The sequence below is a fragment of the Rana temporaria genome, chromosome 5, assembly GCF_905171775.1.
Source record: "Rana temporaria chromosome 5, aRanTem1.1, whole genome shotgun sequence".
Taxonomy (NCBI): domain Eukaryota; kingdom Metazoa; phylum Chordata; class Amphibia; order Anura; family Ranidae; genus Rana; species Rana temporaria.
This window is the reverse complement of record NC_053493.1, coordinates 355,720,660-355,864,838: the sequence shown is the minus strand read 5'-3', so window position 1 is coordinate 355,864,838 and position 144,179 is coordinate 355,720,660. Positions and strand designations below refer to the sequence as shown.

The 144,179-nt window shown below is 44.2% G+C and overlaps 1 protein-coding gene across 1 annotated transcript; it reads right to left on the bottom strand.

The window, feature by feature from the left end:
* Positions 1-48,897: 48,897 nt before the first annotated feature.
* On the bottom strand, positions 48,898-142,746 carry SLC26A7 (solute carrier family 26 member 7). The gene is made up of 18 exons (XM_040354619.1): positions 142,382-142,746; positions 136,442-136,552; positions 132,552-132,721; positions 118,332-118,496; positions 110,528-110,680; positions 109,511-109,593; positions 107,549-107,696; positions 107,052-107,165; positions 104,029-104,106; positions 102,656-102,751; positions 100,050-100,156; positions 91,074-91,140; positions 75,909-76,022; positions 71,547-71,595; positions 67,131-67,225; positions 58,842-58,896; positions 58,671-58,765; positions 48,898-49,761 (listed from the first exon to the last, which is right to left on the bottom strand). Exons 1-18 carry the CDS (start codon positions 142,569-142,571, stop codon positions 49,717-49,719), a joined length of 1,935 nt encoding a protein of 644 aa, XP_040210553.1. The 5' UTR covers positions 142,572-142,746; the 3' UTR covers positions 48,898-49,716.
* Between the last annotated feature and the right edge of the window lie 1,433 nt (positions 142,747-144,179).

The following is a 144,179-nucleotide window of genomic DNA, read 5'->3' as shown; positions in this document are numbered from 1 at the left end:
ATCGTGGATCGCCGTAAAAGCTCATTTGCATACCCGACGCTGGAAAACGACACGAACTCCACCCAGCGGCGGCCGAAGTATTGCAGCCTAAGATCCGAAGGAGTACGAAGCCGTAAGCCTGTCGGATCTTAGCCAAAAGCCGTCGTATCTTGTTTGTGAATCACAAATTAAGATACGACGCGGCAAATTTGAAAATACGCCGGAGTATCAGTAGATACTCCGGCGTATCTCGTCTGTGAATCTGGCCCTATGAGCTTTGTCTTGATTAACCACTTACAGACTGGAAGATTTTCCTGCTTAATGACCAGGCAATTTTTTTGTGATACGGCACTGCGTCGCTTTAACTGGCAATTGCGCGGTCGAGCGATGCTGTACCCAAACAAAATTGACGTCCTTTTTTACCACAAAATTTCTTTTGGCGGTATTTGATCACCTCTGTGGTTTTTATTTATTTTTTTAACAAAAAAAGAGCGAAAATTGTGAAAAAAAAAACTGTATGGCCCAGATTCACAGAGAGCAAGGCGCACATTACGCCGCCGTAGAGCACACACCGTAAGCCACGCCAACATAGCGCGGCGAGGCAAGCATTACATTCAGCAAGCCATTGCTCCCAACGCTGCGCCAGAGTGGCGTAGGTTTCGAAGGCGCACACTGGCATAGGTGGAAGTGGGCGTGACCCCATGCAAATGATGGGCCGAGCGCCAGACAGGTACGTATCACGAACTGCGCATGCGCCGTGACGTGGACGCATACACAGCACCCCCCTGCGCCTGCTCACAACCACGCCGGCACAACTGCCTAAGCTATATGCTTAGGCAGTTGTGAACATAACGTACGCCCAGCCAGACACACGTATGCTGTGAACATAACGTACGCCCAGCCAGACACACGTATGCTGTGAACATAACGTACGCCCAGCCAGACACACGTACAACTCACAATACGTTGGCTTGTGTTCCCTGGTGCAGACCTGTGCATGTCTGTTGCTGGGTTGCACCTCATTTATGGGGAATAACTTTACGCCGGACGTACAACTTACGCGCATCTCGCGTAGCATGCGCCGGGCACACGCACGTTCGTGAATCGGCGTATTTCCCTCATTTGCATGTTTGAATGGCTAATCAATGGGAGCGGCCCCATGTGTCCAGCCCATATGTGCGCCCACCCTACGCCGGCGTGTGCAAGCTACGTCGGCAGGGTGTAGCCTGTTTTTTTGGCGCATGTTGGTTCGTGGGTCTGCCGCACACATACATCGGCGTAAGGTGTGATACGTCTGCGTAAGTGCTTTGTGAATCTGGGCCTATGTATTTTACTTTTTGCTATAATAAATATCCCCAAATAAAAACAAAAACAAATTTCTTCATCAGTTTTGGCCAATGTATATTCTTGAGGTGGTTAATGTGTGATTCCACGCAATGGGTTAAAGAAACAAAGAATTTTTGCCCCTACAGATACAACCACCTAGGTGGAGTACAGATAATTAGTTAGGAGAGATGTAGGTGTGGTGCTGTTCATATAAAATCTAAAAAATGGCAGTGTGATTAAAAAATATATATACTAGAATACTGTATGAGGATTGAGGTGATCTAAAGTGACAAATGCTGGCAATAGACATCATAAATAAAAAAAATATGCAAAGGTGTGATATATTGTTTTTCTTACATTTTTTAGATGAAACCTTTAGACAAGACCAATAAGGTAATAAGTGCTTCAGGTACATGTGTGTTGCACCCCCTGCTGTATGTACCGCTGAAAGTCAACTTTAACTGCTTACGCAGATTTACGTCAACAGAATGGCACAGACAGGCAAATGGGCGTACAGGTACATCCCCTTTAATTTGCCGCTCCGTGACCGTGCACGCCTGGACCACCGGTGTCCCATGATCGTATCACGGAGCTGAAGAACGGTGAGATGTCAGTGTAAACACAACATCTCCCTGTTCTTCCTAGTGACATGTCACTGATCGAATGCTCCCTCTCATCAGGAGCAGCGATCAGTGACGTGTCACTCGTAGCCACATCCCCCTAACAGTTAAAATCACTCCCTAGAACACACTTAACCCCTTCAGCGCCCCCTTCACTGTCAGCGTCATTTTTACAGTAATAATCAGTGCATTTTTATAGCACTGATCGCTGTAAAAATGACAATGGTCCCAAAATGGTGTAAAAAGTGTTCCGATGTGTCGGCCATAATGTCGCAGCCATGATAAAAATCGCTGACCGCCGTCATTACTAGTAAAAAAAAGAAAATATTAATAAAAATGCTATAAAACTATCCCCTATTTTGTAGACGCTATAACTTTTGCGCAAACCAATCAATAAACACGTATTGCAATTTTTTACCAAAAATATGTAGAAGAATACATATCGGTCTAAACTGAGGAAAAAAATATTTTTACATTTTTTTGGGGATATGTATTATAGCAAAAGTAAAACATATTGCTTTTTTCAAAATTGTCGCTCTGTTTTTGTTTATAGCGAAAAAAATAAAAACCACAGAGGTGATCAAATACCACCAAAATAAAGCTCTATTTGTGGGGGGGGGGAAAAGGAGGTCAATTTTGTTTGGGAGCCACATCGCACGACCGCGCAATTGTCAGTTAAAGCGACGCAGTGACGAAAAAGTGGCCTGGTCTTTGGCCAGCCAAATGGTCTGGGGCTTAAGGGACTAAAGTGATAAGTGCTTCAGGTGTGTGTTATACACCCCCTGCATTAAATATATGACACTTAAATAACAGTAAAAATAGTACAGTTCATGTAGATAATTGCAGTCTTTCACAACATGTGTATATAAAAATATATACAAAAGAAGATTCTTTGTGGAAAAAAAACATTACGTTCCAAAGAATAAACAAAGTGACTGGTGCTCTTCAAAAAAGGTGACTTTTCATGTGATCTTGCTTTTAGTGATGCTGGTGCCCTTTGTAGTGTCCCTATTGGAAATGCACTCACCGGATTCCCTTACCCCACACAGGGGTATTGCGCGATCACAGTATATGCCACTGTGCAGCACTCTATAGATCCTTGGTGTGTTTATTTCCAATTCCTCCGGTTTTCTCTAACAGGTAAAAAGCAGGCAGACTCCGGATTGACCCAGAAATATTCTGGGATTAGAAGAAATGACTGTAGAAAAAAAAAACCTCCCTGGCTCAGTCCCCGGCCCTTGAACCGGACAGACAGCCTCTATGTTACGCTCCGCGCACCTTGCGATCTCTCTGTATAGACAGGGCATATATTCTTCTACATATTTTTGGTAATGAAAATCGCAATAAGCGTATATATTGATTGGTTTGTGTAAAAGTTATAGCATCTACAAACTTTGGGAAAGATTTTTTGTCATTTTTATTATTATTTTTTATTTTTACTAGTAATGGCGGTGATCTGCGATTTTTATCGGGACTGCGAAATTACAGTGGACAAATCGGACACTTGACAAATATTTGGGACCATTGACATTTATACAGTGATCAGTGCTATAAAAATGCACTGATTATTGTGTAAATGTCACTGGCGGGGAAGGGGTTAACACTAGGGGGCGATAAAGGGGTTAAATGTGTTCTCTCAGTGTGTGTTCTGACTGTAGGGGGAAGGAACTGACTAGAGGAGGAGAGAGATCGTTGTTCCTAGCTAGTAGGAACACACGATCTGTCTCTCCTTACCTCAGAACAGGGATTTGTGTGTTTACACACACACGTCCCTGTTCTGACTCTCGTGCCCGTGATCAAGTGTGGCTGTCATCACGACTGCCGGCCATGCGCATCGGTTCCCCCTGCAGTGCAGCGGGTGCGTGTGTGCCTCCTATCCCTGCTTAAAGAGCCGACGTATAGCTACAACGGCTCGCAGGAACATGCCGACCTGCCGCAGTACAATGGCGGTGGCTGGTCATGAATCGGTTAAAGTTATCCTCTAAAGCAATGACTGCCAAACTGCAGCCCACGGACTGGATGTGGCCCTTTGTTTGTTTTTATCCGGTCATTGTTACCGATACAAGTTACTATGCCTTCCACTGATACCAACGATGAGGCACCATGCTTTTCACTGACACCAACAGTGGGGCATAATACCTCTCACTGATACCAATGAAGGGGCACTATTCTTCCCACCGATACCAATGAAGGGGCACTATTCCCCCACTGATATCAATGAAGGGCACTATTTCCCCCACTGATATCAATGAAGGGGCATTATTCTTCTCACTAATACCAATGAAGGGGCACTATTCTCCCACTGATATCAATGAAGGTCACTATTTCCCCCACTGATATCAATGAAGGGGCACTATTCTTCCCACTGATGCCAATGATGGGGCACTATTTCTTCCACTGATACTAACAATGGTGTACTAGCTCTTCCACTGACACCAACAATAGACGCTATTCCTCCCACCAATACCAGCAATACTAATGATGGGCCACGATTCCTCCTGCTGACCACGGGTGCTATGTAATTTTGTTTACTCCCAATGACCACCAAGCAGTGGCGTATCTAGGGTATGGCAGCCATGGCAAGTGCCATGGGTGCGATGGTGGATGGCTGCAGCAAAAAGCCACCCCCCTGCATGAAAAAACCCACACCCGTCCTCCCACGGTCTCCCGCACTAATGTACCCTGCTGAAACGCAACGCCGGCACAGCAATTAGTAATATTTCTCCTTCTGCCTGGAGCGGGGAGTGACAGGTGCACCCAAGACGGCCGATGACTGGCCAGACCGGATCCACATAGGGTAGTGGCTGCGTTTGATGGGCACAGTGGCTTAAATGTATGGGTTTTTTTTTCAGATTGTTTGTGCCCCCCAAAAAATTTCAGTACCAGCCGCCAGTGGTCCCCAGCTCATGTGGCACGACGTGTGAAAATCAATGTTTCCCTACGAGAGCCGTCTTAACTGGTCCGACACATGGCCGTCCGACTTTGAAAATGCTCCCTGTACTACTTTGGTCCGACTTTGATCCTACTTCAGCCCATTGAATATCATTGAAGTCGGATCAAAGTAGGAGCCTTGTCCTTACCATCCGACTTTTGACATCCGACATGTGATTACAGCAGCAGTAAAAGGAATTTATCTCACTCTGGGACTGTTTTGATTGGTCAAAGAACAAGTCAGACTATCACAAAGTCGGATCAAAGTAGTATCCTGTTCATAAACGTCAGGTGGATGTAGGACCGATGTCACAGAGCAAAGTAGGATGAAAGTCGTATGACTGTCGCGTAGTATAGTGTGAACCCAGCCTCAGGAAGGATATTTATACCTCTTATACTACACACCTGGGAAGGGTAGAGGCTGACTTCCCCTCTGATTTCATTAAAGTATATCTAAACTCCAAAACAAAAATGTAACATATAGTTCTGAGACATTGTAGATGCATTAGTTCCTTTTTTAGGCTAATTACATGTTCCATAAGCAGAGAATAATACATTGCTAGAAATAAGTGCAGTAAAAGTGATAAGGTGTCTGTAAAGCTGGCCAGATCACTTTTACTGCAACGGTTGTCTCCAGCTGATAAAAATGATACTAAGTTCAAAGCTGAAGCTGAAGCCATGAGCTTCTCCTGAGCACTTGAAATCCAGGCTGTTTATAAATGGTCTATGGACGGCAAGTGGTTATAGGTGACATTTTATTTTTAGGGGCAAAGCCAGGGCTCAAGTCCTGCGGGAACGCGTGGGAACGGAGTCCCTGCACTTTTTTCACAGCAGGAATGCAGTTCCCTTTGCAGGACTAGAGCAGCCGAGAGCAGCCGAGCCGCCCGAGCCAATCCTTCACTAAGCGGCGATGCCCAGCTCTAGTCACTGTCAGGAGCAGGCGAACCTTACTAATCCTAAGTTCTTTCTAAATCCCGCGATAACTCGCGGCAGACCTCCGAAATGTCTCCTGGGAACAATGACAAAAGCTCCCAGGAGACATTGCGGCATCGAGGAAGTGACGGAATACCCAAACACTACCCGATTAATCCATATACAGGAAGCGGCCAGTAACATGAAGGATTACTAAGGTACAGTGGATCGGGGGAAAAAAACATGCGGATTAGTAATTATGCATATGAGCGTGTCATTTTTTTTTTTTGGTGGGGGAGTGGATCTTGGGTGGGAGTTCCCACACTTTTTTCCCCAGGACTTGACCCCTGGGCAAAGCTCCACCTTTGCTTCACTTGTCTCTGTTCCAGTGTTACTAAATCCAGGACCCTGCTTTCACTATATCTGTTCTCCCACAGTACACAGAATGTGGAAATGCAATTATTTTAGTAAATATAAACTGCTAATTACTTGTTCTCATAAGCAGTTAAAGCAGTGTTTTGAACTTCTAACAGTTTCTAGTAGAGCACTGGTTAAAGCTTGTGGGAGGAGTTTTTTATTTATTGGGGCTGCAGGACCCCTGACCCTCTGTCTGGACAGTGTTGATTGGCCCTGTGCTGATCACATGCACTCTCCCAAGAAAAAAAGAAAACTCTCTAGCAATACACACAAAACTGAGCAGGTGCACAGTCCTCCTACGGCTCTGTTCTATCAGGAGATGGATTGGGGCCTGTGGAAAAAGGGGAGGGTCTGAAAAGACAGGATCAAACAGCCTTTTTACACAATGCAAAGTTTTAACCCCTTAGGTTCCACAGTGAGCATAACATGCACGCTTTATAGCATACACAGACTGATTTTACTGCTGTGGGTTTAGAAACACTTTAATCAACCCCAAACAAAAACGGTAATATACTGTATACACAAAAATATTAATGTTTCTTTTTTATGAAATTGAACTAGTCAAATCAGATGCAACAGCTTCAGATGATCATATTTATATATGATACAACCAACCAAATTATGTTTGCTAATAAATTATTATTATTATTATTTAATACAATAATACTTCAAACACATCAACATAAAAAAGGGAGGGGGCGTTGAACATGCAGCCCCCTCCCCTGAACTATAAAAGGCCACATGCTCTCAACATGGGTAGAATACCATATTAGGGGGCTCTCCTTGAAAAGCACCTTGTCTGGGACATGGGCCTCTTCTCTACACCCTTGGCCAGGTGGATGTGGAGGTCTTCGGTGCCCCAGATATTTGGCCTCCATAAGTGAATGAGTAAGAGGCAAACGCCTGGTTATTTATTGACAAAAAGGCAGTAAATAAATACACTGCAATGGAAATAAAATGTATTGTCAGAGTATTCTAGGTGGCATAATTGAACAAATATGGCTATATTTGGTCAATTTGACCATATTTGGTCAGTGACATCATCCAGGATCCCCTGTAGTTTGTTTACATTTAGCTGCCAGGCTGAGAAATGCTATTTGCAGTTAGAGTGCTAGGGGCATGGTTTGTTTTGGCTGAGCGGTGGCGTTGTCTGTCATCATTAACATGAATCCATCATCCTTCTTTTGGTCAGGAATGCTGGAAAATTTGATTGACAATAAATTTACACCATGAGATGGGCCTTTTTTTTTTTAACTAAAGGGCTTGGTCAAATGTGTGATGTGTTTATTTCCTACTTTGTTTTTTGTTGGGAATGAGTAACCAGGGGCACTATGTACCCCTCTTTATTTCTTTTCCTGACAGACTGTGAGCTTACATAAGGGTCTGATATGGATTTTTAGGGAGAACCAAAAAATATTTTTTATTTGGTTTTCTCTTCTTCTTTTTTTCTGGAGTACCCCATAGCAATCCATACAAGACCCTCATCTAAGATAAGTGTCCCAACTGCTGTATTTACAAACAAAATGAAGCTGGCTGGGAAATGTTATTTAGCTGTAAATGGTATTTTTTTTTTCATGTCACTTTTCCTTCGGTACATACTTCTGTAGGTGCCGACTAGGTTATTTAAAAGAAATGCATTTTTTATATTTAATATCATTTTTAGCCTTATTAAAAGAGGCGCTCCTGGTTAAACAGTGTTCATAAATGTTTGTTTTTCAATTAGTACATGTCCCCCTGGCACAGCCCAGCTCCCCATATTTGACATTTATGTCAGCCTAGAAGATGAAAAGAAAAGTATTTGTGGATTTTTTTACTGTGTTTGACAAACGTGCCAAATAAGGTAATTTGGAACAATGTAGCGCTAATATCTGTGTAAAGATATAGAAAGAACCCACATCTAAAGATAACAAACCAAATCTACATATATTAATACATGACTAAATCTTAAAGTGTCACCAGGTGACCTTACTAAACATATTAGTGTGCCAACATATAGTAAAGGCTTACAAAATAATAACAATGAATTGAGAAAGTGCATAAAGTGACTGGAATCCAAACGAATGGAAATAAGGGTAACTTCACCACAGGAAAGTGCATGAAGTGACTAGAGTCCAAAAAAATGTGGATAAAGATGGCTTCACCATAAGGAGATCGTGAAGATGGAACAACAACTTGACAGAAGTGCCACCACCAATGGTAGAAAAGGGGGCTTACCAAACATAAATGACTAGGGAAGGTATATACCGCCCAAGTCACCAAAGGCTTGTATCGATCACCCTGATCTAAACAGCTGGTCCTGGATCCAAACGGCTCATCGACTTGATGATCCCAAATCACAGTGTTAATGACAACTTCATAGAGGCTCGGTTAGCACATGCCATGCAAGAAATATTGAAAAGAACTCACGTAGCGTGATATCGTATGAACAGTGGGCCAGATCCACAGCCAGCCGCCGTAACTTAAATATTGTCATTTAAGTTACACTGCCACAAAATTTCTACCTAAGTGCCCGATCCACAAAGCACTTACCTAGAAATTTTCGGCTGTGTAACTTAAATCCGGCCGGCACAAGGCGTTCCCAATTCAAATGGGGCGAGTCCCATTTAAATTAGGCGCGCTCCCGCGCCGGACGTACTGCGCATGCTCGTGACGTCATTTTCCCAACGGGCATAGCGCGAAATTACGTTACGCCGTGTTTTGTGAATCGCGCCGGGTAAAAAAAGTTGCATCAGGAAAAAAAAAAGATACAGCGGAAAAAAAAAAAAAAAAATAAAAAAAATCAGCGTCGCTGCAAAGAAGGGTCTACTTTTACAAGGTGTAAACAGTTTACACTTTGTAAAAGCAGCCCTAATTTTACGATTGCAACGTAAGTATTTACGGAGATTTCACGAAGCTAAACCGCTTTGTGGATCTCCGTAAGTGCTCATTTGCATACGCGAAGCGCCATTTCGACTTGAAATGCCCCCAGCGGCGGATGCGGTACTGCATCCTAAGATCCGTCAGTGTAAGTCGCTTACACATGCCGGATCTTCTGCCTATCTATGTGAAACTGATTCTGTGGATCAGTTCCAAAGATAGAAACAGGGATACGACGGCGTATCAGTAGATACGCCGGCATATCCCCTTTGAGGATCTGGCCCAGTGTTGTTTATTAAAAGTAGGATAAAACTCACACGTTAAACGCTCATCATAGGCTTGTCAAATGTTATGGTACCAGAAGTGATGTTGTGGATGGGTCCATCCGAAGCGTTTCGACTAGAAATGTTGTCATCTGGGAAACGTGCCAAAGAATCAAATCCAAGTAGATTTGCCCATCACTATCAGCATGGACAGTACATTACTAGGGACTAGCGACATTGTCAGAGAAAAGGGAACATCAGTGCAGGCAATTAACTTTTAACATTAGTTTTCCAGCTACCCACTCAGATCTAAGGGCCTTGGTGTAAATTCTACGCCCTCCACCCCTTCCACCATTACAGCACATTTTGAAATAGCTTGTCTAGTAGTCAATAAACAGAAAAAAGTTATAGTAGCAATAATACTGACCATCACAATATTTTAAACCATGACATAATTATTATTATTCCTGCACACAATTTCTTGATAACCCTAATAAAAACATATTTAAACTGTGGAGTTTTTTTTGCAGAACTAAAGCTGTTGGGGTCAGATCCTCAAAAGGGTTACGCCGGCTTATCTACTGATACGCCGTCGTATCCCTGTTTCTATCTTTGGAACTGATCCACAGAATCAGTTTTCCATAGTTAGGCAGAAGATCCGACATGTGTAAGGGACTTACACTGCCGGATCTTAGGATGCAGTACCGCATCCGCCGCTGGGGGCATTTCTCATCGAAATGACGCTTCGCGTATGCAAATGAGCACTTACGGAGATCCACAAATCGGTTTAGCTTCGTGAAATCTCCGTAAATACTTACGTTGCAATCGTAAAATTAGGGCTGCTTTTACAAAGTGTAAACTGTTTACACCTTGTAAAAGTAGACCCTTCTTTGCAGCGACGCTGATTTTTTTTTATTTTTTTTTTCCCGCCGTATCTTTTTTTTTTCCCGACGCAACTTTTTTTACCCGGCGCGATTCACAAAACACTGTGTAACGTAATTTCGCGCTATGCCCGTCGGGAAAATGACGTCACGAGCATGCGCAGTACGTCCGGCGCGGGAGCGCGCCTAATTTAAATGGGACTCGCCCCATTTGAATTGGGAACGCCTTGGGCCGGCCGGATTTAAGTTACACAGCCGAAAATTTCTAGGTAAGTGCTTTGTGGATCGGGCACTTAGGTAGAAATTTTGCGGCAGTGTAACTTAAATGGCAATATTTAAGTTACGGCGGCTGGCTGTGGATCTGGCCCATGGTTCTTAGCTGAGGAAACACTCTGGGATTTTTACAGCCTGAAGAAGAATGTGTTATGCCTCGTACAATGGGCCGGATTCAGATACCTTAGCGTATCTGTTACGGCCGGCGTAACGTTTTTCCAATACGTTACGCCGCTGTAACTTTGGGCGCAAGTTCTGTATTCAGAAAGAACTTTCGCCCTTATTTACGGCGGCGTAACGTATGTGTTGCGGCGTAAGGCCGCGTAATTCAAATGGGGACGTTGAGGGCGTGTTTTATTTAAATTAGGCTTGACCACCGCGTATTTTACGGGTTTTTTTAACAGCACATGCGCCGTTCGTGAAAACATCCCAGTGCGCATGCTCGAAAATACGCCGCAAAACGTCATGCTTTTGACGTAAACGTAAATTACGTCCAGCCGTATTCGCGAACGACTTACGCAAACAACGTAAAAATTTCAAAACTCGGCGCGGGAACGACGGCCATACTTAACATAGGATACGCCGCACATACCCCTCATATAGCAGGGGTAACTTTACGCCGGAAAAAGCCGAACGCAAACGACATAAAAAAAAAAAAGCGCCGGGCGGTCGTTCGTTTCTGAATCGACGTAAATACTAATTTGCATATTCCTTACGTAAACAAACGGAAGCGCCACCTAGCGGCCAGCGTGAAATTGCAGCCTAAGACACTTACACCTGTCGGATCTTAGGGATATCTATGCGTAACTTGATTCTATGAATCAGGCGCATAGATATGACGGCCGGACTCAGAGATACGACGGCGTATCAGGAGATACGCCGTCGTATCTCTTTTCTGAATCCGGCCCAATCTGTTTTCCCGGCAGTCAAAAGTCGGCCGGGAAAACCGAGGGGAAAACCGAGAACCTGCTTGGTTGCTTTTCCCCGTGTACACACGGCCGGTTTTCCCGACAGGAAAACTGCCACGAGAGCTTTGGTCGGGAAAACCAGACGTTCTCATTTTTTTGCTCACAGTTTTCCTGTTCGGAAAGCAAACATGGCAGTTTTCCCTTTGCGAAAACCAATCGTGTGTACGAGGAATTAGACTCATAGGGTTAATTTCAGTGCTATGCTAGCCAGAATGACCATACAGTAAGTCCTAAGGGCAGTAAATCTACATTAAGCCTGCAAAGGGGAAATGTGACTAGTGACAACAATTTTAAAGTTTCCTCCTGTACACCTGATGTCAGCATCTCCTATTTGGAGGTGTCACAGGTGGTTCAGGGTCAGTATCAACAGCAGCCACTGCAATCACAAATAATATAGGGCCAGATTCACAAAAGAGATACGACGGCGTATCTCCTGATATGCCGTCGTATCTCTGTGATCCGCCCGTCCTAACTATGCGTCTGATTCATAGAATCAGTTACGCATAGCTAGCCCTAAAGATCCTACAGGTGTAATTGACTTACACCGTCGGATCTTAAGGATGCAATTCTATGCCGGCCGCTAGGTGGCGAGGCCATTGCGGTCGGCGTAGAATATGCAAATGACTAGTTACGGCGATCCACGAAGATCCGCGCGTTCGTCGCAATCCCGTATGTCGTCGCTAGTCGTTTTTCCCCTTCGCAAAGTTACACCTGCTTTAACCACTTCCCGACCTCCTCATGTACATTTACGTCGGCAGAATGGCACGGACAGGCACAATCACGTACCTGTACGTCCTCTGCTAGACGTGGGTGGGGGGTCCGATCGGGACCCCCCCGGTACATGCGGAGGTCGGGTCCGCTCGGGGAGCGATCCGGGACGACGGCGCGGCTATATGTTTATAGCCGCTCCGTCGCGATCGCTCCCCGGAGCTGAAGAACGGGGAGAGCCGTATGTAAACACGGCTTCCCCGTGCTTCACTGTGGCGGCGCATCAATCGGGTGATCCCCTTTATAGGGGAGACTCGATCGATGACGTCATTCCTACAGCCACACCCCCTTACACTAGTAAACACATACACAGTGATCCCTTAATGTTACAGCGCCCCCTGTGTTTAACTCCCAAACTGCAACTGTCATTTTCACAATAAACAATGCAATTTGAATGCATTTTTTGCTGTGAAAATGACAATGGTCCCAAAAATGTGTCAAAATTGTCCGAAGTGTCCGCCATAATGTCGCAGTCACGAAAAAACGATAAACGATTATTGCGATTTTTTTTACCAAAAATAGGTAGAAGAATACGTATCGGCCTAAACTGAGGAAAAAAAATTTTTTATATATGTTTTTGGGGGATATTTATTACAGCAAAAAGTAAAAAATATTGCATTTTTTTCAAAATTGTCGCTCTATTTTTGTTTATAGCGCAAAAAATAAAAACCGCAGAGGTGATCAAATACCACCAAAAGAAAGCTCTATTTGTGGGGAAAAAAAGGACGCCAATTTTGTTTGGGAGCCACGTCGCACGACCGCGCAATTGTCTGTTAAAGCGACGCAGTCCCGAACTGTAAAAACCCCTTGGGTCTTTAGCCAGCATATTGGTCTGGGGCTTAAGTGGTTAACATGGCTTATCTTTAGATCAGCGATGTTAAAGTATGGTCTGTCGTTCCCGCGTCGGATTTTGAATTTTTTTTTTTGCGTAAGACGTCCGGGAATATGAAACGCCGCAACGCACATCGCATTTAAAAAAAAACTTTGGGGCGCCGTAATTCCGCGCAATGCACGTCGGGAAATTTGAACACTGAGCATGCGCAGAACATTCGGCGCGGGAACGCGCCTAATTTAAATGGTGCCCGCCCCATTTGAATTAGGCGGGCTTGCGCCGAGCCCATTTACGTTACACCGCCGCAAGTTTACAGGTAAGAGCTTTGTGAATCAGGCACTAACGCTGTAAACCTGCGGCGGTGTAACGTAAATGGGATACGTTACGCCGCCGCGGAGTAACGTAAATCTCTGTGAATCTGGCCCATAGTACTTGTTGTTATCTTCATATTTACACAGATGTTTTAATTGCCTCAATAGCCCCTCTTATAGAGCCCATTCCTAACCCAGGCCCCATAGCAGCCAAATGAGCTGCTATGGCTATCGCTACCCCACTGGTGACTGCTGTACCACTAGTAATGCTGTTAGCTACTGATGCTTTCCCTGTGCCCAGATACATTAGTGGCAGTATAAGTGGCACTGCAAACTTACCACTACCTACTTTGAATAAGAAAACCAACAACAGTATTTTATTTATCAATATATCTTTAACCACTTCAGTCCCGGAGAATTTGGCTGCCCAATGACGGGCCTTTTTATGCGACTCGCTTTAATTGTCAGTTAAAGCGACGCAGGGTCATGCAACATGGCTCCCAAACAAAATTGACGTCCTTTTTTTTCCCACTAATAGAGCTTCTTTTGGATGGTATTTCATCACCTCTGCGTTTTTTATTTTTTGCGCTATAAACAAAAAAAGAGCGACAATTTTGAAAAAAAAACTATTTTCTACTTTTTGCTATAATAAATATCCCCAAAAAAATATATAAAAAAACAAATGTTTTCCTCAATTTAGGCCAATATGTATTCTTCTACATATTTTTGGTAAAAAAATCGCAATAAGCGTATATTGATTGGTTTTCGCAAAAGTTATAGCGTCTACAAAATAGGGGATAGTTTTATGGCATTTTTATTGTTCTTTTTTTTTTATTTGTAATGGCGGTGATCAGCGATTTTAATCGTGACTGCGACATTATGTTTACAATGGCATCCCCTCCCCGCGCGTTCTGCAGCTCTGTGACACGATCGCGGGCACCCGGCAGACACCGAGCCCACAGGACCCAAGGTCACACTCATGGAGCTCGCGGATCCTAGACCAAGCCATATCGCTTAAAAGATAAGTTCACCCTTTTTTAGGGTGAGAGATGTAACATATTCCAGAACTCCCCCTGATCCCCTCTACCTTTGACAGCAGGTGGGGGATCTTCTCTCTGCACCCACTGTCACAATTTGAAAATAGTGCAGCTGTGTGAATGGAGCAGTTTCCTGTGATATAATGCCTAGAAGTACTGTATTTGCTGGCGTATAAGACTACCTTTTACACTTAAAAAAAAATGGCCAAAAAGCAGGGGTCGTCGTATACTCCGGGTCAGCTGCTCGGATGCCTGCTGGATGTGTGGTAATACTGTATGTAGCTTTGTCTATAGTATATAGTATAGTATATACCGCTTAGCCAATCCCTGTGAGCGATGTATTCAAATGAATACAGAGCTTAGATTGGAGTAACAACCTCTGCCAATACGAGCAGGCTATATACAGTAGCCTGCTTGGATTGGCTTTGAGAGTCAGAGAGGCGTGGGCTAATGATGTTACAGCCTCTGCCAATCTAAGCAGGCTTTGTATTCATTAATAGAATACATCGCTCGACGTGATTGGCTCCAGCAAGAAGGAAGAAGAAGAATATGGCCCCAGAAGGAAGAAAACCGATTGTGTGTGGGCCCCATAGGTTATTTAAAAAAAGCCAACTAGCTTTAAATTTAAATTCACGCATGCTCCGAATCAAGTCGACGCATGCTTGGAAGCATTGAACTTCGTTTTTTTCAGCACATCGTTTTGTTCTACGTCACCGCGTTCTGACACGATCGTTTTTTTAACCGATGGTGTGTGGGCGCGACAGACCATCAGTCAGCTTCATCGGTTAACCGATGACAACGGTCCATCAGACCGCTCTCATCGGATGGACTGATCGTGTGTACGAGGCTTTCGAGCCAGATAAAGGCTAACAAAGGTCCATACAGTATCTGGGCTGCAGGTCGCAGTTTGGAGACCACTAGTTTATTATATAGCCATTTTGGATTGAAAAGGGAAGGCAAAATCCTGTTAATCCTCTATCTTTTTACCATTGTGGAGAGAGACAACAGTAAAATGTTCTGAATTTTCGGATGAAAAACTGACATAAATGTATACCTATGGGATTGCTGATGTCAGCGGATGTTCTGAATTTTCGGATGAAAAACGGACATAAATGTATACCTATGGGATTGCTGATGTCAGCGGATGTTCATCCGGTGACATCCGATCTCATCGGACTTCGCTATGCTTTGTTTCTGCAGACGGAGGAAAATCCTATTTTCCCATCCGTCTGCGGATCGGATTGGTCCATGTTCATCTGATACAGACGGTCCATGTTCATCTGATACAGACGGTCCATGTTCATCTGATCCCGCCATAGAGGAGAGCGGACATCTGATAGGGAGGTCCCTGCACAAAGTGCAGGGACCGCCCAGTGATCTGATGGCTCAGCGTAGATCAACGGAACGATCCCCGCTGAGCAAGCGGATGTATAAGGAACGGATCCTCACGGGATCTATGGGTGTGAAAGGGCCCTTACAGTGACAACTGCAAATATTTGGACTTTATATCATTTGCTGTCTTAGGCCCCGTACACACCATAGAATCCATCCGTGGATAAATCCGAGCAAATGGGTTTCAGCGGATAGATCCTATGGTGTGTACACGCCAGCGGATCTGTTTCCGCGGATATTTCTCCCCTGGGATGGATTCCAGCAGATCGAATATTCGCTGACATGCAGAAAAAATCCATCTGCTGGAGTCCATCCCAACGGATGGATCCGCTGGTCTGTATAGACTCACCGGATCCATCCGTCCGAAGGGATCCCCCGCATGCGTCGTAATGATTCGACGCATGCGTGGAATTCCTTATATGACAGCGTCGCACACGTCGCCGCGTCATAATCGCGGCGGCGACACGTCATCGCCAGAGGATTTCGGCGCGGATTTCAATGCGATGGTGTGTACACTCCATCGCATGAAAATCCGCCGAAATCCACGAGAGGATTTATCCGCGGAAACGGTCCGCTGGACCGTATTCGCGGATAAATTCTATCGTGTGTATGGGGCCTTAGTGACAAAGTTCCCAGGACTAACAATGTACCCAGCAGTTAATGTAAACTTGACAGGAGTTATAGCCCTTTCCTACTCTATAAACAAGTAAAATACAATACAATACAATTGTACTGCTGTGTAGTCTGCGGGGCTTGCTGTGTTATCTGGCAGGGGTGCTTGGATCACAAGACTGGTGGAATAAAATTACAAGTCTTTTTAAGGTTATACTTTTTACATACACATTTCAGCTGAGTATTTACCTGTTTTTCTGAAATTTTGGTTACTTTTAATTAAAAATTTAACAATTAATAAAAATAATTTATTTTCTGTATAATAAACTTATTGTATGTGAGCCAGAAAACTGATCAAAACATAGAAAACAAAGCTATATAAACCATGATATGATATCAGATTTCCGGGAATTAGCATTTGTTCTGAACACTGTCAGACAAATATGTACAATTACCGGGAGCTGTTCACTGCAGGGTAGTGCTGTATTGAAATAGGGAAGCCATGTTCTATGCTTCTATATAAAGAGATGCTGCAAGCAGGACCACTAAGACATGTCACATCACTGAGGATATTCATGCTCTCGGCAATACGGATAGGATATCCACCAGCATCATCTAGTAATGGCCCACCAGCTGCAAAGTCTGACTGCAGGGCAACCTTGTAGGATACATTTCAATGTATCTACGGCTTGATGATTAATATTTCTCTGCATTTAACTTCAAGCTTCTGTTCTATCAAGTAAAATTCCAACGTTTGGTGAAAAAAAATCTGTGCTTTACCTAGTCGAAAAAGCTTATTGAACACAAACAGCACATTTGATTTTATTCCCACTGTATTACAATTACTTCGTGTCACTCGGACAGGAAGTGAGGGGAAATCTCCCTTGTAATCTTTCTCTACGTTATCAAGCTAGCCATATACAGAGAGGGTGCAGATCACACATAGTGGCTTGGTAGTCAAAAATACTAGAAGAGCAAGTGGCAGTTACTGAATCCCCTGACGAAGTCCATGTGATGTAAAACGGAGGGCAGAGTCTGATGACCCACAAAGCAGAAGTGATGCCAAGACTGAAAGCAATTGCATTCCTGGGTGGTAGACCCTGGCCAGAGCAGCCGCAATGATCAGACAGGGATTTCTCAATTGAATACTTTTATTTGTACATTAGTTTTTATATTGATTTTTTAATACATTTCTGTATGGTTTTACACTATGTTTGCCTATCTGAGCTTTAATGGTATATCATGGAGATTTTAACGTGATAAAGACACAACACTAGCTGCCTGGAGTTTGCATGTTCTCCCTGTTCCTACGTGAATTACCTCCAGGTACTCCAGTTTCCTCCTATACTCCAAAGACATAGGGCCAGATTCAGGTACATTTACGTTGCTCCCCCGCGGCGTAACGTATCTGATTTACGTTACACCGCCGCAGGTTTACAGCGTAAGTGCCTGATTCACAAAGCTCTTACCTGTAAACTTGCGGCGGTGTAACGTAAATCTGCTTGGCGCAAGCCCGCCTAATTCAAATGGGGCGGGCACCATTTAAATTAGGTGCGTTCCCGCGCGGAACATTCTGCGCATGCTCCGTGTTAAAATTTCCCGACGTGCTTTGCGCGAAATTACGGCGCCCCAACGTTTTTTTGAACTGCGACGTGCGTTGCGGCGTTTCGTATTTCCGGACGTCTTACGCAAAAAGAAAAATTGAAATTCGACGCGGGAACGACGGCCATACTTTAACATGGCTGTTCTAAAGATAAGCCATGTTAAAGCAGGTGTAACTTTGCGACGGGAAAAACCGACTAGCGACGACGTACGAGATTGCGACGAACGCACGGAACTTCGTGGATCTCTGTAACTAGTCATTTGCATATTCTACGCCGACCGCAATGGAATCGCCACCTAGCGGCTGGCCTAGAATTGCATCCTAAGATCCGACGGTGTAAGTCAATTACAGCTGTCGGATCTTAGGGCTATCTATGCGTGACTGATTCTATGAATCAGCCGCATAGTTAGGACGGGCGGATCACAGAGATACGCAGTCGTATCAGGAGATACGCCGTCGTATCTCTTCTGTGAATCTGGCCCAGTGTAGGTTAATTGAATCCTTTCTAAAGTGGCCCTTGTATGTGTATGTCTTAATGCGATTTAGGGACCTTAGATTGTGAGCTGCTTGAGGGAAGGGACTGATGTGAATGTTCAATATACTGTATATGTAAAGCGCTGCGTAAATTGAGAGCGCTATATAAGTACCTGTACCTATAATAAATAAATGGTTTGCTTGGAGTCTGGTATAGTTTGCTTCGGTGTGAGCTCAAACAGTGCCTGAGCACCAAGTTCTCCATTGACCATTCAGCCTGGAAGCAAGGATCACTGTGGTCTGGCTGGCAAAGGTGATGATGTAATGGAGCTCGGGAAAGCTTCATTTTAAGCATAGTGTGCAGACCATCAGCATATTGGGGAGGGGGACTATCATACTTGGGCATGGTTACAATCAACCTTTCTCAGTGTCAGTATAACCTAACATACAGCTATAAAGACATGGCAGAGGTTGTAACCCGTCTCCACATGATCAAAAACCAAAAAAAGTCCATTTGGTTGTAGATGTTACTTGTTCTTACTGGAGCATATATTTATCACTGTAATGGCGCGTACACACGGTCGGAATTTCCGACAACAAATGTTCGATGTGAGCTTGTTGTTGGAAAATCGGACCGCGTGTACGCTCCATCGGACATTTGCTGTCAGGATTTCCGACAACAAATATTTGAGAGCTGGTTCTTAATTTTTCCAACAACAAAAGTTCTTGTCAGAAATTCCGACCGTGTGTACACAATTCAACGCACAAAAATTCTATGCATGCTCGGAATCAATTTGGCGCATGCTCGGAATCATTGAACTTCATTTTTCTCGGCTCGTCGTAGTGTTGTAGCGTTCTTGACGTTCGGAATTTCCGACAACATTTGTGTGACCGTGGGGTAGATTCAGGTACCTGCGCTTTATGTTACGGCGGTGCAGCGTATTGTATTTACGATACGCCGCCGTAACTTACAGGAGCAAGTGCTGTATTCACAAAGCACTTGCTCCGTAAGTCGCGGCGGCGTAGCGTAAATGGGGCCGGCGTAAGCGCGCGTAATTCAAATGTAATTCAAATGTGGAATGGGGGGCGTGTAATATGTAAATGTATGATGACCTGATGTGATTGACGTCTGTGTACATATCCGTGTAAATATCCCAGTGTGCATTGCTCCCAAGTACGGCGCAACGACGTATTGTTTTCGACGTGAACGTAAATTACATCCAGCCCTATTCGCAAACGACTTACGCAAACGACGTAAAAAATTAAAATTTCGAAGCGGGAACGACGTCCATACTTAACATTGGCTGCGCCTCCTAATAGCAGGAGCAACGTTACGCCGAAAAAGCCTTAATGCAAACGACGTAAAAAACGAACGCCGGGCGCACGTACGTTTGTGAATCGGCGTATCTAGGAAATTAGCATATTCTATGCCGACAACAATGGAAGCGCCCCTAGCGGCCAGCGTCAGAATGCACCCTAAGATACGACGGCGTAAGAGACTTATGCCAGTCGTATCTAAGGCCCCATACACACAAGAGGATTTATCCGCGGATACGGTCCAGCGGACCGTATCCGCGGATAAATCCTCTTGAGGATTTGCGCGGATTTCCATGCGATGGAGTGTACTCACCATCGAATCGAAATCCGTGCCGAAATCCTCTGGCGATGACGTGTCGCGCCGTCGCCGCGATGATGACGCGGCGACGTGCGCGACGCAGTCATATAAGGAATTCCATGCATGCGTCGAATCATTACGACGCATGCGGGGGATCCCTTCGGACGGATTGATCCGGTGAGTCTGTACAGACCAGCGGATCAATCCGTGGGATCCGATTCCAGCGGATAGATTTGTTGGCATGTCAACAAATTTTTATCTGCTGGAATTCGGAAATATCCGCGGATAAATATCCGCTGGAATGTACACACCATAGAATCTATCCGCTGAAACCGATCCGCTGAGATTTTTCAGCGGATGGATTCTATCGTGTGTACGGGGCCTTAGGCTCAAGTCGGCGTATCTAGCTTTCTGAATACAGAAAGCAGATACGCCGACGCAGATTTGAATTTACGCGGTGTATCTATGGATACGCCGGCGTAAATTCTCTGTGAATTTACCCCCGTGTGTATGCAAGACAAGTTTGAGCGAACCATCCGTCAGAAAAAAATCCACGGTTTTGATGACGGAATGTCCGATCGTGTGTACGCGGCATAAGAATGATATATAGTCTACTGTACAAAGCGCTATAGTACAATAAACACCAGTGGTGCTGCACAGAAGAAAAGTAATAATAACATCATCAGCACTAATAATACCCTTAAATCAAAGTATAATTGTATTTTTTATCTAATGATTTTGGCACATAAATAGGAAATACATTATAATGCATCACTGAACGGGCACAAGGAGGCCACAATCCACTTAACAACCAGTGAAATGAACAAGAGCTCTTGTTATATCTGTAGGTAAACAGGAAAGATTGAAGCTTAGCATGTTAATTACATTATAAAATGATGGTTGTTACAAACAATTCTCTCTAAAATAACCACATCATAGTAAAAGACGTACCTGGTGAGTGATTACCATCTGACTTAGTACAAGCATTTATTCCACGTAAGAGACCAAGTAAAATTGTTTTGTTCTATTGTACTTGCCCTACTAATTACCCAGGGGAAATTAACACATGGTAACCCAAGTCCTGCGGTGCATTTCTTTCCGAAAGATTAGAAGGTGTTTAATTCAGCTCTGTGTGTTTACATGGTGCCCCATGTTTAGCAAGCCATTGTTTATTACCATAGATAAAGAGTCTTTGTGCATTAATATAACATTTTCACATAAACACAGCTCACTAAACAAACACAACAGCAACATTGTAAGCAAGAAAATGACTTTTATGCATCAGAAGTCAAGTCAATAAATAAAACATGGGTGGATTCCATTTGTACTTGGCATTTCATCTCCCACGCAGGCTATGGCATTCACCCTCAATCTTTGCCACATATATAGGAAGACTGAACCCTCTTATAATGTTAATGGGGAGACAAAAGTATGAGGTGGCTATTTTCCTTATCCTAAGGTCTCCATAGATGGCTTGAGTTTCGAAAGATCAATAGGGCAAAATAGGTGCCATGGGTGGCCCTGCAAGCACTATCTCACAATAAATTGACTGCTCTTGGTGGAAAATTATAGGCCAAACAGTGACTGCATCTTATCAGATGCAGTCACTGTTCGGGGATTTAGACAGCTGCAGATGGAGATTTCTTTATCCATACTAGATAGGGGATTTGATTGATCAATACCTGCACGTTTATGGTGCGTTACCATGGACTTGAATGGAAAGAGTTGAGATCCTTTCCAAACTCCACATGAAGCTTCATTTTTGAAGCACAGCAAAGCAACACAGATGCTTCATGTATTGATAATGTGATAAGCATGGAGTTCTTGACCTGCTTAGCTAAGGCCCACTCACATCTTTCACCTACAGATAAGTATAGATTAAGGCTTACCTGTAGGTGCAAGAAATATCTCCTAAACCTGAACGGTTTAGGAGATATTTACAGTAATTACAGGCGCCGATGTCTACGGCGCATTCGCGCCATAGACCACGTCGCAGGCGCACTGAAAGTGCAGTTTTTCCTAATAGCATAACCAGGGTTAATGCTGTATTCCCATGCATGCTCGGGGACCTGTCGGTCCTGTGCGCATGTGCGGAAGTGACGTCATTCCCGCTATGGCCAATCACAGCGCCGGAGCGGCGATAACAGGAAGAGGATGCGAGGGGACATGGCGGCGGTGGCGGAGGGGAACGAGGAGGACTTCGGGAGACCTTATCCCACTGGGCACCAATGTATAGGATCAGTGGCGGCTGGTGCTCAAAAATTTTTGGGGGGTTGCAAACAAACTGAAAAATTTAACTGTTAGTAATGCAGGACTGTAAATAGCCATTTATCAATTGATTATATATCATTACAGCTAGATAAAACTGTGCCCATCATATGCAGCATCACTGTGCCAATCAAATGTGGCCTCACTGTGTCCATCAAATGCGACCTGTACAGTATAGAGAATGCACAGTATTTGTAGATAGAGGGGTTTATGGTATTATATACAGGAAGGAAGGTGGGTGTATACAGATATATATATATATATATATATATATATATATATATATATATATATATATATATATATATGTATATGTAGCACTACCCCTGGAGGAGCTGCTGGATTTTTGGGCGGCACATTACCCCATGGCTCCTCCGAATTCCTAGGGGTGAATGATGCGTATTGCATATAGTAGAAGTAAAGGAATGTCCACGACAGGTGCTCTTTGCTGTGCTCTTTATTACCCAGTCGGGTAAAAACAGTAAACTTAAGGTGAGGAAAGTAAAGTTAAAGAAGGGAGAATAGCTGATTCAGGCATGGTGATAGGAAACAGTCCTGCTCCCAACTTCAATGCGCCACTCCTGCCGGAGTGGGTTTAGCGTACCCAGACAGGCCCAGTCTGCACTGCCACTGACAGATGGAGTGGAGAGAGAAGCGGCCAAGCAGAGAAGTGTGTGCGGACCAGAGGAGGGGCGGCTGTCAGTGAATGATACCAGGCCAGCTGCTGAGCTGTGTCTGAGGCCCGTGGCACACCTCCACTTCTGCATAGCTTATCGCTAGTCCGGTCTGGCCAAGAATAAGACAAGCTTGCTCTTCTTTCATTGATTCCCCCACAGGACTCCACACAGTGAGTGGTGGGAAACTAAAAGTGACGCTGCGGTCTTGCGACCGGGCAATGACAAACAAGCACGGGAGGAATCATTGTAGAGTGGGAGTGGTCATGGGCACATCGCTTGCGCCCACGAACACTCTCTAAAGACAGCCCAATGTAGCTTCTCAGCCGCAATCAGGTGATTGCAGCATGTCAAGCTCCTCATAGGCAGCTGTGTGTCTGGTGCTGAAACACATTTAAAGAACTACTTTTTTTTTTTAATTACTAGCTTTGGGGGGGCGGCGCCCCTGCGCCCTTTGACGGTCTGCCACTCTAGGATCACTACAGCAACTACCAATATAAGAAGGCACTTTTCTACCGACAACCTATATGTAATGGGCACTACAATTTTCACTGATGATGTTTCTTTTCAAGCCACTATTATTATTTGTTCCATTTTATAATTGTTACTAAAACATCAGATAGAGCAGGGGAGTATTAAAAAAAACAGCTTTGAATGAAATACTGTATGCTAGATACACTACATTCTTTATTCTGTTATGTATTATTATATTTAAAACTTACTGATCATGCAAATGTGCCATAAGCTAAAGATGTAATAATTTAGAAGGGAATCCCTGAGACATGAAAATTATTTCAAGGGTTCCTCAGTGTTAAAAAGGTTGAGCAAAGCTGGAATAGAGGATGTTCTGTAGCACAAGATCAGTTTCAGGATTGTTGAAAGTACCTTTGGTAACCTTTAGGAGCCATTTGAAGCCCATTGCACACTTTTTTGAATTTATTATTTTTTATACACGATACCTGGAAACCAACGGAGGTTGGTGGCCTAGGCATAGACACTTTTTTTGGCACATCTATTACCAGTATAAGGGTAACCTCAATACACCATACCTTTATTCTAGTGTGTTATTACTATAGGGAGTCCACCCTTCATTGTATTTAGCCCTATAAGGCCCCGTACACACGACCGAACATGTCCGCTGAAACTGGTCCGACGGACCAGTTTCAGCAGACATGTTCGGTCGTGTGTACGGCCGACCGGACAATTGTCTGGCGGATCGGACAGTTTCCAGCGGACAAATGTTTCTTAGCATGCTAAGAAACATGTCCGCTGGAAGCCTGTCCGTCGGACATGTTCGGTCGTCTGTACCGACTCACTGGACATGTCCGATCGGCCAAAAGCCCTCGCATGCGTCGAAGTGATTCAACGCATGCGTGGAAGCATTGACCATCCAGTGCTGCGCACGTTGCCGTCTCATCGTCGCGGCGACAGCGTGGCCACGTCACCGCGTATCGTGTCCGCGCGGATTTCTGTCTGATGGTGTGTACAACCATCAGACATAAATCCGGCAGCGGACATGTCCGCTGAAAACGGTCCGGCGGACCGTTTTCAGCGGACAGATCCGCTGGTGTGTACGAGGCCTCACAGGTTACCCGACACAGATACACTTGTTTCTGGGAACCCACATTCATCTCATTCGGCCCCCTGACCGTCACAGCTGCGCCACCTACCCTTTTCTTGCTCTCATTGCACACTAAAACCCACCATAATGTCTATCCAATGTTGGGTAAACGAAGACTAATAATTACCGTATTTATCGCGGTATAACGCGCTCCCGCGTATACCGCGCACCCCTAAAGTTGCCCGAATCCTGTGGAAAAAAAGTTTTTTTTGTACTTACAGTTTTGGTGTCTTGCGCGGCGTCCATCGGCGGCCTCGTCGGGTCCGGCGTCCGTCTGCGGCTTCGGGTGTCCTCTTCGTCGGGTCCGGCGTCCTTCTGCGGCTTCGGGTGTCCTCTTCGTCGGGTCCGGGGTCCGTCTGCGGCTTCGGGTGTCCTCTTCGTCGGGTCCAGCTTCCTTCTGCGGCGTCCTCGCGTCCTCCCCGCTCGTTTCCCGCGCCGAGTTTGAATACTGCGCCAACATATACAGAGCGCAGTACACTCGTGTATTGTCGGGCAGGCTCGGCAACTCTCGCGCTGACGTCCTGTACGTCCAGGACGTGAGCGCGGAAGGAGCCGAGACTGGCCGACTATACCCGAGTGTACTGCGCTCAGTATATGACGGCGCAGTATTCAAACTCGGCGCGGGAAAGCGGGTATCGGCGTATACCGCGCACCCACGATTTTGCCCTGATTTTCAGGGCAAAAAAGTGCGCGGTATACGCCGATAAATACGGTATATTCCAAAACCTGAACTATGACCACATCCTGTGACAGCAAATGTCCCTCAAATTCTTTCACAAATAGATGATTCATCATGGCTATGAGTCTATGCTGCCAGCCTAAATGGCATCGCTGGGAATAAGTGCAAGTTTGAAGTGGGCCTATTTACAAACGGTCTGAAATATTAATAGTAGATAATAACGCCAATGTTTTATATATTGAATAATTCACATAGCAGCAGTAAACAGGAGCAACAAAGGTGAGAAAAGACTTCTAATTATAGTCAAAGACTTGGGTCTCCCGGTGGCATTTAACATGTGCAGCCTAAGAGATTTACGGGAGAGTTTGGGCCTCGGCAAGGCTGTTTCAGAGCTTGTATGGCCTAGGGAAAAAACAGCTGTTTGAAGACTGGCAAAAACAACTACTGTACTCTCCGTCAAAGCTTTGTATACGTGTGCTAGATTTAATAGAACAGATGTTGTGTCTTAAAGCTCCACAGCGCCCAAAGACTTTGCCTGGTGTCAGCTTTTCACTAAGCAAGGTTTTTTTTTTTTTCATATAATGAATTCAGTCATTAATAAAAGCAATTAAACCAAACGGTTTCACAGTGACTTTACGAAGCAGTCATCCTGTTCTGTTAATGTTGATTTGCAGAAAGCTTTTTTTCTGTCTTTTTACAAAGCTAATAATTTTCTTTTGAAAATTGTAGAATAAAACAGCTCAGCATGCAGGACCGGGTTCCGTCTTCTTTTCAGATGCACCGTTTTAATCGGCGTACTGCTTCAAGTCTATGTCTCTTCGCAGATGGTAGATATTTGCGAGATGGGGTACGGGAGGATTTTTACATGTTGTAATTAATAATTATGCTAGGAGAAACATTAAAGTGAAAGGTTCTGTGGAGACATCTGGATATAGATTGTGGAGTAAAACAAAAGAACTAACAAAACGGGATGGAGATAATGTCAGTATCAACAGTTATTAGGTTTTATGAGTATAATATACAGGTTATACAAATTTATGGAAAATATATATCACAATTTTTTAAATAAAATTGATGTGAGGTCTTCTTTTAAGTGGTCCCCTCTCTTACTAAAATACGGCATAAACAAAAAAAAAAAGTCTTGGGAGGGGTATCGTCCAGCACTGAGACTTGTAGTTCCGGCTGTAGTACACTGATCAATGTGGGTCACCAGTTCATAAAAATAAAGTATTGCTTTGTTTTCAGTAAATGCAAGGAATTCTTCATTTGGATAAGGGGAGATTTTGACATTCATCCGCACCTACACCAATCAATAAATGCAAGGGTTTTTCTGAATGAAGTAGGTTCCAAGTAAATTACTCACAGTGATCGGTGTTACGTGGCCAGAACTGCAGGTCACAGTGCTGGACATTCAGCATCAACAGGAGACTGCTGCCTGAGTAAAAGTAAGGTATGTTGCAAATGCTGCTGAAGCCAGTGATGGCATACACATCGTTAGGGCTACATTACTTTTTTTTTTTTTTAATGTTTACTTTATATAATCTTTATTTTTATCTTTATATTTTGCAGTAAAACATTAAAAATCACATCATTTGAGTAGAGGTAAAACAAAAACCCAGCATAACTGGGAAAACATGGGAAAGGGAATGGGGAGTGGGGGGGAACAACACATTCCATTGCAATGTCATGCCGGTGACCCCAACATGGGGCCCGCGCCTCATTATGGCTCTCAACCAAAGTGTTAGGGCATAACTCCACCCCTAGGCCAGCAGGATCCCGATAGGCATTCCCCCCCCCCAGGAGGGGGGCCACAAGACCTCCTTCATACCTCTATCTAGGGGGGGACACCTCCCGGGCTCCCGGGTTTCAAGATGAGTTCTCTACGAAGCGTAACGCCCCGAAAAAATAATAATAAACTACAAATATAATTGAAAAATTGAAACAAAACAACAGGTTGCAAAGAACTTGATGAACCATAGGATAGGTCACCAATATTGGCCATATAGACCGTGGAGGGGGAGAGACAGGCAACATTACTTTTAATGTGAATTGCCAAAAAACATTTTAACATACTTCAGAAGATACAAAAGTGTAAAACTGGCCAGCAGCAGGATAGTTAGGATAGTAGGCCCAACTAGTGTATGCCCAACCTTTATTATCCTGTATCTATGGGGATAGGAGGGTGTGGCATGGGAAAAATAAAGTGCCGTGGTGTCATGGTCAGATTTCAGGGGAAGAGTAGCTATAGCAGTAAAAAGGCTCCAACTGACTAGCAGGATAAGTACACAAGCAGGTCAACCTGGCGAATGATCCATAGCACGGGGTCTAAACACTAACTGGTATTTACCGGAGCTCCTGATGGTGGAGATGGTGGCATGAGTTCCTCAGGATTGCCCCAAAAGGAGGTAAGCAAACTGGGGCCGGTAGCTGGTGTAGCAGGTAGGAATCATGCAAAAGCGTAGTCAGTAAACAAGCTAAAGGTCAGTAAAAAGTGGTTGCAGGTCTGGATCAAGTGGAAGGATAGTTGAGGAACAAGCCAAAGATTGGAGTGGTACTGAAGATACAGGTGGCAGATATTGGCTGGAGAAGAGCACAATAATCTAGAAAACAGGAAGTGCAGAGACATGGCTTAAATCAGGAAGTTAATGGGAGGAGCAAACAAAGAGTTCACGTTTCATCAGAAAAAAGGTACAAGGCAAGATTGTCCAAGGAATCAGATGCTGAGCTGTCCAGCATCTCAGGTGACACAGCAAGAAGAGCTACAGCCAGGCACAACAGAGGTCACTGGTTCAGATCTGGACCCTGATAGGAGGTTAAGGTGCATGCTGTAATTGCACTTCCCTTGTCTATTGCTTGTTTTTTTTTTCTTGCTCCAAGAACAGATAGTCGATAACAAGTGACTGCTCTGCTTTTAGCACCTCAAGATTAAAAAAGAGGTCTATGAGCATCAAATAACGAAAACACACAACAGAAATTAAAACCTCAAAATACCATCCTTGAATCAAGTCTGCTTTTTAAAGTCTTGCAGAAAAAAAAGAAGTGTAACCCTAACATAAAGGTACAATATAAAATAAAATAAAACAATATACCCCCTCCCCTCAAATTTATGAAACCCCAAAATACCAACATCTGTAAAAAAAAAAAAAGCCAGTTTGCCCTGCATTGAAAACTGCAATAGTTTGCTTTGAATAGGACAGCAGCTAAAATAGTTTGAGTACTGGTTAAACCAAAAGCCTCTTTGTTACCTCCAAAATAAATGAAAACTTCAAATTACCACTCCCTGAAATAGTTATTTTTCCTTCAACAAACCATTTTGTTTTGTCTTGCTCTAAATGGGACAGCAGCTAAAAGTGACCAGTGACCTCAAATCAACCACACAATTAAATAAAAGAGAAAAAGCCCCCAATAATAAAAACATACATGAGTTAAGATCCTACCAACATTAGATAAAAATTATTATTATCAGTGACAGTGTCACTAGGCAGAATAGGGGAATGCCTTGTTTACAAAGGCATTCCCCTGTTCTGCCCTTGCATCGAGTTTCCGGGACCCGCGGCCACACTCGTGAGGTGCGCACGCGCCCGATGGGCGGCAGATTTAAAGGGACCTACCTGTACGCCAATCTGCCTTCCCGTGCCATGTTGTCGACGACTCGACGTACATAGTCGTGCAGTGGTCGGCAAGTGGTTAATAGCAGGTCATCTTTATCAACCCTTTCCTATGTGACACAATGGGAACAAGACCTTGGATCTGGTATTGAGGGGGAGGACTGGAGCAAAGCCTGGACATCAATTACAAAATGTTCGTTCAACACTTCCACCCTAGAGGCTGCTTATAAAGTGCTCCTGCAGTGGTACTGGGTCCTGGCTAGACTGGCCCATGCTTATCCTGGCAGCAGTAATAGATGTTTTTGGAATTGGTGGGAAGGTCCTACATATATGGTGGCCTTGCCCACGCTTGATCGGCTTCTGGTCCAGGGTCTTTGGCCTGTTGCAGACGTTATTTCATATGACAATCCGTAAGGATACCCGACTGGGTCTCTTACATTGCCCTATACCGAGCCTATTTACGCCCCAGCAGAAATTGGCCACATATCTTTTTATTTCTGCCAAGAGAGCCATTGCCCAGGCCTGGAAGACTCCGTCTGTTGATTTCCAGGGGGTGAGAACCAGAATGAAGGCTATGATGATTGATGAGCAGATGTCCAGTATACTGAAGGATTTGCATGCAACATTTTTGAAAGTCTGGAAACCGTGAATAAGTTATTCCCCTCCATCCCTGCCCCCGACTAGTTATGGTCAGCTTTAAGAAACCTTGTTTTGACAGGCCCTGAGTCCGTGGTACTCGCCCTCTTTTGGGGCTCCTCTTTTCCTCTACTTTCTCTTTGTTACTCTTTCTCTTTTTTCCCTGTTTGCTTCTTCTCTCATTGCTTTCTGACATGAAGGCTAGCAATGTAGACTGCTGTACTCTGGGGTACAGGCCTAATTTTCAACCTGGTCCTCTATGGCCCTAGTTATAGTCTATTATTTTGTTATTCATTACGTGTTCATGTGCTACTTCTTTATTTATCTGTTCAATGTCGCCCATGTGTGGGCAAACCACGGCTTGTTACAATTTTTGAAAATCCAATAAAAATATTGAAACAGAAAATATTTATCGGGCGAATCTCCATATAGATTTGCCAAACTGTTAATCTCAAGCCCACACGATTTGCAAACCAGCGGAAAACCTGAGACTCATTCTTGCATCCCACCAATGAATAGTGAGCACTTCAAAAAGAAGTGATGTAATATTTTCAACAAAATTTGGATTTCTGCAGAGGTAATGGCCTAGGGCAGCACCCAGCCATACACATATCATGTTGCTCATTTGCTCTGTACCCCTAGAACCAAACTGCTAGCAGAACATGATTAATGTTTGCCCCAAGCTTTTAGTTTTAACCTTACTTACACAGACAGGGAAAACTGTATATTTCAGTCTCTCTGTCCTCGGCCTCAATGTGTCTTTTTTGTCTATGATGTCTGATTCTTTTAGTGTGGTTTCAAGGCTAGCCTTATGGGTTGGAGGGAGGAGGCATGAAGCAGTCAGCCCAGGGGGGCTTGCATGAAGTATAAATCAGGCTCTAGCTGTAGGTGTAGGCTACCCTGAGTGTTTAAGAAGAATCCAGTATTTATCAGAAACCTCAAAAAAAAGTATAGGTTTCATGCCATGATGCTTACAGGTTGTGTTCTTGAGGTTAACCCTACACGTGATGGGCAATGTGTAAACAAAACACCATAGTGAGTTACCAACTTAAAAAGTGGAAGTAAATTCCATAGAATAAGGAATGCCAGGGGTAAGGCAGTGTTGTGGCATTGGCAACTGAGATAATCTTGCAAAACCCTTGACATACAGGTCTTTCTTGCACTGACGTTATGGTGCAGACTTTGGTCCTGAGCTGGCAGCTAACTATAATGACTAAATGACAATTAACATTAGTACAGAAAACAGACAAATTAAATCTAGAAGACAAGCGAAAGAAACTAAAAGAGAAGAGCAATTATACTGCGATCAAACACTGAAGAGCCATAAAGGACAGTGAATAACCTTTTCCCTTGGATAAGGTCCCGGTGTACTCAGCACTGTCAGCAGATTTTATTTCTGGCACCTGGTGACACTAGAGACATCCTGTAGTGTGCCACAGATGCATTCTCATTTTAGAGAAGTTTACTTTTAAATAAAATGTCCAATATGACCTTGACTTTTCAATACATTTTATACCAATAAATACCAAGTTTAAGTTTACGAAGCTGTGGCCTGCCCATGGCTGGACAGAGTTTACATCCTCTTAGAAACCTGTTTACCACCAAGAGTCCAACAACAACAACAACAACAGCGAAGGTGGACTGCCCTTTGTAACTGCAGGACCAAAGAGCACATTTACCTGGTTGAAAGGGAAGGAAGCAGATGCATGTCTCTTCTACGTGCATACAGGCTTTTTTCAAAATAGCAGAGAGCCTGTATGCTCACAGTATTCATGTTAAAGCGGAGCTCCACCCTAAAGTGGAACTCCCGCTGATTGGAACCCTCCCGCCCTCCGGTGTCACATTTGACACCTTTCAGGGGGGTGCAAATACCTGTCTAAAGACAGGTATTTGCACCCACTTCCGGCCACACAGTCTCGGGCAGACTGCGGGCATTATGTCAACTCCCGCCCCCCCTGTTGTGTTCTGGGAACACTCGGCTCCCAGTACACAGCGGGAGCCAATCGGGCAGTGAAGCCGGAGCGCTTCACTTCCTGTTTTCCTCACCGAGGATGGCGGGCAGCAGAGTGACGAGCGATCGCTCTTCCTCTGCTGCGGACGGCGCTGGACTCCAGGACAGGTAAGTGTCCTAATATTAAAAGTCAGCAGCTGCAGTATTTGTAGCTGCTGGCTTTTAATTTTTTTTTTCAGCAGAGCTCCGCTTTAAGGGGATATCAGCCCAAATGTTCGGTGTGCAGTTATGGTGTTTTCTTGGGGGGAGACAGTTAGGGGCCCTAAGGAAGGCTTGGTGGGCTGACATTCTACCCCAGGGTGATATTCTTGATGTGTAGTTAACTGTATGAACTGGCAACCATTTGTTCATATCTTAATTTATAGAGTTATTCAGCCCAATAAACTCCAAGGAGAGGGTTACCCAAAAGAACAAAGACTCCAAAAATCCTATTTACAGCAGATGGAAAAAAAGGGCCTTTAAGCCTCTTTAAGGCTCTTTGTATGCTCCAGGGTGTAAACCACTCAATTCACTGGATGACTTCCTGCCATGCTCAAGCATTTACTTTTCTCTTTGGAATACTCAACGGCAGTTCCTCCCTAGTGCTCAAATACAGAATTTAGCTTAACTCCTTCCGGGCTCCAGCTCTAGCCAGGCAGTGCAAGCTTCAAGATCTTCCCACAATATTGCCAGGGACACTCCCCATCAGAAGGCATAATAAAAACCATAACCTGAACATAGGGAAAACCTGTAGAAAGCATGTAGGCAGGTGCAACCTGGCCTACATTCAGTAGGTGGCTTCTTGTGAGATCCTGTAGGTTGCAGCTGTCTGATTGGATGCTACAACTTCTGATGACTGCCGTTGGCAAATAGGTGGGATTTTATAAGTTAGGGTGACTGCACCATTTGGGCATGCCCGGAACAAGTGGTTAGGTAAGAGACAGAGAGACAAAGACTCCGTTTGTTGGGGAGACTATTAGTGTAGGGAGTTATTTATGGTTGAGTAAGGAAAACACATGTAGGGACACCTCTTGTTTCTCTGCAGGCATCTGGGTAAGCATTTGGGGATCTCCTCAGCAGAATAGTGAACCAATGCCCTGTATCTTGGTCTACCACCACTCCAGCCGAAGCAGTCTTCTGGTAAATCAGATGAAGCTTGGAATACTGCCTTACTGCCATTTTTCTGCCATTACTGAGTGAAATACTACTGGAATACTGTGCCATTGCCAAGTAATCTGCTGCTGGAATACTGTGCCATTGCCAAGTAATCTGCTGCTGGAATACTGTGCCATTGCCAAGTAATCTGCTGCTGGAATACTGTGCCTTACTTACTAAGTGTATTATGACTGCAACACTGTGCCATGAATTACTGTTCTCTGGACACTGTATGAACACCCACAGTATAATATTTGAATACTAGTGCCTGAAACAACTAATTGCAATGACTTTTGTTAATTATATTACAATATAAAAGAAACTATACAATCTCTTGGACTTTGTGGGGTTGATTCTAAAACCGGAGCACTCAGAATCTAGTGCAGCTAGCTGTGCATGGTAGCCAATCAGCTTCTAACTTCAGCTTGTATAATTAAGCTTGGAGAATTGTGGGTATGGGATTGTATATATAAGATTGTGTAGCACCCTTTACTTTGGTAGGTGCTAGGAGTTAGGATTTTTGTAGTACAGGCAAATTAATGCAGGCCTAGCTGGAAGCTAGGCCTGTTGGTTTTGATCTGTGTGGGCTGGGAGTGGCTCAGAGTAGCAGCTGTGACTCACAGACAGCATCATTCCACTGTCACCTCCCTCTTTGTTCTTTGGGATTCTAGAAGAGGAGGGCAAGAAGGGTGGAGCTGTCTGGGGTGTCTCAGGGAGCCCTGACCAAACCCCAACTAAGATTGGCAGGGGGCAGGCATCCTTGAATTATTTAGGGTCAGCCCAGCTGGGGAGGAGTTGGGTGGAAAAACTAAGTATAGAGTACTAGGCTGTTGGGGTCTTTAAGGGAGCCCCCAGGTCTGCAGAACTCATGATAGATCGAACAGGAGACACAGGAGGAGTCAGAGAGGACAGCAGAAGCTAGTACTGCCAGGCAAGTCTTCAGGAGGGAATCATTGTATGCAGCCAGGAGAGCTGTTGAGTGACATGTGCATTTAGGAGGACTGGAGAGGCATGCCAAAAAGGACTGAGAGGAAACAGACTGCTTCAAACAGTCAAACAGTTTCACAAAAAAAAAAGATGAGAAAAGCTGCACTAAACAGTAAAAGGAGAAGTAGCACAGTGATGAATTTATCTCCCAGCTACTCTGCTTTTTCCTTCTATCAGCATGCTTCTTGTCAGCACATTAATCAATTGGCTCATTGTGCTGCTTATTCCTCTCACACCCCAGCTCTGCTGTACGGGATTGCAGGAGGCTGATACCAGGCCACATTCAGGTACTTGCACTGCTTGTAGGTAAAATACATTTAATGGCATATTAAAGCGGGGGTTCACCCTAAAAAAAAAAAAAAAATGTTGTCTACCATGCCATCCAGCATACTAGCGTGAGCTACAGTATGCCTTTATTTTTATTTTTTTTAGCTGTACTCACAGTTTAATTCCTTAGTTAAGTTTCAGACTCCCCGCGGGAGTAGGCGTTCCTATGAAGAGGGGAACATGATTGACGGCCGGCTATGGCGCGTCACGCTTTCCGAAAACAGCCGAAATAGGACTTGGCTCTTCACGGCGCCTGCGCAGTCAGCTCCTAGTCTGTGCGCAGGCGCCGTATAGCGCCGTGAAGAGCCGAGTCCTACTCCGGCTTTTTTCGGGAAGCGTGACGCGCCATAGCCGGCCGTCAATCGTGTTCCCCTCTTCATAGGAACGCCTACCCGCGGGGAGTCTGAAACGAAACTAATCGATAAAAAAATAAAAATAAAGGCATACTGTAGCTCACGCTAGTATGCTGAATGGCATGGTACAAAGTTGTATTTTAGGGTGAACCCCCGCTTTAATGATTACAGAGCTACGTTAGTTTGAGCTTTTTGTATCTTTCTAGAGTTTAGTTTTAAATAAAATGATCCTCCTAGCCTACAGGTTCCAGAGATGTAAATCTGGTCATAATCTACACAAACTAGGTACCAAATATACAATTATTTATGCATTTCTTTATAGTTTATTTAAATGAAAACATGAAGACTACAATTTAGATGAATTTTAACTATGTGTCCCCTTGAGCATGTGATATGTGTCTATGCTAACAATGTGCACACTGTTGGCAGAAATACAAATTATCCCATAAAAATGATATGAATCATAGTTAAATTCTATTATGTTTTCAATGCATATTCTAAGTCATAAAAGTATACTGTAACAAATAAAAAACATTTGGCACAAGACAGGAAAAGGAGATCATACTGCTGTGTAGACAGAAAAGGATGCTGTATTCTAGACAAAAGTACTATATCCACATACATGTCCATGAGATATAAATACGCAGGAGAAAATTGGCACACAGTATAGACAATTTTCGCCTTTTTGTGCCATAGCCTGCCAACATCTGGGGCTCACATAACTGCACAAAAAAATACTATGTCTGTCTAGTTTTTGACAAAAGGCCATCTATTAGAAGGTGATTGTACATTGTAAGTGCCATCTGACCCCCTCAGGACAGTAAACACTTTGAGTGTTTAGGCAGGTACAGTCTATTTTCAACAGCAGTGCAGAAGAAGAGGAAGTCAGGAGGAACCTTGTTTCTCTATGGTTTCCTGGGTCACTGAGGCAGTGATCCGATTGAATGCTGACAGCCCATGTGACTCTGGTGGCCATCTTGGGTCAGGCAGAGTCTACTTAAGACCCTAGCTCCTGGGGTTGGCATTCATTTAGCATATGAACAGATGGGGACAGGTCATCTCTCTGTCAGGGATAGTATTAGCAGCAGGGAAAGGGTCCAAATGAATAGGGAAAGCATAGGTATCTGCCTATTTTTTTTTTGGAAACCTCCTCACTCCGGCTTGAATTGGCCAGGTCACATTCCACCCCTCAAGACAGACACTTTCATTTCACCTGCTCTGCTACACAATGCTGTCATCCTTGAGTAAACTGTTTTACTTTGACTTCAATACAAGTTCTTTCAGTTGCATCTGGATTGAGTGTGTGTTATTGCCACTGCCAGGCCACGCTGAACCCACCCACAAGTGCACCAAAGCATTTCATAATAATGCAGAGTTGGCTCAAAGCTAAAGATTCCAAGATTGGAACTTCATTATTAGTAACGTCTAATGCAGAAAAGTCTGTCATGCTATGAGTGATCTTGGCACAGGAGAGCTGAGTATTCAATCAATGGAAGAAACACAAAGCCTGATGAAGGGACACAAATGTCCCGAACGCGCGCATCCTCCCGCGCCCGGAAGTGACGTCAGCAACACAGCACACCTGGAAACCAGCTCCCTTCTCTTTGGTTCCGAGAGCGTTTGGTCCCCGCCGACGCTGCCGCCTGTGGCAAGGAAGTTACTGCGATCCAGCGCGAGTGATGATTGCCTCTACCCGGATCCCCGCGGATGACAGCATTAACGTACCCATGCCTGACTTTACACCTGCTTTGTGAGTAGGTCTTTTATACATCTCTATATTTTTAATTAAATTACTCAACTGCTACGCTTAGAAGGCGCCGCTTTGTGTTTCTTTTGTTGTACTACAGATTGCTTCATCTGTCAGCTGGCTGCCATCAAGTGAAGTTGTACTACTACAGTGTTTATGGACAATTGATATGGACTATAGCATATCCATTTAAACGCTTATTTGAACTCTGGTCATATCACTCTTCACTTCTCCCTTCCCCCACCTTTTTCCCAGGATCTATTATTATATATAGGTATTCATTGGGAATGCGCTCAATTATTTGTTTTTTTGTATTCAATCAATGGGTTTACTTAAAACATATTTAAACCCAAAAACAAAACAAAATATAATATATTGCAGCTTACCATTTTTTTGTGTCATCAATAAAAAGGCATACATTGCCCACCAAACCTATTTATACCACTTACAAACAAATTAACTAAAACATGACCTGGTACAGAGCCTTGAGGTACAGCGCTAATGATTGGTCTCTGCGCTGAATGAACCCCATTTACAATCATACTTAGATATCTAGCCTTTAGCAAACTTTATATCCATTGAACCACCCAAGGGTTAAGTCCTAGCCTGTACCACTTTTATGAGATCATTATGTGGAACTGTATCAAATGCTTTGTCACATATTTCACATGAGCTCCAGGCAAGATCAGGCTCCACGTTCCCTAATCACATCTCAGGTGCTGGCTTGGCTCGGCTCAGCTTATATCAGCAACAGGAATGCCGCACACCAAGAAACTCGGCGTGCAGCATTCCTGTTGCTAATACAAGTGTATCAAATGATTTGCTGAAATAAAGATGGGCTATGTCTACAGCCCCACTGTAGTCGAAAAAAACAAATTCAGGTTAGTCTAACATGATCTGTCCTCAGTAAAGTCATGTGGCACTTTGGGTCCAGCAACTTGTGTGTTTTTATACAATCATTGATCCATCATTTTTAGATGCATTTCCAGTCATTTTAATACTACAGATGTTAAACTCCCTGGCCTATATCTACCCTTTTCTTTCTTACTACTCTTTTGTTTATAATTACATTAGCTGCCTGCCAGTGATGGGGAACTTCTCCCATTAGAAGAGATTGATTAAAAAGATTGGTTAATGGTCCAGCAACTATACCTCCAAGTTCTCCCAGATCTCTGGGATCAATCAATCAGGACCCAATGCTTTATTAAGGTTTGAGCAAGACAGTTCATCTGCTACCTGTGTCTCTAGAAACCTGGAAAATGAACCTTCACAACTAGAATCAATATGATCTTCCATTTTGTTAGTATTGATCTTGCCTATAAAGTCATTGGATACATAGATGTGTATGAAGTGGTTAGACAGGCAAACAGACAAAAAGATAGATAGATGGAGGGACAGATAGATAGATCATCAAAATAGGCATTTAGGTAGGCAGACATACTTAGCTGGATTCAGAAAGCACTTACGCCGACGTATCTTCTGATACGCTGCGTAAGTGCACTGATGCGCCGTCGTATCTATGCGCCTGATGCTTGAAATAAGATACGCCTGAATTTTGGCTCCATCCGACCGACGTAAGTCTCCTACGCCGTCGTATCTTGGGCGCATATTTACACTGGCCGGAAGGGGTGCTTCCATTGATTTACACGTCGAATATGTAAATGACCGAGATAGGCCGATTCACGAACATACTTTCCCCCGTCGCTGTAATCTACGCCGTTTATGTAAGGCGTACGTCCGGCGTAAAGTTATTCCACCTAAAGCAGGTGTAAGTCATGTTAAGGTATGGACCAGGGAACAGCCGTCGTATTTTACGTCGTTTACGTAAGTCGTACGTGAATGGGGCTGGGCGTAGGTTACGTTCACGTCGTAGGCATTGAGCCGTCGTATCTTAGGGAGTATATGCAACGTGATTCTGAGCATGCGCCGTTCGGTCGGCCCTTCATTTACATGGGGTCACGCTTCATTTTAATAGATCACGCCCACCTTCAACCTACATTGAATTAGGCGGGCTTACGCCGACGAATTTACGTTACGCCGGCGCAACGTACGGGGTGAGTGCTTTGTTGAATACTGTTCTTGCCTCTCTGTTTTACGTCGGCGTAGCGCATATGAGATGCGCTACGCTGGCCAAAAGATGCACCGCTCTACGTGAATCCGGCTAACTCTCAATAGGCAGAAAGACAGAGCAGGATACAAATGCATGCTCATAAACTGCTTTGCTTTTTCATAAAAGTATAATGTGATGAGTTTAATGTAGGTGTGATCATTTCGTTTCCTCCAACAAATAAACTCTAATGCACAGCCTGCCTCCAATTTTCCTAATGCACAGCACATAAGAAACATATGGCAAATATACAAAGAAACACAAATGGCTCTGAGAATAATCTGAGCAATACACCAAGCTCTGTAGTAGACTGTATCCCACAGAGGGTTGAACGGTTATTTTTTTGTTATTTATGTCTCATTTTAGATGTTTTGTTAGCACACATTTGCCATACTAGTAACCATATGGACAGGCAAACATTAACGTGGTAATTTTGTGATGATAACCAAATTATTTATCGAGCAAAGATGGGGATCTACTGAGGAAGATGGAAACAACATAAGGTGTATCCTTCTGGACAACTAATTGTAAATCTGGGCACATTTGCGCTGCCTCCCAGGAGACAGTCGTGTCAGGATATATACAAATCACAAATATTTGCCTGGGGGCATATTATGAACAAAACAAAAGAACAAGGACAAAATACACACCTAAATAGTGATGCTCCCTGGGCAATACAACACAATTAGGATCGGACTTCCTCTGCACTTTTTTCTTTAACGGTTATTTACAAGCTCTATGTTTGTAGAACGCTCTGTAATACTTTTATCTTTTGGAGCTGCAGGATTCGGAATTACAAGCATTAGCATCATGCTGAGTACAGAGAGGAGATGTAGTGAGATCCCAGAAGAATTTCATTTATACACATAATAGGTTTGCAGAGCTCATTTCATCATTACAGTTATTTATTTCCAAAATTCCAACAGACTTCTGCAGTCACTGTCATTAAATTCAAAATAATACTTTATTATTGACATTGTAGTAGAGACCAAATGTCCTTGTAGATATGACAGGATGATCGCCAGATCCAGTTGTGTTTGGCTGGATTGGGTGATGATCTTTTGTCTGTGAAATACTCGCAGATCCCTTAAAGTAGAAGTTCACCCAAAACCTAACTCTAAAGCTACTTGCAGCCACATTTTAAAACTAATTTATATAGACCTGTAAAGCAAAAATTATTATATGTGTAGCACCTCTACCTTAGGTAGATAGGTTGCTAGAGTAGTGTGTGTTTTTTCACAGCCAATGCAGGTAAATTTAGGCAGGCCTAGCTGTGAGCTAGGCCTGTTTGTTTTTGATCTGAGGACTGGGGAGTGGCTTAGTGTAGCAGTAGGTGACTGACTTCATCTCTCTAGCGCCTCTGGAAAAGAGGCAGGGCAGAGGATGTAAGTGGCATGGAGTGTATCTGGGAGCCCTAACCAATCCCCAACTAGGATTGGCAGGGGGCAGGCCTCCTATATATATTCATGGTCAGCCTGTTGTGGGAGGAGTTGTCAGGTGGAAGAAGAGTGACAGAGTGTTAGACTGTCGTGATCCTTGAGGGAAACCCCTTTATGGGGGTTGACCTCAGATCTGGAGTTCGGAGCTGGGAGGGAGCCTCTCTACATTGTCATTGAGAGGTGTCCTGAACGGGAGCAGGAGGAGGACAGTGGGGATCACTGCCGGGCAAGTCATTCAGGAGGGATCCATTCTGGGGTCAGTGAGTGAGAAGTACATGCCAGGATTGGATGTGAAGCCAGAGGGAGAGACTGTGGTGTCGTTGAAGTCAAACTGCTGCAGCCAAGAGGGTTAGCAGGATTTGCACTGAACTTTTGGGATCAGTAGTCCACCAAGTTTCAGTTAGCACAAATGTCCTTTTCCATCGCAATTTGGTTGCTACACCAAAGGGGACTGCAGGCCCCTGCCACAAATAGCTATTGTTGAATTGTTGGGACTTATTCATAGTGAGGCCTAACCATGTAGCTAACGGGGACAGGAATCTAGGATTGTAAATAGGGATGAGCCGAACACCCCCCTGTTCGGTTCGCACCAGAACTTGCGAACACACCAAACGTTCGTGTGAACTTTAGAACCCTATTAAAGTCTATGGGACCCGAACGTTTGTAATCTAAAGTGCTAATTTTAAAGGCTAATATGCAAGTTATTGTCCTAAAAAGTGTTTGGAGACCTGGGTCCTGTCCCAGGGGACATGTATCGATGCAAAAAAAAGTTTTAAAAACGGCAGTTTTTTCGGGAGCAGTGATTTTAATAATGCTAAAAGTGAAACAATAAAAGTGAAATATTCCTTTAAATTTCGTACCTAGGGGGGTGTAAAGTTAGCATGGGAAATATCGCATGTTTCCCGTATTTAGAACTGTCCCTGCACAAAGTGTCATTTCTGAAAGAAAAAAACACATTTAAAACTGGACTTGCGGCTATACTGAATTGTCGGCTTTGGCAATTCAGAGAGGATTCATTCATAAAAAATAAATAAAAAAAAAGCGTGGAGGTTCCCCCAAATTCAATTACCAGGCCCTTCAGGTCTGGTATGGATATTAAGGGGAACCCCGCCTTCAATTTAAAAAAAAAATTACGCGGGGTTCCCCCCAAATATCCATTCCAGACCCTTCAGGTCTGGTGTGGATTTTAAGGGGAACTCCACCCCAAATTAAAAAAAAATGCGTGGAGTTTCCCCAAAAATGCACACCAGACCCCTTATTCGAGCACGGGAAACAAGCGCTACTTCACTGGCATACTATACACCCCCCCAGGTACAACATTTTAATATTTCACTTTAATTGTTTTACTTTAAGCATTATTAAAATCACTGCTCCTGAAAAAACTGAAGTTTTTAAAAAATTTTTTGCATTAATACATGTCCCCTGGGGCAGGACCCGGTCCCCAAACACTTTTTAGGGCAATAACTTGCATATTAGCCTTTAAAATTAGCACTTTAGATTTCAAACGTTTGGGTCCCATAGACTTTAACAGGGTTCTAAAGTTCACACAAATTTTTGGTATGTTTGCAGGTTCTGGTGCGAACCGAATGGGGGGGGGGGGGCGGGGCGGGTGGGTTGTTCTGGTCATCCCTATAACAGAGTTAGATAGATAAGGCCGCGTACACGTGGTCGATCCAAACCGATGAGAATGGTCCGACAGGCCATTTCCATCGGTTCCCCGCTGAAGTGGCCTGACGGTCTGATGTGCGTACACATCATCATGCCAAAAAAACTATCGGGTCAGAACGCGGTGACGTAAAACAAACGACGTGCTGGAAAAAAACAAAGTTCAATGCTTCCAAGCATGCGTCGACTTGATTCTGAGCATGCGCGGGTTTTGAACCAATGCTTTTCTGTACGAACCATTGGTTTGGACCGACTGGTCAGCGGTCCATCGGTTCGATTTTAAAGCATGTTTTAAAATTTTGGACCGAAGGACAACAGACCGATGGGCTATACACATGGTCGGTTTGGACCGATGAAACTGAACTTCGGTCCATTCTCATCGGTTTGGAACGACCGTGTGTACGCGGCCTTAGTCCTAGATTGTGTGATTATATTTAGAGAGAACCTCTACTTTAAGGCATCAGTTATTAGGAAAAACAGGGATACCACTGGGGTTTGGTTTATTAACCACTTGCCGACCGCCACAACAGGTGTACGTCGGCAGAATGGCACAGAAGGCATATTGGCGTACCTGTACGTCCCTTCAAATTTGTCACCTAGCAGGCGCGCGAGTGCACGCCCGCCACGTACCTTGTGAGCGTGCTCGCATGTCCTGGGAACTTAATGTTCCCGGGCAGCCCGCGATTGCGGCCGGCAGAGGCAGAACAGGGGGATGCCTTTGTAAACAAGGCATTCCCCTATTCTGCCTAGTGACACTGTCACTGATGGCTGTTCCCCGTGATCGGGAACGGTCATCAGTGGCATGTGACGTGTAGCCACTCCACCTAACAGTAAGAATCACTCACTAGTACTGACTTAACCCCTGCAGCGCCACCTAGTGGCTAACCCCTTCACTGCCAGTGTAATTTTACAGTGAACATTGCATTTTTATAGCACTGATCGCTGTAAAAATGACAATGGTCCCAAAAATGTGTCAAAAGTGTCCGATGTGTCTGCCATAAAGTCGCAGTCACAATAAAAATCGCTGATCGCCACCATTACTAGTAAAAAAAAAAGAATATTTATAAAAATGCCATAAAACTACCCCCTATTTTGAAGATGCTATAACTTTTGCGCAAACCAATTAATAAACTCTTATTGCAATTTTCTTTTACCAAAAATGTGTAGAATACGTATTGGCCTAAACTGAGGAAAAAAAATGTTTTTATATTTATTTTTGGGGATATTTATTATTGCAAAAAAGTAAAAAATATTGAATTTTTTTCAAAATTGTCGCTCTATCTTTATTTATAGCGCAAAAAATAAAAACCGCAGAGGTGATCAAATACCACCAAAATAAATCTCTATTTGAGGGGAAAAAAGGACGTTAATTTTGTTTGAGAGCCACGTCGCACGACCGTGCAGTTGTCAGTTAAAGCGACGCAGTGCCAAATCGCAAAAAGTGGCCTGGTCTTTGACCAGCAAAATGGTCCAGGGCTGAAGCGGTTAAAGGGGTTGTAAAGGATAATTTTTTTTTTTAAATAACAAACATGTTATACTTACCTCCACTGTGCAGCTAGTTTTGCACAGAGTGGCTCCGAACCTGGTCTTCTGGGGTCCCTCGGTGGCTGTCTCGGCTCCTAGCCGCTCACTGTATCACTTGGCCCCGCCCCCGGCACGTCGCATCAATGGATGTGATTGACAGCAATCAATATATCCACTCTAGCCAATCAACAACCAGACTGAGTGGAGAGGCCAAATGTTGTTATTGAAACGGCTGGTGTCTCCCGACATTCGGCCTGTGTGTACTAGACTACAACTCTGCTCAAAATTGGTATTTTAGCTTAAAGACTCTTCTGCCCCGTACACACCATCACTTTATGTGATGAAAAAAAACGACATTTTTAAAAACGTCAATTTAAATGACCGTGTGTGGGGGAAAACGTCGTTTTATGTCTTGTGAAAAACGACAAAAAAAAATTGAAGCATGCTTCAATTTTATGTGTCGTTTTTCAAAACGTTGTTTTTTACTTCACAGAAATTGACCGTGTGTAGCAAAAAACGACATTTAAAACAACGTTTTTAAACCCGCCCAGAAGCTAGTTATGAAGCGAGCTTCAATGGAAAAGAGTGGTGAACGTAACCTCGCTTTGCTAGAACATTGTGAGAAAAACGATGGTGTGTAGGCAACTTCGTCTTTGAAAATTGAAGTTTCAAAAACGTCGTTTTTTACTTCACAGAAAATGTCGGTTTTTTTCATCACATAAAGTGATGGTGTGTATGCGGCATTCTACATCTGAATTTCTCTTCTGCATCAAATGTTGTGGACATTACAAAGCCAAATGATGGTGCAATGCTTCTCCAATGATTTTGTATGTATGTTAAATCGACTTTGGCGCTAATACAGTGATCAGTGATAATACTGATTTTCCAATAATGTGCCCTTAGCAAAGAAATCACAGAAAACTTACTTTCTTGGCATCCCATGCTGGCAATCTCTGAAGTAGCAAACAGAAACTGCTGGCTGAAGACCCTAATGGATCCGACACTTCTGTGTGTGCCAGATACCAGTGTGTAATGCCGGGTACACACGAGAGGATTTATCCGCGGAAACGGTCCTCCGGACCGTATCCGCGGATAAATCCTCTGGCGGATTTTGATCTCCTGGTTGTACTAACCAGGAGATCAAAATCCCAGCGGAATTCCGTCCGCGGTGACGTGTCGCGCCATCGCCGCGATGATGACGCGGCGACGTGCGCGACGCTGTCATATAAGGATATCCACGCATGCGTCGAATCATTACGATGCATGCGAGGGATGGGTTCGGACGGATCGATCCGGTGAGTCTGTACAGACCACCGGATCGATCCGCTGGAGCCGATTCCAGCGGATAGATTTCTTAGCATGCTAAGAAATTTTTATCCGCTGGAAATCGGTCGGCCCGAAATATATCCGCTGGATCGTACACACCAGCGGATCTATCCGCTGAAACCGATCCGCGGATCAATTTCAGCGGATCGATCCTCTCGTGTGTACGGGGCCTAAGTGGTTTAACCCATTGGTTCCTATGGGCCAGATTCACAAATGAGATACGACGGCGTTTCTCCTGACACGCCGTCGTATCTCTGTTTCTATCTATGCGACTGATTCATAGAATCAGTTACGCATAGATATCCCTAAGATCCGACAGGTGTAATAGTTTTACACTGTCGGATCTTAGGATGCAGTACCGCGGCCGCCGCTGGGGGGAGTTTGCGTCGTAAACCAGCGTCGGGTATGCAAATTAGGAGTTACGGCCGATCCACGAGGGTTTTTCGCGTTCACTACGTCGCCGCTAGTCTAGTTTCCCGTTGCAAAGTTAGTCGTTTTTTTTGGTGCCCTAACTTTAGTCAGCAAGTGTATTGCTGTCTAAAGTATGGCCGTCGTTCCCGCGTCGAAATTCAAAATTTAACGTCGTTTGCGTAAGCCGTCCGGGAATACGGAAGTACACTACGCGCGTCGCCGTTCAAAAAAATGACGTCACGGCGCGCAAAGCACGGGGGGAGTTAAGAAACGGAGCAGAAAATTTGCGGCGGTGTAACCTAAATCGGTTAAGTTACGTTGCGCCCGGGCTACGTGAATCTGGCCCTATATTTCTACTGTGCTATACTGTAATGGCGGTGATCAGCGACTTATAGTGGAGTGTAATAGGGTAGAGGGCAATCTGGCGCTAACAGACACTGGATGGGAAGGTCACTAACTGACACTGACATTGCTAGTGACACTAAGGCTGGATGTAGTTTTAGTGCTTTTTGCATTTTGCAGATTTGCACTACAATCCATTTAACATGGTTTCCTATGGAACAAGTTCTGTAGTGCAAATCTACAAAATGAAAAAAAGCACTAAACCTGCATAGGTGTGAATCCAGCCTAATACAGTGATCACTGATAATACTGGTTTCCAAAAAAATGCCCTTTGCAAAGAAATCACAGAAAATTCACTTCTTTAGCAGCCCATGCTGGCAATCTCTGCAGTAGTAAACAGAAACTGTCAGCTGAAGATCCCGATGAATCCAAGACTCTGCATGTGTGAGATGCCAGTGTGTAAGGTCCCTTTCACACTGGGGCGTTTTTCGAGCGAAGCCTCATCTGCAATCCCATTGTGCTGGTAAAGCACCGCTAAGACCCTAATGTTTTAGGGCGTTTTTGCAGTGCCTCAGTGTGAAAGGGTAAGGCGTTTTTACAGCGCTTTCAATTCATTTCAATGGAGAGGGGCGTTTTTGGAGCGTTTTTTTTCAGCACCCAAAAGCTGCTCTAAAGATGCTGCTTGCAGGACTCATTGAGATGCATGGAGAACGTTTTAATAGCGATATTTTTAACGCTAAAACGCTGTAAAAACGCTTCAGTGTGAAAGGGGTCTAAGTGGTTTGAGCCACCTATCCTATATTTATTTTGTGTGGTGTAGAGGCTGGCAGGAGGAACCACAGTGCATTGCAGGGGACCAGGAAATCAACACTCTTGAAAGTGTGGGATTCTACAGAAACTTTAGTCGATGTTTCCTCTTCACTACTGCAGAGTAGGGATGAGCCGAACACCCCCCCCGTTCGGTTCACACTAGAACCTTCGAACGAACCGACCGTTCGGGCGAACATTTAGAACCCCATTGACGTCTTTGGGACTTGAACGTTCTAATTCAAAAGTGCTAATTTTAAAGCCTAATATGCAAGTTATTGTCGTAAAACGTCTTTGAGAACCCAGGTCTTGCCCCAGGGAACATGTATCAATGGAAAAAAAGTTTTAAAAATGGTCGTTTTTTCTGGAGCAGTGATTTTAATGATGCTTAAAGTGAAAAAAAAAAATTCCTTTAAATATCGTACCTGCTGGGTGTCTATAGTATGCCTGTGAAGTGGCACGTGTTTAGAACTGTCCCTGCACAAAATGAGATTACTTTAAGAAAAAAGTCATTTAAAACTGCTTGCGGCTTTAATGTAATGTCTGGTCCCTGCAATATGGATCAAAATCATTGAGAAAAATAGCACAGACACAGACAGTACACATACCACATAGCTTTAGGTGCACACTGCAGAGAACACGGGCAGTACACACCACGTAGATTTAGGTGCACACTGCAGAGGACACAGGCAGTACACACCACGTAGCTTTAGGTGCACACTGCAGAGGACACGGGCAGTACACACCACGTAGCTTTAGGTGCACACTGCAGAGGACACGGGCAGTACACACCACGTAGCTTTAGGTGCACACTGCAGAGGACACAGGCAGTACACACCACGTAGCTTTAGGTGCACACTGCAGAGGACACGGGCAGTACACACACCACGTAGCTTTAGGTGCACACTGCAGAGGACACAGGCAGTACACACCACGTAGCTTTAGGTGCACACTGCAGAGGACACGGGCAGTACACACACCATGTAGCTTTAGGTGCACACTGCAAAGGACACAGGCAGTACACACCACGTAGCTTTAGGGGCACACTTCAGAGGACACAGGCAGTACACCACGGAAGCTAGCACAATCACCCGCCTGCCAGTAAATTAGGAAATGCAGATCTAGCTAAACTATACAGTGTATTAATATATATACAACACCTGGGATGCATATGTATCCTCTACACACTGTAACTTTAACTCTACCTACTAAAAATTACATTCTCTCTCTCTATCTTCTCTCTTTTAACCACCGCAACACACTACACAAGGCAGTGTGGGGCGTGTACTAAACCTCCTGAGCCATAATTGGCCAAAGCCACCCTGGCTTTGGCCAATTATGGCTCTCCGTTTATTGCAAGCTGTGATTGGCCAAGCATGCGGGTCATAGTGCATGCTTGACCAATCATCAGCCAGCAATGCACTGCGATGCGGCAGTGAATTATGGGCCGTGAAACGCAACTCGAATTTGGCGCGAACGGCCCAAAACATTCGTAGTTCGACGAACCATCGAACATACGATGTTCGAGTCGAACACGAGTTTGATTCGAATACGAAGCTCATCTCTACTGCAGAGATCAGCAGCATGGGCAACAGGAGAGACAAGCAGCCCTTCATTCTAAAGATTGATTTTAGCAACAGAATCACTTTAAATTATAATTAAAGGCACATTTTTTGTTTTTGCTATTTTTGATATCTCCTGTCAGTGCTTTTTTTTTTTCAATTTGTTTTTCATTGAGGAGATTTGCCTTCATGTTCTGTCTCAGCCAAAACAGAAAGAAAGTGAGGGAATCCCTGGTTCTCACCGGAACTAGCTTGGAAGATTCCCCCTCTATTTGTTTGCTGTTTTGGTGATGACTCAAAATTTGGGGTTTTATTTCACTTTTTGGGAGATAATGGTTAACAAAACAGGACAGATAGAAAGGGAATCTCCCTAATAGGGGTGCAGACAGCGAAGAAAAAACTGAAAGGTGATCTAAACCCTTTCCACTACAACCAAAACAAAAAAAGTTTTGACTTTAGCTATACTTGCTACTTTAGGCATCCCACACAAATTGTTTTTGGGAAATACAACGATTGGAAGGATAAAAAAATGAACTCACTGATGCTTACCCCTAATTGGCATTTGACTTTTTTATAACTCACAAGCTCTTAACGAATTTCAGTTCTTTAGTGAATACACAGGTGTATGAGCAGGTGTGGTAAAAAAAAAAAAGAAAAACCTCTGGGATCTTTATGAGGGACACAGCTGTGTGCTTTACAAATGTGGTTTGCACTTCATTTGGTTTTGATCCCTGAAGCAAGCAAAGCCTTGATCATTTTTAATGAACATAAAAAAAAATGTGTCAAGAGGAGGCGAAAACCTATCTGGGAGCATTTTCTACAGCTTTATACCGTGAACACACTGCAAAACACCTCAGGCTCCATATACAAGCCTCCACATTTGCACAGCCATCACAAATAATAACCATAATGTGTCCTCTGATCATTTGCTCCATCTAGTGGCCATAATATGGTATTTTCCTGTCATACTGCAATCAGGAAAATACTGCATACTGACCACTAGATGTAGCTGGCAATCAAAGGAAAAATAAATTTACACAGCAATTCTTTTATAAATAAACTCCTTAGTTTGATAGCTTAGAATTACTAATATATGGCCATCTACTTTCTGAAGAATTAAAAAAACAAATCCCATGTTGAATTTTTACTTGTATTGTTTTATTTAATACAAGTTATTTTAACACTTGAAATGTAAATTGAACCTTCAGCCCTAATATTTTCTTGTTAGGAAGAGGTTGATGATTAGAGACTCTAATGCCACGTACACACAATCGGCTTATCCAATGAAAACAGTCCGATGGACTTTTTTCCTCTGACAAACCGATCATGTGTGGGCCCCATCTGTCTTTTTTCCATCGGTGTAAAACAATAGAACATGTTTTACATTTTTTACGATGACAAAAAAAAAAATAGTAAATTCCGATTGTCTGTGTGGAACTCCATCGGAGAAAAATCCATGCATAGTCAGAATCAAGTTGACGCATGCTCGGAAGCATTGAACTTCAATTTTTTCGGCTCCTCGTTTTGGCACGGTCAGAATTTAGTCTGATAGTGTGTATGCAAGACTGATGAAAGTCAGCTTCATTGGATTTCCGACGAAAAAATCCATCGGATTTTATTCCATCAGAAATCCGATTGTGTGTACATGGCATTACAGGTTTTTATTGCTGTTTATGTTTTGAAGTTATCCATCCTCAATATTTATTATTGTGACCATTTGTACTGCAATAAAAGTGAAGTTAACTCGAAAAATTCTACAGTTTTACTCAGAACAGGAGATGGGGGGAATTCTTCCACCGGGGATACTTGTTCCAGTGAAAGGTGTAAACATGGGATTTCCCCTTATTATGGATTGGAAGATGTCCACTAATTTCCACTTTTTAAAACAGAAAGTGAAGAAAAATCTTTCCATCAAGAAAATAGGAACACAACAATAAAAGCCTGCCACAGGTTTTGATCCTTCACCACTCTATCCAAATTTAAAACAAAAAGTATTGTCTAGAGTTTAAAAAAACAAAAAAACAAAGCACTGTACAATCTGCAGAATGTGGCGATGATGAAAGGCATTGGAAGTCCATTGTGTAAGCACCAGGGGAGCACGTTTAGCTGTGCAACAGAAAAGATACCATGTACCTGTGTAGCCAAGGCTCACAAGTCTGAATAGACAGCCATAATTAAGAGTTAAGAATTTTTCTCTCTTCTGCATGACATAATTAACAGTAATATTTATGTCTGGTACATGGCAGGTTGTCTTGTAAATCATATCTAAAGAGATTTATATTCCTAGCATCAGTTTAGCCAGTAAATGATTAAATGCATCTAAATTACGTATTTCAAAGCAAAAATAGAGAAAAATAAAATAAAAAATACAAAAAAATACAAAAAAATCTTTAGTCGTACAGAGTGCCTCTTAAGGTCCTATATGACGGGTAATTCAAGTCCCTCTGAATTTGGTCCATGGTCCTGCAACAAAGGAAAACATTAAGCGCACATTTACATTTTGTGTTAAGGAAATTCATTACCATATGTTAAGACGCCCTTTATTAAGGTAGTCCATTCATTTTAACTGAACTGGCAGCACCACTTAGGCTTCATGAACACTAGACGTTACAAAAACGCCAGTAGCGTTAGCTGTAGAAAGCTGTAGCTGTAGAATGAGTTGTGCAGCGGTTTTGCAGTAGCGTTTTTCAGCGTTTTTTTAGCTGTAGTGCTTTTTTGTTTTTTCTTTTTTTCTTTAAGGCTCAAAAACGCTGATAAATGCAGAATAGCCTAGTTTTTCTGCATTTTTAAGCTTTTATCAGAGTTAGGGCTCTTTCACACGGGAGGCCGTTCAGGTCCGCCTGCCAGTTTTTTAGGCTCTCAGGGGGAGAGAGAGCCTGTCAGCTCCTGTCAGCTCCCTCGCCTCCTCTATACTTTATGCAAGCGGTGTTGGCACAGACCCAGCTATCCGTTTTGCTCCCTCCCCTGCATCCTCATTAGCAGAGGGAGAAGAGCCAATCACCATCCAGAGCTGCTGTAGATATGTGGTCCCTGACATAGATGCCTTATAGCCTTCTATGGGAACAGGACTACAAATCCCAGCATGCTTTTGGAATTAGGGAGAGAAAAGGACACCATCTTGTCTGCCTGGGAACAGACACCATGAGGCAAGGAGAAGACCAGACCCAGGGGAGAGGTATTGTGTCCCTGGTTGGCGTACCATCCTTCCAAGCATCCATGGCCAGTCAGGGACATCATGCCTGAGAGGGGATCTCAGGCGCATCTTTAGAGGCACCTGTACCGACAGCTTGAAGTGTTCCAGTTGTGAGGTAGCCAGTTGGGTTACCTGAAGAGCCTGCCTGTTCCAGGATATCTTGCTTGGCCTTGACCGCAGGATTGGTGAGCGGGCACTTGCCCATTTTCTGGAAACAAGAACACTGCATGCAGACAACGTCCACTATTTCCAGAACCTGTTTTTGCTGTGACTGACAGATGGAAACCTCAAAATCTGGCAAGAATCCAAGGATCTACCTAGCCTTGTGACAAAGGCTTGTAATGGATTCGGAAATGTTTTCTTGGTACATATTAGGCCCCCTAATTCCAATTCAGCACCATTTGAATGCCATAGTATACCCAAATATTTCTGCTGACCATGCACTTACAGTATACTCAAGTGACTAATTCCAGCATGACAACGTTCAATGTCATAAAACCTTATTATCTCAGACTGATTCCACAAACATTGACTTTTGTATACTTAACTGGATGCAAAACCCCCAAATCTGAATCCAATACAGAGCCTACATAGCAGTAGGTCAAGGGAGGTGAAAAATGAAAAGTCAGTGCTTAGCAGAAAAAGTAAAGAAAACATCAGCTAGCACTAAAAGGTCAATAAACCAAACCTTCCTAGTAAAATAGTAAAAACAGCGCTGCGCTCAAACACAACAATAAATAAAATCAACAAAAATTATGCCACAAAATATAAATAAATCAAGTGAAGAATCCAAGTGAATAAGGTGTCCTTTTATGAAGCAGTGAAATATATTCACTGCTTCGTTCTCCGGCATTCACGGAGGAGATTTTTCTCCTCTGTGTGCCAGTTTATGAAGCGGAGTAGATCGCTTCACCCTTGGAGGAATGAAGAGATCTACCAACGCTTCAAACAGTGGAGAACGGCCCCTGATACTGGAATCTCGTGAGACTTTACGAGATTACAGCACCAGAAATTCACTGAAACACCGAGATGTCACACACACACATTATATATACATGTATATACACACACACATTATATATATATATATATATATTGTAAGGGGTAAGCTCGGTAGAGGGGTGTGTGACCCCTTGGATGGGTTCACCACACACTGAATTTATACAGACAGGCAGTCGAAGACGGTTGAAAACAAAGATTTTTGGTTTATTCTTCCATCTTGCTGGAAACAAGTGCAAGCATCCAAACAGCATGCACAAAATCAAACATAAAATAATCCCTGGCCACTTGGGGCGTCTATCTTCACCACACAGGAACCTATCTATGGAGTCTGGCACAGCCTAGTGCTGGGCAGACACTGCTGGTCATACAGCAGAAAAACAATAGTCTTTTGATTTCTATCACACAGAAAAATCAATCCTCCTCACCTCCTCAGAAGACTTTCAGCTACTGCTCTCCTTCACTCAGAAAGCCTCAGGATGCAGCAAATCAGTGGTAATCTTCTGGATTACTTATAGAGGCCTTAATTGCCTCATTCTGAACAGCTGAAGTTTTCCAACGCCCTTAGACCTTTTCTGGCTACGTTTGCAGCCAACGCCTAATAACAATTGGTGTATTGTCTAAACAAGGCAGAAATGTATGTCCTGTCTGTGACAACACCCACAGATTTACCTGAATTCCTGTCAAAAACCCCCCCTCTTGTTTCAACCCTAGGGTTGGGACACAGGTTGCCAGGCAGGCATGCACTCGGGACAACCCATCTGCATTCCCCATTTTAGCACCGGGGAGATGCATTACCACAAAACTAAATTCCTGGAGGGCCAGGAACCACCTATTTATTCTCCTATTGGTCTCTTTGTTCTGTGCCATACACTTCAATGGGGCTTCAATGGGGCATGATCCGTCACCAGTTCAAACTGTCTACCCACAAGGTAGTACCGGAGAGAATCCAAACCCATTTTCACCGCCAAACATTCTTTCTCAATGGTTGCATAATTCTCCTCATGGGCCTTCAACTTTCGGCTGAGGCACATAACAGGGTGTTCCTCCCCTTTGATAATCTGGGACAGTACAGCTCCTAAGCCCACATTTGACGCATCTGTCTGAACCACAAAGTCCTGTGAAAAATCAGGCGAATTTAAAACTGGCTGACTACATAAGGCCTGTTTTAAAGCCTGAAAAGCTGTTTCTGCTTCGGGAGTCCATTTGGTCATTACAGACTCCTTCCCTTTCGTCAAATTGGTCAGGGGAGCAGCCTGTGAGGCAAAATGGGGGATAAATCGGCGATAATAGCCCGCGATCCCCAAAAATGCACAAACCTGTTTCTTGTTGGTGGGACGGGGCCAATCCTGAATAGCCTCAACTTTGTTTATTTGGGGCTTGATTAGACCTCTTCCAATGGTATACCCCAGATACTTCGCCTCTTCTAGCCCAAGGGTACATTTTTTTGGATTGGCTGTAAACCCGGCTTTCTAGATGGAATCCAACACAGCCTGAACTTTTGGCAAGTGTGATTCCCAATCCTCACTGTGGATGACAATGTCATCGAGGTATGCAGCAGCATAGGCTCGATGAGGCCGAAGGGTCTTATCCATGGTGCGTTGGAATGTGGCGGGAGCATTTTGTAACCCAAAAGGCATCCTCCGATATTGGAAAGATCCGTCTGGAGTTACAAATGCTGTTTTTTCCCTGGCCGACTCCGAGAGAGGAATTTGCAAATAACCCTTGGTCTAACGTTGTCATGTACCGGGTAGTGCCTAGGCGATCAATCAGTTCATCTATGCGGGGCATAGGATAGGTGTCAAACTTAGTGATTTGATTCAGGCGGCGAAAGTCATTACAAAACCGTCAACTTCCATCTGGTTTGGGCACTAAGACAATGGGACTGGACCAATCACTATTTGACTCTTCTATCACCCCCAGCTCAAGCATATTTTTTACTTCCTGGCGAATTGCCTCTTGCCGGGCTTCTGGAATTCTATAAGGCTTCAACTTGACCTTATCCCCTGGTGTGGTGATAATGTCATGTTCAACTCCGGAGACCCAACCTGGCAGGTCTGAAAACTTCTCCTTATTACGGTGCACAAATTCTTTAACCTCCTGTTTCTGAGTTTTGGATAGAGTCTCTGCTATCCCAACTTCAGGGACAGCCAGGTTAAATGGAGCAGAAAATCGGGTAGTCTTAGCGACCAAGGATTCTCTATCCTTCCATGGTTTCAGCAAGTTCACGTGATAGAGCTGCTCAGGTTTTCGTCTTCCCAGTTGGCTAATTTTATAATTCACCACTCCTGTTTTTTCCAACACTTCATATGGACCCTGCCATTTGGCTAGGAATTTACTTTCGACCGTGGGGACCAGCACCAACACCCTATCACCAGGTGCAAAGGAACGGACCTGGGCCCCACGATTGTAAATCCTTTGTTGAGCCAATTGGGCTTGGGCTAAATGTTCCTTCACAATCGAAATCACTTGGGCAATTCTATCTTGCATTTGGGCCACATGTTCAATCACACTTCGATGAGGGGAACTCTCACTCTCCCATGTTTCCCTGGCAATGTCCAGTAGGCCCCCCGGGGGTGCCTCCCATACAGTAGCTCAAACATAGAGAACCCTGTGGACGATTGGGGAACATCTCTTATTGCAAACATCAGATAAGAGAGCAGATAATCCCAATTCTTTCCGTCTTTAGCCACCACCTTCCTCAACATTTGTTTTAAGGTTTTATTAAACCTTTTCACTAACCCGTCTGTTTGAGGGTGATATACTGATGTACGTAATTGGGTCACTTTCAGGAGTTTACAAAGTTCTTTGGTCACCCTAGACATAAACGGGGTGCCGTGGTCAGTTAGTACTTCCTTAGCAAGACCCACACGGCTGAAAACCTGAAATAACTCTGTCAATTGTTTTAGCAGAGGTGTTTCGGAGAGGAATCGCTTCTGGGTACCGGGTGGCATAGTCCATTATTACCAAGATATGCTGGTGCCCCCTAGTGGACTTCAGTAAGGGGCCAACCAAGTCCATGGCGATCCTCTCAAAAGGGACCTCGATAATGGGCAGGGGTACCAACGGACTGCGGAAATGTGGCATGGGTGAGGTAATCTGACACACTGGACAGGAAGAGCAGTACAATTCCACTTCTTTAGTGATCCCCAGTCAATAAAACCTCTGGGTGATCCTCTTCCGGGTTTTTTCTGCTCCCAAATGTCCCCCAAGAATGTGCCCATGGGCCAGTTCCAAAACCATCTTGCGGTACGGTTTAGGCACTACCAGTTGCTCAATGGTGTCCTCTATCCTCTGTGACACTCGATATAACAGGTCCCTTTCAATAATGAAGTAAGGGAGGGTAACCCTCTCATCAGGGTTAACTAACTCCCCATCTATCTTCACTACATTCTACCGGGCTTTTAGCAATGTGGGGTCCCTTAATTTCTCAGTGACAAAATGTTCTCTGTGCACCTCGAGGTCATCGAACCCTATCGGCCGCTGTTCCTCTTTTGAGGTAGCAGGCTCCTCCCTAGGGACTGGTGTTTCCCCTGCTAATACTGAGAATGGAAACTCAGGAGAATCCTCACAGTTATAGGTTTCTGGAGTAGATGGTTCAGACTCAGAAGAACCACCTACTGGGGAATCTGGGCAGTGCCAGAGTTCCCAGAATTTTGGGAAATCCCTTCCCACAATGGCGTCATGTGGCAGTTGGGAACTAAACCCACCTGGTGACACAAGTTACCGAGGGAGGTTTCAAAGGAAACCGTAGTCACCGGATATTCTGGAGCGTCCCCATGTACACAAACTACAGCCATTTTCCTCGGATGTAAGGTTTTTCCCACCACTAGATCACTTTTCACTAAGGTGACCAGGCTACTTGAATCCAACAATACCACAACATTTTTACCATCTAAGCACATTCTATATAAAGGTTTCTCATTTCCTTTTACTGCAGTGCATGTGGTTGCAAAAAGGGACTGTCGTCTCTCTGTCAGAAAGTCACACTGCATGGGTTCATCACCCGCTGGGCAAACCGCTACTACATGTCCCTCTTCCCGGCAACGGTAACAAATCAACCTTCTGGTCCTCTCCTGTGGGATGGGTCTTCCAGGCCGCTCTCGCCAAATATTAGCAGTAGTCCCGATAATTCCTCTAGTTGCTCCTTGGTACCTCTCTCCACCCCCATCCCTTGATGCAGTCTTACCTATAGGTGGGGAAGGTCTGGTCTTGGGGTGAAAAGTCTGTGCGTCTCTGGTGGAAGAGGACAAATTCTCTGTTGTTAGGTACCTTTTGACCAGGTCTACAAGTTTGTCTGCGGTTTCCGGACCACCATGGTTCACCCATTTCTGCAGGGTGTTAGGAAGAGACCTAAGAAATTTGTCCATGACTACTCGCTCCAAAATTTTTGGTCCGGACAGAGTTTCTGGCTGCAGCCATTTCCTAGCCAAATGGATGAGGTCATGCATCTGCAACCACGGTGGCTTCCTCTGCTGATAACTCCAATTGTGGACCCGCTGAGCACGGACATCCAGGGTTACACCGAAACGTGCCAATATTTCCTCTTTTAATCGATCATAGTTTTTTGCGTCTGCAAGCTCCAAATCAAAATATGCCTTTTGGGCTTCTTCAGAAAATAGGGGGACCACTAGTCAAGCCCACTGTTCTTTAGGCTAACTCTCTATTTCTGCTGCTCTCTCAAACGTGGTCAGAAACATCTCAGGGTCCTCATCTGCAGTCATCTTTGGCAATAAGTGTCTTACCCGAAAAGTCGGTATGTTACTGGCCTGACTCCCAGCCTCGGTCTGCTGTCTCTGAAGCTGTTTCACGATGGCCTCAATTTGCTGCTGGTGTCTCTGTTCCAAGCCTGCAATGCTCTCTTGGTGAGCCTGTTGTTGAGCTGCAAGGCTCTCTTGGTGAGCCTGTTGTTGAGCTGCAATGCTCTCTTGGTGAACCTGTTGTTGAGCTGCAATGCTTTTTTGGTGAACCTGTTGTTGAGCTGCGTGAGCCTGTTGTTGAGCTGCAATGCTCTGCGGCAAACCTGCATTCATCTGCTGTTGATTTGCATTTGCTATAGCCAGCTGTTTCAGTATCTCCTCCATTTTGGGTTTACTTTAACTGCCCGCGGCACTCCACCATGTGTAAGGGGTTAGCTCGGTAGCGGGGTGTGTGACCCCTTGGATGGGTTCACCACACACTGAATTTATACAGACAGGCAGTCGAAGACGGTTGAAAACAAAGATTTTTGGTTTATTCTTCCATCTTGCTGGAAACAAGTGCAAGCATCTAAACAGCATAAACAAAATCAAACATAAAATAAACCCTGGCCACTTGGGGCGTCTACCTTCACCACACAGGAACCTATCTATGGAGTCTGGCACAGCCTAGTGCTGGGCAGACACTGCTGGTCATACAGCAGAAAAACAATAGTCTTTTGATTTTTATCACAAAATCAATCCTCCTCACCTCCTCAGAAGACTTTCAGCTACTGCTTTCCTTCACTCAGAAAGCCTCAGGATGCAGCAAATCAGTGGTAATCCTCTGGATTACTTATAGAGGCCTTAATTGCCTCATTCTGAACAGCTGAAGTTTTCCAACGCCCTTAGACCTTTTCTGGCTACATTTGCAGCAGACGCCTAATAACAATTGGTGTATTGTCTAAACAAGGCAGAAATGTATGTCCCATCTGTGATAACACCCATAGATTTACCTGACTTCCTGTCACAATATATACATGTACACATTATATTAGGGCTGTTACTGATCAAAAGTTTTGTGTTCGATTAATCTTTTTATTTTTTTTTATCGATTAATCGACTAATTTCGAGTCATCCCGTCGCATTCTCTTACGTCGTCGGCTTTTTCCGGCGTATAGTTAAAGCTGCTGTTTTGCGGCGTATAGTTAGACTTGCCGTGTTAAGTATGGCCGTCGTTCCCGCATTTATTTTGATTTTTTTTTTTTGCGCAAGTCGTCCGTGAATCGGGATGGACGTAATTCACGTCTATGTTAAAAAATATGACGTCCTTGCGACGTCATTTAGCGCAATGCACTGCGGGAAATTTAGGGACGGCGCATGCGCAGTTCATTCGGCGCTGGGACGCGCTTCATTTAAATGAAACACGCCCCCTACTCACCGATTTGAATTAGGCGCCCTTACGCCGCGAGAGATAGACTACGCCGCCGTAACTTACGGCGTGAATTCTTTGTGGATTCGAAGTTTAAACAAGTAAGTTACAGCGGCATAGCGTATCTCCCATACGCTGCGCCAGTGCAGATCTCTGTGGATCTGCCCCATCAGCTTTAAAGTGATGAAGAGAAGACTAATGACGAGGAGAAAAAAAAGGAAGAAAAAATTGCTACCTGCAAAATAGTTACACTTTTCCTAAAAAAGAAAAAAAGACCACCATACATTTAGGACACTAGCAAAAAGCTGAGACATGCTAGTTGTTGGAGGGGCTATCCTGGGTTGACCTACAATTTTTTTTTGCCCATGTGTCCAATTAATCACTTGCTGTGGGAGATTTACTAAAACTGGTGCACACAGAATCTGGTTCAGCTGTGCATAGGAACCAATCACCTCCTAACGTCAGCTTGTTCAATTAAGGTGATTGTAAAGGTAGAAAGTTTTTTATCTTAATGCATGCTATGCATTAAGATAAAAAACCTTCTGTGTGCACCAGCACCCCCTAATACTTACCTAAACCCCATCTCTATACAGTGATGTTCATGAGGGCCTCAGCAATCCTGATTGGCTGAGACAAAACAGCAGCACCACTGGCTCCCGCTGCTGTCAATCAAAGTCAGTCAGCCAATAGGGAAAGGGGGGTGGGCTGGGCCGTGGCCCCCATGTCTGAATGCACACACTGCACTGTGGCTGGGTTTGGGAGCCCCCATAGCAAGATGCTTGCTGTGGGGGCACTCAACAGGAGGGAGGGGCCAGACGTACCAAAGAGGGACCCAAGATGAGGAGGATCCTTGCTACTCTAAAAATCCACTGCACAGATTACATAAGTATAACATGTTTGTTAAAAATAACACTCACTTTAAGCTTTGACAATAAAACCCAGAAGCTGATTGGTTACTATGCACAGCTGCACCAATTTCCATGTGCATCAGTTTTAGTAACTCTCCTGCCCTGTATCCCTCAATGAATGAAAAAGAATTAATGGGGCATAAATTTCTTATATACAAACATACCTTTTTTATGACATGCAGTGCACTCTTTAGAGAGTTAAAGAAAATCTGCTCATCCGCTCCACAGTTGCAGTAATGAAGGGACTTCCTTAGAGATTCTGTAAAACAAATGCAGCTAATTTCCCATATAAAAAGAAATCATACTCTTCTATTGTATCATATATTTGTACATACCACAGCAGCCTAAGAACATCACATCTGTTCCCTGCTTTTTTAGATCTGAGCAAATCTGCAAAATATATATAAGTATTAATAAATGCTGTGAACAAGGCTGTCTGCCGAAACACGTCAGCTGTTTTTTAATCTTGACCTTTATGTCGAAAATAAAGATTTTCATGGGATTCTGGAGTTGCCGACTACATTTTTTCTTGGATATGTAGAAGCATATTTAAACAGAGTGTATGTGAGAATGAGAAACTTAGAATTGGTAATAACCAACTCCAATCTCAACTCATCTCCCTGCAGTTCTCCCCCTTATTGGGCATCATTATACCCAGAAGATTAACCACTTCGCGCCTAAGGGTATAACAAATTTAAATGCCTAAGCACAATTTTTAAACTTTGACATGTTAGTAAAACCGTACACAAAGTTGGAGGGGCTTTTAAAAGGGGAGGGGTCAAAGGAGGTGACAGCCAGCAGTAAGCAAAGGACAGAGGGTAATAGTGGAGTCTGTAGTGACAATATAGCTGTAACATCTAACCCTGGGGGTAAATGAGTGGTCAAATCAAAAACAAAACAAGAGAAAACTTAAGGAGAAATTAATATGCACTCATACAACATTGCGAGGAGTATACACAAATGCCTGGTGCCTAGCTAATAAAAAAGGAGGAACTGGGGCTGCTATTACACAAGGAGGACTTAGACTTTGTGGGAATAATAAAAACTTGGTTTGAAAACTCTCACGACTGGCTGGCAAAGGGGTATTTCTTGTATCGGAAAGACAGGGAAGGTATATGAAAAATAATGTAAGGGTGGGAGAGAGGAGTGACATTGTGACTGGAATGAAGGGAGAGATGGAATCCGTGTGGGTAGAACTCCAAAGAGAAGTAGTAAGTGGAAAATTAATATTGGGGGTATGTTACAGGCCCCCCAACCTGAAGAAAGAGGAGGAGATGGACCTCCTATCACAGTTAGAAATGGTAGTGAGGCAGGTAAATGTCATCATAATGGGGGACTTCAATTAACCCGATATCGACTGGGCAGAGGGGAAAGCTTACCCATTAAAGGCCCGTCATTTCATAAATGTCTTACAGGACAACTTCAGGTCTCAATTGGTGAATTCTCAAACTATAAAGAATGCATTGCTAGATTTATTAATTACAAACTACAGGACAACTTGGGATCTAGCGATAACAGGATGAACACATTTAGCGTAAATCATAGGAAAAGGAGACATGAGGGTAGCACAAAAACTCTAAATTTCAAAAGAGCAAACTTTTCTGAACTGTGCTCAACACTGAGGAAAAATGGGAATGCTTTAGGAACATACTAAGCAAAGGGGCATTCCAATGGGAAATCAATATAAAGGAGCGAAGATTAAACCTGGGTGGCTAAACCGTAACGTCAAAATTCTTATTAGAGAGAAACAAAATTGCCTTTAAAAAATATAAAGCGGAGGGGGCATTGTCTGCATTCCAATACTACAAGGGATGAAATAAAAATAACAAAATCAGGGTGGCTAAAAAAGACCATGAAAGACACATAGCAGAGGAGAGTAAAAATCACACAGATTTCTTTAGATATAATAACAGTAAAAAAGTGAAATCAGAGCACATTGCCCACATAAAAGATGATGAAGTGAGGATGGTTACAAATGACAGAGAAAGCAACTGTAATGGGGTATACTTACCACACCAGTATTGTTAGTAGCACATCACAGGATGTACCCTCGAGGCTAACAGAGGCTGGAGTCAAGGAAAGACTAGATAAGCTCAACACAAATAAATCACCAGAACCAGATACTGACAAGAATGGTACCAGCTGATTGGAGAAATGCCAGTGTGGTACCAATATTCAAAAAAGCTCATAGATATATTCCTGGAAACTACAGGCCAGTCAGCCTAACATCAATAGTAGGTAAATTATTGGAGGGGATGATAAGGGACTATAGAGAATTTGCTGAAGAAAACCGTATCATTAGTAGTAATTAGGGATGAGCCGAACATCCCCCCCCCCGTTCGGTTCGCACCAGAACCTTCGAACGGACCGAACGTTCGTGCAAACTTTAGAACCCCATTGAAGTCTATGGGACTCGAACGTTTGAATTCAAAAGTGCTAATTTTAAAGGCTAATATGCAAGTTATTGTCCTAAAACGGGTTTGGGGACCTGGGTCTTGCCCCAGGGAACATGTATCAATGCAAAAAAAAACGTTTTAAAAACTGAAGTTTTTTCGGGAGCAGTGATTTTAACTGCTTGCCGACCAGCCAACGGGTGTTCTCCAAAGTTCTGTTAGCCGTTGTGGCTCTCCTCCGAGTGAAAGGAGTTCATCTTCATCACTACCTAGACGATCTCTTACTTCTAGCTCAAGACAGAAGTCAACTCCTGGAACACAGGGAACTAGTAATTGCCACTCTCCAAGAATTCGGATGGCTATTGAATTTGGAGAAGAGTCATCTTGTTCCAACACAATCTCTGGTGTTTCTAGGTGCCCTCTTCAACACAATAGAAGGCACCATTTCATTGCCCGAAGAGAATATTGTAACAATCCAGGACAGGATACGCGCAACACTTGCTGCTCAACACAATAGAAGGCACCATTTCATTGCCCAAAGAGAATATTGTAACAATCCAGGACAGGATACGCGCAACACTTGCTGCTCCTCACTTATCTGCTCTTCAATGTTTTAAGGTAATTGGCACCATGGCAGCCACCATTCCTATGGTGAAGTGGGCTCAGTGGCACACTCGCCCATTCCAAAAAGGGTTTCTCCAACAATGGGACTTCCCCAGCAAGAGTCAACGCATCATGCTCACTCAACCCATGAGAGAGTCTCTTCTGTGGTGGCTTCAGGGGAAGAATCTCCGCAATTGTTATTTGATCTGTCCCATCACTTGGGTTACAATAACCTCAGATGCCAGCAATCAGGGCTGGGGCGCTCATTGCCTGACAGAAATAGCCCAATGCAGGTGGAGCATACCATCTCAAGGAACTGTATCCAACATACTGGAGCTGCCTTTCAGGCGCTCAAATCCTTCCGCCATCTATTAACAGACTCCTCTGTGATGCTCAGGCTGGACAACACCACCACTGTTGCTTAGATAAGGAAGCAGGGTGGAACCTGCAGCTGGTCCTTACTCCGCGAGGTAGAGCCAATTATGAATTTGGCCCAGAAGAACCTAGCCAACATCTCGGCAGTGTACATTTCGGGGGTCCAGAATGTTCAAGCGGACTTTCTATCACGAATCCAATTGTACAACAACGAATGGTCTCTACACATATAAGTGCTCCATTGGCTTTTAACACTAGGAGTGTCCCCAAAAGTGGATCTGTTTGCGTCCCTATGCAACCACAAGTTGATCAAGTATTATTCGAGGTTCCGGGATCCCCAAGCCTATGGGATAGACGCTCTCACATATCAATGGAAATTCAGCATAGCATATGCCTTTCCAACAGTACCTGTGATTCAATTTCTTCGCCGTCTCAGATCAGAGGATGTAGAAATCCTAGCAGTGATTCCATTTTGGCCCAACAGGCCATGGTTTTCCCTCCTAATGCTTCTCGGTTACCGGGACTCAATCCCTCTTCCTCTCAGACCGGATCTCCTCTCTCAGGGCATAATGTTGCACCCATGTCCAGCTCATCTGCACCTCAGGGTGTGGTTCTTAAAGTGGAGTTTCCATCCCAAATTTTTTTTTCATTATTGTGCTCATTAGACCTAAAAAAGTAAAAAAAAAATAAAAAAAATTTGTTTTACTCATCTGGAAATGCCTGTTGCTATGCGGTCCCACGAAATCTTCCTTTGAAAGCACCTAGGATTCTGACATCATCTCCCTCTAATGCTCCTGGGAAATGTGTGTCATCATTTCCCAGGATGCAGTGCGCTGTCCAATTATCACTCCCCATCCAAGACTTCCAGGAAGTAAGTGCTTGTAGGCTTCACAATGCCCACAAGCAAAATGACAACGGTGTAGACATAGTTTTATCAACTGTCTTTTTTGCATATCTATGCGGATCGGTGGCGGATTGTAAAATAGTAACTGACTGGATTTATATAAAAAAAACGCAGGATGAAAGGACATACATTTAAAAAATGCTAATTGTGGTTGGAACTCCGCTTTAAGGGGAAGGCTTGAAGCATTAGGATGTCCAGAAGAAGCCATTTCTCTTCTTAACGCTAGAAGAAATAGCACTAAAAAAAGTTTACGAACGTATCTGGTGAAAATTTACAGATCATATGTCTTCCAGAGCTAACTCTTGCAGTTCCCCAGAGGTCCAAGATATACTTAGTTTCTTACAAACAGGTTGGGACTTGCCTTTAGCAATCAGTTCACTCCGAGTACAAATCTCAGCCATCTCTGCGTTTACAGGAATCTCTTGGGCCAATCATCCCTTGGTTCGCCAGTTCTTCAAGGGTGCTATCCGGCTTAGACCCCAGAGAAAACCGAGGTTCCCCAAATGGGATCTGCCTCTTGTCCTGGACTCTCTTACCACGATCAGCTCTGATCCGGATAAACCACTATCAGCTAAGGATCTTACTCTCAAGACTGTCTTTCTAGTAGCGGTCACTTTAGCTAAAGAGTCTCTGACATCAGAAATCTGGGTTCAAAAGAACCATTCTTGACCTTCTTTCCAGATAGAGCAGTATTAATTCCTATGCTGGGCTCAAATCCTAAAGTTACATCCATTTTTCATGAAAATCAGGAACTTTTGGGACATCTGAAGATCAAAGTATTCATCCCCTTGATGTGGGTCACACATTAAGTCAATACCTGGAAATGACAGAATCTTTCAGACAAACAGATTTTCTTTTCATTCTTCTTCATGGAAATAACAAAGGAAAACGGGCCTCAATCAGATCCATTGCGGCCTGGATATTTCAGTACATCCAGAGGGCATACAAAGCCAAGGGCTTGGCTCCTCCAGAGGCAGTGTCTGCAAACTCAACCTGGAGCATTTCGACTTCTTGGGCAGCCTCACGTCACTTCGCACCTGAAGTTATATGCAGAGCGGCTTCGTAGTCATCTATTAATACGTTTGTTTTCCACTATTGTGTTGAACTGGCTGCCTTATCTTCACTGAATTTTGGTTTACAAGTGCTGTCAGTTGACAGTGTTAAATGAATTTGTTTTCTTGCCTCAGCATTTTGCCCGCCCAGGTGTGTTTGGCGAGTTATTTCCCACACGTATGCTGCCATGGAGCATGTCAGGAAAACGGAAAATTAATTATCAAATACTTAACTTAATTTTCCTTTCCTGATAAGCTCCATGGCAGCAGGAGTCCCTCCCAATGCTTGGAGTAGGCTAGTTACGGAACATGGCTGGATGGCTGGAAGCCCACAGCTGAAATTTATAGGGGGGGTCCTATTGGGTAGTTATGGAGGCAGGGCCAACCCACGTGTATGCTGCCCAAAATGTCAATGTTTTGTTCCCCAAGCGAATTAGCTATCACTTTTCTCTTATGACAAGGTGCACCATAATGCTGGAAAAGGCATTGTTTGTCCCTAAACTGTTCCTGGATGGTTGGGAGAAGTTGCTCTCTCAGGATGTTTTTTTGTTTGTTTGTTTTTTGTTTCAGAGGATGTTTTTTTAGTTATCACTTTTCTCCTATGACAAGGTGCTGCATAATGCCATCCTCCAAAAGTCTTTGCCTCACTGTGTGTGCCGATGTACTCACAACTGCCTGTTGCCATTCCTGAACAAGCTCTGCACTGGTGGTGCCCCGATCCCGCAGCTGAATCAATTGTAGGAGACGGTCCTGGCGCTTGCTGGACTTTCTTGGGCGCCCTGAAACCTTCTTCACAAATGCAGTGGAAATGTTTTAATGGGATTAATGTCAAATATATATTTTTTATTAAAATAACAAACATGTTATACTTACCTGCTCTGTGCAGTGGAATTGCACCGAGTGGCAACAATATTGGCTCCGCCTCTTCTTTTTAAGACTACCATAGCCAGCCGCTTGCTATGGGGAGAAGCGTGGTCTGCGCGCTCCCGACCTGTGTGTATATGGAGCCGCCTCCACTTCCTCTTCACTTCATGTGATTGACAGCAGAAAGAGCCAATGGCTCCTGCTGCTTGAATGATGTGTAAAGAGGAAAAACTGAAGAATTGAGCCGTGCACAGTTCTGATCTCTTCTTCTCTCTCTTCCCCTTCACACAGGGAGGGGGGGGGGGGGGCAAAGAGAAACTGAAAACTAGTTTTACTACAAACAATGCATTAAGGTAAAAAAAACGTTTTTAGGTTTAGTAACACCTTAAGTTAATTTTCATGGCAAAGAGGGACTTTTCAATTAATTGAAATTCATCTGATCACTCTTCATAACATTCTGTAATATATGCAAATTGCCATCATAAAAACTTAGGGCCCCTTCACACGGGCGGATCAGTAATGATCTGCTCTGTGGGCCGGATTCAGATAGAGATACGACGGCGTATCTCCTGATACGCCATTGTATCTCTGAGTTCCGACGGTCGGATCTACGCGGCTGATTCATAGAATCAGGTTCCGCATAGATCTCCCTAAGATCCGACAGGTGTAAGTGACTTACACCGTCGGATCTTACACCGTCGGATCTTAGGCTGCAATCTCCCGCTGGCCTCTAGGTGGCGTTTCGTTTTTTACACGCAACGAATATGCAAATGAGGATTTCCGCGGATTCAGAAACGAACGATCGCCCGGCGCATTTTTTTTACGTCGCTTGCGTTCGGCTTTTTCCGGCATATAGTTACCCCTGCTATGTGAGGGGTATCCTATGTTAAGTATGGTCGTCATTCCCGCGCCGAGTTTTGAATTTTTACGTTGTTTGCGTAAGTGGATTCAGAATACTGATTCTGAATTAAGCACTTGCCTCAAAAACTTGCGACGGCGGATCATAAATCAGATCTAAAGATCCGCTAACCTATCTGAATCCGGCCCCGTGTGTCCAAAAAAGCTCAGCGGGGATCCTCCGTAAAATCCCCGCTGAGCTGGCAGCTGACAGGGCGGACCCCACACACTGTGCAGGGACCGCCCTGTCTTTCCTCCGTTCTCTCCCCTATGGGGGATCGGACGAACACGGACCGTATGTCCGTGTTCATCCGATCCGGCAGACGGAAGAAAAATAGGATTTTCTTCCGTCCGCAAATGTGGATGTTTGCGGAGGCGGACGATTACGGGTGTCAGCGGATGATACCTAAAGCTACTTGGTGTGTACTGGCCGTGTGCTCTGTAGTTTGCACCTAAAGCTACTTGGTGTGTACTGGCCGTGTGCTCTGTAGTTTGCACCTAAAGCTACGTGGTGTGTGTACTGTCTGTGCTATTTTTCGCAATGATTTTCATCCATATTGCAGGGACCAGACATTACATTAAAGCCGCAAGCATTTTTAAATTTCTTTTTTCTTATAGTAATCTCATTTTGTGCAGGGATAGTTCTAAACACGTGCCACTTCACAGGCATACTATAGACACCCGCCTCCGCAATATTTAAAGGATTTTTTTTTTTTAAGCATCATTAAAATCACTGCTCCTGAAAAAAACGTTTTTTTCATTGATACATGTTCCCTGGGGCAAGACCCAGGTTCTCAAAGACGTTTTACGACAATAACTTGCATATTCGACTTTAAAATGAGCACTTTTGAATTCAAACGTTCGAGTCCCATAGACTTCAATGGGGTTCTAAATGTTCGCGTGAACGTTTGGTCCGTTCGAAGGTTCTGGTGCGAACTGAACGGGGGGGGGGGGTGTTCGGCTCATCCCTAATTTTTACACATATATATTAACATATATTTACACATTTCACATTTAAAAAAGCGCAAAATAATAAAAAAAATCTATTAATTTAATTTGTAAATAACATTTCAATGCTTTGTACCATTGCTGACAGCTGAAGTAAAAACAAAACAGTTGCAGTAGGCATCAGTAATTGGTATCAGCGAGTACGAAAAAAAAAGTATTGGTACTCGTAAAAACAATGGTATCAGTGCATCTCTACCCTGTATCATTTGCAAACTTGGGATATACATAGAGCTGTCCCACCCTGTCCCCATGTTACAGTGTTGGGTGCCTGAGCCACCAATCACTAAGTACCAGTGCCATCATAATGGGAGGAAGGCAATGGGTCACATGCTTCCCGATACCCAAAAGTATAAAACTCCCGCTGGCTACAAAGGCAGCGAGGGAGTGAAGTGAAAGTGAATATGTGTTGCTGGCTAAACTGTCATAAAAGAAACCTGCATGGGCAAAGTAAAGGTTCACTTTATGTTTCTCCCTATCATATACTATATCTTTAAAAACTGATACCAGTTAGACAATGCTAGAAAGTACCTGAGAGAGAGAAGAGACTCCCGTAAAATCAAAAAAGGAAATGCCTTTGCAGTTCAAAATCAAAGTCTTTCTGCTTCCTCCATCTGGGCTCATTCCTATTAGACGCAAAAGTAAAGTTAATGGAATTATTCCTAAAAAGAAGGATTATTGATCATTTAACCACTTAAGCCCCGGACCATTTTGCAGCTAAATGCCCAGGCCAGGTTTTGCGATTCGGCACTGCGTCGCTTTAACATAGAGCTTTTTTTTGGTGGTATTTAATCACCTCTGCGGGTTTTATTTTTTGCGCTATAAACAAAAATAGAGTGACAATTTTGAAAAAAATGCAATATTTTTTACTTTTTGCTATAATAAATATCCCCCAAAAACATATATATAAAAAAAAAATTTCCCTCAATTTAGGCCGATACGTATTTTTCTACCTATTTTTGGTAAAAAAAAATCACAATAAGCGTTTATCGATTGGTTTGCGCAAAATTTATAGCGTTTACAAAATAGGGGATAGTTGTATTGCATTTTTATTAATTATTTTTATTTTTACTACTATTGGCAGCGATCAGCGATTTTTTTCGTGACTGCGACATTATGGCGGACACTTCGGACAATTTTGACACATTTTTGGGACCATTGTCATTTTCACAGCAAAAAATGCATTTAAATTGTATTGTTTATTGTGAAAATGACAGTTGCAGTTTGGGAGTTAACCACAGGGGGCGCTGTAGGGGTTAGTGTTCACTTAGTGTGTGTTTACAACTGTAGGGGGGTGTGGCTGTAGGACTGATGTCATCGATCGAGTCTCCCTTATAAAAGGTATCACTCGATCGATACGCCGCCACAGTGAAGCACGGGGAAGCCGTGTTTACATACGGCTCTCCCCGTGCTTCAGCCTCGGGGAGCGATCGCGACGGAGCGGCTATAAACGAATAGCCGCGCCGTCGTCCCGGATCGCTCCCCGAGGGAACCCGCCTGCCGCACGCAGCGGGGGGGGTCACGATCGGACCCCCCACCCGCTAGAAGGCAAGGACGTATATATACGTCCTTCTGCCTGTCCGTGCCATTCTGCGGACGTAAATAGTCGTGCGGCGGGCGTTAAGGGGTTAAATACACACAAGGGCCTGGATTCACGTAGATCGGTGCATCTTTAGAGCGGCGTAGCGCATCTCATATGCGCTACGCCGATGTAACTCTGAGAGGCAAGTGCAGTATTCACAAAGCACTCGCTCCCAATGTTGCACCGGCGTAACGTAAATTGGCCGGCGTAAGCCCGCCTAATTCAAAGTAGAAATGAAGTGGGCGTGATCCATTTAAATTAAGCTTGACCCCATGCAAATGATGGGCCGAACGAACGGTGCATGCGTGCGCATGCTCAGAATCACCTCGCATATACTCCCTAAGATGCAATGCCTAGGACGTGAACGTAACCTACGCCCAGCCCCATTCACGTACGACTTATGTAAACGACGTAAAATCCGACGGCTGTTCGGTCGTCCATACCTTTGCATGGGTTACTCCTCCCTGTTTTAACTTTACGCCGGACGTACGCCTTACGTAAACGGCGTATACTCATGCGACGGGCGCAAGTACGTTCGTGAATCGGCGTATCTCGGTCATTTGCATATTCGACGCTTAAATCAATGGAAGCGCCCCTTGCGGCCAGCGTAAATATGCGCCCAAGATACGACGGCATAGGATATTTACGTCGGTCGTATGAAGCCAAAATTCAGGCGTATCTTACTTGCTGAATCAGGCGCATAGATACGACGGCGCATCCGTGCACTTTCTGAATCCGGGCCAATGTGCTGGCCTTTACTGAGTGAGAGCAGATCATGTCAGATCATGTCAGACTAATCCAATTGAGCACCAGCCGCCACTGGACAATAAGGCCGGTTTCACACCTATGCAAATTAAATGCGCGTCTCCCTGCATTCAATTCACATAGCAGGAGAATGTGACTGGCTCTCTATGGAGCCGGTTCACATATCTCCACAGCGGATCCAGTGCTGTGTGCCGGAAAAACGTGTGCTTTTTTGGTGCGTTTCAGGTTCGATTTCAGCCCAAAATTCGGGCTGAAATCCGACCTGAACCGGTGAACCAGCACGCACTGGACCCCTGCTGTAAGCCGCATGCGATGGCCGTGTGAACCCGGCCTAAAGGAGCAACAGCAAGATTGCCACACTGCTCTCTTCTTCTGCACCTTCACTGTCTGTGCAACAACATTGCAGAAGAGCCCGACTGTTTTCTTGTGCTCAAATTCTCCATTCTAAATCTTGCTGTACAAGGGATTATGGAAGGAACATCTGCAAATTGCATTTGAACATGTATTTAACCACTTCAATACCAGGCACTTTCCCCCTTCCTGCCAAGGACAATTTTTAGCTTTTATCGCTGTCACAGATTGAATGACAATTGCGCGGGCATGCAACACTTCCCACAAATAGAGCTTTCTTTTGATCACTTCTGCGGTTTTTCATTTTTGTGCTATAAATGAAAAAAGACTGACTATTTAAAAAACCAAACTGATGGGCACTGATAGGCGGCACTGATAGGCGGCACTGATAGGCAGCACAGATGTTTCCTCTGTTTTCCAGAGAGCAGTAGAATTCTCTGGAACATAGGTGTGGAGAATGCAAATAGCAGCATGAATATTTATACAGCCCTGTAGTTTTCTGTAAAATGCAACATGGCTACCTGGAGGTGTTTTGTACACAAAATGTATACAGAACGCCCCCCAGATATGTCATTTCCTGCTTGAGTGATTGGCTCACTGATTTTCCCAGAAGTCTGCACTAAGATAAAAGTCAGATTTCCGGCATCCCCTGAGATACTCCTATAGGAAATCACGTCTAAAAGGATGCTCTGCAAGTGCAGCAACTGATTTATAATTATGAAACCACGCCCATTAGATTCTCTTTTCCACATGGGCACAGACAAACACACAGGGATTTCTTCAAAATAACAAAAGGTAGGAATCTTCAACTACGTTTGTTGAAATCCTAGTAATGTACATATATTACCCGGAGGATAAAGTTATGCCGCGTACACACGATCATTTTTCGGGTTGTAAAAAATGACGTTTTTCAGGCTCTAGAAAAGACAAAGGGCCAGATTCACATAGCCGCGCGACGGCGTAACGTATCCCCTTTACGTTACACCGCCGCAAGTTTTCGGCGTAAGTGCTTGATTCACAAAGCACTTGCGTGTAAACTTGCGGCGGCGTAGCGTAAAGCCGTCCGGCGCAAGCCCGCCTAATTCAAAAGGGGCGTGTACCATTTAAATTAGGCGCGCTCCCGCGCCAAACGTTCTGCGCATGCTCCGTTTGGAAATTTCCCGCCGTGATTTGCGCGAAATTACGGCGCCCCGACGTGTTTTTTGAACGGCAATGTGCGTAACGTAATTTCGTATTCCCGGACGTCTTACGCAAAAAAAAAATATTTAAATTCGACGCGGGAACGACGGCCATACTTTAACATGGATGGTGTAATTTTACACAATCTAAATAGCACTCTTAACTTTACGACGCGAAAAACCGGCGTAAGAGAATGCGACAAACGCGCGTACCTTCGTGGATCGCCGTAAACAACTAATTTGCATACCCGACGCTCGAAAACGACGCAAACTCCACCCAGCGGCCTCCGGAGAATTACACCTAAGATCCGAAGGCGTACGAAGCCGTACGCCTGTCGGATCTTAGCCAAAAGCCGTCGTATCTTTGTTTGTGAATTACAAATAAAGATACGACGCGTCAAATTTGAAAGTACCCCGGAGTATCAGCAGATACTCCGGCGTACTTTTTCTGTGAATCAGGCCCAAAGTTTTTTTCAACTCGATCATTAAAACGGCCTTGCCTACACACGATCGTGAAAAAAAAATGCTCTAGCAAAGCGCGGTGACGTACAACACGTACGACGGCACTATAAAGGGGAAGTTCCATTCGGATGACGCCACCCTTGGGGCTGCTTTAGCTGATTTCGTGTTAGTAAAAGACGATTCGCGCTTTTCTGTCTGTTACAGCGTGATGAATGTGCTTACTCCATTACGAACGGTAGTTTTACCAGAACGAGCGCTCCCATCTCATAACTTGCTTCTGAGCATGCACGGGTTTTTCACGTCGTTAAAGCCCACACACGACCATTTTTTACAACCCGAAAAACGACAACGTTAAAAACGTTGTTCAAAAATAGAGCATGTTCGAATTTTTTTTTGCTCGTTTTTCAGAACCCAAAAAATGCTGTGAAGCCCACACACAATTGTTTTAAATGACATTTTAAAAAAACTTCATTTTTTACAACCCGAAAAATGATCGTGTGTACGCGGCATTACTCTTTAACCTCCAACTTTTCACATTTATCGATTCCTAACACAGTACTAAACTACTACTGTTATAATCTACTTCCAAATTTTAGAACTACAACTTACCACCACAGCTTTCATTAGACACTGGAATTAGTAAAATGTCTCCATTGTGCTGAAATACAATACAATGGACAAACTGTTATACATAGTGATGTTGTGACAGAAAAATCTTAGGTTTTATGTCATGGACAATAAAGGGCAATATAACAATAACAATATAATATTATATTGTGAAAGATAAGGTTACGCCGACTAAATAAATACTCAACATGTCACGCTTCAAAATTGCGCCTGCTCGTGGAATGGTGTCAAACTTTTACCCTTAAAAATCTCCATAGGCGACATTTAAAAAATTCTACAGTTTGCATATTTTAAGTTACAGAGAAGGTCTAGAATTATTGCTCTTGCTGCAACGATCACAGTGATACCTCACATGTGTGTTTTGAACACCGTTTTCATATGCAGGCGCTGCTCAATTATGCGTTCGCTTATGCGCGCGACATCGTCGGGGCGGGGCGCTTTTTAAAAAAAAATTAAAATTCGTATTTCTTTTACTTGACTTTATTTATTTTTACACTGTATAAAAAAAAAATGGGTCACTTTTATTCCTATTACAGGGAATATAAACATACCTTGTAATGGAAAAAAAGCATGACAGGTCCTCTTAACCACTTAAGACCCGGACCATATTGCTGGTCAAAGACCAGAGCACTTTTTGCAATTCGGCACTGTGTCGCTTTAACTGACAATTGCGCGGTCGTGCGACGTGGCTCCCAAACAAAATTGGTGTCCTTTTTTCCCCACAAATAGAGCTTTCTTTTGGTGGTATTTGATCACCTCTGTTTTTAGTTTTTGCACTATAAACAAAAATAGAGCGCGACAATTTTGAAAAAAATTAATATTTTTTACTTTTTGCTATAATAAATATCCCCCAAAAATATATAAAAAACATTTTTTTTCCTCAGTTTAGGCCGATACGTATTCTTCTACATACTTTTTGTAAAAAAAAATGACAATAAGCGTTTATTGATTGGTTTGCGCAAAAGTTATAGCGTTTACAAAATAGGGGGTAGTTTTATGACAATGTTATTAATATTTATTTTTTTACTAGTAATGGCGGCAATCAGTCAGTACTGCGACATTATGGCGGACACTTTTGACACATTTTTGGGACCATTGGCATTTTTATAGCGATCAGTGCTATAAAAATGCACTGGCAGTGAAGGGGTTAACACTAGGGGGCGGGGAAGGGGTCAAGTATGTTCCCTGGGTGTGTTCTAACTGTAGGGGGGGGTAGACTGACATGGGTAAATGACTGATCTTCTGTTCATACATTGTATGAACAGAAGATCAGCATTTCTCTCCCTGACAGGACCGGGAGCTGTGTGTTTAAACACACAGCTCCTGGTCCTCGCTCTGTAATGAGCGATCGCGTGTGCCTGGCGGCGATCGCGCCCGCCGGGCACGTGCACGGGAGTCGGGAGCAAGCAGGAGGCGCGCGCGTGCCCCTAGTGGCCTGCGCGAGAGCCGACGTATAGCTACGGGCTCTCACGCAGGGGAGCCGACCTGCCGCCGTACAACAGCGGCGGCTGGTCGGCAACCAGTTAAATATGAGATCTGGGGTCAAAAAGACCTCAGATCTCATATTTAGACTAAAATGCAATAAAAAAAATGTCATTTGAAAAAAAAAAATGGCCCTTTAAGAGCTATGGGAGGAAGTGACGTTTTGACTTTGCTTCCGCCCTGCTATGGAATGGAGACGGGTGGGGGCCATCTTGCCCTCACTCGTATCCATACCACTGGCGTGACAGGACCCGATCGCCGCCTCCGCCGCCGATAACGGTGATCTGGTGGCGAATCCGCTGCAGCGACCACCATTATCGTTAACCGGACTGCCGCCTGAAGAGATGGATACCTCGGTTATGACAACAGCTGCTGCCATTACCGAGTTATCTCTCTTCAAAGTGCCGACGTATATAGTCGTGTGGCGGTCGGTAAGTGGTTAAGCAGTTGCAGAAAGTGTTTAAGGGTTCTAATGAAATGATTAACAAGCACCCCTGTCAGTAGTATATGGTTTATCTCAACCCTGTAATCTCGCTTTTGCTGGGCAGCTTGGTCTGTTAAAGGAAGTTGAAAAATAGCAGATGTACTAGCTGGAAGACAGATCTCAGTGTCATCCCCTGACAGAACAGAGATCTGCCTTGTTGACTTCGGCAGAACCCCTTTCTGTCTCTGCGGGGAACGATCGAGTCCGCCAGACCCGCTGATTGGCTCCCCCGCTGGCCAATCGGAATGCACCCACGAAAGCTAGTGCACGAATCGCCATACCGGTATGGCGATTTGTGCAGCCGAGCCACCTTGCCGCAGTACATCTGCGGCAGGTGGTCAGCAAATAGTTAAAGTGGTAGTAAACCGCTGGGGGGGAAAAAATGCAATACAATGGTATAATGTGCTAGTATGCATCGCATACTAGCACATTATGAAATACTTACCTTAGAACAAAGCCCCTACAGTGGCGCCCGGTCACCGCGGAGGGGGCTGGCTTGTTCCCCTGGCGTTTCTTCTGGGTTCATGGGCTACGCTCTGAGTGGCGGAAGCCGCAATGACGTCACTCCGTGGGAGACCTCGGGTTCCGGCAAAAAGCTCTGAAGTTTCAGCACGATACGACGGACCTTCAGAACGCATGCGCCACTGACCTCAGCGACTGTATGCAGGGTGAATATCTCTTAAACCAGGGGTTGGCAACCTACAGCCAGGCTTTCTTGGGATAACAACCGATGTGGCTAAGAAGCTGTTTGGCTGTTATCCCAAGCAACAGGAGTGGACATTCCCCTCCTCCTGCAGCTTTCCCACCTCACCAGCTGGCACGTCCGCCACAGACCCAAACGAAGCCAGAGTGACATCACTTCCAGTTTACTGAAGACTTAAAGGCGCCAAATTAAAAAAAAATGACATTAAAAAAAAAAAAAAATGTTACCTTCTCAATATGGGCCAGGGTTGTATGTTGTTTTTGTTATATTTGTTGTTTGTATATAAAATAAATAAAAAGATGATTTGATAAAAAAAATAAAAAAAATTACAGCATTCAAAACAGCCAAACTTGGCGTTTTGAATGCCTTAAAGTGCAAAGGAGGGATTTGGGGTCTTATAGACCCCAAAACAATCCATAAAGAGTACCTGTCACTGCCTATTACTGTCACAAGAGATGTTTATCAGCAGTAAAAGTGATCAGATTTTTTTTTTTTAAAGGGACAGTGTAAAAAAATAAAAATGAAATTAAATAAATAAGAAAAACGTATTGCTGGTATAGGAAGCCGGTGTAGCATTACAGTTTCACGCCGGGTCCCTACCACACATGCACAAGGCACTGCTGCGCTCTCCTACAGGCCCGGCGGTAAGGGAAGGAGCCAAACTGTGACATAATTCACAGGACATTGGACTCCCGTTAGTGGGGACAGGTATCCATCCACCCCCCCCCCCCATCGAAAAGGTGCCAAAAGTGGCACCAGAGGAGGGGAGGAGACAAATGAGTAGAAGTTCCACTTTTGGGTGAAACTCTGCATTAAGTACCGTAGTTTGTCTCTTTTCCACGAGTGTGCGCAATTTTAAAGCATAACATGGGGGGATGTGTAATATTCAGGGGGGGCTGGGTAGGGAGGGGCTGTGTGATGTCTGGGGGGGGCTGTGCAATAAAAGGGGTATGGTGGCTATGTAATGTAAAGGGGTCCAGAAATGCAGGGGCTGTGTAATGTAAAGGTGTCCAGAAGTGCAGGGGCTCTGTAATGTAAAGGTGTCCAGAAGTGCAGGGGCTGTGTAATGTAAAGGGGTCCAGAAGCGCAGGGGCTGTGTAATGTAAAGGGGTCCAGAAGTGCGGGGGCTGTGTAATGTAAAGGTGTCCAGAAGTGCAGGGGCTGTGTAATGTAAAGGGGTCCAGACGTGCAGGGGCTGTGTAATGTAAAGGGGTCCAGAAGTGCGGGGCTGTGTAATGTAAAGGTGTCCAGAAGTGCAGGGGCTGTGTAATGTAAAGGGGTCCAGAAGTGCGGGGCTGTGTAATGTAAAGGTGTCCAGAAGTGCAGGGGCTGTGTAATGTAAAGGGGTCCAGAAGTGCAGGGGCTGTGTAATGTAAAGGGGTCCAGAAGTGCAGGGGCTGTGTAATGTAAAGGGGTCCAGAAGTGTGGGGGCTGTGTAATGTAAAGAGGTTCAGATTATTATCTTCATTTATCAGCAGGTGAATGCCCCCCTTCATGCATTCACATGCATTGAATCCGACCCTTAAGTGGAAGAAGTTTGCTGACCCCTGTCTTAAACGGTGAATGTTTAGAAGATTTACATTTTACCTACAGGTAATTTATAGGGGATCAGGGAATATTTCAATATTTCACTTGTAAAAAGTACACATGCTGTTGAATCATGGAAATTCCTCACCTGATTGGACTCCCTTGCTGTTCTAGGTTTCTGGTTCACTTTCTGGATATCACTGCAGAATTTCTTGGCAGTGAGAAATAACAGTGGTGAACCAATAGATACCACTTTATAGTCCTATAATAAACAAATAATTGTCTTTTTTTAGTTATTGTGACTCAAGGAGGAAAAGCTAGTACAATTAACTCACAGGCAGTAGCATTTATTATTTGCTGTACATACTCGAGTATAAGCCGACCCGAATATAAGCTGAGGCACCTAATTTTACCACAGAAAACTGGGAAAACGTATTGACTCGAGTATAAGCCTAGGGTGTCCATCTGTATGCCTCACTGTGCCTCACTGTGTCCATGCCTCACTGTGTCCATGCCTCACTGTGCCCATACTTCACTGTGTCCATGCCTTAACATGCCTCACTGTGTCCATGACCAGATTGACGTTTAACATGGGAGTCTATGGAAGGGGTGCCCGGCTTTGAAAAATCGGTGCTCCCCCACCACCAGGGATGGACTGGCCATAGGGACTACAGGGAGTTTCCCGGTGGGCCGATGGCTCAGTGGGCCGTTTTTAAAAACAGAGATGCTGCTTGGAGGACTTTTTTAACGCCCTGGCAGCGCCTCAGTGTGAAAGCACTCAGGCTTTCACACTGGGACTGCAGCGGAAGCGTTTTTCAGTCACTTTACAGGCGCCCAAAAGCGCCTTAAAAAACGCCTCAGTGTAAAAAGGGGTCCTACACTCACCCCCTCTCTTTTACACTCACTCTCTTTTTCTTACACTCACCCCCTCTCACCCCCTTTCTCTCAACCCTCCCCCTCTCTCTCTCTCATTCCCCTCTCTCTCACCCTCTCATGATATAAAATAATGGATGTAGGGGCCTTTTGGTGGGCGTGATTTTTCGGGGGGTGGGGGCAGCATTTTATTGAATTAAAGTGGGCCGGTCTGGATAAAGTCCAGGGCCGAATTTTTGTCCCAGTCCAGCCCTGGACTGGCCTACCGGGATAGCGGGAAAATTCCCGGTAGGCCGCCTGCTGACAGTCAAATTAACCAGCTGTGCCTGTGGGCCGCGGCCGCCATCGCGGCCGCACTTTACAACTATACGCATGCCTGCCCTATGCTGCATTCACTCCAGTCCAGTGTCATGTCTATTACATTATGTTAATAAAGAGCAGCGGCGGGCCGGTCGCCGGCGGGTTGCGGCCGCCATGCTCGCCGCTGCACTTTCCTTCCCGCGCTGTGTGAAGTGTGCACACTGGACTGGAGCGATCATGTGTTTGAGGGAGGGGAGGAGCCGAGCAGGAGAACCGAACGTCCCATCGTCCCGTGCGGCGCCAGCACCGCCCACTATGTTTCTCCTGCAGAGCCACGTGTGAAGGCAGAGCCGCAGAGGAGAAGAAGTGTATGGCGCCGGCCAGCCTTGGAGCAGAAGGAAGAAAAGGTAGGGGGGGGGGGGGGTTTGACTATGCAATTGTGAGAGAGATTATACAGTCCAGATTGCAATTTGCAGGGGCAGCAGAGGTGACACAAAGAGAGGGGGGTTGCATGGTGCACCCCCCTTTCTCTGTCACCTTTTCTGCCCCTGCAAATTGTAATCTGGACTGTATAGTCTCTCTCTACCCAGTCCCTGTCACCCAGCTCTCTGTCACCTAGGTCCCTGTCACCCAGTCCCTGTCACCCAGCTCTCTGTCACCCAGCTCTCTGTCACCCAGGTGGTCCCTGTCACCCAGCTCTCTGTCACCCAGTCCCTGTCACCCAGCTCTCTGTCACCCAGGTCCCTGTCACCCAGCTCTCTGTCACCCAGTCCCTGTCACCCAGTCCTTGTCACCCAGCTCTCTGTCACCCAGCTCTCTGTCACCCAGTCCCTGTCACCCAGCTCTCTGTCACCCAGGTCCCTGTCACCCAGCTCTCTGTCACCTAGGTCCCTGTCACCCAGCTCTCTGTCACCCAGGTCCCTGTCACCCAGTCCCTGTCACCCAGCTCTCTGTCACCCAGTCCTTGTCACCCAGCTCTCTGTCACCCAGCTCTCTGTCACCCAGTCCTTGTCACCCAGCTCTCTGTCACCCAGCTCTCTGTCACCCAGTCCCTGTCACCCAGCTCTCTGTCACCCAGGTCCCTGTCACCCAGCTCTCTGTCACCCAGGTCGCTGTCACCCAGCTCTCTGTCACCCAGGTCCCTGTCACCCAATCCCTGTCACCCAGCTCTCTGTCACCCAGCTCTCTGTCACCCAGGTCCCTGTCACCCAGCTCTCTGTCACCCAGGTCCCTGTCACACAGCTCTCTGTCACCCAGGTCCCTGTCACCCAGCTCTCTGTCACCCAGTCCCTGTCACCCAGGTCCCTGTCACCCAGCTCTCTGTCACCCAGTCCCTGTCACCCAGTCCTTGTCACCCAGCTCTCTGTCACCCAGCTCTCTGTCACCCAGTCCCTGTCACCCAGCTCTCTGTCACCCAGTCTCTGTCACCCAGCTCTCTGTCACCCAGGTCCCTGTCACCCAGCTCTCTGTCACCCAGTCTCTGTCACCCAGCTCTCTGTCACCCAGTCCTTGTCACCCAGCTCTCTGTCACCCAGTCCCTGTCACCCAGCTCTCTGTCACCCAGCTCTCTGTCACCCAGGTCCCTGTCACCTAGGTCCCTGTCACCCAGTCCCTGTCACCCAGCTCTCTGTCACCCAGGTCCCTGTCACCCAGCTCTCTGTCACCCAGCTCTCTGTCACCCAGCTCTCTGTCACCCAGTCCTTGTCACCCAGCTCTCTGTCACCCAGTCCCTGTCACCCAGCTCTCTGTCACCCAGTCCCTGTCACCCAGTCCTTGTCACCCAGCTCTGTAATGTACCCAGCTCTCTGTCACCCAGGTCCCTGTCACCCAGCTCTCTGTCACCCAGTCCCTGTCACCCAGGTCCCTGTCACCCAGCTCTCTGTCATCCAGTCCCTGTCACCCAGCTCTCTGTCACCCAGCTCTCTGTCACCCAGGTCCCTGTCACCCAACTCTCTGTCACCCAGTCCTTGTCACCCAGCTCTCTGTCACCCAGTCCTTGTCACCCAGCTCTCTGTCACCCAGCTCTCTGTCACCCAGTCCCTGTCACCCAGCTCTCTGTCACCCAGCTCTCTCTCTACCCAGTCCCTGTCACCCAGCTCTCTGTCACCTAGCTCTCTCTCTACCCAGTCCCTGTCACCCAGCTCTCTGTCACCCAGCTCTCTGTCACCCAGTCCCTGTCACCCAGCTCTCTGTCACCCAGGTCCCTGTCACCCAGTCCCTGTCACCCAGCTCTGTCACCCAGCTCTCTGTCACCCAGGTCCCTGTCACCCAGCTCTCTGTCACCCAGGTCCCTGTCACCCAGCTCTCTGTCACCCAGGTCCCTGTCACCCAGCTCTCTGTCACCCAGTCCCTGTCACCCAGGTTCCTGTCACCCAGCTCTCTGTCACCCAGTCCCTGTCACCCAGTCCTTGTCACCCAGTCCCTGTCACCCAGTCCCTGTCACCCAGCTCTCTGTCACCCAGCTCTCTGTCACCCAGCTCTCTGTCACCCAGTCCCTGTCACCCAGCTCTCTGTCACCCAGTCTCCTGTCACCCAGCCCTCTGTCACCCAGCTCTGTCACCCAGTCCCTGTCACCCAGCTCTCTGTCACCCAGCTCTCTGTCACCCAGCTCTCTGTCACCCAGTCCCTGTCACCCAGTCCCTGTCACCCAGCTCTCTGTCACCTAGTCCCTGTCACCCAGTTCCTGTCACCCAGCTTTCTGTCACCCAGTCCCTGTCACCCAGCTTTCTGTCACCCAGTCCCTGTCACCCAGCTCTCTGTCACCCAGCTCTGTCACCCAGCTCTCTGTCACCCAGCTCTCTGTCACCCAGCTCTCTGTCACCCAGTCTCCTGTCACCCAGCTCTCTGTCACCCAGCTCTGTCACCCAGCTCTCTGTCACCCAGCTCTCTGTCACCCAGCTCTCTGTCACCCAGTCCCTGTCACCCAGCTCTCTGTCACCCAGTCCCTGTCACCCAGCTCTCTGTCACCCAGTCCCTGTCACCCAGCTCTCTGTCACCCAGTCCCTGTCACCCAGCTCTCTGTCACCCAGTCCCTGTCACCCAGCTCTCTGTCACCCAGCTCCCTGTCACCCAGCTCTCTGTCACCCAGCTCTCTGTCACCCAGTCTCCTGTCACACAGCCCTCTGTCACCCAGCTCTCTGTCACCCAGCTCTCTGTCACCCAGCTCTCTGTCACCCAGTCCCTGTCACCCAGTCCCTGTCACCCAGCTCTCTGTCACCTAGTCCCTGTCACCCAGTCCCTGTCACCCAGCTTTCTGTCACCCAGTCCCTGTCACCCAGCTCTCTGTCACCCAGTCCCTGTCACCCAGCTCTCTGTCACCCAGCTCTGTCACCCAGCTCTCTGTCACCCAGCTCTCTGTCACCCAGTCCCTGTCACCCAGCTCTCTGTCACCCAGCTCTCTGTCACCCAGTCCCTGTCACCCAGCTCTCTGTCACCCAGCTCTCTGTCACCCAGCTCTCTGTCACCCAGTCTCCTGTCACCCAACTCTCTGTCACCCAGCTCTCTGTCACCCAGCTCTCTGTCACCCAGCTCTCTGTCACCCAGCTCTGTCACCCAGCTCTCTGTCACCCAGCTCCCTGTCACCCAGCTCTCTGTCACCCAGCTCTCTGTCACCCAGCTCTCTGTCACCCAGTCTCCTGTCACCCAGTCTCCTGTCACCCAGCTCTCTGTCACCCAGTCTTCTGTCACCCAGTCTCCTGACACCCAGTCTCCTGACACCCAGTCTCCTGTCACCCAGCTCTCTGTCACCCAGCTCTCTGTCACCCAGTCTCCTGTCACCCAGTCTCCTGTCACCCAGCTCTCTGTCACCCAGTCTCCTGTCACCCAGTCTCCTGTCACCCAGCTCTCTGTCACCCAGCTCTCTGTCACCCAGTCTCCTGTCACCCAGTCTCCTGTCACCCAGTCTCCTGTCACCCAGCCTCCTGTCACCCAGTCTCCTGTCACCCAGCTCTCTGTCACCCAGTCTCCCAGTCCTCTGTAACCCAGTCCCCTTGCTGTTGCCCAGTCTCCTTGCTGTCGCCCAGTCCCCTTGCTGTCGCCCAGTCCCCTTGCTGTCAGCCAGTCCCCCTGCTGTCGCCCAGTCCCCCTGCTGTCACCCAGTCCCCCTGCTGTCACCCAGTCCAAGTGACAAGTGACACGCTGAATCTGGTGACGGGATGGGTGGCAAGTGACACACTAAATCTGGTGGCAGGGGACGGGTGGCAAGTGACATTTCCGAGTGTCTCCGATGCTCTCCGGCGCCCCCCACCTCTGGCCACATGCGGTATTGCATGCAATTGAAGTCAATGCGGAACAAATTATTTTCGTTTCCATTAACTTCAATGGGGAAACTCACTTTGATATGTGAGCACTTTGGATTACGAGCATTCTCCTGGAACGGATTATGCTCGTAATCTGAGGTTCCACTGTGTAATATATATATATATATATATATATATATATATATATATATATATATAATCTCCCTAGCCCTATGTGCTTTCATATCTGTCTTATCTTTATATAATACGCTCTTTAAATGTTTCTTTAAAATGTATGTTTTTCTCTTATATGAACAAGAAAATAATGACGTTATGATGTTGGGCTGGTATAATAATGTTATGGGGCTGGTATGAAATGTTTTCCAGGGCTGGTTTTTACTCCCAGTCCGGCCCTGGATGTAAGGAGGGGCTCCGCTGGGAATGCCTGATGTAAGGAGGGACTCCGCTGGGAATGCCTGATGTAAGGAGGGACTCCGCTGGGAATGCCTGATGTAAGGAGGGACTCCGCTGGGAATGCCTGATGTAAGGAGGGACTCCGCTGGGAATGCCTGATGTAAGGAGAGACTCCGCTGGGAATGCCTGATGTAAGGAGAGACTCCGCTGGGGACACCTGATGTAAGGAGGGGCTCCGCTGGCATTGCCTGATGTAAGGGGGGCTCTGCTGGGATTGCTTGATGTAAGGGGGGGCTCCACTGGGAATGCCTGATGTAAGGAGGGGTTCCGCTGGGAATGCCTGATGTAAGGAGGGACTCCGCTGGGAATGCCTGATGTAAGGAGGGACTCCGCTGGGAATGCCTGATGTAAGGAGGGACTCCGCTGGGAATGCCTGATGTAAGGAGAGACTCCGCTGGGAATGCCTGATGTAAGGAGAGACTCCGCTGGGAATGCCTGATGTAAGGAGGGACTCCACTGGGGACACCTGATGTAAGGAGGGACTCCGCTGGGGACACCTGATGTAAGGAGGGACTCCGCTGGGGACACCTGATGTAAGGAGGGACTCCGCTGGGGACACCTGATGTAAGGAGGGACTCCGCTGGGGACACCTGATGTAAGGAGGGACTCCGCTGGGGACACCTGAGGTAAGGAGGGACTCCGCTGGGGACACCTGATGTAAGGAGGGACTCCGCTGGGGACACCTGATGTAAGGAGGGACTCCGCTGGGGACACCTGATGTAAGGAGGGACTCCGCTGGGGACACCTGATGTAAGGAGGGACTCTGCTGGGGACACCTGGTGTAAGAAGGGGCTCCGCTGGGAATGCCTGATGTAAGGGGAGACTCCTCTGGGAATGCCTGATGTAAGGAGGGACTCCGCTGGGGACACCTGATGTAAGAAGGGACTCCACTGGGAATGCCTGATGTAAGGGGGGACTCCGCTGGGAATGCCTGATGCAAGAAGGGGCTCCGCTGGGAATGCCTGATGTGAGGAGGGACTCCGCTGGGAAAGTCTAAAGTGAGGGGGGAGTCTGCTGGGAATGCCTGATGTAAGGGGGGACTCCGCTGGGGACACCTGATGTAAGGAGGGACTCCACTGGGAATGCCTGATGTAAGGGGGGAGTCCGCTGGGAATGCCTGATGTAAGAAGGGGCTCCGCTGGGAATGCCTGATGTGAGGAGGGACTCCGCTGGGAAAGCCTGATGTGAGGGGGGAGTCTGCTGGGAATGCCTGATGTAAGGGGGGACTCCGCTGGGGACACCTGATGTAAGGAGGGACTCCGCTGGGAATGCCTGATGTAAGGAGGGACTCCGCTGGGGACGCCTGATGTAAGGAGGGACTCCGCTGGGAATGCCTGATGTAAGGAGGGACTCCGCTGGGGACACCTGATGTAAGGAGCGACTCCGCTGGGAATGCCTCATGTAAGGGGGGAGTCCACTGGGAATGCCTTATGTAGGAAGGGGCTCCGTTGGGAATGCCTGATGCAAGGAGGGACTCCGCTGGGAATGCCTGATGTAAGGGGGGAGTTCGCTGGGAATGCCTGATGTAAGGGGGGAGTCCGCTGGGAATGCCTGATGTAAGGGGGGAGTCCGCTGGGAATGCCTGATGTAAGGGGGAGTCCGCTGGGAATGCTTGATGTAAGGGGGAGTCCGCTGGGAATGCCTGATGTAAGGAGGGACTCCGCTGGGAATGCCTGATGTAAGGGGGGAGTCCGCTGGGAATGCCTGATGTAAGGGGGGAGTCCACTGGGAATGCCTGATGTAAGGGGGGAGTCTGCTGGGAATTCCTGATGTAAGGGGGGAGTCCGCTGGGATTTCCTGATGTAAGGGGGGGCGCCGCTGGGATTTCCTGATGTAAGGGGGGCTGCCGCTGGGATTTCCTGATGTAAGGGGGGCTACGCTGGGATTGCCTGATGTAAGGGGGGGCTCCGCTGGGATTGCCTGATGTAAGGGGGGGCTCCGCTGGGATTGCCTGATGTAAGGGGGGGCTCCGCTGGGATTGCCTGATGTAAGGGGGGGCTCCACTGGGAATGCCTGATGTAAGAGGGGGGCTCCGCTGGGCACACCTGATGTAAGGAGGGACTCCGCTGGGGACACCTGATGTAAGGAGGGGCTCCGCTGGGGACACCTGATGTAAGGAGGGACTCCGCTGGGGACACCTGATGTAAGGAGGGACTCCGCTGGGGACACCTGATGTAAGGAGGGACTCCGCTGGGGACACCTGATGTAAGGAGGGACTCCGCTGGGGACACCTGATGTAAGGAGGGACTCCGCTGGGGACACCTGATGTAAGGAGGGACTCCGCTGGCTTCCACTGATTCTACATTATGGTGAGTTGAATAATTTCATTCTATGTTACAATGTAATAATAGAAATAATGCGCTTCAATCATCCTGACACCATAACAACCATGGTGCCAGGATGATTGAAGCACCAACACCAGATGTTTGGAGGATCTTTATCTGCTGATTTGTTAAACTTTCTGGAATACACAGATTTATATTGTGGTGTAGGATCTGGGCCTGCTGTCCCTCCATTCTTTCTCTCCCTCTTTCTTTCTTTCTTTCTCTCCCTCTTTCTTTCTCTCCCTCTTTCTTTCTCTCCTTCTTTCTTTCTCTCCTTCTTTCTTTCTCTCCTTCTTTCTTTCTCTCCTTTCTTTCTCTCCTTCTTTCTTTCTCTCCTTCTTTCTTTCTCTCCTTCTTTCTTTCTCTCCTTTCTTTCTGTCCCTCTTTCTTTCTCTCCTTCTTTCTTTCTCTCCTCCTTTTTTTCTCTCGCTCTTTCTTTCTCTCCCTCTTTCTCTCTTCCTTTCTTTCTCTCCTTCTTTCTTTCTCTCCCTCTTTCTTTCTTTCTTTCTCCCCCTTCTTTCTCTCTCTCTCTTTCTTTTTTTCTCTCCTTTTTTCTTTCTCTCCCTCCCCATTTCTCCTTCTTTCTCTCCTTCTTTCCTTCTCTCCCTCTTTCTCTCCTTCTTTCTCTCCCTCTTACTTTCTTTCTTTCTTTCTTTCTTTCTTTCTCTCCCTCTTTCTTTCTATTCCTCTTTCTTTCTTTCTCTTCCTCTTTCTTTCTCATCCTCTTTCTTTCTCCCCTTCTTTCTTTCTCTCCCTCTTTCTTTCTCTCCCTCTTTCTCTCCCTCTTTCTTTCTTTCTCCCCCTCCTTCTTTCCTTCTTTCTCTCCCTCCTTCTTTCTTTTCTCTCCATCTTTCTTTCTCTCCCTCTTTCTCTCCCTCTTTCTCTCCCTCTTGATTTCTTTCTCACCCTCTTTCTTTCTTTCTCTTCATCTTTCTCTCCTTCTTTCTCTCCCTTTTTCTTTCTTCCTCTACCTCTTTCTCACCCTCTTTCTCTCCCCCTTTCTTTCCTCTCTTTCTCTCCCTCTCTCCATCCATCATTCATCTCAGACTCTGACCACACCCCCAAACCACGCCCACTATTTCCCCTAAACACCCCCGTTTTTCACCACCGTAGAGGGCCCCTTAGCAGAATTTTGCTTAGGGCCCCAGGAGGGTCAGGATCGGCACTGGTTATGTTAGTATGATTTGTTTTGTTAAAATTTATTTTGTATATTTGGATTTGTTTTAAATATATTTGTTATTTTTAAATCGATTTAAAGTAAATTTTTAATGTAGAAAACAAATTTGAATCTGAAATGGAAACATATTGCGATAAATACAGTAAGCTATTAAAGTGAAATCAGATGATTCCTACTTAGGCTGCTTTATAGAATAGAACAGGTTATTAAAAGGATAGAATATAATAGAATAAAACAGAACTAAATAAAATAGAATAGAAAATAAAGGAATAGAAAGAGAAAGGAATAGAATAAAATAAAACAGAATATAATAGAAAATAAACAGGACGGGGCCGACGAGGAAAATGTAGATTAGAGGGGCAAATGGGCAAATTGGATCGAGTTCAAAAAAACTAGGGGATATATGGAAAACTTGAGGGAGATATAGAAAGTCCAAGTAGCATTAGGGACAAATTAGTAAATGTGGAGTCACGAGATGGTGGGGCGGGGGCAAGGAGTTGGGGAGGGGGGGAACGTCGGGCTTAATATAGGTACTCCCTTAGTCCCCGGTTAAGTTGTAAAATTCAATTTATTCTTTATAAAAATAGATAATATACATTAAAAAAAAAAAAAAAAAAAAAAAAAAGGAATCATATATCCGCAAATGATGCTAAAACTTCTTCGGAGACGATGGGGGACCATCTTCCATGAGAAAGTCACCAAGAAAGTTATTGACTGAGCGGAAGAAAAAAATAAATAAAATAAACAGAATAGAATGGAATAGAAAAATATAGAATAAAACAGAATAGAATATAAAGCAATATAATATTCTATTATTTTCCACGCTAGTCTGTTCTGTTTTTTCTATTCTATACTACTCTATTATATTATAGTATTTCCTATTCTTTTCTATTCTCTTTATTTACTATTCTATTTTATTCTGTTTCTATTCTATTCTATTCAATGCTACTGCTTTATTTTCTATTCTATTCTTTTATTTTTATTCTGTACTATTATGGTTTTATTGTATTCTATTTTACTATATTATATTATTTTCTGTTCAATTCATTTATATTCTATTCTATAAAGCAGCTTAGGTAGGAATCATCATGTTATTTCACATTTAAACCTTACTGTATTTATTGCAATATATTTCTATTTGGAAATCCAATTCATTTTTTAAATTCAAACAATTTGCTTCATCATAATATATGTTGGATTCGTTGAAATTCATTACTATTGTGATTCAGAAATTCAGATACATCTGAAACTCTGAATATTTCATCTGAATTTTGATTTGTAACTAAACGAAATGCAAAAGTCTACCAGATTGTGATGGCTAGACGACGGAGTCAGAGCAACTCCAAAACTGCAGCTTTTGAGATGTTCCTGGTCTGCAGTGGTCAGGACCTGCCAAAAGTGGTCCTAGGAAGGAAAACTAGTGACGGGGTCATGGTCGGTCAGGGTTCATTGTGGGGAGTGAATGCAGGCCAGTATAGTCTGATCCAATAGAAGTACTACTGTAGCTCAAATTGCTGATAAAGTTAAAGCTGGTCCTGATAGAAAGGTGTCGGAATGCACAGTGCTTTACAGTTTGTTGTGTATGGGGCTGCATAACCACATACTCATCAGGGTGCCCATGCTGACCTGTGCCCACAGTCAAAAGCACCTACAATAGGCACATAAGTATCAGAATTGGATCACGGAATAATGCAAGAAGGTGGCTTGGTCTGATGAATCACGTTTTCTCTTACATCATGTGGAGTGCAAGTGCGTCACTTTCCTGGGGAAGAGATGGCACCTGGGTGCACTAAGGGAAGAAGGAAAGCTGATGGAGGCAGTGTGATGCTTTGTCCAATGGAGTCTATTGCCGCGTACACACGATCATTTTTCGGCATGAAAAAAACGTTATTTTTCAAAAACGTCATTTAAAATGATCGTGTGTGGGCTTCACATCATTTTTCAGGTTCTGAAAAACGAAAAAAAATAAATTCGAATATGTTGCATTTTTTAACGTCGTTTTAAACTATGTCGTTTTTCGGGTTGTAAGAAATGATCGTGTGTGGGCTACAACGACGTAAAAAACCCACGCATGCTCAGAAGCAAGTTATGAGATGGGAGCGATCGTTCTGGTAAAACTACCATTCATAATGGAGTAAGCACATTCATCACGCTGTAACAGACAAAAAAGCGTGAATCGTCTTTTACTAACACGGAATCAGATAAAGCAGCCCAAAGGCGAATGGAACTTTCCCCTTTATAGTGCCGTTGTACGTGTTGTACGTCACCACGCTTTGCTAGATCATTTTTAAAAACCGATGGTGTGTAGGCAACATCGTTTTAATGATGAAGTTGGGAAAACTTAGTTTTTTCGACATGCTGAAAAACAATGGGGTAGATTCAGGTACAGCTGCGCGCTCCTTACGGAGGCGCAGTGTACCCTTTTTACCCTGCGCCTACGCAAATTATTTGCGCTACGCTTCATTCATGAAGCAGTAGCCACGTAATTTGCGTGGGCGCTCTTCAAAAATGCCCTGCGTAAGGGCGCCTAATGTAAATGATCCCGTAGGGGGCGGGAATCATTTAAATTAGGCGCGTTCCCGCGCCGAGCGTAGAGCGCATGCTCCGTCGGGAAACTTTCCCGACGTGCATTGCGGTAAATGACGTCGCAAGGACGTCATTTGCTTCAAAGTGAACGTAAATGGCGTCCAGCGCCATTCACGATTCACTTACGCAAACTACGTAAATTTCAAACCTTGCGACGCGGGAACGACGGGTATCCTTAGCATTGGCTGCCCCTGCTTTTAGCATGTGCAGCCTTACGCGAAACCCGACGTACGCAAACAACGTAAACTGCGTACGCAGGGCTCGCGTAACGTTGTGAATCGGCGTTAGTATGCAATTTGCATACTATACGCTGACCACAACGGGAACGCCACCTAGCGGCCAACGTAAGAATGCAGCCTAAGATATGAGGGCATAAGAGCCTTATGCCACGTATATCTTAGGCTGCAGTCGGCGTAACAAGCTCTCTGAATCAGGAGAACTCGTTACGCCGGGGCAAGTAAGCAATTGCGCAGGCGCAATTGCTTTTTGAATCTGGGCCCATGTTTTTTTTTTTCATGCTGAAAAATGATCGTGTGTACGCGGCATAAGTCTCGATGGGTCAGGACTGTTTTAATCACTACTCAATATTCGATGGTGGTCATTATGTTAGAGCTGATTACTGTACATATTTTAAGTTTATTTCAGCTTTAATCTAGAAAAGTACACTGTACTCAGGGGGTAACCATACCTCAACAGGTGTGTCCCTCTACGTTCAGGGTGTATTTTCAATGCCACATGTTGTCTGAGCTTGTTAAGGCAGGGTGTGCCAGAGATACAAGTAGGCCTGAGGAACCTGCTGTGCATGCTGGGAGAGCTATTAACTATCATAGGTCCTACCTGTTCTGTCTTTTCCCTTAGGGGCTTCTGCCCTATGAGGATGTCGGCCCATTTAGTCTCTCCAAGGCCTAATGCCACGTACACACGATCATTTTTCATTATGAAAGAAAACGTTGTTTTCCAGCATGTCTAAAAAACGAAGTTTTCCCAACTTCATCATTAAAACGACGTTGCCTACACACCATCATTTTAAAAAAATTATCTAGCAAAGTGCGGTGACGTATAACACGTACGACGGCACTATAAAGGGGAAGTTCCATTTGCCTTTGGGCTGCTTTATCTGATTCCGTGTTAGTAAAAGACGATTCGCGCTTTTTTGTCTGTTACAGCGTGATGAATGTGCTTACTCCATTATGAATGGTAGTTTTACCAGAACGAGCGCTCCCGTCTCATAACTTGCTTCTGAGCATGCGCAGGTTTTTTTCGTTGTTTTAGCCCACACACAATCATTTTAAATGACATTTTTTAAAAACAAAGTTTTTTTTATGCTGAAAAATGATCGTGTGTACGCGGAATTAGGCCTAGGCACATGGAAGGGTGCAGAGATCTCCCCCTTTGGGAGAAACTCTGAAGGTGCTTGGCTGCAAGAAGAGAGCATAAGGACTGGGGGAAGCAAGCTGTGACTGTTTCTTAACTAATAGAGGTGAGAGGTATGGTCTGGAATACATTAACCGCTTCACCCCCGGAAGATTTTACCCCCTTCCTGACCAGAGCACTTTTTAAAATTTGGCACTGCATCGCTTTAACTGACAATTGCGCGGCCGTGCGACGTTGTACCCAAACAAAATTTGCGTCCTTTTTCTCCAACAAATAGAGCTTTCTTTTGGTGGTATTTGATCACCTCTGTGGTTTTTATTTTTTACGCTATAAACAAAAGAACAGCCACAATTTTGAAAAAAACACAATGGCCCGGATTCACATACATCGGCGCATATTTATGCCACCGTAGCGTATTTAATATACGCTACGCCGACGCAGCGCAGAGAGGCAAGCACAGAATTCACAAAGCACTTGCCTCCCAAACTGTGCTGGGTTTCCTTGGCATAAGCCGGCGTAGGTGGAAGTGGGCGTGAGCCATGCTAATGAGGCGTGACCCCATGCAAATGCTTGGCCGAGTGCCAGACAAGTACTTAAAACGAACGGCGCATGCGCCGTCCCGTGGACGTATCCCAGTGCGCATGCGCACAATCACGTCGAAACAACTGGCTAACATACGTCGAATCACTCCCTACGGTGTGAACGTAACCTACGCCCAGCCCTATTCATGTACTACGTGAACGACGTAAAATACGACGGCTTGTGTTCCCTGGTCCATACCTTTGCATGGTTTGCGCCTCATAGATGGGGTACGCCGGACGTACGACTTACGCAAAACGCGTATATTATGCGCCGGGCGCAAGTACGTTCGTGAATCGGCGTATCTCCCTCATTTGCATATGTGCATAGAAAATCAATAGGAGCAGCAAATGCGCCCAGCGTAAATATGCGCCCACGATACGACGGCGTAGGCAAGTTACGTCGGTCGTAGGTAGCCTATTTTTAGGCGTATCTTAGATTGTGGGCACGGCGCATAGATACGATGGCATATAGTTACACTTACGTGGCGTATCTCGAGATACGTTGGCGTAAGTGCTTTGTGAATCCGGGCCTATATCTTTTACTTTTTGCTATAATAAATATCCCAATTTGTTTTTCAAAAAAACATTTTTTTTCTCAGTTTAGGCCGATACCTATTCTTCTACATATTTTTGTAAAAAAAAATTGCAATAAGCGTATATTGATTGGTTTGCGCAAAAGTTATAGCGTCTACAAAATAGGGAATATAATTATGGCATTTTTATTATTATTATTTTTTTTACTAGTAATGGCGATTTTTATCAGGACTGCGACATTATGGCGGACAGATCGGACACTTTTGACACATTTTTGGGACCACTGACAATTTTACAGCGATCAGTGCTATAATAATGCACTGATTACTGTACAAATGTCACTGACAGGGAAGGGGTTAAACACTAGGGGCGATCAAGAGGTTAAGTGTGTCCTAGGGAGTCATTCTAACTGTGGGGGGATGGGACTTACTAGGGGAAATGACAAATACTTTGTATGAACAGACGATCAGTAATTTCTCTATTGAAAGAACCGGGAGCTGTTTACACACACAGCTCCCGGTTCTCACTCTGTCACGAGTGATCGCAGGTGCCCGGCGGTCATCGTGCCTCATCCACTTTTCGGCATTTCTCCCTTTACAAATTGTTCCTCTTTGTCAAGTTCAAAAGTTAGGAGGTATGCTGATAAGCAGTTAATAGTTGGGAGTGAGCACACGTCAAATCACTTCTGCCCAGCTACCAAAGATCATAGGTTTTCAGTGAAAATGCCACATAAAAGGGGGGTGCAGCTGATTTTGATCGGGCAATCATAAATCATCAAAGACAGAACAAATTACTTATAATCTTTCAAATAGTCTTGTGCAGCTGCTCTACTGAAAACGAAAGAACTCTTACACCATGATCGTCTTCACTTGTTGAGCTGAAATCCTCATTTAAATGTACGAGCTGCAGTGTCCTTGCTCTGTAGGATGAATTAGACAGAATCATTAGGTAAATCAATAACAATATAAAAGTTCAAGATTTCAGACCTGAATTGATCCAGCTATAAAATAAATCATATTATGTATGAAATGTATGCCAATGAAGGTAACCCTTTCCTTTACCAATGTTTACAAAAATAATAGATTGTTCCGCTTATAAAAAACACACTGTTAAACAAAAATTCTTCTCTAGTCTGCCCCCTTTGGTTAGTGACCAGATTTTTAATATGAAATCTGGGAGCACCCTATTGACCACACCCACTTTTATTGGGGGTGGGGCTGAGGAAGAGCTGGGCGTGTGGATGATATTAGCATGTGAAGTGTGCCACACCAAATGTTGGGTGGGGCCAAATTGTGCCAACAGTGGAAGGGGCTTACAGAGGTATAGTTTAATAGCACCTAAGCCTATTTTTCTCTTTGTCAAGAGTGCAGGCCCAAGTGTGCGCTGTGAGTAACCATCAATATCAAGGGCAAGGCAACAAATAATCCATACTCTTACCTCCTGCAATGAAGTATGCACAAGCCGAGAGGAGAGTAAGAAAATTAAGATACATTCTTTTAATTAGGAAGAGATCAGGGACATTTTTTTCCTGGGCAACGCCCCTTAAAATTAGGAACTGTCTCCACAACCAGGGACATCTAGTCACCCTACCTATCCCGTCTCTCTCACAGAACAGAGAAGGAGAAAACAGGCTTTCTATCACCTCCCATAAAATACATCTCTGACCTACCTGGGAAAATCACATTTCACTATTCTCGGCATATGTCAGTTGTTACAGGAAGTGGATCGAGAAGGAGATGAGGGTATCCATGTGCATGCCTCACTGTGCCCAGGCCTCACTGTGCCCATGCATCACTGTGTCCATGCCTCACTGTGCCTCACTGTGTCCATGCCTCACTGTGCCCATGCCTCACTGTGCCCATGCATCACTGTGTCCATGCCTCACTGTGCCTCACTGTGTCCATGCATCACTGTGTCCATGCCTCACTGTGCCTCACTGTGCCTCACTGTACCCATGCCTCACTGTGCCCATGCCTAGACTTACCTTTATCATGGGAGTATATAGAAGGGGTGCCCGGGTTTGAAAAATCGGTACTCCCAGGCCATAGGTCCCCCAGACAGCAAACTTTACACACTTGTAGAGGAGAACTGGGGCTACATGTGTGTTTGGGGTCCAGGGGACCTACGGCCGGTACCGGGTCCCCAAAATTACCGAAGAAATTACCAATTACCATTTAACATGGGAGTCTATAAATATTATTAGAACTTTTGACTTCCATGGGTTCATATAAAATAAAGAGTACAGTATATGGTCTCCAGAGACTTTAGGCTTAACCAAAGATATCTTACTACATCAGCACTTCTATATAATAAGAAAACAAATTTTATTTTATTTAACCACCTCATCTTATAAACTCTGAGGAAGCCGCTATGTGGAAACTAGCAAGATAAGGTTTAGAGTAAGTTTTGAGCCATGTTTTTACTGTCCCCCTTAAGCTGCAAATGGCAGCAGACTTGGGTGTTTATATGCTGCGGTTGTGATGCTTTGCACCCGTGTCAAAAGCTATCCAACATGTCACGATCAAGGCAACCCATTCAAGTGAACAGCCAAGCAAACATGTCAGTAAAAAAGGGGTAACATAGGCAGGAATGAGGTATCACATCGCCTTCTTACTGCCTGTCAATAGCCTCTGAAAAGTGATCTGAAAGTACTTACCCTAATGGCAGTATCTTATTTCTGCTGCAATATTCGTTGCTACATTTCCCTTGGTATTGGGAGAACTATAGATATCCATAAAGGACAATTACTTGGGTGAGACCACTTCATTCATTTTTGGATGTTTTAGATGGACATGTATATCCGTTTCTTGATTGTGAATAGATTACTTGTTATATATAACAGTAAATATATAATGAATAACATAAGCATCATGTGAACATTGAAACTGCATTAAGCATTGCTGTGGCATTAAGCATCGGTCCGTTGTCCTTCGGTCTAAAATTTTAAAACATGCTTTAAAATCGAACCGATGGACCGCTGCCCGATCGGTCCAAACCGATGGTTAGGACAGAAAGCATCGGTTCAAAACCCGCGCATGCTCAGAATCAAGTCGACGCATGACCTTTTTTTTTCAGCACGTCGTGTGTTTGACGTCACCGAGTTCTGACCCGATCGGTTTTTGGAACGATGGTGTGTACGCACATTAGACCATCAGGCCACTTCAGCGGTGAACCGATGGAAATGGCCCGTCGGACCATTCTCATCAGTTTGGAACGACCGTGTGTACGGGGCCTTACTGGAAGCTTCTGTGCATTTCAGAGGACCTGCCGTGTACAATTTTAAAGTTGCTTAATATGGCTAATGATATATTCTTACCTTTTGATTCCAGATCTATATATTTAAAAACCTGCTGTGTCCAGCTGGGAAAGATATGGGTCGTGGTCTCAAAGAGTGGTTTTATAATACGAATGATTAAAAGATGCAGAAAAATATCTATAAATCAAAGCCATCTTTACAATTTGTGGATACAACTAAAGTGTGCAGTTAAAATTTGAACAAAGTAATTATCTCACTGTTAAATTTTGTATTGTTTTACTTTGCCTTTGAAATATAGAGTTAGAGCAATCCTTATTAAAAGTACTTGTGTGCCATGCTCTAGAACAGAAAAATCTAAGTATATACTGTATATTTACTTGATAGAGATGATCGCGACCTGGTATTAACATGCAGCTAAATCCATCTCCACTAGGGATGAGCTTCGTATTCGAGTCGAACTCATGTTCGATTCGAACATCGTATGTTCGATCGTTCGTCGAAATAAGAAAAAAATGGGTCGTTCGCGCCAAATTCGAGTTACGTTTCACAGACCATAATTCACTGCGGCATCGCTGGCTAATGATTGGCCAAGTATGCACTATGACCCGCATGCTTGGCCAATCACAGCGCGCAAAAAACGGAGAGCCATAATTGGCCAAAGCCAGGGTGGCTTTGGCCAATTATGGCTCAGGAGGTTTAGTACACGCCCCACACTATAAAAGGCCGCATGCAGGAGCAGTGATTTTAATGATGCTGGAAAAAAAGTTTTAAAAACGGTCGTTTTTTCAGGAGTCCTGAAAAAAACGACCGTTTTTAAAACGTTTTTTCCATTGATACATGTTCCCTCGGGCAAGACCCGGTTTCTCAAAGACGTTTTCACAGGCATACTATAGACACCCAGCAGGTACAATATTTAAAGGAATTTTTCATTTTTATTTTTTTTATTTAAGCATCATTAAAATCACTGCTCCTGAAAAAACGAACGTTCGAGTCCCATAGACGTCAATGGGGTTCTAAATGTTCGCGAACGGGGGGGGGGGGGGGGTTCGGCTCATCCCTAATCTCCACCATCAGGAGCTCCGATGAACACCAGTTAGTACTTAGACCCCGCACCTCAGGTGAGCCCGCTTGTATACCTATCCCGCTGGTTGATGGAAGTCCCACTACTGCAAAATGCCTTAGGACTAGTTCACACCACATGCAGTTCAGTGCGTTTTTTTTTCTGCATCAAAAACGCATGGAAAGTTCCAGTGTGTTCCAGTTCCAGAAAAAGAACATGCTGCATTTTTCCTGCACCGGACTGTACTTGAACACTGTGAAATGCAAAAAAAAAAGTGTACTGGAACGCACATGTCCCTATGTAAGGTTAGGAAAAAAGAGGGGGGAAAAAAGCAATGGACTGCTTCAAGAACGCACCAATAACGCAATGGAACGCATCAAAAATGTGCATGAAAAAAAGCATCTGGAACGCATCCGGACTGCGTTAATATGGTGTGAACTGGCCCTTAAGCTAAAAAAAAAAAACTTGGGCAGTTTACAGGCGTTTTTCTGCTTTTTACATTGATGACCTGTACATAATCGCAGCAAAAATGTGGCATAAACGCAGTAAAAATCGCTGCAAAATCACAAACGCTCAGGTGTGAATGAAGCCTTAGACGTAATGAAATTGTCTCCAGTATTTTTATGTAAAACAATGTATATCCCTAGAATGGAAATGGAAAACGTGAACTAAGTATTAGGCTGGCATATGAAGCCAGGGGCTTTCCAACCAAATTTGAAATAATATGGGTGGAGTGGGTAGGCACTGCCAACAGTCAATCCTATTTTGGGTATTCCCATGCCTACCTCTTAGCTACAGTTCTTTAATACACTCTGGCCCAGATTCACATAGAACTGCGGCGGCGTAAGTTTTCATCGCAAGTGCCTGATTCACCAAGCACTTGCATGAAAACTTACGCCGGCGGCCTCCGGCGTAAGCCCGCGTAATTCAAAGGGGCGTGTGCCATTTAAATTAGGCGCGCACCCGCGCCAGACCTACTGCGCATGCTCCGTTTTGAAATTCCCACCGTGCTTTGCGCAAAGTGACGTCATTTTTTTGAACGGCGACATGCGTAGCGTACTTTCGTATTCCCGGACGTCTTACGCAAGAACAAAAAATGTTTACATTTCAACGCGGGAACGACGGCCATACTTTATACAGCACATACGTGGGCTGTGTAAAGTTAGGGCAGCTAAAACGACGACTAACTTTGCGACGGGAAACTAGACTAGCAGCGACGTAGCGAACGCGAAAAACCGTTGTGGATCGCCGTAACTACTAATTTGCATACCCAACGCTGGTTTACGACGCGAACTCCCCCCAGCGGCGGCCGAGGTATTGCATCCTAAGATCCGACAGTGTAATTCAATTACACCTGTCGGATCTTAGGGCTAACTATGCGTAACTGATTCTATGAATCAGTCGCATAGTTAGGAAGACCCTAAAACAGAGATACGACGGCGTATCAGGAGATATGCCGTCGTATCTCTTTTGTGAATCTGGGCCTCTGTGCTCAACCACAAATCTAAAGAAGACAGAAGACTCGGATGTTGGGTGTAATATTTAAAAAATATATTTATATACTTTGCCTTGCTTATTTCATAGAGCCCTAGCTGTTCAAAGTTCAGTTGATTTTTGCTTTTGTTGTTACTTTTATTTTTTTTTGCATTTCAGTTTTGTTTCATTTAAACCTAAAATACAATACTCTCTCCAATATCTCAAACCTGTTATTCTGTTTTTCACACAATGGTTTGCCTTATTATATTCACGTCACATTATTGTGTCACATTTATCATATATATATATCCTTGCAAGTCTTTATTATTGCAATAAAATTTAAACTAACAATTTTTTTTTTTTTTTATCATTATATGGTATTATTGATGTTGTATATCTGGTTATGACACCGGAAGATGAGTCCCCCAGACCGGAAGGTGTCCTATGTGCTACTGGGTAAGAAGCACATAGGACAAGAAGCTCCAAAACGAATGAAATGGCTGGGCCAAATCTGCAAAGACTGTGGATGGTAGGAGTGAATCAAGGTAAGCTAGATGTGGCCAAACAGGACATGGCAAGATTGAGCATCGATATCTTGGGAATTAGTGAACTAAAATGGACTGGAATGGGCAAATTCAACTCAGATGACTACTATATCTACCATTGTGGACAAGAATCTCTCAGAAGAAATGGTGTAGCCCTCATAGTCAACAAAAGAGCAAGGAAAGCAGTACTGGGGTACAATCCCAAAAACAACAGGATGATCTCAGTCTGTATCCAAGGCAACTCAACATCACAGTAATCCAAGTTTATGCACCAACCACTGATGCAGAAGAAGCTGACGTTGATTGCTTTTATGAAGATCTACAACACCTTTTAGAACTAACTCCAAAAAAGATATCCTTCTCATAATGGGACATTGGAATGCTAAAGTAGGGAGTCAAAGCATATCTGGAATAACAGGTAAATATGGCCTTGGAGTACAAAATGAAGCAGGACTAAGGTTAATAGAGTTTTGCAAAGAGAACACACTGGTAATAACAAACTCTTTTCCAACAACCAAAAAGGTGACTCTACACATGGACATCCTCAGATGGTCAACACAGAAATCAGATCAATTATATTCTCTGCAGCCAATAATGGAGAAGCTCTATACAGTCAGTCAAAACAAGACCTGGAGCTGAATGTGAGCTCATGAGCTTCATATGGCAAAATTCAGGCTTAAATTGAAGAAAGGGGGAAACACCACAAGACAATTCAGATATGATCTAAATCAGATCCCTTGTGAATACTCAGTGGAGGTGATGAACAGATTTAAGGGATTGGATCCGATAGACAAAGTGCCTGAGGAACTATGGAAGGAAGTGTGTAACATCGTCCAAGAAGCAGCAATGAAAACCATCCCAAAGAAGAAGAAATGCAAGAAAGCAAAGTGGCTACCTTTATGGGGCTCTACAAATAGCTGAACAAAGAAGGGAAAAGGCAATGGAGAAAGGTGAAAATATACCCAACTGGATGCAGACTTCCAGAAGATAGCAAGGAGCCACAAAAAGACCTTACTAAACAATCAATGCAAAAAATTAGAGGCCACCTAATGCAAAGAGAGGACTCATTGGAAAAGACTGATGCTGGGAAACATGGAAGGAAAAAGGAGAAGAGGACGACAGAAAACAAGATAGATAAATAGCATCATCGAAACAATAAATATGAAGTTAAAGGAGTTGTAAAGGAAACATTTTTTTTTTTGCTGAAATGACTGTTTACCAGTGTTGTTCATCTTCCGTTAAAAAAGTAACTAGTTACAATTACAAGTTACTTGTCCGAAAAAGTAAGTGAGTTAATGACTCAGTTACTTTATTGGCAAAGTAACTAGTTACTCGGAAAAGTAACTGAGATTTTTTTTTTTTATATTCTACAATGCAATTACGTTCTATAACATCTTTAATATCAAAGATGTTTATATTAACTGATTGAAGAATAAAAACCCTATATACAGTATTTTAGAACATTTCGTACTGTGTACAATTATTAATATCATCATCATCACACTCCAGTGCCCAGCAATACTGTACAATATGAACACTGAATCTATATTGTACAGTATTGCTGCCTGGGCAGGTGGAGTGTGATGATGATATTAATAATTGTACACAGTATTGCATTTGCTGGGCCTGCCATATACTGTACTGTACACTTTACTGTATAACTGCACTACAAAATTCCTTTACACATAATGCATATTTTAAAATGTTATTAGTAATAACATTTTAAAATATGCATTATTTGTAAAGGAATTTTGTAGTGGCCGGCGGCCATCCATTATTACACTCCTGTCCTGAGTGTTCCGTGATTGGCGGAACACTAATTTTCCCAGCATAGCCTCTGTTTAGTGTTCAGCCTATCACGGATGCCTTCTCATCCTCAGCCTCGGCCTCGGATGGGAGGACATCCGTGATAGGCCGAACACGAAACAGAGGCTCCGCTGGGAAAATTAGTGTTCCGCCAATCGTGGAACACACAGGAGGCGCGCTCTTCTTAATAATAGATGGCCGACGGGCGATGGCTGCAGTGCTGACACAGGTAAGAGTAATTGCGGTAACGCTGCCCAGTAATGGGAACGGCGTTGCCGCGAGGGAAAAAGTAATCAGATAGATTACTCGTTACCCTCAGGAGGCCCATCGTTACCTAACAGCGTTTATTTAAACGCCGTTAGTTACAACACTGCTGTTTACAGGGTATAGAGACATAATAGTTAACTGATTTCTTTTAAAAATGATTAAAAATAGATAAAAATCAATCATATAATGTACCTGCAGTTTCAGTTTTCGTTTATGCATGTTGTTTTATGCTTCTGTGATGAACAGAGACAAAGAGCCAATACAGGGCAGTGATGGTTTGTAAAACAAAACTGATTGGTGTTGAGGGGTTTTAGACACACAGTAATCATGCCTCCTTGATTAGTGACCACAGAGAGAAAGCTCCCATGACGTTTTTCATCAGGAAACAGACTGTTCAGAACAGAGAAGGATTACAGCAACATCAGAGCAAAAACGAACAATGAGGACATGAAACCAGGACTGCAGTAAGGTAAAGGAAGCTATTTAGCTAAAAAAAAAAATCCTTTAGTGACCCTTTAAGCTAGCTCTGGGGGACAGTGAAGGACAGAAAAGCCTGGCACACTATGGTCCATGAGGTCACGAAGAGTTGGACACGACTAAACAACTGAACACACATATCTGGTTAACCCAAAAATCTCTGGAGACCAAATACTGTTTGAATGTTGATGGATTTAGCATCTAGTAACTTGATATGTCTCCAATTCTACCTAATCGTTTTATATAAATATAAAAGACAAACCTGTGCTTAAAATTCCTGTTCTAAATATATCAGAAGGGCTCATATCTGTATTACGAAATACTATTGTTTACAAGGTACCTCCTATTTTTTGGGCAAGAATATAAATTTATGTAAATTAAATCACATGATATCTACCAGTTTATTTTAAAGGTTTTTAAAAAACACACACAAGCCACATATCGGCATTAATGCTGTATTGCAGCAGGAAGCATAAAACCATTTATGGGCATTTACAGTAGTATTGAACCATGAGCATTGTGGCCCTGGGTGTAACCCACTAGAGATTGCAGAGAGCCTGCAAACATACATTGGGGGTTATTTACGAAAGGCAAATCCACTTTGTACTGCAAGTGCACTTGGAAGTGCAGTCGCTGTAAATCTGAGGGGTAGATCTGAAATAGGGGGAAGCGCTCCTGATTTTATTATCCAATCATGTGCAAGCTAAAATGCTGTTTTTTATTTTCCTTGCATGTCCCCCTCAGATCTACAGCGACTGCACTTCCAAGTGCACTTGCAGTGCAAAGTGGATTTGCCTTTCGTAAATAACCCCCATTGTCTCAAGTGCTCTTCAAGAAACAGGCCTGACCTTGGCATTATACTATATGCTGGTAACTATATTAAGATCAAGTTCAAAAAAGACAATTCATAAAATAATAGAACAGCAAAAAAATAATCTTACTTGGTTAATCGAAATACTCCTACTGCAATATTAAAGACAACACCAAACAGCAAACCAATATTTGCAGCAAAGCAGATTGTTACCACATAGGTGCAAATCCATATTACCTGATGGGGAAAAAAAAAAACATTCAATATTGAAAATGAAGAAACACATTTTTACTGCCTAGCACTTCACCCAGTAAAAGTTTATGTTGTTCTGTTATTATGCTTTTTCCTGTGCTGGTTGGATGATTTTAATCTGGTGGCTAAATGTGGTATTTTCCATTTTAAATCAATGCAATAATATTGCTATGCAATTTTGGTATGAATGCTCGCCATAATATGTGACGTTTAAAGATTAATGACAGACCAGTGAGTCAGGAATGGCCTTTGAAATATTCTATTACTGTAATTGGTGGAATTGTTTGTTACATACAGTTATCCTCCTAATGGCACAATTATGCCAACAATGCTCAAAACATTGCATAGCTAAAATGATATGCCATTTCTAACCAGCTTTGCTCAGAAGATCACTTTATCAAAAATTATTTCAGGTGCAATATAAACCAATTGCAAACTAGATGTGTCCAAAGGCACCAAACATTTGCTGCAATATGTGCAATTAGGCATGTGGTTTTGATATAATGTCGCCTCTCTATTTCACTTATATAGGTAGATTCAGGTACCTGGGTGCAAACTTGCGGCGGCATAGCTTAGCCTGTTTAGGCTACGCCGCCGTAAGATAGCTAGGCAAGTATATGATTCTCAATGTACTTGCCTGCTAATATACAGCGGCGTAGCCTAAAGCGGGCAGGCGTAAGGGCGCCGAATTCAAATGTGTTGGAGGGGGGTGTGTTGTATGGTAATGAGGCTTGACCTCACGTTTTTTACGTTTTTATGTAACTGCGCATGTGCCGGGCGCCTACATTTCCCAGTGTGCATTGCGGCTAAGTACGCCGCACGGGCCTATTGATTTCGACGTGGACGTAAACGACGTAAATCCCGATTCGCGGACGACTTACGCAAACAACGTAAAAAATTCTAATCTTGCGGCGGGAACGGCGGCCATACTTTAACATTGTTATTCCACCTAATAGATGGAATAACTTAAGGCCTGCTAATGCCTCACGGAAACGTCGTAAATCGACTGCGGCGGCCGGGGGCGTAAATTCGTGAATCGGCGTATCAACTCATTTACATATTCTACGCCGACCGCAATGGAAGCGCCACATAGCGGCCATCCAAAATATTGTAATCTAAGATAGGACGGCGCAAGCCGTCGTATCTTAGATATGTTTAAAGCGGGGGTTCACCCGTACATAACACTTTTTACCCTTAGCTTCATGCTCATTTTGTCTAGGGGAATCGGCTAGTTGTTTTAAAATATGAGCTGTACTTACCGTTTACGAGATGCATCTTCTCTGCCGCTTCCGGGTATGGGCTGCGGGACTGGGCGTTCCTATTTTGATTGACAGTCTTCCGAGAGGCTTCCGACAGTCGCATCCATCGCGTCACGATTTTCCGAAAGAAGCCGAACGTCGGTGCGCAGGCGCAGTATAGAGCCGCACCGACGTTCGGCTTCTTTCGGCTACTAGTGACGCGATGGATGCGACCGTCGGAAGCCTCTCGGAAGACTGTCAATCAAGAAGGAACGCCCGCTCCCGAAGACCCATACCCGGAAACGATGGAGAAGATGCATCTCGAAAACGGTAAGTACAGCTCATATTTTAAAACAACTAGCCGATTCCCCTAGACAAAATGAGCATCCATCTAAGGGGATTGTTTGAAAAAATTGTTTTATGGGTGAACTCCCGCTTTAAACGTATCTCTGTTTGAGCATACGCTTAAACATAAGTCGGCGTAGATTCTGAGTTAGGTCGACTTATCTACTGATAAGTCGGCCTAACTCTACCTGAATCTACCTAATAGTCTCTGTGTCTACTATAATGCGCGTACACACAATCGGTTTGTCTGATGAGAACGGTCTGATGGACTGTTTTCATCAGACCAAACCGATCGTGTGTGGGCCCCATCGGTTATTTATCCATCGGTTAAAAAAAATGGAACTTGCTTTAAAATTATCTGATGGATACCTAACTGATAGATAAAAAACCATCGTCTGTAGGCACGTCCATCGGTTAAAAATCCATGCATGCTCAGACTAAATTAGGGGATAGGAGCGCTCATTCTGGTAAAACTAGCGTTCGTTATGAAGCCAACACATTCATCACGCTGTAACAGACAGAAAAGCGCCAATCGGCTCTAACCAAACTTTTACTAACACGCGATAACACGGAATCAGCAAAAGCAGCCCCAAGGGTGGAGCCATTGGATTTGAACTTCCCCTTTATAGTGCCGTCGTACGTGATTTACGTGACCGCGTTCTGACACGAACGTTTTTTTTAACCGATGGTGTGTAGGCAGGACTGACCATCGTTTTTTTAACCGATGGTGTGTAGGCACGACTGACCATCAGTCAGCTTCATCGGATAACTGATGGAAAAAATGCATCAGATCATTTTCATCGGATTGACCGATCGCGTGTACAGGGCATTGCAGGCTTCATACATATTCATGTAAAAATTTGACTTATTAGGAAGTCTCAATATTCAGTTCAGTACTTACCCAATCAAATTTATCAACATTCCAGTATTTCTTCAAATCTTGGAACTGTCTAAGCATCCCTTTCAATCCAACAATAATGACACTTGCCAAAACACACTGCAATTGGAGCACACACAAACACATTGGGTCAAACTACTGTATATATTAAACCAAAACATTATTATTATTTTATTTTGGATAGGGTACTGAATGGTTAAACCCTTGCCATTCATGTTCAAATGGAGAGATTTGCCTTAAAGGGGTTGTAAAGGTAAAAAAATAAAAATCCTAAATAGCTTCCTTTACCTTAGTGCAGTCCTTCTTCACTTACCTCATCCTTCGATTTTGCTTTTAAATGTCCTTATTTCTTCTGAGAAATCCTCACTTCCTGTTCTTCTGTCTGTAACTCCACACAGTAATGCAAGGCTTTCTCCCTGGTGTGGAGTGTCGTGCTCGCCCCCTCCCTTGGACAACAGGAGAGTCAGGATGCCCACTAACACACAGCCCCTTTCTCTATCTGCAACGTAGAGAGCGTCCTGACTCTCCTGTTGTCCAAGGGAAGGGGTGAGCACGACACTCCACCAGGGAGAAAGCCTTGCATTACTGTGTGTAGTTACAGACAGAAGAACAGGAAGTGAGGATTTCTCAGAAGAAATAAGGACATTTAAAAGCAAAATGGAAGGATGAGGTAAGTGAAGGAGGACTACACTAAAGTAAAGGAAGCTATTTAGGAAAAAAATGTTTTACCTTTACAACCCCTTTAATTTTATGTTCTGTAAACAAGACAGGAAATGAGAAGCATTCTCTCTAAGGCTAAGGAATGTTTCCAATGGAACATTTCCCTCTATTCCTATTCTGATGACAACTCAAAATTCAGGATTTTCCCTTCCTGACAATGGTCACCAAGATAAACATAAAAGGTCAATATTCCCAGTGGGGACATAGACAGCAATAAAATTTGGACTCAGGTTCTATCCCATTACCACTTCAAAATGCATATCAAAAACTAAGAAATTAATCTTTTGGCCTAAGATGTAAAGTGTAGAATTGACTTCTGGGAGAACAAATCCTCCCAACAAGAACCCAGAAAGCAATGAAAACTTGATAGAGGTTCAAACCCTCCCCCACGAAAAAATAAAAACAGTTGGTAAAATTTGGACTTCAAACATATCCTGTTATGTTAATCTCCTAAAAGATTTATATCGATGGCATGTGGTGACAGTGATGTTGCTGGGTGGCCCTGTCCCTTAGTTATTTAAGAAATGTCAGGTGGCAGAGCAGGCAGACGGACGGAAGCCTTCAGCGCAAGCGGAGCTTTTTTTTTTGCTAAAATCCTTGCAATTTGTATAGATCACAAAAAGGGGAGCTGCACTTTAAACAAAATTGTTTCTTACCATTGGTAGCCAGTATAATAAGGGTACTAAGAAACAAATGACCAGGAGGACAAGGAAGCACGATACCAAACAGGCAACCTAGAGATCAAACAAAGTGTAAGGTCATAAAATAATGAAGATTTATAATAATGTATTTACAAAACTACGGTCAAATATCAGAATATACAGGTATAGTCCAAGTCTGCAGCTGAAAGGGTGAGGAGCAGCTACCGTTTCATAGTGTCTGCTGTTTGTGTGAACACTTCCTACTTTCTCTACCAAGCCCTAGAGGCTTTAGTTGCCAGTTGACCACTTTTGAAGAATATTGCTCTGAGGAAGGTACTCTACCAAGGGTCCTCTCCAAAGCCTACAATTTACTGAACTGTCCTATTGAACAACCAGATCTACCCTGTCTAAAACACTGGGAAACAGATCTATGGCCCAGTTTCTCAATAACGCAAAAACGTAACATTATAAGGTTTGCTCTTAAATCACCCATTTGCACGAAAACCCAAGAAACCAATTACAAAATCCTAACGAGGTGGTATCGCACACCATACCTTTTACATAAATTCTACCCTATCACCACAGATCACTGATGGCGCTGCCCGGAGGGAAAGGGAACACCTAATCACATTTTTGGTCTTGCCCTAAAATTGAAAATTTCTGGAAGGAGGTGCGAAGTATTACTCAGGAGTTCACTGACTTTGAGATCCCGGATGACCCGGCCTTCTTCTTGTTGCATGTGTCGTCCTTTGCAGAGAAAATATATAAAAAGTCCATAATACGTCACCTGTTAAATGCCCCCAAGTCCTGCATACCCTTGAATTGGAAAAACCCTCATCCCTCTACTATAGGCTGTTGGATTCAAAAGGTAGAAGAATCTAACAGAATGGAAGATTTGATTTTAATGGCAAAACACAAACAGGAAAAGTATTCCAAGACTTGGAGACTATGGAATATACATTTTTTTGGATGAAGGGAAAACCCTGCTGGGCCCATAGCCCCGAGGCGATTCAGTTCGCATGTGCTGCACTATATAAGTTTTTCACTCGCTCACTCATAACTGGCCCAAAACCTGTTACCACTGGCATACTGTCTTTAGGGGGAGCCATGGGATTCCTTGGCCTCCCCAATATCCCCTCTCATGACCCTATTGCACCCCTCCCTTCTCTTTTTTTTATCTTTCCCCTCCCCCTCCCTTCTTTCTTTTTCTCTTAGCTATTCTATTTCTCAATTTTGTCTCAATCTTTTGTACCATTAAAAAATAGGGAAAGGGTAGCTCTATACCCCTTTCATAGGGCTGTTTTCTATACATAGCCACCTGTAGATACAAGTGTGAAATTTATTGTGGAAAATAATAACAGTAATGTTTTAATGATGTGTTATTTCCTTAATACTGACTTTCAGTCTGGCTTACATATGTACCTTTCATGTTTATTTAAACAATTGTACAATGTAGGTTCTGTAATGTTGGACCTGCCTTTTCCTGTTTCCTATAAATAAACAATGTGAAAAAAAAACTGAGGAAGGTCACCACAGGAATAGGTGAGAGGTCACTAGCCAAATCCCACTAAACTTTAACAAAGAGGAACAGTGTTGCCTGCAAGTATTACAAGCCAGTGCTTTTATTAGTGCTCGAGGAGACATTATCTTTAGCGCTCCGACATAACTGTTGGGCCCCAATAAGCTGGCCAGCAGAAGAGAGGTTATATTACACACTGCTGAACTATTATGGTGGCCTTTTTCTCCTTAGTTAGGTTTGCCCGAGTATAGGGTTTAGGAGGGGTAGCCCATTACGCCAGTGTTTCGCAAGATAGTTCTTGCTGCTGTTGACCCATTGCAGTATATTTTTTGCTATTGTTTAGCTATTTTCTGTGTCGTTACCATTATTCATATCTCTTTTGCTACCAGGCTACTACATATACATCTGCAATAAATATTCCCCACCCAGCTGAGAAAACCTGAGACCCGAAAAACAGAAAATGCTTCGGGGGTAAGAGATACACAAGTGAAACATGTAAAGAATGGTTTATCTGTCCAATGATTTATACAGCAATGATCTTGTGTAAATATTATCAAATTGGTGATGGCAGACACACATTAATTGGCATTTAAAGCATGCATGCATAGGTATGAATGGGCCCTAATGATCATTTGGTATGTAGAAACTCAGTTTAATTACAGATATAAAACAGGTTTACCAGCTCAAATCAAATTATACATTTATTTGCAGGTGTCATAATTTAATTAGTTTACTGTAATGTTAGAAAAAATATATATATATATCTAGATAGATATATAGATATACATATATATATACACACACACACACACGCACTGGACACTTTATTAGGTACAACTTACTAGTAGCGGGTTGGACCCCATTTTGCCTTCAGAACTACCTTAATTCTTTGTGGCCTAGATTCAACAAGGTGTTGGAAACATTCCTCAAAGATTTTGGTCCATATTGACATGAAAACGTCAGGGCAGTTGCTGCACATTTGTCGGCTTCACATCCATGATGCGAATCTCCCGTTCTACCACATCCCAAAGGTGCTCTATAGGATTGGGATCTGATGAGTGTGGAGGCCATTGGAGTACATTGAGCTCATTGACATGTTCAAGATATCAGTGATGAGATAATTTTAGCTTTGTGACATGGTGCATTATCCTGCTGGAAGGAGCCATCAGAAGATGGGTACACACAAGTTAGGATAACGCATGCTTTCATGTTGTTTATGCCAAATTCTAACCCTACGATCTGGATTTCACAGCTGAAATCGGGACTCATCAAACCAGATACATTTTTCTAATCTTCTATTGTCCAATTTGGTGAACCTGTACGAATTGCTGACATGCAATTGAGTGATTAGCAATTGAACAGGTGCACCTAATAAAGTGGCCAGTGAGTGTGTGTGTGTGTGTGTGTGTGTGTGTATATATATATATATATACACACACACAGTAGTATGTATATATATATATATATATATATATATATATATATATATATATTAAATGAAAATCCTATGAGTGCTGACCTGTGTCTGTGACCCATTATTATATAGCAGAAATGTCCGGGCTGGAGCTCCTGCATTTGGTATACAGAAGACAAAAGATGGAATGATATTGCTGAGTCCATGGGCAAAAAGCTCCTGTAACATACAGAAATAATACTTTACTGCAGGAAATCATCAAATAATTAACAATATACATAAAGATAGCAGTATAACAAATATTACAGGTAATCCAAATGCTTCTTTAAACTGGCAAACATCTATATTGTATATAATAGGCCATATTTTGTGCTTTACACTATATTGTACATATTTTTTTAATACATGAATAACAATATCCTTTTGAAAGGTATTTGCGGGCCTTATGAACCATATTGTAGAAAGATTGAGTCATATTGGAAATGGTTGAGCTGTAATCTGATTCTAAAAATCAGATTAGAGGTATTGGCATTTGTGAGATGAAAATTCATGAATGAAAGCAATTTCCAAGACAAAGATGAAATAGATTACTTTGACTTTACCTGATTTTCAGAAACAGAGTATTTGAACCTTCTGGCTGAATTGTAAGCAAGATATATGGAAACTGTGTATCCAACCAATGCAATGCTGAAGGCTTCTACCACAACCTGGTGCAGCACATCCATTGTTGGGGCCCGAGGAAGAGGAATTCTGAAACAACAGAACAAAAAGAAACCCGACAGATGGTGATTGGAACAATTTATGGCCTGGTAGATTATCCTTGCCATACCAGACTTGACTGTGTGTACACTATGTACAGTATGGGGGTGACTTAATTAAACTAGACAAATAGGCTGCTCACTTTGCAAGGGAATGTTCCGTTGGCATACCGAATGAGGCAAAGTTCTGCTGCCTTCCATCATCAAATCATGTGCAAGGAAAAATAATACCCTTTCTTTCTTTTTTTTTTTTTTTTTGCAGGTGATTGGGCATTTTTTGCCAAGTAAATTTTTGCCACGTGCACTGGCAGGGAACATTTCTTTGCAAAGTAAACAGCCTATTTGCCTTTGGGTAATCAGCACCTATATATTTATTTTATTTTTTCTACCAATAATGAGTTTTATTTTAAAATAAAAGAAAAAAGAAAAAGAGTCAGAGTACAGAATACAACCAGGGTACATGAGTACCGCACACAAACACATAATCAAAACCTGACAATACAGTACATACTCTGAAATCAAGCAACTTTTTATCTTATAACAAAAGATAGCACAGGGCACATAACACCTAGGATATTGCCCGCTACTAACTAATACTAAGAAGAAAATTAGAGAAAAGGCAAAGAAAGAAAGAAAAAAAAAGAAAAAAAAAAAAAGGGAAGAAAGAGGGAGAAGAAAGAGAAAAAAAAGAGAGAGAAAAAAAAAGGGAAAAAAGGGGGGGGGGGAATAGGGGGGAAAGCTGACACTGTGCAAAACGGCCCATCTTAAATTACCAGGGAGAGTGGAAAGGAAAGGACTAGAGTCACAACGGCAATCTCATCTCATCTCTAATTGCAAGTATTGGTCCGAATGCCTAAACGCCACCCAAGGTGACCACATCAGATTAAAATTTTTAGTCGATTCCCTGGCAATAGCTACAGTTTCCTCCATTTGATAAATATTTTCTATGGCACTGAGCCATTCGGAGATAGAAGGAGTATCCCTCGATTTCCAATGTCTGGGGATCAAAACTTTTGCTGCATTCAGCAGATGTCTAGTGAGCGATTTTTTATACTGCTATATATTTGTTAATAAACTAAATAAAAAATAAACATTTAAAAAAAAAAAGTAATCATGTGCTAGGTCCAATGAATGTGAAAAAAACTATAAATGATCATCACACAAGGATGCCTAGTCACAATGTCTGAATACAAAACATGCATACAAATAGTGAAAATAGTGCTAAATGGATATACAGATATGCATGTATGTGCTTGAGATCATTCTTATAGAATTTTGAGTGCCCAATTTTTCTGGGAGGCAGCGGCAAGGCATGGTGGTACTTCCAGCAATTTATTTATATATGTTTTTTAAGTTTATTTTTGACAGTCGTTTGAAGCTTTTTTCATTTGGATGTTGTCAGCAGAGGACCTTACATTTTCATGCAGGATCTGCTTTGTAAGTTGCCGATTCAGCTTCACTGATTTTTTTTGATAACAGCCATGATCTGATTTTCAAAGTGAACTGCTGTGGCAGATAAAATATTTTTGCAATTGTTTTGGAGGGATATTAGGTAAAAATATTGGCTGCATGCTGCAAAATAATGGCATTTCCAGTCAATACCGTAAAATAGTGTTTTTCAAATCCAGTCCTTAAGGCGCCCCAACAGGTCATATTTTCAAGAATTCCCTCAGATGAAACGGCTGTGGTAATTACTAAGGCATTGAAACTGATCAAATCACTTAAAAATAATGGAAATCCTGAAAACATGACCTGTTGGGGGCTGGAGTTGAGAAACATTGCCTCAAAAGTTATAAAATGAATTACCCTTTTGGAATAAATCCAATGACTTCAATGCTGTAATCCTCTTCCATATTGGCAAAATAACAAGCAAGGGAGGTTACAGACATCTGTGCAAAGAAAAATAAAATGGTACTATTAGCAAATTAAGATGAGTCATTGCATTAAAGTGCTACATGCAACTCATTTTCATTATTCTAGTTTTAATATAATTTACTCTTTAACTGCTTGCCGACCAGCCGCTGCAGTTATACGGCGGCAGGTCGGCTCTGCTGGGCGAGATCACGTAGCTATACGTGATCTCGCCGAGCAGCCAATAGGGGTGCGCACGTGCCCCCCCGCTCGCCCCCGACTCCCTCGCGCGTGCCCGGCGGGCGCGATCGCCGCCGGGCACCCACGATCGCTCGTTTCAGAGCGAGGACAGGGAGCTGTGTGTGTAAACACACAGCTCCCGGTCCTGTCAGGGGAGAAATGCCTGACCGTCTGTTCATACAATGCCTCTGTAGGTGGGTAGAAGAGTCATTTTTGCTGTCACTACCCCCACCCCTCCCCACCTGTCATTGGTTATTATGGATACTGTCAACTTTACTCCAGTTTCTGGGTGTTTCCACACACAGTGCTTGCCTCAAATTCATGTACCTGTTTCCAACAGGCAAGTGACTGTCACCCACATGCAGAGGCACAATGGAATTCTCAAGAGTGCTGTAGACACTGCCTATGAATTCCCCTGAATGTCTTTTTTGATAGATTTTTATGGTTTCAGAAAGTATAGACAGTAGCGTGGCCTCAGGAGTGATTGAGATACTGTATATACACCAGTTACTCTGGAGTGCAATGACAACATAGTCTACCATCAAAATCGTGTAATTGGAAGACATTACCAACAGATGTGTGACATGTCTAATTTTTGTCGGACATCTTCAGCAACTATCTGGGAGAGAGAGATATTTTAATTATTTTCTTTCTGTTGGCTGACCTCAGGTGTGACATAAAAAAGTGATCCTTTGAAAAAAAAATTGTTTAAGAGGGAAACAAGAAACTTACTAGTATCAGGTCGATAGGAATGACAAACTTGATCTGTTTTTTATACTTCTCATTCAGCTCTTTTGTTAGAATCAGCACTGTGAGAGACAGAAGAGACAACAACAGCGCTGATACTTGGATCATGTTGACGTTTTTGAAAACGTACATATAAATCTGCAACAAGAAAAAAGGTGGTTAGTATAAATGTAATTGAGTTGCAGGACACTTATTGCTAGCTATTAGGGATGGGTGAACAGTTCAGCCTGAGCTAAACGCAAATTATCAGGGCGTTCAATGGTTTGTTTGAACAACCACAATGCACTGCGCCGCTGCACAGTGCATTAAAAGCCCTGATTGGCTGAACCAATGAAAGCTTTGCCCAATCAGGGCACAGAGCACTTTAAGGCCCCATTCACACCTGAGTATAGTGTTTTCGTGCAATTTTACCGCGATTTTTGCAGCGGTTTTTATTGCCACGATTTTGTACAGGTCAAAAGGTCACTAAAAAACCTGTAAAAACCTGAAAAACGCCCAAATCTGCCTAAAAAAAGTCCAAGAACTTGTTTGAGCTTCAGGCATTTTGGAGCTTCTGGCTTCAGGCGTTTTGGAGTGGAGATGTGAACCATCTCCATAGAGAATAATAGATTTTTTCCCCTCCAGCGTTTTGTAGCTTGAGGCTTCAAGCTACAAAACGCTCAGGTGTGAATGGGGTCTTAGAGCCATGATTGGATGCTGTGATGATGACTCTATCCAATCATGGCTCATTGCTCTTAGTCCTGCCCCACACTATAAAAGTATAGTGTGGGGCATGCATGGGGAGAGATAGAACAGGGCTCTGTGTTCAGTGCTACAAGACAGTTATGCCGTGTACACACGATCGGACATTCCGACATCAAAACCGTGGATTTTTTTTCCCCCGACAGATTGTTCGCTCAAACTTTTGCATACACACGAAATTTCGACCGTGTGTACACGGCATCAGTCTGCTATAGTCAGGGCCGGATTCCAGACAAGGCCAGGCCTCGGGGCGGCAGTGGGTGCAGGGGCGGCACTGCAGCTGAGAGGAGAGCACACTTTAATTTCTCCCCCTGTCATTTCACAGATGGTGAGAGGAGAGAAAACAGAGGGAAGAGGAGGTGAGATGGTTTTCAATGTAATTTTTGGCAGCAGCACCCCCCCCCCCCCCCCAATGATCAATGTCATTTTTGGCAGCAACATCCCCCCCCCCCCAGTTCTCAATGTCATTTTAAGCAGCAGCATCCCCCCTGCTTCCCAGTGTCCTGCCGAAAAAGTCCCCCGGCGGATAATGTCCCCCCTTGGGGCGGCAAAGGGAGTAAATCCGGGCCTGGCTATAGTGTGCTATTGTGATTCTATTGTCAGTGGCGTCATCCGAATGGAACTTCCCCTTTATAGTGCTGTTGTACGTGTTGTACGTCACCACACTTTCCTAGAGCATTTATTTTTCGCGATCGTGTTTAGGCAAGGCTGTTTTAATGATCGGTTGAAAAAAGCGTTGTTTTTTCTAGACCCTTAAAAACTTAACTTAATTTTTTAGAACCTGAAAAACGGTCGTGTGTACGCGGCATAAGAGATGGTTTTCCATCACTAGAACCCTTGGGAGTAGTATGTGGCTGGGAGGAGGCAGTTCCAGATACTATAATCCTCAGTGACGCAGAGGAGTCTGCTTCTCATGCCTCCACAAATTTGCGGTGCATGGGCTCCCTCATGCTTCAAAGCCTGCGAAAGGACCCGAGAATACGTGGCGTAAAGGAAAAGCTTCACTATTGTTTGGCAACCCTCAGGGGCGTAACTAGAAATCACAGGGCCCCATAGCAAAATGTTGTATGGGGCCCCCCAGAGCGGCCCTAGTGTCAATGCAGCGTGACCTGTGCCCCATGCAGCGTGACCTGTGCCCCATGCACCGTGACCTGTGCCCCATGCAGCGAACGTGCTCGAACGTTCGAATTCAAAAAAGTGCTCATTTTAAAGCCCAATATTCAAGTTATTGTTGGAAAACGTCTTTGAGAACCCGGGTCTTGCCCCAGGGAACATGTATCAATGGAAAAAAACGTTTTAAAAACTGTAGTTTTTTCTTGAGCAGCGATTTTAATGATGCTTAAAGTGAAAAAAAAAAAAAATCCTTTAAATATGGTACCTGCTGGGTGTCTATAGTAGTGGCACGTGTTTAGAAATGTCCCTTCACAACATGAGATTACTATATACATACACACAGCATATGTATGTTTTATGTACTACTTTTTTAATGAATAAACTGCAATATTTATTGTGAAGCGCCAGTTTATGAGTTGAGGACACATCTAACATTCACATGCATTAAACAAATAAATATAGCACAGATGTAACAACAAAATAATTTAATCTGTATGCTATACTAACAATAAAACACACCACACTGTGTGATAATGGTTCCCTCGCAGGGAATTTCTAAAACAAGTTGCAACAACTGGGACTCCTTCTGCACTATATTTCTATTCAGGCTCCAATGTGTGGGACCCCTGCTACCCCAATGCGTCTGCACACATGTGTTAATCTGTGCAGAAGAGTAAGTTTGGGATTGCTGAGTATGCCGGCTTGTGGCCCCTCTCCTCAGGCTGCCTGCCCTGGGCCACTCACTCCTCAGTGCCCATCAAATGCAGCCTGATTAGTGCCCATCAATGCAGCCTTGCCAGTGCCCATCAAATGCAGCATGATCAGTGCTCATTATTGCAACCTTACCAGTGCCCATACAATTCAGCGTGATCAGTGCCCATCAAATGCAGCGTGATCAGTGCCCAGTAATGCAGCCTTACCGCCTTACCAGTGCCCATCAAATGCAGCTTGATCAGTGCCCATCAATGCAGCCTTGCCAGTGCTCATCAAATGCAGCTTGATCAGTGCCCATCAATACAGCCTTGCCAGTGCCCATCAAATGCAACCTTACCAGTGTCCATCAAATGCAGCCCGATCAGTGCCCATGAAATGCAACCTGATCAGCGCCCATGAAATGCAGCCTTGCCAGTGTCCATCAAATGCAGCCTAATCAGTGTGCAGCAATGCAGCCTGATCTGTGTCTAGCAATGAAGCCTGGCATGTGTCTGAATCTGGGATTTGAATATCCCAGCGCCATCCCGTCCTCCCCTCCCTCAGTCCACCTCCTCCTCCTCCAGTGGCCGCTGTAACAAAGTCCCGGCTCCTATAATTTACATCACATTGATTCAATTTGCCAATGAATCAGTGTTCACCCATCACTAGAGCTGGGACTTTGTAACAGCGGCCGCTGGAGGAGGAGGAATAGGAGGACCAAGGTAGGGGAGGTCGGTGCACCTTGACAATGAGAACGGCATTCCTGCTGTGGAAAAAGTAAAGGAACGTTGTTCCCATGCGTTCCCGCAGGACTTGAGCCCTGGGTGTTCACACCCATGTGATTCAATTCCTGTCCGAATTTGCAGATCGCACTGCGATATGCGAACTGATTTGGGGGTGCCATTAAGTTTTAATTGGCACTCCCAGCAGTTCATATGGGGCAGTGTAAACTGCCGACAGGAGACATGCGATGTGGGAACTGCTCTGCATTTGCGATTCCTGTGCGGGCTGCGACTCCAGAAATGGTGGAGGGTCCTTTTGACCTTTTCTTTGTATTTAAGGAGGCACAGCAGCCCACACAGTATAAATGGGCTGCCATGCCCACACAAAATACACCTTGCAGAGCCACATCAGTGTGAACTAAAGGAAAAAATCCCCCCCTCTACTGCTTAAGAACCCCCACAAGCAAAACTCCCCACTGAAAAACACCACCCTCCCTCATATATCCCCACAATATTAACCCCCCTGTCTCTGATCACACCTCAAGGCAAAAATATCTCCCTCATATCTAATGCTAAATAATATCTCCCTTCATTTAACAAACTTCCCACCCAGAACCAAATCCCTGCCAACCACCCCCTGTAAACTTCTCTACAAGAAAATTACAGGGGGGAGGGGGGTCCTTCTCCAAAAGCAAACCCACCCCCTTTCCTTAACCTCCCCACTAAAATAAACTGCTCCAGGCAGGAATTCTCACCCCCTCCTTCCTCCACATAGAAAGCCATGCTTCTCCACCTACCTGACCTCATCTTCAGAAATCGGCACGGCACAGAGGCAGGAAATGAAATCTTCTGCATCCCCGGTCTCCCTTCGGCTGTGTCAGAGCTTTGAAGTCTCTAGGAGATCCCTCGGAAGTGTGCTCTCATTGGCAGAGCGTCCCTGGAGCAGTGTGTGTGTGTAAGCAGCCACAGCTGCTAACGGGAACGACGTTCCTGCCGGGCCCCCCTGATCCTCACTCGGCTGCGGGCCCCATAGCGTCCGCGTGGGTCGCTATGGTGGTAGTTCCGCCACTGGCAACCCTCCTTGACCACCGTTACAAGGGGAAAGTTTAGAACTCATGCTATCCACACAGAGAGTGTAGAAGATGAAATATCTTAAGGACACCTTAAAGAGGAGTTTGTCTAGTGATTTTCCCGATTTTGGTAGTGTCCTGGAAAACAAAGTTTTGAGACTTCTGTTGGTCAAGAGAGGAGCCGTGAAAAAGGTGATGCATTTTACAATTTTTTTAGTCCTCGCCACCCAGGGCTGTCAGCTTCCACATCCCATTGGCAGCATCTGCATCACATGGTGGACGATTATCTAGGAGCGAAAACCAAGATAGAGAGCTTTTCAGTCGACGATCCACTGGCTTACTGGATCATGAGAATAGACCACTGGCCAGAATTCACCCAGGATGCAATTGAGATGCTGGGCTGCCCTGCATCCAGTGTGCTTTCCGAATGGGCTTACAGTGCTGCTGGAGGTTTTGTTAATGAAAATAGAATGTGTCTGTCCACAGACTCTATGGACTGTCTGACATTTATCAAAATGAATCAGTCATGGATTACCAGCAGCTATGAAGCCCCTGATGCCGATGTTTTTGGGATGTGGAATCTCTGCAGGACCTCTAAGCTGCCTAGCATTGTTGGTGTTTATTTCATTTGGAAGAATGTTTTGGTGTAGATTTCATGGGCACAATTAACACCCAAAGACCAATTTTTCCACACCTGTTTAGCAGGTGCATATCATTGCAATTTCTGACAGCAAGGCCAATTCTTGCTTTCATCAAGAGTACTTCTTATTTATCCAAAAAATCTCTAATCGTGTTCCTAGTTCACTATATTGTGGGGGCTCATCATACAGACTGGCTTCCCAAGTCGTCGCTTTCAAAATAAAGAAAGCTTGCAGGGAAAATGTAATTTTTTGGGGCTTTATAAATGCAATTATTGCTGCAACAGCTTCTATACACTGTACAGACATGCCACTTTACAGGTAGACTAAGGGAACCCCCCAGGCACTATATTGAAAGGAATTTTTTGTTTTTATGCTTTCACTTTAAGCATCAATAAATCACTGCTCATTTAAAAATTACATTTTTTACAAACTTTTTTCATTGATACATGTCCTCCAAGGCAGTACCCAGACCCCCATAACCATTGTATGCCCAATTACTTGCATATAAGCTTTCAAAATGGGCACTTTTGATTTTTACAGTTCGGGTCCCATAGACTTTAATGGGGTTCGTTATTCGGTTCCGAATTTTTTCGATGTTTGAAAGTTCTGGTGTGAACCGAACAGGGGGTCATTCGGCCCATCCCTACTAGCTATGTTGCCTTACAGGTAATAGCATCTTTGGTCTAATTTCCGCCAGAAACACTGGGAATGAATTGCTAAAACTGGAGAGTGCAAAATAGCTTCCAGTATTTGTAATTGTTTTTTTTTTGTCAAAGATTAATTGAACAAGATAAAGTTAGAAGCCGATTGGCTACTATGCACAGCTGCACCAGATTTAGCATTTTCCAGTTTTAGTAAATGGACCACACTGTCTACATTTTGTTAATATTGGTCTGACAAACCCAAAACATCCTGAGAGGCTCAATAGCCTGCATTTTATAACTGTGCAGGCTGATTCACCAAATGGCACTTATTAAGGTGCTCATGACACAAGCATGCTAGTGTGTGCTGTGCATGCATCCTGTGATGCATTGTTAAAGTGCAATCCAGTGTCTGTAGCTTTTTTTTTTCCTTTTTAAACTAAACATTATTTACTGTATTTAAGCACTTTAAGCATTATAGCACATTAAAATGTGCTGCATGAAAATGCAACATGTCCTTTTTCTTAACGTGTACACTATTGCAGCACGTTAGTATGAGCTGAAGCAATAGGACATAAAGTAACATGCCTTGTCTATACATTGGGACTGCATTGGTGTGAATGGGCCCTTCATATTTTTGCATAGTAGGAACAAGTTTCCCTAATTGCAATTTTGTTTGAGAAATTTTCAATTTTGCATGTAACATAGGGCCAGCCCATTCACTTGACCTGCAGATCTCTCCCACAGTGCCTTCAATCTCCCATAGAATCACTCAAACTCCCATAGTGGGCCACCATGCCCCTAACCCTCCCATAGTGCCCACAATCCCCTTGATAACTCTTAAGCAACAGTATCCTCCAATCTCCCATTGTGTTTCCAGCCCCCTGCATAGCCTCTAGCAGGCTGCAAAGCCCCCAGTCCCCCAGTACACTGCCCTCTCCAGAGACCCATTCCCCACAGTTGCCTCCAGCTTAATTCAAAATCCCCTACAGAGTCAATGCCAACAAGTCCCTATACCCACTTCAGATCCCTTATCCCATCACAGTGACACCTAGCCCCATCCAGAGCCTTCCAGTGTTAAATACATATTTTGGATTGCCATACTATTATTGTGTTAGAGTAATATATATACAGTATCTCACAAAAGTGAGTACACTCCTCACACTTTTCTAAATATTTTATTAGATCTTTTCATGTAACAACACTGAAGAAATTACACTTTGTACAAAGACAAGTGTGTCTTGCCTACAGTCAGGCATGGTGGTGGGAGTGTCATTGTCTGGGGCTGTATGAGTGCCGACGGCACTGGGGAGCTACAGTTTATTGAGGGAACCATGAGTTCCAACGTGTACTGTGACATACAGAAGCAGAGCATGATCCCCTCCCTTCGGAGCCTGGGCCGCAGGGCAGTATTCCAACATGATAACGACCCCCAAAGACACCTCCAAGACGACCACTGCCTTTGCTAAAGAATCTGAAGGTAAAGGTGATGGACTGGCCAAGCATGTCTCCAGACCAAAACCCTATTGAGCATCTGTGGGGCATTGTCAAACGGAAAGTGGAGGAGCACAAGGAATCTAACATCCACCAGCTCTGTGATGTCATCATGGAGGAGTGGAAGAGGACTCCAGTGCCAACCTGTGAAGCTCTGGTAAATTCCATGCCCAAGAGGCAGTGCTGGAAAATAATGGTGGCCTCACAAAATATTGACACTTTGGGCCCAATTTGGACATTTTCCCTTAGGGGTGTACTCACTTTTGTTGCCAGCAGTTTAGACATTATTTGCTAAGTGTTAGGTTATTGTGAGAGGACAGCAAATTGACACTGTTATACAAGCTTTACACTCACTACTTTACATTGTAGTAAAGTGTAATCTCTTCAGTGTTGTCACATGAAAAGATATAATAAAATATTCTTAATATACTTATATATTATAATATATATATATATATATATATATATATATATATATATATTATTATATATATTCTTAATATACTTTTGTGAGATACTGTATATATATATATATATATATATATATATATATATATATATAAATATATATATATATATATATATATATATATATATTTATTTATATTTCCTTCATTTAAACAACCACAATCAAGTGTAGTTTACATCACACAGACATAAGTTAACAAACCTACATAGAACATCCCTAATGGTCCAGATATATAAGGCATCTTCATTCCTAGCAGGAACTTGACTTGTGACGTCACCACGTGAGTCGCTGCTCCTGTTGTCATTGCACTGACTACAGGCTCTGAGAGGAGAAAAGTGGCACACCCCAACTGCAGCAAAGACATTGACATCTGTTGAAAAATAGAAAGCACAATTAGTAGTGCATACCCTCTTATCAATTACATATATTACAAGGATTTAAGCAAACATCTTTGCACAGTCCTACCCACTGCCTACACTGATTGCACACACCTTCTGACTACCACAGTCACTTCTTACTTTAGTGCTCAGTGGGAGGTTTGTCCCATTGCAGTCGCATGATCAATCCCAGAATTGTAATAGGAGAAAAAGCAGCGAGCCAATCACATGAACAGGAAATACCACTTCCAGGGAAGTTTTATAAACCAAACCTGGCTATCAGTGTAACTAAAAATGTAAATGTTATTAACACTAGATTAGGAAAAAGCTTGTGTAGTAATTATTCATATAAACTAGAGGTCGACCGATACGAACCAGTGGCACCTGCCAAAAAAAAAAAATCGGTCTAAAATATCGGCCGCAAAAATTGGCATCATATATCGGCCATCGGCCGCCCCGATTTCTAAATATCGGCATCTGCCAGAGAAAAACCCATATCGGTCGACCTCTAATATAAACTAGTCAAGCGGGAAAAGTAAGACTCTTTCTTTGAAGGAGACTCTAAAATATCAAAGCCAGGCTGTGAGCTGGAGTTAGAAAGTCTCAACATTTGGGGCCATGAGAGAAGATATTCTTTAGCACATCAGGCTCCACCCATAACTGAAATATGGTCTCTAGATTAGCTTTCTCAACTTTTTACCCCAGAGGAAATCATTGTAAATCCACGTAGTGGGGCAAATGCCCCTTACTAGGGATGCACCGATACCATTTTTTTTAACACCGAGTATACCTATACCTTTTTTAGTTACTCGCCAAATACCAATTACTGATACCTATCGCCATGAAGAGGGTAGGTATGGGGGGGTAGGGAGTTGGGTGAGGGCAGGGTGGGGGGATAGGTGAGGGCAAGGTGGGGGGGAGTAGGGGGATAAGTGAGGGCAGGGTGGGGGAGAGTACAAGTATAAGTGAGGGCAGAATGGGGGGGGTAGGGGGATAGGGTGCTGGGGGTAGCTGCACAGCGAGGGGTTAGAACATCATAGCTCCCAACTATCCCTGATTTGGAGCAATGTCCCTTGGTCCCTCATTCCTCCTCATTTGTCCCTCATTTTGGTCTGTGCTAAACCTTTCATCCAAATTCTAAGTTGCTTCATTTGTAAATTTCAAAAGCCAATATAAAGAAATAGTAGTGGTAAAAAAAGCATGCGTAGGTTTAACCAATCTTGTTTTTTTTGTACAAATCTCCTTTAAGTGGGTGTGGCAAGGGGTGTGTCCTATGATGCATACTTTTGCTGATAGGTGTCCCTCTTTCCCATCTCAAAAAGTTGGGAGGTATGGAACATTGGTACACAACAATTTTGAACAGAGAACTTCTTAGAGAGAGCAGCACACTTTTCATGGTGCATGCTCAGATAAAGGTCTGGTATGGATTTTGGGGGGGACCCCACGCCAATGTTTTGGGCGCGGGAGTTCCTCTTAAAATCTATACCAGACCGGAGGGTCTGGTATGCTCTTTGGGGTGAACCCCACGCCAGTTTTTTTTTTTTTATTTCTGCGAGGGTTCCCCTTCAAAATCCTATGTGCACAAGCAGTACCGCAAGTCGGATCAACTTCTACTCAAATCAATGGGATCTCCTAGGCTAAGCGTGCATTAACGCCAATGCAAAAAGCTCCTAAAAAAAACGTTTTTACAGCCGCTTTTCCCTAGCATTGGTAGTGGCTTTTGCAGCTCATTTTTTTCTAACACCCTGTGTGCATGGGGTCTAAATATTATGGCCCGTATTCACATGCATCGGCGCATATTTATGCGGGCGTAGGGTATCTAATATACGCTACGCCGAAGCAGCGCACAGAGGCAAACACTTGCTCCCACTCGCTCTTAGAGATACGCTGGGTTTCCTCAGCGTAAGCCAGCGTATGTGGAGTGGGCGTGAGCCATGCTAATGAGGCGTGACCCCATGCAAATGATGGGACAAGCGCCATGGAAGTACTTAAAATGAACGGTGCATGCGCCGTCCCGTGGCCACATCCCTGTGCGCATGCTTAGAATCACGTCAGAACTTCTCCCTAAGATACGACGGATCACTGCATATCTCCCTCATTTGCATATGTGCATAGAAAATCAATGGGCCCAGCGTAAATATGCGCCCACGATACGCCGGCGTAGGAAAGTTACGTCGGTCGGATGAAGCCTATTTTTAGGCGTATCTCAGTTTATGGGCACCGCGCATAGATACGACGATGCATACTTACACTTACGCGGCGTATCTCGAGATACGTCGGCGTAAGTGCTTTGTGAATCTGGGCCTATGTATTTTAATTTCAAGCCAACAAGTAGAACTTTTAGTTCATTTTACACATTTGTCTCTGTTGTTGAAAAATGACATACAATTGACTGAGTCAGAGCAGTGAGTTGTTCCTTATTGGCCAGCTCCATCCATGGGTTATGTTAGAAAAAGTAAGGATGCTTCTGCTGTACTGTCTTTTTGGCAAACCTATAGTGCTGTGGGAATCCTTTTTGCTATTTGATAAAGGTTTTTTTGTATAACAAAGACAGTAAATAAAACATCATTATAAACAGGTGTACTCCTAAACAAATGAACATAAAATTGATTTAAAACCATTACAGTTTATCTTTTAACCACTTGCTTACTGGGCACAAATACCCCTCTCCTGCCAAGTTTAAATTTCAGCTTCCGGCACTGCGTCGCTTTAACTGACAATTGCGCGGTCGTGCGACGTGGCTCCCAAACAAAATTGACGTCCTTTTTTCCCCACAAGTAGAGCTTTCTTTTGGTGGTATTTGATCACCTCTGCGGTTTTTATTTTTTTGCGCTATAAACAAAAAAGAACGACAATTTTGAAAAAAAAATACAATATTTGTTGCTATAATAAATATCCCAATTTAAAAAAAAAAAAAACTTTTTTTTTTTCAGTCTAGGCCGATACGTATTCTTCTACTTATTTTTCATCGGCCTAAACTGAGGAAAAAAATAGTTTTTTATATATTTTTGGGGGATATTTATTATAGCAAAAAGTAAAAAATATATATTTTTTTCAAAATTGTCGCTCTACTTTTGTTTATAGCGCAAAAACTAAAAACCGCGGAGGTGATCAAATACCACCAAAAGAAAGATCTATTTGTGGGAAAAAAAGGACGCCAATTTTGTTTGGGAGCCACGACGCACGAACGCGCAATTGTTAGTTAAAGCGACGCAGTGCCGAATTGTAAAAAGTGGCCTGGTCTTTGACCAGCAATATGGTCCGGGGGTTAAGTGGTTAAGGTGAAAAAACATTGGATGCTGCCCGAGCCCCCGTTATACTTATCTGACCCCTTGAAAGTCCCGCGCGGTCCCGATATCCTCTTCGCCGCTCAGCCTGGCCGCTGATTGGCTAGAGCAGATGGATTGAGAGCAGCGAAGCCATTGGCTGGCGCTGCTGTCAATCACATCCAGTGATGTGGCGCAGGGCCGAGGGATACAGTGAGCAGCTATGGCCGCTCGCTGTATCACGGGAGCGCGCCCGCAATTAGTGACCACCATGCGAGCTCTCGCATGACTGTGGTAACTAATTGCGGAGAGGACCAGAGACAGCCGCTGAGGGACCCCAGAAGACATGGATCGGGGGCACTCTGTGCAAAAAAAACTGCACAGTGGAGGTAAGTATAACATGTTTGTTATTTAAAAAAAATATTCTTTAGTGACCATTTAAGGACCGCCTAACGCCGATATACGTCGGCAGAATGGCACGGCCGGGCACAAGCACATACCTGTACGTCCTCTTTAAGTGCCCAGCCGTGGGTCGGGCGCGTGGCCGCGACCCGGTCTGAAGCTCCTTGACCGCAGCCGAGGGACCCGCGGACCCGATTGCCGCCGGAGTCCCTCGATCGGTCACAGGAGCTGAAGAACGGGGAGAGGTGTGTGTAAACACACCTTCCTCGTTCTTCACAGTGGCAGTGTCACTGATCGTCTGTTCCCTCATATAGGGAAAGACGAACAGTGACGTCACAAGTCCAGCCCTGCCCCCCTACAGTTAGAAACACACATTAGGTCACACTTAACCCCTACAGCGCCCCCTAGTGGTAAACTCCTAAACTGCAATTGTCATTTTCACAATAATCAATGCATTTTTATAGCACTTTTTGCTGTGAAAATGACAATAGTCCCAAAAATGTGTCAAAATTGTCCGATATGTCCGCCATAATGTCGCAGTCACGAAAAAAATGATGGCCACCATTAGTAGTAAAAAAAAATTATTAATAAAAATGCCATAAAACTATCACCTATTTTGTAAACAATATACATTTTGCACAAACCAATCGTTAAACGCTTATTGCGATTTTTTTTACCAAAAATAGGTAGTAGAATACGTATCGGCCTAAACTGAGGAAAAAAACGTTTTTTTATATCTATTTTGGGGATATTTATTATAGCAAAAAGTTAAAAATATTGATTTTTTTCAAAAATGTCGCTCTATTTTTGTTTATAGAGCAAAAAATAAAAACCGTAGTGGTGATCAAATACCACCAAAAGAAAGCTCTATTTGTGGGAAAAAAAGGACGCCAATTTTGTTTGGGAGCCACGTTGCACAACCGCGCAATTGTCAGTTAAAGCGACGCAGTGCCGAATCGCAAAAAGGGACCTGCATATTGGTCCAGGTCTTAAGTGGTTAAGTAGTGTTTTTTTATTCACTTTATTGATGCTGTATATTGTTGTTGTTATAATTCTGTAAGGGAGCTGTGTACATACTTGATCGGTTTACTTGTGTAACCACGAAAATGTGGTATATCCAGTTCTCAATTGCACAACGCTGCTTGTCCTTCATTCAACTCTGTAACTCTCACTTTACTGTTATCTAATCACACCTTGTACATGTTATATAAACTTCCACACTCTTGGTGATAAAAAGAAAATTAAAATGACATATAGAACATTTGTTAAGCTATTAAAATAACTTAGATGATCAGTACATGCAATCCAGACATAATCATGCAACACAAACACTGATGATGATTCGCTTAAGAAACAAAATAAGATCAGAGACAAACCGTCAGGGTACAGTTGGATTGGTGACCCACATCCAGGGCTCTGTTTAATATGGTTTGGGCCCTGGGCAAACATTTTTTTTGGGCCCCCCTCCAGCTTATTTTGGGCCTGGCTGGTTCACATGTATGTGTTTTGGCGGCCCTCATTTGTGCAGGCACAGCAGCCCATTAATTTGAAAGTGAGGCCCGGAGTAAAAAGCCAGAAAACAATAACGTAGGGCCGGGCATGACTGTGGGGAGGTAGGACAAGGAAGGGTTAAGGAATGAAGGAAGCTGGTTGGTGGAAGGAAAATGCAATGGCTTGCAGAGAGGGGAGGAGTATTATAAAAGGGGGAGGCGTGGACTCGGGAGGAAAGTGCGGGAAGGAACGACCAGAGGAGGCAGGTTTTTCCCACCCACCCTCCCTATTTGTGTTGTGTTTGGTGTCGTTTGTGTGTTTTCTCTATTTCAGGTCGGAGGGATATGTTCGTCATGACAGCGGTGGCCGAGTGGTCGGCGGTGTTCGTTGGTCTTTGATGGTGGCAGTTACAGACGGGATGAAAATGGTGGTGGGCTCATCGGTGAGATGGGACCCTTATGGGGGATTATTCCAGTGGAACGGTGTCCGTGGGAATACGGGTATGGTTGCACTGCGGTGGGAAAAAGTTCGTCTCCGAGCTGGGTCGGCTGGGGGCCGGTTATGGTTAATGGTTTCCGCAGTGTAAGGTTAAATAAAGGAAGTTTAAGCCGGGTACCGTCAAAGACCAATAGGCTGGGTTATTATTATTAAAAGTGGTTATTAAATTGTTAAAGGAAAAGTTTGGTGTGATTTAATTATTTTATTTAAAATTATTTTGTGGTAAAATAAAAATTTGGGCTGTCGTGGCCAAATTTAACTCCAACAACTTGTGTCTCTCGTTTATATAGAAGGGGGGGTAAGGTAATGGTAACAATGTGGTTGGTTTTGGGGGGTAATTGGGCTATCCGAATTACACTGGTCATGGGCTGCCATGCCTTTGTTTCCTGCAGAAAAAAGGTGCATTCAGCATTTTAAAAATACAGTTGCCTTGAAATCCATTCTGCTTTTGCACCATGCTACTTACCTGCAGTTCTTGCACACACAAACGCACTGTGTTTTTAAAAGCGTGACCTAAACGTCTAAAAATGCAGCAAGTTTGACAGTGCGGGAACTGCAGATAAGTCACAGCAGACAGCAGAATGGACAGACAGTGCTGTATTTCAGTGCTTGATGGGCATAGGCGTGCCGTGTGCGCAGCCTATTACATGAGGCGTGCGATTTTCTTTGCAGGAAACGCAGGCATGGCGGCCCATTCAAATGAATGGGCTGCTGTGCCTGCGCAAATGTGGGCCGCCAAAACACATACATGTGAACCAGCCAGGCCCAAAATAAGCCCATCAAGCAGTTAAATACAGACAGTAATGCCATGTTCTCTGAGGCCTTACTCAGCCTGGACTGCAGGCATGGGCGTCCGCTCCATAGGGCAAGGGGGGTCGCTTGACCCCCCCTGGGATCGTGTAAGAGTGTCACTGCAATGATTATTTTAGTCTGCAGTCTGTCAGTGTATTTACTCCGCTCCCGCGGCCCGCCCGTGTTTGCCGACACCAGGCTCCAGCCAATATGATCATCGTGTGATCGTGCAGCCGAGCTGCTAACCTTAGTTTACACCCCCGCCCGGCGCCCGTCCTGGCGGCGTGACGTCACTCACGGCGGGCGGGGATTATCATTCAGGGCTGACTGGGACGGCACTGATGAGAGGAGTGTAGAGAGGAGGAGCCAGCGCCGCCGACGAGGAACAAACCAGGCAAGCACCAACAACATCTATTTTCATCACAAAATGTCCTAAATGTCCTGCACAGTTCCACTGGTCATTGTAATAACACATGTATTAATGTCATGCACTGTGCAGGACATTAAAGGAGTTCTCTGACCTAAAACTTTTAACCCCCGCTGTGCCCGGGCTGTAAAAAAATAGAAAATAAACTTTCACTTACCTGCCTACGATCCCCCGTTGTTCCGATATCGCCGTCCCGTTCTCCGGTCCCGGTCTCTTCCGCTTCCTGTGTGTCGGTGACTCATAGTGCGCTCAGCCTATCAGTGGCCACGACGGGACATTGCTGCGGCCGCTGATAGGCTGAGCGCACTATGAGTCACCGACACACAGGAAGCGGAAGGGGCCCGGGACCGGAGAACGGGACGGCGATATCGGAACAACGGGGGATCGTAGGCAGGTAAGTGACAGTTTATTTTCTATTTTTTTACAGCCCGGGCACAGCGGGGGTTAAAAGATTTAGGTCAGAGAACTCCTTTAATACATGAGTTACCATGACCAGTGCAGGACATTTACCCCCCCCCCCCCCACCATGCTGCATATAAAATAAAAAAATCACATTCACAGTTCATAATCTTCAGACTGCATTCCGTATAGCATTATTAACTGTGATGACTTTCTGTGATTTTTTTTTTACTATGCAGCATGGGGGGGGGGGTAAATGTCCTGCACTGGTCATGGAAACTCATGTATTAATGCCCTGCACAGTGCATGGTGCTGTTTAATGTAAAGGGGTCCATGTAATGTAAAGGGTTCCGTGTAATGTAAAGGGTTCCAGAGGTGCAGGGTGGTGTAATGTAAAGGGTTCCATGTAATGTAAAGGGTTCCGTGTAATGTAAAGGGTTCCAGAGGTGCAGGGTGGTGTAATGTAAAGGGTTCCATGTAATGTAAAGGGTTCCGTGTAATGTAAAGGGTTCCAGAGGTGCAGGGTGGTGTAATGTAAAGGGTTCCATGTAATGTAAAGGGTTCCAGAGGTGGAGGGTGCTGTGTAATGTAAAGGGTTTCAGTGATGCAGGGTGCTGTGTAATGTAAAGGGGTCCAGTGATGCAGGGTGCTGTGTAATGTAAAGGGGTCCAGAGCTGTGGGGTGCTGTGTAATGTAAAGGGGTGCAGGGTGCTGTGTAATGTAAAGGGGTCCAGAGGTGCAGGGTGCTGTGTAATGTAAAGGGGTCCAGTGATGCAGTGTGCTGTGTAATGTAAAGGGGTCCAGTGATGCAGTGTGCTGTGTAATGTAAAGGGGTCTAGTGATGCAGGGTTCCGTGTAATGTAAAGGGTTCCAGTGATGCAGGGTGCTGTGCAATGTAAAGGGGTCCAGTTATGCAGTGTGCTGTGTAATGTAAAGGGGTCCAGTGATGCAGTGTGCTGTGTAATGTAAAGGGGTCTAGTGATGCAGGGTTCCGTGTAATGTAAAGGGTTCCAGTGATGCAGGGTGCTGTGTAATGTAAAGGGGTCCCGAGCTGTGGGGTGCTGTGTAATGTAAAGGGGTCCCGAGCTGTGGGGTGCTGTGTAATGTAAAGGGGTCTAGTGATGCAGGGTGCTGTGTAATGTAAAGGGGTCCAGAGGTGCAGGGTAATGTAAAGGGGTCCAGTGATGCAGGGTGCTGTGTAATGTAAAGGGGTCCAGAGCTGTGGGGTGCTGTGTAATGTAAAGGGGTCCAGTGATGCAGGGTGCTGTGTAATGTAAAGGGGTCCGATGATGCAGGGTGCTGTGTAATGTAAAGGGGTCCAGAGCTGTGGGGTGCTGTGTAATGTAAAGGGGTCCAGAGGTGCAGGGTGCTGTGTAATGTAAAGGGATCTAGTGATGCAGTGTGCTGTGTGATGTAAAGGGTTCCAGTGATGCAGGGTGCTGTGTAATGTAAAGGGGTCCCGAGCTGTGGGGTGCTGTGTAATGTAAAGGGGTCCAGAGGTGCAGGGTGCTGTGTAATGTAAAGGGGTCCAGTGGTGCAGGGTGCTGTGTAATGTAAAGGGGTCCAGAGGTGCAGGGTGCTATGTAATGTAAAGGGGTCCAGTGATGCAGGGTGCTGTGTAATGTAAAGGGGTCCAGAGGTGCAGGGTGCTGTGTAATGTAAAGGGGTCCAGAGCTGTGGGGTGCTGTGTAAAGTAAAGGGGCCCAGAGGTGCAGGGTGCTGTGTAATGTAAAGGGATCCAGTGATGTAGGGTGCTGTGTAATTTAAAGGGGTCCAGAGGTGCAGTTGTGGAGAGGGGGTACACAGTAGTGACAAAGAGAAATTGAAAGATGCAGGGGGCACAGTGGGGCGTTTTTACATTTTAACGTGGGGGGGCACTTTTAACCTCCGCTAGCGGTCGAAGAAAGGGTTAAATGTGACTGTGTGTCACCGCTGCCGAAGCGCCCCCCCCTGAAAAAATTTCAGCGGACGCCCATGACTGCAGGTCTGGTCTGTGATTTAAAGAGTTCCTCTATTTTACCCCTACCCATTCACCTGTTGGAAAAGTGTCAAGAAAAAAAAAAACACTACACAGGTTTTTTAAAGTAATTTATTAGGCAGCTCCAGAGGTCTTCTTCCGACTTTGGGAGTCTCTTCCGACTTTGGGGGTCTCTTCCGACTCTCCACTCTCTTCTCCGCACTCTCCGGTGCTTTCTGCCCTCCACTATCTTCTTGCAGCTCTTTTACTAGTGGGGGCCCGGTCTTCACCGCCATCTTCTCCGCCGTCTTCTTCCCTTTCTCCTGTCCCGACGAGCTCTCCCGCTGTAATGCTGTGTGAGCGGTGCGCAACCATTTATATAGGCATGGGGTGTGGTCACACCCAATCACCCCGTCCGTATGACATCACAGTCCCATCATGCCCCGGGACTGTGACGTCAAATGGGCGGGTCACCGGGTGACATCACCCGGTGACCACGCCCATGCCTATATAAATGGTTGCGCACCGCTCACACCGCATTACAGCGGGAGAGCTTGCCGAGTCAACATTGGGACAGGAGAAAGAGGGAAGAAGACGGCGGTGAAGATGGCGGAGAAGACTGCAGTGAAGACCGGGCCCCCCACTAGTAAAAGAGCTGCAAGAAGATAGTGGAGGGGCACGGCAGAAAGCACCGGAGAGCGCGGAGAAGAGAGCGGAGAGTCGGAAGAGACCCCCGGAGTCGGAAGAAGACCCCCGAAGTCGGAAGAGACCCCTGAAGTTGGAAGAAGACCTCCAGAGCTGCCTAATAAATTACTTTAAAAAACCTGTGTAGTGTTTTTTTTTTTTCTTGACACTTTTCCCCCAGGTGAATGGGTAGGGGTACGATGTACCCCATACTAATTCACATAGGGTGGGGGGCCATTAAAGGGGGCGCCCAGATTCCGATAAGCCCCCCGCCCGCAGACCCTGACAACCAACGGCCAGGGTTGTCGGGAAGTGGCCCTGTCCTCATCAACATGGCCCCTCTGCCCCAAAGCACTCACCCCCCCATGTTGAGGGCATGCGGCCTGGTACGGCTCAGGAGGGGGGGGCGCTCGCTCGTCCCCACCCCATTTCCTGGCCGGCCGGGCTGCGTGATCGGATAAGGGTCTGGTGTGGATTCTGGGGGGACCCCCACGCTGTTTTTTCAGCGAAGGGGTTCCCCTTTAAACCCATACCAGACCCAAGGGCCTGGTATGCTCTTGGAGGGGGAACCCATGCCGTTTTTTTGTTTAAAATTTGGCGTGGAGTTCCCCCTCAAGATTCATATCAAACATAGTGCCTGGTATTGGCAGGGATCCAAGTCGGATCCCCGTTCATTGAAAGTCGGACGTATGTCGGCTTCAAGTCGCAGGGCAAAGTCGGATCAAAAGTAGTACTAGTGTCGTGTCGCACAAGTGTGAACCCGGCCTCAAACCTGTAAGCTGATTGGTTTCTATACAGAGCTGCACCAGATTTTGCACTCTCCAGTGCTAGTAAATCAACACCAAGGTATTAAAGATAGGTGTCCAGTATAATGCTGGTTGCGTTACAATTTGATTGTATGGTGTCTGTGTTTTCTAGCTTAAGACTCTTGTGTGAGGGCCTTAAACAATCTACAGGGTGGGCCATTTATATGGATACACCTTAATAAAATGGGAATGGTTGGTGATATTTAACTTCCTGTTTGTGGCACATTAGTATATGTGAGGGGGGAAACTTTTCAAGATGGGTGGTGGCCATGGCGGCCATTTTGAAGTCGGCCATTTTGAATCCAACTTTTTTTTTTTTTAATAGGAAGAGGGTCATGTGACACATCAAACTTATTGGGAATTTCACAAGAAAAACAGTGGTGTGTTTGGTTTTAACGTAACTTTATTCTTTCATGAGTTATTTACAAGTTTCTGACCACTTTTAAAATGTGTTCAATGTGCTCTCCAGTGACATGCGGCGACTGCTACGCTATAGGCTCTTGCTGAATGAAGCTAGGACAGCCACTGATGTTTCTTCATTAGACCCCTTTCACACTGGATACGCCTATAGCGGAGTGTTAAAACCGCAGTAAAATCGCGGGAAAATAGCAGTGTTTTACCGCGATTTTAACGCGGTAAGAATAAAGTTATGTTAAAACCAAGCACACCATTGTTTTTCTTGTGAAATTCCCAATAGGTTTGATGTGTCACATGACCCTCTTACTATTGAGAAAACAAAAGTTGGATTCAAAATGGCCGACTTCACCACCCATCTTGAAAAGTTTCCCCCCTCACATATACTAATGTGCCACAAACAGGATGTTAATATCACCAACCATTCACATTTTATTAAGGTGTATCCAAATAAATGGCCCACCCTGTATACAGTTTTTATCCAGTGATATGGGCCATCCTCTTACATAGTTGCTGGAAAATCATAAGGAGACAGAACAGTAACATTATGACATGTGGACAGTTTTTGTTTATCAGAGTGTAAAGACCTACCTAAATAATCTAATTCATTTATATACCATCAGGTAGACCTTTCCACTGCTTAAGCTGACCATACAGTTTGAATCTCGGCTAGTTCAGCAGGAACTGGCTGAGATTCGAACCACGTATGGGCAGGTTGAATGTACCCAAGTTGATTAATTGATCAACTTGTGTACAACCAGTCTGTCAAATTTTACATGTGATTATTGCAAGCAGGTGTGCTATTTTTTGCTGGCCATCTATTTAATTATGGATTGCGGCATTAACAATTGTTGGTTGAGCTAAGGGGTTCTGTTGGATAACTTGGCAGGTCTGGGATGGCTAGATGGTGTTTGGAGTACAATGACCTTTTCCTGACCAGTTATTGTTTACAGTTTTAGCTGCTGATAAGATTATGGTATCTGGGGCGCATGGCAGCCTTTGGAATGTACACCGATTAAAAGGGTGGGTCCTTCCAGTCAGTATTTATACAATGTGATGCTGTTCGTACGCCACTCCCCTGACAGCATCCCCTAGTGACAAAATGCGTAGGGTGGATCTAAGGTGTGAGACGCCATCGCGCAATGGCACGGACCATGGCCATCTTGATTGGTTGGTTACCCCTATGACTTGTAAATGCTTCATACTCAGTTCATAAATGTATGTGCAATACTTTATTAAACCTTATTGGATTTTAAAACTTATTACACCATGAGGAGGCTCTCTGTTCTTTTCTGATATATATGATAACCTGGAGAGGACTGCGAGCGTAACTCTAGTGTTGGATCCTGGAGGGGTACCTTTGGAACGTTTTATCTCAATCTTGCCTGGAGCTGTTCCACTGCACTGAGAGGCTGCTTGAGAGGTAGCCAAATCCGTCTGGTAAGAGGCTGCATGATTGGAGTGTTCCGTCTGGTAAGAGGCTGCATGATTGGAGTGTTGGTGCTGGTGGAGCATTCTTTTGTTTACCGTTTCATCATACAGTAAACGCTCTATGCCTATATTTCTTTGGGATTAACTGCATGCACTCTTTGGGATTCCACATTTTGAGAGACTTTTATTTCCACATATGTTTATATGTTATTGAAGGGATAGCGCTGTATTTTTATTCTATTATTATTAAGTGGATGTTATAGGAAATAGTAATAAGCACTGTGTTCTCCCAGCAGGGACAGCTGACAACAAAACCGTGGATAAATTTCCGGCGGATGTTGACTCAAACTTGTCTTGCATACACACGGTCACACAAATCGTGTCAGAAATTCCGAACGTCAAGAACGCAATGACGTACAACACGTACAAAGGCATTAGAAAGGGGAAGTTTAATACCAGCCGTGTTAGTAGAAGTTTGGTGAGAGACGATTCACGCTTTTCAGTCTCATGATTTTCAGTCCGTTACAGCGTGACGAATGTGCTATCTCCATTACGAACGCTAGTTTTACCAGACCAAGTACTTCTGTCTCGTACTTGAATGTAGACTGAATGTGTAAACAAGTCATCTCCCTGTTCTGCCTAGTGACAGGACACTGATCGTCTGCTCCCTGTCATCGGGAGCAGCGATCAGTGTCGTGTCACAGTAAGCCCAGCACCCACACAGTTAGAATCACTCCCTAGGACACACTCAACCCCTTCCTCGCCCCCTAGTGTTTAACCCCTTTACTGCCAGTGTCATTTACACATTTTTATAGCACTAATCGCTGTATAAATGACAATGGTCCCAAAATAGTGTCAAAGGTGTCCCATGTGTCCGCCATAATGTTGCAGTCGCGATAAAAATTGCTGGTCACCTCCATTACTAATAAAAAAAAATAACAATAAAAATTCCATAAAACTATCCCTTATTTTGTAGACGCTATAACTTTTGCGCAAACCAATCAATATACACTTATTGCAATTTTTTTACCAAGAATACATATCGGCCTAAACTGAGGGGAAAAAAATAATAATTTTATATCTTTTTTGGGATATTTATTATAGCAAAATGTAAAAAAATATTGCTTTTTTTTCAAAATTGTCGCTCTTTTTTTTTTAATAGCGCAAAAAATAGAAACCCCAGAGGTGATCAAATATCACCAAAAGAAAGCTCTATTTGTGGGGAAAAAAAGGACGTCAATCTTGTTTGGGAGCCACGTTGCACGACCGCACAATGCAAAAATGGTCCGGTCATTGGGCAGCCAAATCCTCCGGGGCTGAAGTGGTTAAGAGATTCTCAAAAGTAGACCAGTCTAGTTGATCTACGATGCAAATCTGGAAAATGTGAAATACAACACAATACAATTTTGGATTATCTCATCTTGTAGGGAAATAACTGAATTTATGAATTAAATAACCCTACGCAGCATAGAGGCACTCACTTGTATGACTCCACCTAGGAAGGTTACAGCTGCAGCAACTCCTATTCGTTGCATTTCAAAATCAGATATAGCCATATCTCCCAATGAGCCATTAGTGGCAGTGCCATTGTTCCAAGGAACAAGCCTCTCAACAGCTGAAGCAGAGATCAGGGATGTGATAGCAAAAGTACCTGAAACAGAAAGAAAGAGCAGTAAGCTGGGCACACATGGCTAAACACTCTTAGCTAGATTCAGCTAGGGCGCCGCATCTTTAAGGCGATGTAGCGTATCGTATTTACGCTACGCCGCCTTAAGTCAGAGAGGCAAGTACTGTATTCACAAAGCACTTGCCTCCTAACTTACGGCGGCGTAGTGTAAATGGGGCCGGCGTAAGCGCGCCTAATTCAAATGAGGATGGGGGGCGTGTTTTATGTAAATGTTTGGTGACCCGACGTGATTGACGTTTTTTACGAACGGCGCATGCGCCGTCCGTGTACATATCCCAGTGTGCATTGCTCCAAAGTACGCCGCAAGGACGTATTGGTTTCGACGTGAACGTAAATTACATCCAGCCCCATTCACGGACGACTTACGCAAACAACGTAAAATTTTCAAATTTCGACGCGGGAACGACGGCCATACTTAACATTGGCTACGCCACCTAGGGGGCAGCTTTATCTTTACGCCGGTGTACCTCTTACGGAAACGGCATATCTTTACTGCGACGGGCGCACGTACGTTCGTGAATCGGCGTATCTAGTCATTTGCATATTCTATGCCAAACTCAACGGAAGCGCCACCTAGCGGCCAGCGTAAATATTGCACCCTAAGATACGACGGCGCAGTCCGTCGTATCTTAGATAGGTTTAAGTGTATCTCAGTTTGAGCATATACTTAAACTTACGACGGCGCAGATTCCGAGTTACGTCGACGTATCTACTGATACGCCGGCGTAACTCTCTATGAATCTAGCTCTCTATGAATCTAGCTATCTGTTCCAATCACTGGATTATAACTAGACCATGAAAGCCTATTGCCGCGTACACACGATCATTTTTCAGCATGAAAAAAACAACTGTTTTTCAGCATGTCCAAAAAACAAAGTTTTCCCAACTTCATCATTAAAAACGATGTTGCCCACACACCATCGTTTTGAAAAAATGATCTAGCAAAGCGCAGTGACGTACAACACTGCATTAAAGGGTTTGTAAAGGATTTTTTTTTATATCTTAATAGCTTCCTTTACCTTAATGCAGTGCTGTTTTCATGTCCTCATTGTTCGTTTTTGCTCTTAAGTTGCTGTAATTCTTCTCTGATCTCCACACTTCCTGGTTGTCTGTTTCCTGATAACCACAGTGCTGGGAGCTTTCCCTCTGTGGTCACTAATCAAGGAGGTGTGATTACTGTGTGTCTAAAACCCCACAGCACCAATCAGTTTTGTTTTCCAAACCATCACTGCCCTTTATTGGCTCTGTGGCTCTGTACATCACAGAAGCAGGAAACAACATGCAAAAATGAAACTAGAAACTGCAGGTACATTATATGATTGATTTTTAATCATTTTTAAAAGGAATCAGTTAATTATTATGTCTCTATACCCTGTAAACAGTCATTTCAGCAAAAAAAAAATTTTTTCTTTACAACTCCTTTAAGGTAAAGGAAGCTATTAAGATAAAAAAAAATATCCTTTACAAACCCTTTAATTTTATGTTTTTATGAAGTTTTGTATAATAAAATTTAAATATATTTAAAATCATAGTACTGTAATGGTGCCTATAATGTCCCACCACATATGTAGTGTAAAATATTGATGTTCTCTAGGGATGTTGGCACTAATATCATCAGATTTTCTTGCTCTTTCGTACTATTTATAATGAATATAGACCACTACGTAAAGTGAAACTTTAAATAAAAATTCTAAATGTACAAACAGGCAGACCTTTAATGCAGAAGAGACAAACATCCGACGGATGTTGGCTCAAACTTGTCTTGCATACACACGGTCGCACAAATGTTGTCGGAAATTCCGAATGCCATGAACGTGGTGACGTACAACACGTACGATTGCACTATTAAAGGGAAGTTCAATACCAGTCGTGTTAGTAGAAGTTTGGTCAGAGACGATTCGCGCTTTTCAGTCCGTTACAGCGTGACGAATGTGCTATCTCCATAATGAACGCTAGTTTTACCAGACCAAGAGCTTCTGTCTCATACTTGATACTTGATTCAGAGCATGCATGGAATTTTGTGCATCGGAATTGGCTACACACGATCGGAATTTACGAGAACGGATTTTGTTGTCGGAAAATTTGAGAACCAGCTCTCAAATTTTTGTAGCCGTTTTTTTTTTTAACAAGAGCAGAAAAACACCCCAAATCTTCCCTGTTTGCTTCCAGGGGAGACAAACCCTTGCATGTAGAGGGGCTATTAGGGCCTTGTTTCATGTAGATATGAAAGTATAAGCTCAGTCAAGTCTAAACCTAAACCTGCTCCCACCCCCATTCTAAGCCCTACACTAACTACACTGTAAAGGAAAGATGACTAAACTTACCTATTCTGAAGGCACTCCAGTCTGGTCATGTGATCTCCCCAGCGGCCCGGCTTTCATGAAGAGGAGAGATCACTGGCAATGGCTTCAATGCCTACGTGGTGACGTCACCCATAGGCTTACTATAGGGCATGCTTTGTTGGCAGTCCCTCCTCTACACCAAGACTGGCGCTAGGAAACAATCATGTGACCCCGTGTGGAGCACCCTCAGTGTAGGTAACTATAGACATTTCTTTAACAAGGTACGGAATTTATAAGAAGAGATAGAATAATGTAAAAATTTTATTGCTACATATTTGCATAGTTTACAAGGTTGAAAAAAAACACGTCCATCCAGTTCAACCTATGTGTGTGTGATTTTTATTCATTAACAGTTCCCTTAGCTCTGTATATTCTCCACATTTTTAATGCCCTAACAGTAAAGAACCCTTTCCCCAAGCTACAGTCACGAAAAAAATCGCTGTTAGCCGCCATTAGTAGTAAACAAAAACAAAAAATTTATAAAAATGCCATAAAACTATCCCCTATTTTGTAAACGCTAGAAATTTTGCGCAAACCAATCGATAAACGCTTATTGCGATTTTTTTTACCAAAAATAGGTAGAAGAATACGTATCGACCTAAACTGAGGAAAAAAACAAATTGTATATATGTTTTTGGGGGATATTTATTATAGCAAAATGTAAAAAATATTGCATTTTTTTCAAAATTGTCGCTCTATTTTTGTTTATAGCGCAAAAAATAAAAACCGCAGAGGTGATCAAATACCACCAAAAGAAAGCTCTATTTGTGGGAAGAAAAGGAGACGCCAATTTTGTTTGGGAGCCACGTCGCACGACCGCGTAATTGTCAGTTAAAGCGATGCAGTGCCAAATCGCAAAAAGGGGCCTGGTCTTTTACCTGCATTTTGGTCCGGGTCTTAAGTGGTTAAGAGTAAACAGTTACTGAAGTCACCTTCGATTTGTAGATTGTAATCATATCCCCTCTTAATACTCCAAAGTGAGTACTGCATTCTATGTAACCGATGCTCATTTCTGAGGTCATCCACCCTCCTTTATTAATTTTGTTGCCTGTTGCTGAACTGAATTTTTAATTCGATGCCTTTCCTGAGGATCGGTGACCAAAACGTAAATTTTAGCTTTGTGCCACTCTTCTTATTATTTGGCCTAAGGTAGATCATGGATAACTTGCAGTTTTTACTAACCTAACCAACTGAATACATGCTTTAATTCTATATTCTCACACCTCCCAAGCATACTTGATACTGTTAGACAGTCCAAAATCTCCAACAGTGAAGGCAAAGGGCATCCAGGTTTTTTTCTTATCATTGGGTACATTCTGCTTCCGTAACTCTTAGATCTCACCTGTGGAAACATGTCGGCCCATGCCAAATATGGCGTAGATCAATGGTGGAAACACAGACCCATATAATCCAAACATTGGGTGAACCGATGACATCACAGCAAAAGCCAGGCCTATGGAGCCAAAACAAAAATTAGCACTTGAGACAAAATTCGTGTTTCATTGCATCTTATTAATCTAAATGAGGAAAACGTCTCATTATGTCAAGTCAATAGATCCAAAGAGATCAATATTGAAGTGTAAGTATAGACCAAACTTTTTTTTGTTGCTGTTTTGTACAAAGTAGGGAATAGTTAAAACCCCCAGAGTTTTACTTTTTGCTGTCTGTGTCCCATTGCATTCTGAAGATGCAACACAAAGTAAAAGAAAACCTTGCTAAAGTAATTCTACACTTATAGTGGTATTAAATAGAGTTGAGCGGACACCTGGATGTTCGGGTTCGGGTCCGAACCCGAACTTTAAAAAAAATCCCAACCCGAACTCCGAACCCCATTGTAGTCAATGGGACACGGACTTTCAGAAAAAAAATGTGCGGAGGTCCCCGCATATTATGGGGAACCCCGCCGTCAATTAAAAAAAAAAATGACGTGCGGTTCCCCCTAAATATCCATAACCAGACCCATTATCCGAGCACGTTGACCTGGCCGGCCGCAGAAAAGAGGGGGGGACAGAGTGCGGCCCCCCCCCTCTCCTGAACCGCACCAGGCCACATGCCCTCAACATGGGGAGGATGTCCCCATGTTGATGGGGACAAGGGTCTCATCCCCACAACCCTTGCCCGGTGGTTGTGGGGGTCTGCGGGCGGGAGGTTTATCAGAATCTGGAAGACCCCTTTAACAAAGGGGACCCCCAGATCCTGACCCCCCCCCTGTGTGAAATGGTAATGGGGTACACTGTACCTCTACCATTTCACGAAGGAAGTGAAAAGTATTGTAAAAAAAACACACTGACACCGTAGAATATAGTCCTTTATTAAAAAAAACTCCAGCGCTGAAAAATCCACTCGTTCCCGGCTTCCAGCGTTGTCCTCATCCTGCGACGGTGATCTCCCGCGATGAGAAGATCCTGCGGCGTCCGGGTCATCTCCGATCCATCGCTGAGAAGATCTATCCGGAGCGCAGCATCGCCGACCTCCTCATCGCCGGACACAGCCCAGCGGAATGACGCGCTCGGGCTGTGTGACATTACTTATATAGAGGAGGCAGGGGCACCCGTCACGTGACCCCGCCCCCTCTGACGTACCCTCTGCTACGTCACTGGGGAAGCCCAAAAAGAGGGAAGCCAGGCTTCGCCAGTGACGGGTGCCCCTGCCTCCTCTATATAAGTAATGTCACACAGCCCCAGCGCGTCATTCCGCTGGGCTGTGTCCGGCGATGAGGAGGTCGGGGATGCTGCGCTCCGGATGGGGGTTCCCCTTAATATCTATACCAGACCTAAAGGGTCTGGTTATTGAATTTGCGGGGACCTCCGCACATTTTTTTTTTCCCGAACTCCGATCCCGGACCCGAACTTTTTTCAATTATTCGGGTTCGGGTCCGGGTTCGGGAAAAACCCAAAGTCCGTACCGAACCCGAACTTTACAGTTCGGGTTCGCTCAACCCTAGTATTAAACACAAAAGCAAACAGTTATTATATTTCAGCTTAACAATTCTTAGATACGTTTTTCTGTATTAGTTCCCTTTTTTAGGCTTTCATTCTATTTTTATTTGTTGATTCAGCCGGCAAATCTGTTGCTTTTCAAAAGCACAAGCTCTCCAGAAGAATATATCAGTTCACATGGTAATGTATTTAAATCTGCTAATACATTTAACTCTCCCCTCCAACCCCAGACTGACAGTGATGATGTCTGCTGTGCCTCCGGTGTTTATTCATCCTTTTAAATAAAGGAATTGTCAAAACTTTTTTGGTGAATGGGTAGGGGTATATATATACTAGAGACAATGGGTGATCTAAAGAATGCGCCCTAATAGCCGCCCACCGTTGCGCCTGTGGAGGAGTAGATGATGCCTAGCTGCTGTTTAAAAAATAAGTGAACAGAAAAATAAGCCCAGTGAGGATAGGCTGATTGATCTGACTACATCAGATATAAGGTAACCATCAGAGACTGTGTGGTTAGTCCCATGAATAAGTTTTTATAACGAAACATGTCGGGGTATTGCCACACAGTCTATTTCTATTTTTACCAGTGAATGCTGCGTTTTTTGGATGCAGAGTGTGCTTGAAGTTTTTATTTAAGTGGATGTGCAGCTTCATCTGACAGCTATCTTTGGCGCCGTGAGTAGGAGAATTGGTTTCACTGTTTTTCGCTGATCGGGGGTCCGCGGTGACCGCTTCTCACCATCTTTGACGTTTGAAGGAGTTTCTTGATGTGACATTTTTGCTGTTTTACAAGATTTTGTTTGTGAGTGTACTGTTTGAAGTTTTATTTTAGTGTGCTATTAAACCCTTGACGGTATCACACTATTTGCACTTCCTTTTTTCTCTCTCTGACATATATGTGAAACTTATTGGATGTCATATCTGGATTACATCTTTATTGACGGGAACACCTATATCTGATAAGGTTTTTTGTGCCAAAACACGAGAGTGTGAGGCATATCTATCCGGTGAGTGTCCATCTGATGGGGGAGGAGTCACATAGCACTGTCGGGTGTGGTGAAAGTTTTTGAAAAGTTGAAGATCTTTGGATCCTTAAACACATGAACTTTTTTGTTGGTCAAGTTTTGAACTATTTTTAAAGACTGTTCTTTTGCACTTGTAGTGCGTTCACTTCACGTTTAGTTAATCACGGGTGTTTATTATTACAGTCACAGTTTAGTGTTCATTCCTCAACTGGGTATATTTTGCTATTTATCACTATATATCATTATATATGGGTTGTAATAATCTAATTTTTTTCCACATTTAGTCAAATATGCACAGATATTTGTTAGGGCTGTTTTAATTTGTTGACACCCCTTAGGGAGTGTGATCATCTTATATATTTTTCGGTATATATATACTAAACTGTCTGCACGCCACTAACTAACCTGCCTAATCTAACTCAAGTTCTCATCTCCATGTTATTATCACACTGTACACGGCTGCCGTGTAAGCAGCCTTATGTAGTGTGGGGTGTGGACTTAGCCCCCTGAGCCATGATTGACCAAAGGCACAATGCTTTTGGCCAATCATGGCTCTCACAGCAGATTGTGTTGTGATTGGCAAAGCATGCAGGTCAGGTACATGCTTTCGCAATCAGCATCCGTCAATTCACTGCTATCTCGCAGCGCATTATGGGGCACTCCGCAGCGCTCAAATTTGCCACGAACGCCCCATATGATCAGTTTGTTTGTGAACAAATGAACACCCGATGTTAGAGTCGAACTTATGTTCAACTCAACCCATCCCCACTCACTAATACAGGAGGTGTGTTACTGGGCAGATCAATGGGTGAAAACAGAGAGAAAAAAGTCAAAGACAAGAAAACAAATACAGCCACCGCATCTCATGCTTGATAAGCTGCAATATAATACTTTTTTCGTTTCGGGTTTATTACAGCTGTAAGCTGGCTGTACAATATGTTTACTATGTCTATATATTTTTTTAGTTTTACAAAAAACAATACAGGAAACAGCTGTGAGAAAGGATTCCCAGAGTACTAAGGGTTTTCTAAAAAGAAAGCACAGCACACATTTCAGGGAACTTCACAGAATTTCAGAAGCAGCCAATTAGGGAAGAGAGAAAGAGGGGACACTCTTCTGGTTTATTAAAGGAACTTCAGCCCCCTTGTGTGTATGTGCCCCCCCTGTAACCCCTCTCATTGCTGGTATCCACAAAAACACACTCACACACCCAGTCAACTGTTGTCTGTGACCCACCACTCCAGCACCACATGTCAGGTATTGTGCCACCAACTTCTTTCTGATGTCATTGGGAACCTGGCTATCCCTTTTGGGCTCAGACAGCCAGACCCCGTGATGCATGTGAGGTCTGCCCTCCTCCAAGGTTGGGTTCGCCCTCCTGCCTCTGTAATGTACCCAAAGCCTCCTAGGAAAAGTGATATCAATATCCCTGGGGGCTGCACAAGTAGAGATGACTGGAGGAGGAACAAGCTGGACACAAAATATAAAAAAAAGTAAATTATCAAGGAATTAAAATGGATGTAAACCCTCACATATACCCAGTGAAGTGAACAGCCTCAGATGATACACAGGGATGAAACAAATCTCCCTACATAAGTTTTACATGTATATCTACTGTCTTCAGCTTTATAAATTCTTTAGAAAGTGCACATTCTGTTAGAAAATGTTCTTCCTGTTTTAGCAGTGGTAGGGTAGTCTGGGCATACACTCTGTGTGAGCTGATTGGAGGAAAGGCACATACTCCCCTCCACATAGGCAGAGGAATGAAGACACTTGCAAAGCTGTACTGTGAATATACCAGCTCTCTGCTTGTCTGTCTCTAAGTTCCCTCCCCAACACACATTTGCAGGTTCTCTTATCTCCTGTGTCAGAGAACTTGTCAGAAGTTATGCTTATAACAGAGGAACCGAGCAGCAGAAAGACACAGGACTTAGAACTTTGGAGAGAGATAAGTAAACACTACAGATATATGTGCCCCGGTCAGATTTCATAAATGGGGTTTACAACCACTTTAAATGGCAGGTTTATATATTACGGAGAGAGGAAGGATTGCAACCTGCAACCATGCAAAGCTATGGTAATAAGTGAAGGCTTGTGTGACAGACCACTGTACTCAAGATGAGTCTGTCCGCCGTAAATGCTTCCTCTGTCCGGTACCACACAATCCAAGACCCCTTAGCTTTCCCATTCACTAGTTGTAGCTCAGTGTAGGGTAAAACATCAGACAGTTTATTAGAACAAGAATACAGTCTTATACAGTATACAGTTAATGAGGAGGTTCCTCAGACAGGTGGCTGGAGTGGACATTAGCATCTCCAAACAGTATGTGTCCCAACATTATGAATCAGTCACTATTTCTAATATGTCATATACAGGGTTCCCAGAATCTGTGTGTCTTGGGGGGACATGGACCTGAATCCAAAGTAACTCCACCTCAAGGGTACCCAGGCATACAGCTCACAACCAGCACCGTTCCCCCAAATGTCAGGGCCCATAATCGGTAGGCAAGAGGCTAGCATTCAGTCCCCTCCAAAAGCCTCTGTCACGGCTAGGTCTGTCACAGCTTGTTATAATGCATGTCTAAATTTCAGCTTGAGCTACTGACCTCTATCAACAATAGGCATATTTTAACAAAGCTATTAAAGGTTGAACAGGAAAAAGCAGAACTAAGCCTTAAGATTTTACCAGTTGGCTGAAAGTGAAAATACTAAATATTCATATGCAATATCATATGGTTTAAATTCTATTTTTGAGTCTTAACCATAATACATAAAGAAGAAAATAAGCAAAACCATTATACATTTATTTTAAGAGATGCTTTACTTTATGTTTAAATTATTTTTATTGTTTTCACATAAATAGAAAAACGTTACATACTTTCTTAAAAAATCTTCTTAAAATCAACAACCATTATAAATTTCACAAGTTATTCATACATATAACATTAACATATACAAACTACATGCTACAAAAATACAAAAAAAACATTTGTGTGGGTACAGAGCTAGGTCCATCCTTATAATACTGTCTCTATGATGATGTTCTTTAAACTAATGCTTTACTAAAAGAGAACATATTCATTCAAAACACCTGAATCCCTGCTGAAAATGAGACAAGTGTATGGGAACTTATTAGAGATAAAAGACAAAGAATAAAAATAATGAAAACAATGGTGTTCATAAAAACTGGAGTGTACTTCTTACTGAAATCCTACTTAAAGGTGAAGTTATTAATTGCAAGTCGTTTCCTGCTGCTTATCCTGCTTTACAAGAATGTGCAATATTACAAATAGAAAATAAAGCTAGATAGTCACAGTACCGTGTGCCACTTGGTGAACTGTCAGCATGGTTCCGGAGATGCAGTCAGGAATCAGGTTCTTTCGGAGGTTGTACTTGGGAGCCCACTCCAAGATAGGGATTCTTCCGAGACACCATGCTTTTATTTCTGAGCAGCCTATACTTGATATTTGTTTAAAAAGCATACTAAAATAGCTTTTCCTGCATTCCATTTTTTTCTCGCCTCAAACTTTTCAGAAAGAAATATGTGAGAAGCAAAGTCTCACAATACACTGTAACTCTGCTTCAGAGCCTGTGTACCTGAGAGCTGGAATCGCTGCCGTGTAATGTGACCATACATGAGTGCCCTTGGATAAGCTTCCTTCCCACTTACAGGATCAGTCTAGAAGAGGTGGGGCATGGTGTGCAATACGCTATAACAGAACTCTGAAACAGAACAGTCTCTCCATGCCTGGAGCTGAAATCGTGCCAATACTGTTAATGCACACTCTGTCTGAAACACAGTTTAAAGATTCAGAAAAACAAAAATGTTAGAGGAACTGAATCTAAAGAATAGGGATGGGTTTCTGTCAAACCTGTATGTTTGAGGATTGTAGACCCAGCTAATGCATACCTGCCAACTGTCCCTGATTTCGAGGGACTGTCCCTGATTTGGAACAATGTCCCTTTTTCCTCCTCATTTGTTCCTCATTTTGGTCTGATATACCGTATTCATCGGCGTATAACACGCACAGGCGTATAACACGCACCCTAACTTTAGGAGGTTTCAGGGGAAAAAAAACTCTCCACGGCCCCCTGCGTATAACACGCAGGTACAGTTTACCCTCTATTTTCAGGGTAAAAAAGTGAGTGTTATACGCCAATAAATACAGTATATACCTCTATTAAAAATGCACTATTTGTCTATCAAAAAGTGTTTTACAGTGTTAAACCTTTCCTCCCATTTCTAAATTGTTGCATTTGTACATTTCAAAAGCCAATATAAAGGAATAGTGGGCCAGATTCACAGAAAAAGTACGCCGGAGTATCTGCTGATACTCCGGCGTATTTTCAAATTTGCCGAGTCGTATCTTTATTTTGAATTCACAAACAAAGATACGACTACATTTGGCTAAGATCCGACAGGTGTACGGCTTCGTACACCTTCGGATCTTAGGATGCAATACTTCGGCGCCCGCTGGGTGGAGTTTGCGTCATTTTCCGCGTTGGGTATGCAAATTAGCTGTTTACGGCGATCCACGAAGGTACGCGCGTTCGTCGCATTCTCTTACGTCATCGCTAGTCGGCTTTTCCCGTCACAAAGTTACGGCTGCTATTTAGGTGGTGTAAAAATAGACAGCCCATGTTAAAGTATGGCCGTCGTTCCCGCGTCGAATTTAAATTTTTTTTTTTTTGCGTAAGTCGTCCGGGAATACAAAAGGACGTAACGCACGTCGCCGTTTTAAAACATTATGTCCGGGCGACGTCATTTCGCGCAAAGCACGGCGGGAAATTTCGAAACGGAGAAACGGAGCATGCGCAGTACGTTCGGCGCGGGAACGCGTCTAATTTAAATGGTACACGCCCCATTTGAATTAGGCGGGCTTCATAATCATAATACAGTGATCGGCCTTTGAACTTAGGTCAGCTAGTTCAGTAGGGCCAATAAAGGGGCTTTTGGGTAAAACGGCCCCCTCACTATAAACGTGTGAGGTAACAGCAGCCATATTAACAATGTGCTGCTGATAAAGTACATATGTGGAGATTAGTGTAGTTTGTAGGCACTGGCAAGTCTGTTAATGTAGATGAAAAACCTAGATATATGTCCTACAGGTAGTAAA

Excerpts from the sequence above, each read along its gene's own strand:
- SLC26A7 (XM_040354619.1), bottom strand. The coding sequence starts at position 142,571 with ATGGAATGCAGGAAAAGCTATTTTAGTATGCTTTTTAAACAAATATCA. Across the intron at positions 118,497-132,551 it reads TCCTAGGTGGAGTCATACAA|ATGTCAATGTCTTTGCTGCA; the intron begins GTGAGTGCCTCT and ends ATTTTTCAACAG. Across the intron at positions 67,226-71,546 it reads GTCTAATGAAAGCTGTGGTG|GAATGAGCCCAGATGGAGGA; the intron begins GTAAGTTGTAGT and ends TGCGTCTAATAG.